The sequence below is a fragment of the Quercus lobata genome, chromosome 12 (assembly GCF_001633185.2).
Source record: "Quercus lobata isolate SW786 chromosome 12, ValleyOak3.0 Primary Assembly, whole genome shotgun sequence".
Taxonomy (NCBI): domain Eukaryota; kingdom Viridiplantae; phylum Streptophyta; class Magnoliopsida; order Fagales; family Fagaceae; genus Quercus; species Quercus lobata.
Window position 1 is genome coordinate 1,763,602 of NC_044915.1, and position 144,179 is coordinate 1,907,780.

Genomic DNA, 144,179 nt, shown 5'->3' on the forward strand with positions numbered 1-144,179 from the left:
TCTCTGGCACATCTATTACTACTATCCTCAACTTCTTACCTATTTATCATACAGTAACATTATGAACTATAGCAATTCCTCTCTATCAAAAAAAGATAAATATTTTCCTCAAAATGTCTCATCAAAAAAAAAAAAAAAAAACAAAAACAAAAACAAAAAGATAAATGGTAAGCAAATATTTTATATGGGTAAATTGCAAATTACACCCTAAAGTTTGGGGGTATTTTGGATTTTACATCCTGAAATTTCAGAATTTAGATTTTACCTCCTGAAGTTTGAGATTATTTGAATTTTACATCTTAACGTTTTAAAATTTAGATTTTACCCCTCTAAAGTTTAGGAGTGTTTAAATTTTACTCTCTAAAATTTTTGGATGTTTGGATTTTATATCTTGAAATTTCTGAATTTTTTTTTAATGAAAACTTTATTAATCTAGAGATTTGAAACTATAGCTAAGGTTTATCTAGAAAGAAAAAGAAACCATAGCTAAGGTCGAATATATTATGCTATTAGTAGATTTGAGTGATAGGGTCTTGCCAAAGGGGGCAAAAAACTTTCCTTATTGTTATTATTTAGAAAAAGCAAGAAACTTCATAACGATTTAATCTGTTTTAGTGAAATAAATAAATAAATAAACATTATAAATAAAATTTCACAAAACCAACACGTACCATAAGTACATTTTAAATTACAATATCAATAGTAGATATGATCACATATTACTATTAGAGGCTGAAGAAGAAATTGGGGTCCGACTTCGCCGCTTTGATTGCCTTGATTGTTTGTGGTGGCTCCCTCCAAATCTCAATCTTCCAGTGTCTTTGAACCGCTGCTTCTCATCTCGACTAATGATACATTCGGGTGGTGGCACGGGGTAACGCAACGTATCATAGCAATAAGAGTAATACATGAACCTTTGGCGGAACCACCGCATGGCTTGGCGGCGCTTACGTGTCATGATTGCATAGTCTTGGCTGACTAGGTAAGCATCCTTTTCAGCACAAACATCAGCAGCCGAGACTTGCTCAATTGGGTCCGTGGCGCAACCCTCTAGGACAAGGTCCTTGAATTCGGCTACAAAGGGTGCATACTTGTAATTCACTTTGTATCTACCTCCCGACGTGGCCCAATTTGAAGCGTCCCATATGGTTGTGTACAGTGACATCGGCTTTGATGGGTAGTCACCACCCATTGCATCATTTTTCACCACCTCTCTTATTGGAACTTCATCGATATAAAATCTGTTCATTCCAAAATTATTAAAAAAACAAATAAAGTCATAAAATTGACATAATTATATTACCATATTTCATGTATCAAACTCACGGGGGTAGAATTTAGTGATAAACAATGTATGATAAGTCAACAAATATGTCTTATTATTAACGCAATTATAGTAACACGGGTAATGTCACGAACAGTTGCTTCTTATAAACGTTGAGCTAGAGAAATTCAATTGTGGTTGAAGACTAATCGTTATTATAGTTAATGAAAATATTGAAATATCTTAGGTAGGTGGATTTGGCCAGCAATTTTTTGTCGCTGGTATAGGAATTTATGAGTTATCCCCTAGTTTGGCAGCCTAAGAAATTAACTATAAAGAATACAAATTTGTCCCACATGCTTACTTATAGCGCATGGACCAAGCCCCTTCTCACCAAATAAGTTGGAAAAGTGGACTAGCTAAAATAAGATCGAATATTTATATAGTTTAGCTGTTCAAAAGGAAGTAATTGAGGGTAATTTCATAGAAAATTATTCAATATTTTTAGGAGTTACATAATATAGTACTCCTTCACCTAATTTAACAGTTGATCACGTTAATTAAATTTATTATGAAACTCATTATTCAAATATAAGACTAGAGAATACTATACTAGCTTTAGAGATTACAAAGTCACAACCCACACGCAACAGCAATCACTACTACCTCTCGTGGGGTCAAACAAAACATACTACAACAAAGAAAGAGGTTATAGAGGGTAATGCTACAATTATAATAATTTTCACAACTAATTTCATACTTACTAAGTTGACAAATTATTATTATTATATAGAACCATCAATAGCACTACTTTATTGTTCAATATTAACAAGTTGCCACAATAGACAATTGTCAATTTTTTAATTTTGGTGTGACTATATACTTATTGGATGTAAAAGGCAGAAATATGTTAACAAAGTGGTATTCAATCATCCCTATAATAAAAAATAAAAAATAAATAAAAAAGTGGTATCCAATCCATAAAAGGACTTCGCAAAAGCAGAAAGAAGAAGCAAATTGGCAAAAAAAAAAAAAAAAAAAAAAAAAAAAAAAAAAAAAAAAAAAAAAAACCATAAAATAAAAAACACTTACATAGTTTTATTGGCAGTCCAAAGAATGCTGTATCGGTGGAACTCCTTGGAGGGGTCAAACCAAAGACGATACCGCTCCTCCCGGCCGCGGTTTGTGCTACCATTACCGTACAAATTGGTTTGGAACCTCCATGGCTTACCTTCAAGGTTCCCTAAAAACTCGAAGTCTAACTCATCATGGCTCTTCTCAAATACGTCACCGTTTGATGTCTGTATATATATATGGAAAGATATCAACAAAAATCAACCATGATCATGAAAATTTATTCTAATCATGTAGGAATATGGTGCATGACGGTTTTGCAGGGCATGGGCAGATAATTCATACCAGTGACGAATTGGTCTTTTATATTTTTGGGAAATTAAAAAAAAAAAAAAAAAAAACAAGGAACTAATTTTTAGGCTTAAAACATTGATGCATACACCGAGAATAGTGTGTGTATATATATAGAAAACTATTTATGGATTTGAAACGTTAGTGTGGAGTTTGAAAAAGTAAACTCTCTACTTTTAATTACGTGCCAGATTCAATTGATTGCTTACGTACGTAGTTATGTTTCTGAAGAATTCCAATCGTTGAAAGGAAAAGTCTTTTATGGTGTACTAAAAAAAAAATTCTATTTCCTTTTCTGTTTCCTCTTTTTTTTTTTCAGGATAAAAAACTTTATAATAATTCTCAAAGATTATGAAAAGGATGTTAAAATTTCAAAATAACAAACAAGAGATTAGGCTTCTATCCTATCTATTATATTTGAAAAAAATACTGACAATATATAGAAAGCTGAATTAATGACCTACGTACATAAAAGGCAACACAGATGCCGGCCGTGTAATCTGATGGCAACTTGATGTTAGCGCTGAAGAACCCATGTTTGTATAGGTTGGAGGAGATGAAGCCCGAACCTATCAACAACCATAACAAGAACCAATCAATGAGAATGAAAAAAAAGGGTTTTGGCTAAAAGAAACAGGGCATGGCGTGTCCGGTTAAATAATTAAATTTATCATATTTCAATAAGTTAGGTTTTTGAAACCATCAATAATTTAATATGATATTAGAGCATGAAATCTTGACAGGGGTATATACCTGTAAAGCGATCAAGGAGAAGACGGACGCCTTTGCCGTTGGGAGAGCGAACAAGGTTGCCGTCACCGAAGAGAGGAGTGTAGCCTTGGTTGAAAGGGATGGTGGTCAGATTGCTGAAAGCCGCGTTGGCTATGGAGATTAACAAAAAGATAGAGAAGAGCGCAAACGTTTTCGATGCTCCAAAACCAAAACCATAACAACAACGTAATAAATCATCCATGTTTTTCTCTCTTCCCACCACTTCTCTTTGCGTTTTCTGCAAGTTTATTTATATATATATATATATACACAAATACAAATTAAAACAGTGAAGGCATTTAATGCAAGGGATTAGAGAGAGAGAGAAGCATCTGTGGCTGCTGAGTTTTTATTTTTTTATTTTTTATTTCATTGTATGTACGAGAATGCCCTTCTTATGTTGGGATATTATTATCATAGGCTGCCTACTGTGGACGGTTATATATATTGTATATATATAGAATATAGTTGGGGTTGTTGGAAATTTGTGATTTTTTTTAAAGAGTAGTTTCTTCCGGTTATAAAAAAGAAAATGATTATTTTTCATTCATAGTAATTGTAAGGACTCAATTTGTAACGACCCCAAAATGATATTGGGTTCGCACGTTGAGGGCCCAAACAATATAATTTGTAAAACGTAGGTTTGAAAGGTTAGGCCTTGGTCACCGAACGGTGGTTAGTCGTGGTGTTCATACAAATTTAAACCGTGTTCGTTCGAGGAGTCTTTCTCCTCGAGACGGTCTGGGAGGCTCTGGTTCTTGGCCTTTTTTCCCAGCCCCTTTCTCTAGATTGCTTACTTTTCCTTTTATACTAGCCTGTATCCCTCATCCAACGTCCACGTGTAGGTTCGACTTTCCAAGACTGATACTTGTCCCATCAGTCCATACCCAAAATGGTTGGGGGTGATTGTAAAAACTGAAGAGTATGGTTCTGTCAGGTGCAGAGTATTCAATGGCAGTAATGGCAGCTTTCCCTTTGTCCTTGGTCGCTATACTGTCCAGCGGTCCTTTCTCTATCAACGCAGATATTTTTGGTTTTTTCCGGAACCGTTCCTATACCGTTCTTACCCTTTCTTTCAGGAGGGCCACGGGGATGCCGAGGACAGAGTCATCCTCGGCTACGTCTCAAAATTACTTGGACTTTTATTATATGTCCTTGGCTGTATCCCTCCTCGGCTAGGGCCTTGGGCCCCAATGCAAAAGTGGGCCAGGGTCACAAATTATTGGGCCCCACAGTAATAAACTAATAATGCTAATTAGGAAACGAAAATTTTCTTATTATCCTTTTCAAAATTTTTAACTGATTATTATATCATTATTTCATTAACAAAATTATAAAAAAAAAAATTTATTTTTATATGGATTAATTATCACTGACATTATTTTTATTAGTAGTAATTACAATATGTCATTTATTGGATTTGTATTAGAGTTTGAGATTTTATTATTAATAAAAAAATGCATATAAAAATTTTCCCAACTTTTTCACACAATTTTTTATAAACTTGTACACAATTATTGACATAAATAATTGATTTTTTATAATAAAAAAAAGTTTTATTATCAATAATGCATAATAAGTTTGATGTTATCTTAGTTCTAAGAGGCTTATAATTTAGTGAGAAAACTAAGTTCAACGCAATAGATTATGGGTTCAAATCTTGCTCTTCTTTTAGTTGAGGGGGGAATACTTTTATTAAAATTGTTGGGAGATTCATGATTGATTCTAGAATTCTTTTATCAATAGGAGATTAATTAAGGGTCTGTTTGGATACCGCTTATTACTGAAAACTAAAAATACTGTAGCAAAATAATTTTTAAATGTGTGAATAGTGCTGTGAGACCCAATTTTAATGAAAATTTTGTTGAAAAAAATACTTGCGGGTCCCATGAACAGTACATGGAACCCACTAAAAAATGCTGGACACAGCTAAAATTAAGAGTTGCTAGATGTTAAAAATAATTAAGAGTTGCTTTTTTATGCAGTTGCCAACAGTGAAGGAGGAAGAAGGCTACTGTGGAATATTATATATATATATATAAATAAAGGTGGTTGAGAACTTGTGATTAAGTTAAAAATTAAGGGTTGGTTAATGATTGATTCTGAAGTATCAACTATAATTAGGTATATAAGACAATTAATTAATTGGATAATAATATTTAGGAATTTCTATTTCATGAAGTAATTGCCAACAGTACTGGACAGTGGAGGAGGGTTGTCTTTTACTTTTTAGGCCAGCTTCAAACTTGAAAGTCAAGGGAATAGGTGAGAACCAATATGATGCAGACACATTTGGGTTCTTTTGGTATGTGTATGTCACAAGATTCTGGTTCCATGCAGAAGCTTCTTTTTAAAAAAATTGAATAATGAACTTCTTGTACGAAATTAAAAAGATGGTGCACAAGAAAATGATTAATTTATACATATTTGAGTTTCAGACAATGACACAGAAAAGGAGATTTCTAATCGAGTCTTCTGCTGCTGTAGTCGTTGGTTGAAATTAAAATTATTTGGCATCATCCTTGTAAATTGTATGAAAGTTTCAAAATAAAATCTAGCAATGTCAAACTTTCAAAACACTGAGGATCAAGTCAGTTTTTTCTTCTTCTTCTTTTTTCCCTATGCCATGGAGTCGTATGAATTATGAAATGTAACTTTTTCATAGAGGAAATTTCATATCATTGCACTCTCTCACATGTGAACACAAAATTTGGTTATTTATTTTCCCTTCCTTTAACAAAACAAGAATTTTCTTACTCTTTAAGCAAAAAATAAAAGAATTTTCTTATTCTTACTTAAAAAAACTTTATCATGATGCAAAAGGATGCATACGTGTTAAATTATAAAAACATAAGGTCATTTTCAGCAATTTTATAGGGGGTCAAGATACATAGATATATGCAAAGATTAGGTTACTTTTTTGTTTTTTCTTCTAAAAAAATAGATTAGGTTACTATGGTGTATTGAATATTCTTGGTTGTTTGGCAATGAGAGTGAAAATAACCTGATCTTTCTAAAGAAGACCAAACCAACATTGAAAATAATAAGGCTACCATTTTTAAAAAAAATAAAAATAAAAATAAAAAGAGGTTGGACTTGGATTAAATAATGATGATGAGTGAATTCGTAAAACAAGTGGCAGTAGGTGGGTATTATTGTCCATATAAGAAAAGGGGATAAATAAAAATATTAGTAGGTGATTATGTCAAAAGTAGAAGGGTATTATGGGTAATAGGAACCATGCTTCGATCTATGAGGAGCTGAAGAGGAAAACTTCTTCCGAAAAACCGTGTCCGAGACTAAAGGCGGCGTTAATAATGCCACGCTGTCTTTACTATGACCTCTTGTTTTCCACTGACAATTCTCCTTAAATGTAAAAGGAGGTTTTTGTCAATCTCCTTTTCTCTTTCTCAATTTGTTCTCATCACCCTGTCACCAAAAAAACAAAAGTCTCCTCACTTTAATCTCAATCTAAACCTCACCTTTTTATCTCTATTTTTCACCAAATTATCTGTCACATCACAATAATGTAAAAAAATGATAGAAAAGTATTCATTGTACATGGAATTTTTTTTTCTTTAAAGATGCAATAGGATTATAATTAATGGGGTTGATGATTGTTTTTTTATTATCAAATCACAATAATAATTAGTTTTTAATTTAATCAAAATTTGAATCTTAGATTTTTTGCTTTTAGATGAATTTACTTTTTATTAGTTTACTTTGATTATTGTGTAAAATAAATTTTATTTTGAAAAAAAAAGTAATTTTTTAAAAACTATACTCTATTTTAAGATTAAAGATATAAGCTCAACCAAATGAATGATATTAATTATTTTTTTTAAAGTAATTTTTAAAAAACTATATATTCTATTTTAAGATTAAAATTGATAAACTCTATCAAATGAATGCTATTAAATATCCTCCTTAAATGTCAAGTTATCTATATCTATATATATATATATATATATATATATTTGTGGGGGCTATGGCCCAAAATAACGAGTTGGGCCTTGGGCCTGTTTGAGGAGGCAACGTGGCTCAGGTGATCCATGTTCTAAGTCTTATCACGAGAGACAAAGAAAAAAGGTCCGAGGAGACATTCCTCCTTGGACACTGAAAATCCGGAACGGAGGTATGTCCAAGCCACTGAAGCGCATTCCCTAAATACATGAGAAGAAAGAAAACACAAAATATCTAAACAAAGACTGTCACCACCACATTAAATGCACTACAACTACCTTCCTGACCGCATTAATGTGGAGAAGACCCCTGAACAGTGTTACCTTAGTTACCTCAACTCATAAAGGACTGAAAGAAGTGTCTAATAGAACATGTGCTCAAGTAGAGGTTTGGATAATTAACAAGTGTAAAACCCAGATGATAGGAAAGAGCCTATATAATGTAAAAAAACCCCCATAAGGAGGGGACGAAAAAAAGGGAAGAGAATACTGTAGCATGCATAAGAACCCTAATGTAGTGATCTGCATTCATAAATGAAATACTATGTCTCCTCGGACCAGAGGTTATTTCACCATAATAATTGTTGTTCTTATTTGTGTTCCTTAATCTCATGCAAACCTCTGCTTGACTTATCAAAACCTAGTTCTTTAATCCGCACTCTACAAAATTCATTGCAATGGGCTTTTTGACCCAGGGTCTTATCCAGTTCAGACCTGGGCTCCAAACTGTGTCCCTACAATATTAATAGCTAAACCTTAGTAAAAATCCAATTAAATTTTAATTAGATTCTTAATTTTGCGTAACGTATCTTATTTAATTTTTAATTTTGTGTCAAATAAATTATTGAATGTAAAAATCGAACAGTCCAAACTCAATTACATTCTAAATTGGATTTCAATTGGAAGCTAATTTTCCATCATGTGTCAATCTAAGTTTTTAATTTTTGTGGCAAGTGAATTATAAGATGCGAAAATTAAAGAGTCTAAAACCAATTAAATTCTAAATTATATATATAAAATGAGAAACCATTATAACTCAACTAATATCACATTTTGATGCTTCCAACAAAAATGTCAATACAAGACCATAGTCAGGGGGTAAAGAGGGGGCAATTTCCCCTTGGCATTATCAAAATTTGGATTCAGATCCTCCTAAGCTCCTATTGTACTTTATCAAATAGAGTTCTTTTAATCTTGACCTTTCATTTAAAAACCAATGGTTCAAATTATTCCATGTTACTAATTCTTGAACAAAACCTTAAAAATAGATGCCACGTCAGTTCTTAAAAGGTATATTCATTATAAATTTAAAATATATTCCAATAATGACTAATTTAATCAAACTTATGTAGAAATATCTAACAAAGTTGACTAAATCAATCAAATTAGCATATATTTATAACATACACATTCAAATTGATTAAACTTAAAAGTGATAATATATGACATATAAGCCAAAATATTTTTTTTTATTATCATATTTATCATCTGGGCTAATCAACTACATCCAAGTCTTTCTCAAAAAAAAAAAAAAAAAACCTACATCCAAGTCAATATTATTATCATGTTCTTAATTTTGTGAAATTATTTCTTCATTGACATGTTCTTCATCATCATTAACATTTACTATCTCTTATTGTTCTTTTATTTTAATAATTTTTTATTTATATTCCTTCTTGACATTCTAGCTTCTTAGACTTATAATAATAGTAAAAAAACTATAAATGTATTTTCATTTAATACCTTATTCATAGTATAGAAAAATTTGGTAACTTATAAAGGGAAATTTAGCAGCTTATTGGTGAGAAATAATTTTTTTTTTTTAAGAATTTTGGGATGAGATTGAACAATTTAGAGACATATATTCAATACTTAAAAAGTTCGTACCTATGTGGCACCAAATATACTATGTTGCATGATCCAGTAGTTAAACAACCATATGGCATTTTACAATCCGGTTGTTGAAGTGAACAATCGAATCTCAATCACTCTCTCTCACTCTCGTGATTTGGCTGTTCAACAACCGTATATTCAATTTCTCTCTCCTTCCCTTCTTTTGTGACTGGCATTAATCATGCAGCATGCCATTTGCAAATTTCAACGCAAGGTATATCCATCCTGCCAATGCCATATCCACATATATCAAATGTAAAACTGGAGAATTTCATTAGCTAGATATGTACATACGTAATATGTAAGGAAATTAAATAGAACATTTGAGTTGTGAATATTGGAATTCAATTTTTTGTCTTCCATCCTTGTACTAAAAATAAATTGCTTTATTGATCGCTCTTCAAGTCTCATTTCCCTATTGTAAACCAAGACATTGAAAGAATAAATATATATCTATAGTTTCTTTTTCTTTCTTTTTTTTGTTGCTAAAATTCAAAGTGCACCCTCTAAATTTGACTGAAATTCATTTAAGTTATTTAACTTTACTTTTGTTTAATTGAGTTCTCTAAATTCTAAAGTTATTCAATTCAGGCATTTTGACCAATATACTTCGCATAGTCCGGGGGATAACATGCATATTTCAATTCAAAAGTCTTTTTTATTTATTTTTCTTTAGCATTTTTTGTTATTGAGGAAAAACAATACTAAATAGTTATAGGAAGAAGAGGGAGGCTAATGTCCTCTAAATCATTAAATCATATCATATTATATGTTATATAAAAAAAGTTGGGCTTAGAAGCCGTGATTGAGCCAAGTGGCTCCTCTCACTAATTAGAAAATTAATTTCAAATTATTTGTTATTATATATTTCGTCAAATTAAGAGATAATATTTAACAACTGTTTAATTTAGGTAAAACTTTATCATTTAAATTTTAATAAATTTAAATTCTATTCAAACTAAAAGTCTATTATAAGAATAAAAATCTAAACTTAAAAGGCAAATTACAACTTACATGTGGTTTGAAATTTGACACTTTAGTTTATTAATTCTACTCTAACTAAAAGAATACTATTAATATTTTAAGAACAACTAATTAGTAAATTATTTTTATATATTTAAACTTCAACAAATTTAAATTCTATTCAAACTAAAAATCTATTATCAAAAATTTCTAAACTTAAATATTTCAATAATATTAAATTCTATTCAAACTAAAAGTCAATGATAAAAAATTATAAACTTAAATCCAAACAAGAACCCACATTTTCCTTCTTAAAAAAAAAAATAAAAAAAAAAACTTTTGACTTTTCCTCCAACTAAAAGTCTATTATCAACATTTTAAGAACAACTAATTAGTAAATTAATTTTATATTATTTGTTATTATATATTTCCTCAAATTAAGGGATAATAATAAATGTTTAGTTTAAATTTAAGTAAAACTAAAAGTCGATCATCAAAATTTTGCATCTTATTAAATTAATATTTTATTAGAATATTAAGGTACAGAACTCTTGACTAAAGGACAAGATTTAACAATAATTTAATTTAAATAAAACTTTATAATCTAAGTTTTAGAAATTTAAATTCTACTCCAACTAATAATCTATTATCAAAATTTTCATATATATATATATATATATATGTATGTATATATTAATCCATAATTAAATCTCACACAATACACCCCACATTATTGTATGTTTTTTCACATTTTTTTCCCAATATGCAACTTACACTTTTGTTTTAATCTAATAAATTTATCTTACTTATTGTTCTTTGCTTCTGAATTTGTGTGCATAATATTATGCCAAATGAAATTTACTATAAAAAGCAAAACAATGGACAATCCTTTTAAGTTCTTGGTTCTCTTATGTAAGTTTTTATTTTATTTTGTATTCTCAAATTTTGAACTCTTTTGTGTATGTTTTTTTTTTTTTTTGGTTTTCATTATTATATTTAATTTGTACAATGTGTTGATTTTTTTAATTAGACTATCACTAGGAAAAAATTTGTATTGAGAAACTTTTTTTATTTTTTTATTGTTTGTGTTGGCTAGAGTATAGATTAAATATAATACAAATAGGAATGATCAAACTCATTCATATCTTATATTAAGAAATTAACGCAAATCACAAAGATAATTTTCAAATATAAAAGTAATTAAACACTAATAAAGTACAAATTCTAAACAATTAGAACTTAAAACAAATTTTTTTATAAAAATTATTTACTTATTTTATAATTTATTATTACTATTTATTTAATAATTATGTTTTAATTATTTAAAAAAAAATAGCTTACATTTAAATTTTCATCAAGCTGTGAATCACATGGGAATAATATTAGTTATAAGAGTAATATTATAGCCACAAACTATTTTATAACATTTTTGTAGGGGTAAGGGTCCAAGATCGTATATTGGGTTTTGGGTTTTATCCGATGACATTGATAGGTCCGAGGAGAAGCAAATAATTATTAGATGTTCCTCGTTAAAGTCTCACAAGTAAGGAACAAAATGAGAGGATTGTCCGAGGAGGAACTCCTCCTCGGTCATGGTGAATATAGTTCAAAGTGTGTACTCCATCTGTAGGGTCACAATTTGGGGCCCAAGCCCAACAAGTATGAGGTCTTGGTCCAAGGGGTCCTGAAACAATGAATTTGTAGAGAGTGGGTTACAGAACCGGGCCTTAACGAAGTAGAGACTAAGTTTGGACTACACAACACTTGGATACAAGAAAATCCTGTTAATGTCCATATATTCTCAGTTCAAGGAGATGAGATAGATATTTACTGGTTCTTACTTTCAGTTTTCCAATTCTTTTTCTGTTCCTCTTGCTTTTCTCGCATCCCCTTCCTCATGAGGACTCTCTTTCTTATATAGCCTCCTTGAAGCCATCGTGACCTTACACTTGTTGATTATCTGGGCTCCCACTTGAGTGCTTGTCCCATCAGACACTCCTTTCACCTTTCTGTGAGTTGTGGTAGCCAAGGCAGTACTGTTTACAGGTCTTCTTCACATTAATGCGGCCAAAAAAGTAACTGCAACGCATTTAATGTGACAGCTGCAACCTCTCCTTGGGCATCTTTCGTTTCCTTCTTTGCCACGGGTCTGTAGGGCTTGTCCTTGCTACTAGTGTTCGTTAGGGTGGATCCTTTTAGTAGGCAAAGTGCATGTTGAGCCCTACTCGTCACGTCCGAGGAGACGTTTCTCCTCGGACTGCCCTTTAAATGACTTCAGGCCTACGAGAGTTGGACTAGGACCCCTTTTGGGGTATACGCTCTCTCTTCGAACATGGTTAACCGTCCCGTATGGGGCCCAAGGCCCATTGTATGATTTTGGGCCTTTGGGCCTTTGCCCTTACACCATTAATTAGAATGATACTCCAAGAAACTCCAATGATAGGGACATGCCTCATGAACATACGAGAAGGAAGGAAATCTAAAATATCTAAGGGAAAGCTGCCACTACCGCATTAAATGCACTGCAGCTACTTTTCTGGCCGTATTTATGTGGAGAAGACCTCTAAATAGTGCTACCTTAACTACCACAACTTATAGAAAATCAGAGACGGTGTCTAATGGGACAGGTACTCAAGTAAGGGGCTCGGATGATCAACAGATGTAGGATGAAGATGGTCCAAAGGAATATATATAATGTGAAAAACTCTTCATGAAGAGTGGATCAAAAAAAAAAAAAAAAACACTGTAGCAATCTAAATTGTCTTTATATCTAACTGTGATCAATATATACAATTGTGACCTCCTCAGACTGAAAGTCCATTGAGATCAAAATCTCTTATTTGTGTTTGATTGTCATTTAATTTAATATTAGCCGTTGTTCAACTCATTAGGGTCTAGTTCTTTAACCCACTCTCTACAAATTTATTGTATTTGGCTCATTGGGCCGAGATCCCATATATTTTGGGTTTGGACCATAAATCGGGACCCTACAATTTTTATAAACTATTGATGCTTGAGCTGTCCTTGTTTGTGATGGAGCATCCGCATGGGAGCTCAAAGTGGGAAGATCTTTAGACACCATATAAAAAGAAAGGAAACCACAACAAGTGAAAACCTCAAAAGTGAAAGAAATCTTCCACAAGGTTAGGACGAAGCCTTGCAAATTTGATCCTCTATTCCTCGATCTCCAAGGCAGCTAGTGTTTATGGAATGTCTCTATTGTTAGGTCTCAAATAATATTATTACAAATATTAGCAATCCAAAATAGCAATCGCACACAAGAACACAAATATATACGTGGAAAACCCTTTCTCTTAAAGGAAAAAAAAACCATGGGACAAACTCCGAATAATTTCATTATTATCAAATCAATTACAATAATTCTTGTATATGTTTCACGGCTAAAGAAAAATCTTTTTTTTTTTTTCTTTCACACACATACTAATTATCTCTTTTAAAGGCAGCAACACTTTGTTCTCTCCTCCTTGGCTATTTTCTCCAAGGCAGCAACCCTTTACTCTCTCCTCCTTAACTATCTTCTTGAAGGTGGCAATTCTTTTCTCTCTCCTTCCTCTTGCGTTCCTCCCAAGAGAAAATCCATTTTTTTCTCTCTCTTGGTTTCATGCTCTATTTTCCCTCTCCCCATAGGGAGGACTTTTGGGCCAAAGCCCTCAAATTCTTTGTAGTATTGTCTATTTATAAGACTCTTTTGCTATTCCCTCTTGAACTAAGAATACATTACCTCTTTAACAAGAAATATATTCCCTCTTAGATTAGGAATACATTACCTCTTTAATAAGGAATTTATTCCCTCTTGAACTAGAAATACATTACCTCTTTAACAAGGAATAGACTTCCTTCCACATCAAGGAATAGTCTTTCCTTCTACAACAAGGAAACCCAAATTAATTTTTCATTCTTCAACTAGAAAACCTAATTGACTTTCCAAGTCACAATTGGAACTTGAGACAATTTCCCAACATCTACTCTATAGAATTGGATTTCATAATTTAAAAAAATAATAAAAAGCCGACATTTTTTACATCTGGGTGTTCAGAAATGTGAAATTTAAAATTGCATTCAAAGTCATTATTGAATCTGGAATTTCACTCCCGGATTATAACATGGCACACCAAATCTAACATGGACAAATTTGGTATCAGGTATACACAATTCAATTATTCAACAATCAGATTGCATGTTATTTGTCTTTTTAAATACAGGATATCAAATATGTCTAAATTGTTATAGTCTCACTCAAAATTTTGTTTTATTCATTTTTCATCAATAATCTGCCAAATCCCTCAATTAAATATTTAAAAAATAAAAGACCATGGGCCAATACTTTATTTGTGTTGCTACCTTGCTGGCCCAATTGTTACAAGACTACAAAGGTCAAGATAACCAAAGATCATACTAACAATATATACAAAACAATTAAGTCTATAGGTACCGTCTTTTTTCTGTTTGTGATGTGGTAAACCAAACTGAGATGAGTGGTAAAATGCATATGAGAGAGTCTGTGTTCAGTCAAAGAAATTAATGAGAAGTAGTAGGCATCCATGAAACAGAAGATTGTCCCATAAAAAAAGAAAAGAAAAAAAAAAGAAGGTTTACCAACTTTTGGAGTCAGGAAAATATTGGTAAGATGGTATAATTCTTTCTTACCGTACAAGAATTTCGGGAATCAAACTCAAAATCTAAGCCTAACCCCTCCCCAACAAATTGTTTGCCTTTGTCATTGAACTGTCTGAGAAAAAGTAGATAAATACATTGGAGATTGGCCGTAGGCATCTAAAGGAGTGGCACCAATGGTCCCTTCTAACTTTCCCCACGAGCTTCTCTAATTGTACAACAATTAAAGGTCTATTTGAAATCCGTTTATTTTACTGAAACTGAAAACGAAAACTTTTTATTGAAAGTACTGTAGATAAAGATAAAAGTTAGCTAAAATAGTATAGTGACACTCATAAATAATACCAAAAAATACAGTGAGACCCATAAATAGTAGCAAAAATAAATTAAATAGTAAAATATGCTGAATTTTTAATTTTGAGCCAAACGCACACTAAATCTCTTCTTCACGCAACCCTACCTAGGGACACCTAACAAAATTCTTGACACCCAACTAGAGGGTGTACTTTACTGTTAGAAAGATTGAAAGGGGAACATATCCAACAGGTAGGGAGGAAGAAAGAGAAAACAAACCATATGAAACATATTTAGCCCATCTCTAGGTATTAAAGAAGGAAAATTATCTTAAAAGACCGTCTCAGGAAATACATTCACGTCCAGTTTTCAAAAACCAAGTAACTAATGGTACCTGGGAAATAATTGTAATCTCTCTCTCTCTCTCTCCTATTTACTTTTTTCTTGACTTTCTCTAAGCATTTGGGCCAAGAGCTTTAACTTGTTATGTAATTCTCTATATTTCAATATCTAAAATGAACATGGTATGTATCTCTTGGATACAAAATATCAAACTATTTTATATACTGAAAACCCCATTACAACATGTTCAATACAGCACAAACTATACAGCCTCGGTGGGCATTAAATAGATCTAATACTATTTTTAGCTTTTTACAAAATGGTATTTAGATTCAACATAGCTTTCTGCAACCCATAGAAATGATCCAAATGCGACTGCCTCCAAGACTAGCATTGTCAATCCAGTGAAAGTAATTGCAAGTACTTCATCGTTAGAAGTGTCAATTGAACCATCCTCTGCAATCCGAATGTCAGGCCTCCCAAACAGGGCCTGCGTCTGCTTTTCAATCAAAGAAATAGCTTCTTTGGATCTTATAGTAGCATATCTCTGAAGAGTCTCTGCATCCAAGTACATAACATAGGATCTCAGTTGGTATGATTTGCCTTCACCAGTATTCATGAAATTTCCCCCATCACTCTCACCACCATCATCAGTAAACACCCGGATCAATGAGTCAGGATCCCAGAGCTGTTTTGTTGGAACTGGATCATCAAAACTTACCTGGTCTTTACTTAAACCATCAGTAAGGGTATTCACGGTTCTTTCAAGTTGAAACCGTTCATCAACTCTTTTGAGAAAATATCCGTACATTATTGAAGCAGCATACAGCTTTCCAAGTTTGATTTTGCTCATCTGAACAACTGTATCAAGGGGTCCCACAAGTCGCTCTCCAAGTACAAGAGATAAGTGGCTCTGTATCATCTCAAAAGCTTCTGGGGAATGAACAGATTCAAGTTTGTGTTCCTGGTTAGGCCAAGAATCCAGTAGCGCTATAGATTCTGAGGTTTCTGATATCTTAGGGATCATCAGAATGTCCTTGTCCATAAATTTCTGTATAATTAAGCAGTATATTATCTCTTCCAGTGCCTTACGCCTTTCTTTCTCTCTGACTTCAGCAATTCTCCTAAAATACACAATTTTAGTTAAATCAGTTACAACATATTACCAGCGGGTGAACAATTTGGCAGGCAACTGGGGTAAATTATTTACCCCCAACCCCCAAAAAAAAGGATACAATGATGCAAGCCAATACACCTGTAAAAGAAATTGATTATTTTTATAGATCTTTATAGCCTTTTGTGCACTATTGCCAGTGGTTGATGCAAGAATTAACTCTAAAAATGGGGGCTTGTGTTTGGAAAACAAAAGAATAAAACAAAGCAATAGGAACTACAAATAAGCACTGAGAGTTGCTTGAAATCAACACCAAGCAGGAAAACCTAGGAATTAGTACCTAAGTTGCTAGGAATTAGCAACCAATATTGGGAAATTCCAACATAAAATTTTATTCATCAATCATGTCTCCCACAATGTTTTTCCAGAGCACTAAGTAGAGCTTCAAGGGTTACAACAAATAAGAGGAAAGAAACAATGGAATCAAAATAAAATTCAAATGAAACAAAATCAATCAGCGTTAATTCTTGCTCGGCTCTCTACATCATTCTCTTTTGGTTGGAGAAAACTCGATCTTGAGTTTTTAGAGTTTTTAAGGAGAACTTGATACTTGCAACAACTCTTGATGCACTTTTGACAGCACTGAGAACAAAGAATCCTTCTATTCTACCATATAATTGAATTAGTTTGAAATGATAAGCATGTATTTAGATTAGCTTTTTTCTTTTAACTTATTAGCTTATTTACAACTTTTTTAAAGCCTTGTTTTTTCTAGGTACAACTCTACTTATACCCTCTTTCAGCAAATAAGCAAAATGCTATCAAGGTGGAGTCAAGTGTTACAAATGAAATAGCCTTATCTTGAACCATAAGAAACATCATTGTACCAAGCCTTTCAACTTCAGGCACCATGAGAATTGATGAGTAGCAGATGCAACAAACTCATTTTCATTTTTTTACAATATGAGCACCCTAATTCTTTGCAATCTCATTTAACTTCCTCTCTGTCAAGTAGTGACTCTCCAATAGATTGTATTAGATCCACCACACATAGTTCAAGCTGTGTTAATTCTAAAATTGCCGCCACTTGCATTTCTTTTTCAACACTAGGTTATGGTAGTACTTCGTGTTCCTAATCACCAAGATCTCATTGAAGGATTGAAGGATTAGGAAGCTCACAAGTAACACTTGCTTCAAATCTATAATCACCTTATGGAGCACAGAGAAATGAAAAACCTTGAATTCCACCACATCAAAGTCATTTGAAATCACAAAATCGAGTGTGGAATCAGCATAATCTCATCTAGAACCATAAGAAGCGTTGTGGTTTCAACTTCTTCAACTTCACCAAGATGTAGATCTTCAAGCACTATGGAAGGTTGATCAGAAGCACAATCAACAAATTCAACTTTCACATCATGTGCACACTCTAACATAATACTCTCTTGAGAAACCATCTCTTCACCTTGCTGCTCTTCAAAAGGTTCGTTTCCTTGTACACATGTTAGACCAACACTTGTTGGGGCTTGTGCATCTCTATCGACATTAGGCTCTAGTGTTACTTGAATGTTTCTCCACTACCAATATCCCATCATCAATGTTGTCTTCTATGGGGGCAGCAATAATTTCATTGTGATCTGTCATCCTTGGTTTCCCAATTGATTCAGTTTAAGTATTCACTTGCTTCACTTGTTGGGCAAAGTCTAGGACACTTTTCATTAGTTTTTCAAATAATTCCTTTAATTCTTTGAAGTCTTCCTTCAATTCCTTGAAGTTTTGACGAAAGGTAGATTGTCCAAGAGTGCATTGCGGACATGAAAGCATGCAATTAGCTGGCTATTCCATTTCCTCGTACCGTTACTTTGATCTTGAAAATTACCACACTAAGATTGGGGTAGATACTTAGCTCAAAAGTATGGTGACAAATATTCATCACAAAAATTTTCTTTCATATCTTCCCATGCAGTAATGAGAGATTTATACTTTATATAGCGCATATATTCGAGATCCTAATAGAAAATTTGTGCTCCATCTCTTAACTTCAACTTTGCATACCTAACTTTTATGTTATCCGCAAAATTTGCTTGTTTAGAGAATCACTCCATCCCATTAATCTAGTTGACATAATCCCATGAATTATTTTTACAACCAACAAAATAAGGTGTTTTTGATATTACCATTGCTCAATGAACAAGAATCTTGACTGCTTAACGTGATGTTGAAAGTTGAAGAACACTACACAGGTTGGCTTCTACCTTCTAGGTTTAATCAGCTAATCTGACTTCTTTTTTGGAAATAGGGTTAATGGGCTGACCAGGTGGGACTAGGCTTGGCTTTCTCTTCTTCTTTTGCAAATTCAGTTGGGTCAGGTTTTTTTAAAATAAACTAAGTTGGTTTACAAGTTTGGGATTTTTTTTTTTTTGGGACCTTGTTAGGAAATGATGGGTTAAAGTTTTACTCAAAAGAAAAAATAAACTATGTTTGGGTCACACTAGATCAGGTAGTGTGGCCGTGGGGTTGGGGCCTTGGGTGCACTAGCGGAGCCAAAGGGGGGCCAGGGGGGCACCTGCCCCTCCATTGACTCCTAAAATTTTCTAACATTAGTAGTCTAAAGTAATTACTTACTGACATGGAGGAAAAAAAGGACTTCTATTTGATTGAAAGTGACTCTGACACAGGAAATCAAAAGGAAAAAAAGGTTCTCAAACACCAAACCATGTAAGCTTTTCACCAATTTCACTATTCTTATAAGTAGCTTTTGTCTTGTCCTACATGTTGCACCTATTTCACTATTTTTTATTTTTTATCATTATTTACACAATTTTCACTATTTATGATATTTTTCACAACATTTTATCCTTGAAAGATGCTAGAGATACCACAAATTTTACTACTTATGTCTTACAAATTGCATGTCATCATTCACAAAAAAATAATTTCAAACATTTATTCATTATATTTTTTAAGTAACACTAATCACATTTTTACTCCATCAGTTTGTAAATTTTTTAGTAGCTATGAATTGGTTATTTTTGTTTATTTATTTTAATAATATGAAATATATTCATATTTGCTTACAATTGTTTATTTCTTTTGTTATTATTGTTGATTAATATTTTTTAGATTAATTTCACTTTTAATATCGTCTTTTAATTTTGCCCTCTCTAAACTAAAATCCTGGCTCTGCACTGCTTGGGTGGTTGGGATGTTTGTATCAATGGTGGTGATATGGTGGTGCTAGCAAAATTTTTGCGGGGTTTTCTAGTGGTGGTAAGAAGACAACAGTTATTGGGATTTCTGATGGGTTGGTTCAGAGTGGCTTCATGATTGCAGTTCAACAAATTTTTTTTCTAGGTGTGATTTTCTTCTAGTTCTGGATTGACTATAGTGGTGTTTCGTGCTTCAAACAGATCATATTTTGCTCTGATACCAAAAATGATGCAAGACAACCAAAACTATTGAACAATAAAATTAAAAGACGGGAAAATAAAGTGATATGATCTAGGAGTCAACACCTAGGCCTAGCTTGGAGTCAAGCACCAAGCAGGAAAACTACTAGGAGTCAGTACCTAGGGCGGAATTGAAGTCAACACCTAGGGTGGAACTGAAGTCAACACCAGACCAAAGAGACCAAAATGCCATTTTTCATTCATCAAAATATCAATTATCTCCCAAGAGGAGTATAACAGTTTGCTTATAAAGGATTGTTAAACCCTAGTTCTAATTGGCGTAGGAAATCCTAATTGCCTCATTACAAAAATAACATTGCTTCCAAATTAAAATACTAATAGCTAAATAAACTGCTAAGACCTAAAACATAAAAATACAATTGACTTGGAAACATAAATAATACTAAACAAAAATCTTCTTGCATCTCTCGCATTAGTAGTATTGATACTTTTTTCAAAGGTACAAAAAGAGTGAAATTGCTCCAATGTTTTCATCACATCATCCTTTACTATATGCTAGCATGTTTGAAAAAAATACCATTGTAAAACCATTAGGCTAAAGCGCTTTATCGCCACTCATGTCTTTCACGGCTTCCAATACTTCCTCTTCCCCAAAGGGAACCACCAAACCCTCTGCCTTACCCACATCAAGAGCATCAAAATGCATCCCATCTAGCATTGATCCCCACAGGGTAGATTCAAAATAAGGTTTTTCATAAAACTGAACAATACCTGCACATATGGCCTCTTGAGTAGTGGCTATTGTTCCCTCCATAGAAATAGACCCAATCAAATTATTTCTGTGGTGAGAATTTGCCATTTGATGAAAGGATTTAGTGTTTTGATTTCCCTCCCTTACACAACACTCTGGATTTTTGTCTCCAACCAATTTCTTCCATGAGCATAACTTCTCTAGCATCCGATGCCACTATCTCTTGTAAGAGACCTTGCTTGCTGATCCCAACATGCCCAAACACCTCTTTATTCCACAACTTCAAATCTTGTTTCAAAGCCTTTAATTTTTGACACACAACATGACTTGAAGATCCTTGAAAAAAATAGCCCTGCCACCATTGTTTCACTCTCTCCATGAATCCATCAAATTTTAGCCACATGTTCTCAAACTTAAAATAGGATTTACCTTGTAGTAGACTTTGAGCTAAATCGGAAAATGTTCCTCCCAATCTCCAGTGACCAGAAAATGATCTAATCTTGATATGGAAGGAGTTTCCAAAATGTTTGACCATGTAAAATGTCCACCTATCAATGGTAAATCCATTAGGCCATGCTCGGAAATAAAATCATAAAATTCCCACATTACTAGCACCAGTCACTGAGCCTCCTCCTCTCAACCGCTCACTCTGGAATCTGAAAACATTAAAATCACCCCAATGCACCATGGTAACCCCCACCAACTATTGATGACTGTAAGTTCATCCCAGAGTACCTTGCAATCACCATCCTGATTCGGCCCTTAAACTCTTGAGAATATACAATCGAAGTTGTCTGCAACACAACGAAATTGACACGATAAAGAAAAAATTCCTTCACAAAATCTAATCTTTCAAGTTTCAACTACCCGTCGGTCCTAAAAAACCAAAATACCTCCTGAAGCACCTTCTACTTGCACAAAATCCCAATCTACAAATTGATTACCCCATAAACTATAAATTACTGCTCCATTAATGACCCCCATTTTTGTTTCTTGAAGACACCACATCGGCTTTCCACATCCTCAACAAATTTCTAATTTCCAATCTTCTATCCCTATCATTCAATCTCCTCACATTCCATGATAATAGCCTAAGATTCATCAGAACAATTCTTCCCCTCTTGTTATCATAGTTCACTGATGACCTCAAGCTTCATAACTCTCGAAGACCTCTTTGGTTTGACCCATAATTTTTTATGGGTGTTGTCTGTACCCTCCATTTAGCTTCAATGGCCATGAACAAATTAATGGCTTCCTCCTCGAAACCATCAAAAGATAACCCAAAAATCTACTAAAGCCCCTAATTCTCCTCATCATCCAATCAAATGGATTGCGAGAAACACTGACCTCGTCACCTTCCTAGAGCATGTTCAACGGGCTCACATCTAAGGTTGCACTCTCCTCTATAGTCAGAACCATAACCCAGTGTGCCGCATCAATTCACTCTTTAGTGTCGGTGTTGTCATGTATCCCAGCTTGGGTTATGGTCAATCCCATTGGAACTTCTAACATGCATCCCGGCTTGGATCGAAGATGTCTTTTGATCAAACTCTTAATCACACTATCGAGAAAGATGTGAGTAAATATCTTTCATTGCTCCCAGCAAATAAGAATTCAAATCAGAGATGGTGGGGCTAATATTATAAAACATCGATCAGAGAAAAGACACCGACCACAAAGTCAATGCTTCTTGCCCCTTCGTTGTCAGCGTCAAACCAAAGAGACAAACCCCATCAGATATGAGAATGGCTCTACGTTCCGGAATTCGCGAGCATTGTCTTGCTACCACGAGTTTAGGGACAAGGCTCGCTTGACCTGCCTTTGAGCACTCTCCTACTTCATATGTGCTTGGGCCTGATAGAATTGGGCTGAAATAAGGTCCATTTCTTTGGTCATTCGGTGTTGACCCATTGAAAGAGAAGGGATAAATTTTGGGCCCAGACCCATATTTTCACTATTAAGACCATCAATTTTTTTTTTACTAATGGTTACTCGTGGAATCCATTTAAAAATTTTTGTCACCTTTATTGCAATCCCATGAGACCCACCTCTTTCCTCCCTCAACCACCTCCACCCTCAAGCCATTCCTTATCCAATGCAGCCTTTCCTTATCCAACATGAATTCCGAATATAACACTCCTTCCCATTATTTATTTCATTTGAATTTGAACTAAACTGTAACATGAACCTTTTTTCAATTTCTTCCAGAATTCTCTCCAACTTTAACGTTTTCCATAATGCGCCGACCACTGCCATTCCCACCTCCCACAGCTATCTGACTAGGTTTACCACCAATCTTTTCAACTGGCACCATCTTTATGGGCTTTAGATGGCTGGGTTTCACCGCGTCCTCCTCCCCTAACCGCCTCTTCCCCTTGCCACTGACAATAGGTTGCCATGGCTGCTCCATGCCACTAGTCTTCTCTTGCCCTTTCACCACTTCCGCGAAAGACTGAGAGATTTGAATCTCTGAATTGTGCTTATGCTTCTAGGCAATAGCTTTTTCCTAACATAAACCTACCAAAGCATGTTGATTGGGTTCCAGTAACTTTGTTAATTCAATCCCAAAACCCTTCCAACCACTTTTTTCCTTGCCTTTAGGTATGATGATAGACCTCCTTAACCCACCAACCTTGACTTCAGTCTCAACTAGATATTGCCCAAAATAATTTGAGCTCCATTGAAATGTGTAAGCGGTATCACCTTCCTTGAACATAAAGAATTGTTTGAGGTTAACCCCAACAATGGTAAGTTCAATATTATTCATCAACCACTGGGCAACACTGTGCAACTTTCTTGCCCCATTCAAAAATCCATCCATAAAACAGAAAAACTTTCCCCTTCCTCTACCACCAGTTGGAATAATTTAGATTCAATAAAGAAACTATGAATCCCACCCATACCGGATGCCCAAGAAAATTTGTGGACATTTTTGGCTAACTAGAGAAAGAGAGAGAGAGAGAATACCTAGAGGCCACATGAAGACCTACAAGAAGACTAACCAAAAAATGAGACCTACAAAACTAAAGCTAAGGATAAAGAATGAATAAAGTAAGGGTATTCAGGGTGGTGGCTACCATTTAGATTGCAGACACATGTTCTGAACTTCAAAGTGACAATGTTTGTATCTAATATTGAATGCTAAATTCTCCAAGGGTTCTTGAAGAATTATTTCACAAATGTATCAGAACAGCAAAATTAATTCCACCCCAAGAGCAAATAAGCCTATCATCTTGGTATTTTTGAGGCACTAGAAAAGGTTAGATGCTGATTAATAATTCCCAGCACGGCAACCATCCTCTCAAAATGGAAGATAAAAGCTTCAGGATTGATGATTGAAGCTGGGGACACAAGCATGGTAAGAAAAATCCATATTAATGAAATCTCTCAAAAAAATTTCATAGAAGGGACACTACTAAATTCAATACTGACCAAGAGCCAAAGAGAATATGCTACATTCCTAACAATAATAAATTCAAGTTGTTTGAATTCATCCTCAAAGATGCTTTCATACTCTAATATATTGTTTCTTCCCGTATTGTTTACTTCTTCATTTTTACCATTGGTAAGTACACACGCACCCAATGGGCATTAAACCCATGACCTCACCCTCTCCAAAGAACATTGGTTACTTCTGATCAAGTCTTTGACTTTATAGAAATTAGCATCGCATCACACACACACACAAGTTTGATATGCCTCAACCAAGGAACATGTAACCCATTATCCCTAATGCTAATCCATCAATAACTTAAGAGAGCATTGAAATCTCTCCGTGTGTATATATTCCTTTCATAAGTAAAATTCAAATGGAACTCATCACAATATATAATTATGAGGCACCCATAAATTCCATAATGACCTTGACACAAAAAGGCTATACTTCATTCCTAACAAAAATGACCTCAAGTTGTTTTAAGGTACCCTCAAAGATCCTCTCATATTCTAGTTTACTGTTTTTTTCTGGAGTCCACCACCTCTGAATGAAATCATTAATAGTACAAAAGTCAGCATACATCAAGCGAACTGCAAGACATTATCTGTAATGCTATCCCTTTGTTAGGAATCCAAGGGATTCCAAAACTTAACAAATGAATAGTTGTATTAATATGATCAATTACAGAAATACTAATAAATATGAGGGACTAGAGATGAGAATACTTACTTGTGCAGGAGATCTTGAGAGGAAGGAGTTTCTTCTCTTTGGGCATCTCTATGAGTTTGAAGGTTCTCAAGTTGCTGATCAACGGCTGCAGGAAGTAGATGAGGATGGGTTTGCAAAATTTGCGCCAAAAGCTGTCCAACTGAGGATTCAAATTCAAGAGGAGCAAATCGTGACAAATTATCGCTTGAATCCCCCGAGGCTTTAACAGCAAGGCCTTTTGCTCGACATTTGTGCAGTCCAGTTCCTAGCTTGGGAAAGCAAACCGAAGGACAGCTCTAGAAAAGAATGTACTTTTGTTTGAGATACAAAAACAAGCATCCCAATACATGGATCTGTAAAGAGTAATTATACAATACTCTAGAAGTAAAACAATGCCGTACTCCCTCCTCCTCTCGCACGCACGAATAAAATCATGTTCATAGGGAATTTCACATCAAGTTTGGGACTTTCTCGAAAATGAGCCCCTAATGTTATGATTTTTAATAATAGGTTTGACTTAACTCCAATACTTTTTTAACTAGAAGTCTCCTTTTATTTTAAATACACAATGGCAAGTGGTGGTGGGGTTTAATCTCCACCTTTTATTTAGTTAGTGGGTAATTTGGCAGTTTTTCATTAAAACAAAAAGAGATTTCAATTAAAAAACTACTAGAAGTAAGCAAACCCTTTAATAACAAGGATAGCAATTGTGTGGTAAAGTCTAAAATGTATGAATTTGACTAAAACTGGTGAATCTTATCAATAAAAAATAAAAAATAAATAAATAAACTCAACTACATATAAGGATTAAGGAAACTTCCATTTTAAATTCTCATACCCTCTAAAAAAAAATTAAGAGATGGATTTTCATCCTTTTGTTTTCCTTTGGAAACATTGGTTGAGTGACAAAGCATATATGAATTTTCAATTGGCAGGCAATTACATAAGAGTAAGAAGTTTTAAGTATAATAAAAAAAAAAAAGTAAGAGAATATAGAGAAAAAAGAGAGAGCAAAGCATAAATATGTATAGTATACTTACTTTGGAAGAAAATCGAGAAGAAAGGAAGAAGTGGTTGGAATCGGAGAGTGCGTGGGACTTGTGATTGATGGGCGACGGAATTGCGACTAAAACATCGCTCACAGCCCCTGTAACCTGCATTATTATTATCTACGCTCGCTCTAGGGCTTTTTTTTTTTTTCACCACAAAGTCAGACAGACTCTGTTTTCTAATACTCTCTTTTTCTCTTTGCTTTTTCTTTTTGGTTTATTTTATTTTTATAAATACTTTTTGGTGGTTAATAAAACTGTCGGAATTTTACTTTTACTTTCCATGAATTTTTTTTTTTTTTTTTTAATTTTAGCGCCATGCCTAATTTTTAAAATCGGACGGAACTTATCTTTTTTTTCTTTCTTCTCTTTTTTTTATATACTTGTTTTAATTCCCCGTTTTTTCAAGTTCCTATCCCGTGGTCCTGGTCTCCTGTACACGGCAAGGGCCTCTTTTTATAGTGTCTGTCATGACCGGGTTTTACTATTTTAGTCATTAACCACCTTTGTCTGGTCTAGGTGTACTTGCCGACCACCACTGGTCCATCTATGTGCCACTCCCCATCACAGACAAAAGAAAACTATTTTGTTTGTTTATCTGTCGTGACACCCTTCCTTACTATGGTGTAGGTGTCTTCTCTTTCCCTATCACTCATGGCATGCACCTAGTGGTTCCACTCAGCTTTACTTCTTTTGGGTGGTATGTCATCCCAGCAGGACACTTCCCCCAAAAGAGCCCGAGCAGGAACCTTAGAATAGGTTTTTCCTTTCTCCCCACCGCCAAACCATGCCCTCTTACCTCTAACCCATGACCTCACCATGTCCTGTATTGGTTGGGTGCAGGCTGGTGATGTCTGGGCCTTGCGCGTGTCTTTTTTCGATGTATGTCCAAAATCTGCCTGCTGCTCATGCGTTCGCCGTGGTTGGCCTGCACAGTCTGCCATCCATTTTTTAACTATTTTCTGGTTTCCCTTTCTTTTATAGCTTGCCCCACTTAGGGGCTGGGTCTTGCTTGACGGTGGGCTTTGCTTTTCTTCAACCTACCCTTTTTTTTGCTACCATCTCCTGCCATACTACTCTATCATTCCTGCTGCAAAGTTATTTGCCCCAGTCCTGCTGGGCCTCTTTGGGCCTGCCGTTTATTCTTCTCCTAATGGCCCAGTACGACCATTGGTTCTTTTATTACATTACTGGCGGGCTCCTGTGTCCCATTTGTTTTCTCTTGGGTGTCCCTGGCCCATTTGCTTTCCTTGAGCTTCCTTGGCTCTTTTCTTAACTTTGCATTCCCATGGGCTTTTACTGAGTTCTTTGGACTTCCCCGGCCTAATTACATTATCCCTCATCCTTGGGGCTCATGAGCTTGCCATCAATCCCTTACTTTCTTTGCTTTTATTACTTTGGGTCTACCGTGGCTCATTCTCACTTTTCCACATCATAAACTACCCATGGTTTGCTTTTTTTTTTCTCTTTCCGGACTCCTTTAAGCCCATTTGCCTCCTCAAGGCCCATTTGTTTATCTCATTGGCATGTGATCCATTATTCTTGCCGCTTAGGCTTAATGAGTTTTCTATTCATTTACTAACTCTTTTTTGTCCGCGTTGCTGGGCTTCTCCTTTCCACTTGGACTTCCAAAATGGCCATCAATAGATGACATTTTTGTAAATAAGTGCAACCATGTGAGACCCCCATTAGTGACTTGTCACATCCTTGCTCAGTACTGTTGAAAGCTTTTCTCTTCTTTGGCTTTAGCTCCTGTTGCACAAACGAAATTAAAACATAGAGTTTAGTAGTCATAAAGAAATAAATCCAGAAAATAGAGAAGTGGGAAAAATAATAAAACAATTACATGTAAGATTGATGACCCATTCTTTGATTTTGGGGTTCTTTTGGGGCATAGTAAGAAGAGAAAATCAGTCACAACAAAGCCCTTAGAACTGAAAAGGAAAGAAAAAAAATGCAGAAACTGGGACTCCTACGATTAAGTGAGAAGAAAAGAAGCTTGGGGTTTGCTGGAGATGGGTTTTGGGGAGGTAGAGGCAAAAGTGCAGATGATGGGGTTTTTCTAGGGATTTGGTGTGTGTGTGAGATAAGGAAGACAAAAACAATTTATTTTGGGTGAGAGGAGAGAGAAGGTCACATGCGGGAGGGAGCAGTGACTGTTCTGAACTGTGCAGGTTGTGAGCTCCACAAAAAAAGTGATAAAGTTGAGTTATGAGAATGAGAAACTAGGAATGGCAACAAGTCAAGTTCGGGACGAGTTTCTTTATGCCCGAACCTGCCCCGTGGGCCTGCCCTCGTTACCCGAGCCTACCCCGCGGGCCTGCCCTGTTTAATAAACGGGTGTTTTTTAGACCCCCAAACCTGCAGGCCCCGTCCCATCATGCTCGACCCAAAATCACAAACACAAGCACAAAAATTTCAGATTTAAGATTTTCCCTTTCAAAATCACACACATAAACACAAATCCTAACACAAACACAAACACAAAAATTTCAAATTTATGATTTTCCTTTTCAAAATCATAAACACAAATCATAACACAAACACATAAATCACAAAAAGAAAAAAGGGAAGAACAATATCATCGAGAAATAGGAATGGCAACGAACCCAAAAAAAAAAATTGGTGGAGAACTAATCCAAATCATTAAGAATGAGTTACGGTGAGTTGGTGATAGAGGGGGAGTTGGCGTCGATAGCAAGGTGAAGGCGTAGGGAGGAGGAAGAGTGGCAGCGATTGAAAGGGGTGGCAGTGAGGCCGTGAGTGTGGCTATGTGGGTCAGTGAGAGTGACGGCTTGAGGAGTTGAGGGGGGTGGCAGTGAGGCTGTGGTTGTGTGGGTAAGAGTGACTGGAGATTAAGAGAGGGTGGGTGGCGGCTCAGATGAGATTGAGTGAATGAGATAGGATTAGGGTTTTCTGAATAAGTATATATATATATATATTAGGCTTTTTTGGTAATTTTAGTTTAATGGGTCGGGTCCAGGTTTGGGTTCGGGGGCGGGTATCACTAAAACCCAAACCCACTTCGGGTTTTATTTTAAAAACCCAGACCCAACCCTTCTGTTTCGTGGATTGGGTAAAACCCAACCCATTAGGGTTAGGTTGGGTAACAATTGTCAGGCCTATGAAAAACACAGTTTTGAGTTATGAACCAAACAAGAAGTTTTCAGTTTTGGGTTTTTGATAAGATAGAGTTTTGAGATATGAGTGATAAGTTTGAGTGATGAGTTTTGAGTTATGAATTTTGAGTTTTAAGAAAGCCTCAAACCAAACATGCTCTAGCTTCTAAATACAAAGACAAGAATCCCTATCTTTCTACAATGATCCAACACTTAAATAATCTTCATATGACACTGTATGGTGATAAACTTGGCTTTGATTAGGATTGTTGTGCATCACTTCTCTTTACAACAATACGGTGCCCTTCTCAAGTTCGTTCTCACCACTCATCATCAATAGTGATGCTATTCTTCAATTTAGAATCGTTCTAAGAGAGCGTTTGGATTTAGCTGAAAAAAACTGCGTTTGCGTTTTGTTTTTTTTTTTTTTTTTTTTTTTTTTTTTTTTTTTTTCACGCGTTTTGGAGCGTTTTGGGTGTTGCGGCTACTGTTCATGCACTGTTCAATGAACAGTAGCTGCAAACTTTGACTTTTCAAATTTTTTTGGACCAATCACAGCACATCGTGTACTGTTCACGGACCTACAAATTTCACTTTTCAGCAACTTTTTCATTAAAAATGGGTCCCACGATACTATTCACACATTTAAAAATTATTTCGCTACAGTGTTTTTCAGTTTTCAGTTTCAGTTTTCAGTTTTCAGCTGTATCCAAACGGACCCTAATTTTATTTTTTTTACTACTTTGATTGTCGCTTTGATATGATAATAATAAATTATATAATTGGGATCACATTGGTGGAAATAAGAAAATAAAGCAACTAGATTAGGGGTTAATGATGTGAGAGTGAGGGTGAGGGTGGGGGTGAGGGTGAGAGAAAGAAGGACTCTGACAAGAGAGAGTGAGAGTTAGGGATTTAATTTTTGCCCAATCTAACTCACGTGAGAAGAAGTTTGTTCTTAATTTTTCTTAGTATGACGTGGTCTTTATTTATTTATTTTAAGTATGATGTAGCTATACTGTTGGCAGTTGATATGATAGAATAAACATTTTTTTATTAGATAGTTAGACAAGTCAAATATTTCCATCAAAACATAATGACAGAGATTAAATTAACACCACATTCAAAAGTTAGGGACCAAATTGACATAATTGAAAGGTTAGGAACCAAATTGAGATATGGTGTAAGTATATGGACCAATTTTTAGTTTATCCTTATTCTTACTTAGACTTGGCTCATTTATTAAACAATTCTAAAATGAAGGCTCGAGCTTGAATCATTTATAAACAAATAAACATAAACGAACTTTTTTAACTAGTCAAGCCCGACCTATTTATGAACAGTTCATTTATTATCCTATCACAAAATTAAGTGTCGGCCTATAATAATGAAATGGGCGAGTTGGTTTTGGCAAATTAAATTTTCAGCATAGAATAGAAAAGAAAATAAGTATAGTACAAGATGGGCATATACCAAGCAGAGCAGGTTGAGAAACTCACCTTCATTGCAAAAAATGTGTTTGGTATCTGTAGGGACACAATTTTCTGCCCAGGCCCAAAATGTATGAGATACTGGCCCAGTAAACCTAGTACAATAAATTTGTAGAGAGTGGGTAGAAGAACTAGACTTTAGTGAATGAGATAACAATTATAATGAGTTTCCAAGACAATCAAACAGAAACAAACCAAGTTTGTACAAGAAAGTTTGTCCTCGGCACAATCTGAGGAGCTATGTTCTAGTATATACTGGATGATAATGGTTACAGGAGTTGTTGAGATTGCTACAGTGCTTTCTCTTCCCCTTTTTCTCCCCAGATCTCTGGGGTCTCTACCCTTATTTATATCACATATCTTCCTTCATCTTCACCCTACACGTGGATAGTTGATGGTTTATACTGATATTTGTCCCATCAGCCCCTTCTAGAAGTCTTCTGGGGTGGTTGTAAGGCTGCAATAATACTGTGTAGAGGTCACTTCTTTATTAATGTGATCAAAGAGTTAGCTGGGGTGCATTTAATGCGGTGATAGCAGTTTTTCCCAATATATTTTAGGATTCTTCTTTGTCTTTTGTTCCTGCAATGCTTATCCATATTTCCAGAACTTCATGGATCGCACCTCTAGATGGCAGGCATCCTTTACGAACCTCGGCCTTGGCTAGTCGAGGACAAATTCATCCTCGGCACAAACTCCTAGGCCATTATGTTCAATATTGTATTCTTTATCCACTAGTATGAGTTTCTTTGGCTATACTTACCCATCCTCGGACGGCCCCTTATCCTCAGCTTGGACCTTATGCCCAAAACTCAATTATATGATCTGGGCCCATAACCCCATAGTATCATTTTTCAAATAACATATTTTAAACTATGAAAAAATATAATTATATATTTGATATGTATATGTTATTTTTTTTAAGCGATGAAAAGAACACTATTTTCTTTTAGGAGAGAGAAACAAAGAAAAAGAAGAAGAGAGAAGGACAAAGTGATATGTGCTCGTGGAAGAAAAAGAAAGAAAAAACGAGTTTGATTTTGAGAATGGGCCCCGCAAATTTTAATTTATTAAAAAAAAAAAAAACTGGCATAAATGAGTTTTCAAAACTGATACAAATGAGCTTGCGTAACAAAAAAGTGTTTTGCATATCAAACCGTTTTGCTTCCGTGCTATTCTTTCTTCTTCTCAACAATTCCATTCCGGAGATTTGGGACTTTCCCTCGAGTTTTGTTGGTTTTTGGGCCTTTTACTTTTGTTATCAGCCATCAAACGGTGCGTTTAGGTAATTGTCAATTACGAAACTGCCCAGCTAATCCTGCACTGGCACTATAAAATTGTATGGACGAAAAAATAAAATCATAAACAAAACCACAAACGCGAAAGCACCGTTGCAACTGCGTCACAGCACAGCACACATGACACAACAGCCCCTAAATACAATTCTCTAATTTGAACTCTTTCTTAAGGTGAAACACAGATTCGAAAGGTCTCCTCTCTGATTTGCCTAAATTATCAGAATTTCAGGTTCGATTTCCAAATTTGAAATTATTATTTTTTTTTTACCGTAGATCTCAAAATCACAATAATAATAATAATAATAATAATAATAATAGTAATAATAATATCCCTATAGATAGATGTGGAGGTCGAAATCGAAGGCGGTGTTGATATTGGGACAAAAGGGTTTGAGCGGCAGTACTCGGGTGTTGCAGCACAACAAACCTTATGCTCGCATCATCCACACCTCCTCCCTACCTAATTCCAACGACTTTTTGACGCGATGGCGGTGGCAGCAGCAGCAGCAGCAACAGCAACTGCGTTTGTTTAACGAAAGTAGCACTCAAAGAAGACGCTTTCTCGGTTGCGGAGATGGTGAGGAAGGCGGTGTTCTCTCCAAAGTGTATGAGGAGAAGCTTGTGTTGGGGTATGTCTTTTCATTCTTTTGTTTTATCCCTACTACTATTTCCTGTATTTTTTAAAGTTAATTGCCAATATTGTTAATTAAAAAAAAAAAATTATGAAGGCAATTTATGGGTTCACATTTGAGGAGAGAGGGATTGTTAGAATAATTATGGTTAAGTGATTAAATTTACAATTTTCTAAGCTCTGCGAGGAGGGACGGTGAACGGAATGAAATAGAAAGGAAGGAATGAAAAGAATAATTTTAGAATATTTTGTCCCTTTTCTTGCCTTGTTTGAGGGTTTAAATGAGGAATGGAAAATCCATTCTCTTGTTCGGGAGTTTAAATGGGAGAAAATTAAATGGGTATAAGGGAACACTTATTTTTCTTTATTCCTTTAAAATTTCAAATTTTCATTCCCCTGAAATTGGGAGGGAATGAAATTAGATTTAATGAATTTTTTGCTAAAATTCCCAAAATACTACTATATATTCAACTCTTTATTTTAAAATAGAGGTCTAATAGTAATATTTTCATAAAATGATTCTATTTATTTCCTTTAGTTCAATACATTTCATTCCATTCCATTCCCTTATGAACTCCCAAACGAAGTGTAATAGCTCAAGTTTTTGGGATAACTGGTTACTTATCATAAGCATAGTTTCAGGACATGTCAACTCTTGATCTCAAGCTAGACAAGGTTAATGAAGTTCTTTCATTACTGGTTCTGATTTCTAAAGCTTCCCTCCTAAGTTATAGACTTGAGCTGCGCATTTCAGGAGTGGCTTATGGGCTGAGTTTTCATTTCATGCATGGAGAAACAAATTTTTGAATGTCCTGTCTTCTTGTGGCTACATCAAATCATTATTTAGATTCAGACCTTTTTTGGTTTTCTAATTGATAGAGACTTCAGCTGACAGATCTTTTGTTCGCTAGGTATTCTCCAGAGCAGTTGTTTGATGTAGTTGCAGCTGTTGACTTGTATCATGGTTTTGTCCCCTGGTGTCAGCGGTCTGAGGTAATTAAACATAATCCGGATGGATCTTTTGATGCCGAGCTGGAGATTGGTTTCAAATTTCTTGTTGAAAGTTACATTTCTCATGTTGAATTGAACAAGCCAAAGTATATAAAGGTAACAAATTTCCTTTTAGTTTTTGGGTGTTTATTCTTTTTTAAAATAATTTTCTTTGCCTTTTTTTTTTATTCTTTTTTTTTTTTTTTTTTTTATGGATTTTAAATAATATAGTAATCAGCTTATAGATTTTTTTTTTTTTTTTTTTTTTTTTTTTTTTTTTTTTTTTTTTTTTTTTTTTTTTTTTTTTTTTTTTTTTTTTTTTTTTATGGATTTTAAATAATATAGTAATCAGCTTATAGATTTTGTATGATCTGAAAGTTTGCAAGAAAGAATATGAGAACTATTTACTTTTCTACTACTACATAATATGCATGAGGATGATTGGAGCAACCTGCCAAAGGGATATAGAAACTATTTTGAATTAGTGTAAGCATTAATCTTAGGTTGACTTGAAGATCCAAGAGCCTTGAAGCTCAACTGGTTGGCACTTCTTGGTGTTTCTAATGGAGACATCCAAGGTTCAAATCTCCCCTCCCCTGTTGTAACTATCAAATTATCAAAAAATCTTAGGTTGACTTGAAGAGATTCCCAAAACCGATAAGCTACACAAAAAACTCATTATCTCCCATTGTAATTAACCGAGGAAATCAAATTCCTTAATTCTTTTCTGCCTTTGTTCTTATCTTTTACTGATTTGCTACTACCAGGGGCTTCCCTATTCAACAAATTAGCTGCTGCCGTTTCTGTTTCCAGCCTTTGTAAGAAAGAAATGCAACTTCTCATATCAATTCAAGGGAAGCCCAACCAGTTTACTGAATCCATGAATTCTATATTTCACTCATCTTAAAATATCTATAGTATCATCAATACACAATAGCTGGTTGTTATTATACAGCGCCACTGACAGTACCCAATCCATATTCCAGCCATAAGGAACAATCATCATCAATGGGCAAATGAAGGAGTTATCACCCACTGAACCCAAAACTAGACTCTCATAACCACCCTCACCTGACTTCAATAACCCAACCTAGTTTTCACCCAGACGCACCAAATCCCCACAAGCCAAAACAGACCCCACACCATTCAAAGCGTCCTCTACTGATAGTGATAGAAAACTGGATCTCCCAAAGAAGCCCCCTCCTTCAATTCTGAAACACTTTGAGGCCGCTGCACCAACCCAAAGACCCTATCATCAGAATAACCCGCCTCACTGGTCATCAGTATCAACATATCCACAATATGTCTCAAAAACCCACTCACACAACTTGACGAAGAGAATCGACCCTAAAAATTTCCAGCAGGATGGCTATCGACACAAAAAAAGCCACTGAAGAACACCCATCATTGTCCGACACAAGCCCAAAAATCCTGCTCCCATCCAAGACTAATAAGCAATCCGAAAGAGAAGAAGGATCAGAAACAGCTGGTACCTTTTTTTCCACTTGAGTTATCTCCAAAATGACCCAATACTTGAACTTGTGCTGCATTTTGTTTTGCAACCCACGCGTGTGTATCAGCCCTTAGAGGAATGTATCCCGTTGATACCTGCCTCTTTCCCCCTTCAGTTACCTCCACAATTAATCCTCTCCTTAACCAACGCGAATTCCTTATTTCTCTCTCCTTCCCACTGTCATGTGAATTTGAAAATTGTAATGGCAATCTTTTATTTATAACACCCAATATTTTCGCCTCCTCATTAACAATTGCCATATTTGACTGGATTCTTCCATCCCCACCACCCACGACGGCTGGGAGTGGTTTGTCACCCAGGTGTTCCTTCAGATGCTGTTTCATTAGTTTGGGATTGACGTTGAATCTTCAAATCAGAGGGCAAAACCATTTTTTCTCTCTACCTTCTGTTTTCCCTTGCCATTGGCAAGAGCCTGCCGTGCATGCACCACATTTTCTTGTTTCTTTTCCGCTCTAATCACTTCCTTGAAAGACCGATCCAACTGCACCACTGAATGCCTCTTAGGATGCTGTACCGAGGTTTTTCCATGACCTGAAACCACCAAAGCTTGCTTGGAAGGTTCCAAAAGTTTTCTTAATTCCTGTTTTGTTTGATCATTGTAATTTGGTTTCTTGAGGTGTTTGCCTTTCTAGTACATTTCCTATGTACGGGGCTGTGTTCTTCTTTAATATATATTTTCCTTTACTTATAAAAAAAAAAGAAAAGTTTTCTTAATTCTAGCTCAAACACCCTCCAGCCACTCTTTAATTTTCCTTCAGGTATGATAATAACCTTCCTGCATCCACTGACTCTATGCTCAGTCACTGCCAAATATTTGTTATAGACATTTGAGCACTGCTGAAAGGTATAAGCTATATTGCATCAATGACAATAATCTCAATTTTAGCCATCAACCACTGTGGCGCTTTCTTGCCCATAAACACAGATCTCATGAAATGTTTGCCATGTTTGAAAATTCGTGAAACAAAAAAACTTCCCCCCTCCTCTAATGCCAATTGGATTAAATTGGATTCAATAAATAAACTTTGAATTCCCCCCATACCGATTTCCTTAGCAGTCACCAAAGCAATTTCTGGCTAATTTGAGGTAGCTAGGCCTCCGCTACACTAACCCACCCTTTTTTCTCTTCCTTCTAATAGGTAGTTGTAGTTGTAGATTTCCATGTCTCTGAGGCTTTTAAGTAGTTTATTGGAGTGTTAAATACAGAAGGGTTGGTTCTCTTCTCCATATTTGCATTTGTTTAATTGGTTGCTTACCAGGATTTAGTTCTTAATATCCTTGGTTATGAAAACTGGCCTTGAATCATTTGATTATTCTACAGTTGCTTTTCTGGTGGTTTCCATTATGAATTATTTTATATTCTATGTTGTACAGACTACTGTAACGGATAGCAATTTGTTTGACCACTTGATAAACATATGGGAGTTCAATCCAGGACCAGTTCCAGGAACTTGCAACCTGTATTTTTTGGTGGATTTTAAGTTCCAATCACCACTTTACCGACAGGTGAGTTTCCTTTGGTTCATTCTTGAATATCGCATCTTCCAAACTTTGTCAACTTTTTATTTTTTTAATTGGTAAGTCACACACACCCGATGGGTATTGAACTCATGACCTCATCGTCCACCTAGCACTTATAAGGGAGGAGATGCAAGCTGAGCTAGAGCTCATTGGCAACTCCCCCTTTTTTTTTTTGAGAAAAGCTCATTGGCAACTTTGTCAACTTAAATATTATGCTTATTTGGATATTGACTTCATTAGGAAAGATAAGAACGTTGAGGTGATAATCGTAGCTAACCACCTTTTTTTGTTCTCTTTTTTGTTTTTTATTTTTATGTATGTCAGTGAAGGATGTTAAACACCAACCACCTAAAGCCCTACTACTGACACTTTCGTTACAATTTGCTCAAACTAACATGCCCCTTACCATTACCTCTGCTGTCAACCTGCAGCATGGGTAGCATCTATGACTAAAAGTTTCCATTCTTTTTTTCAAAATATGAAGCTCCTATTCTTAATTAGCAGAGAGTGCGGTAAAAAAAGAAGAGAGCATTTTGCCTGCTTTTTAGCAAGAACTGCACGGAATCTAAACTGCTTTGTGGTTTCCATGTACAAGCTTGGAGATATACTAGAAGGTCTTGACAAGCTTGACAACAAAAGTGATGAAAGTTTGCATTCATGCATAAACTTTCCAGACGAGAAAACAATTGGGGGGAGGGGAGCAGCAAGTGGGTATTTTAGGAAATTTATTTTATAAGGTTATTGCATGGGTTGAGGAATAGCTATTACAAGTTTTTTAATAAGGGCTAGTTATTCTTCATTTTAAAGAATAGCTATTCATAATGAAAAGCTATTCCCTGTAGTAAAAGGATAACCAAACAACCAAATAGTTACTCCTTAGGAATAGCTATTCCATTACATCATCTATTAATGTACCAAACATGCCCTTAAGTTGTATCCCCTCTGTTAAATTCAAGTTGCTTATTCCAATTAGTTTCCTTTTTAACTATCACCTATATGCGTAGATACTTATCCCCCTTCATATCTGTAGTGGAGCCAAAAAAAAATTATGTAAAGGTTTCTTAATGACCTTGTAGCACAGCAAGGGTTATGGTCATTTAAAAAGTTTTCCCTTCTTGGTTGTTAGGCATTGAATGTTCCACTTGATCTGGTGTACTCTAATTGTCTTAGCTCTCTTCTTTCTTATCTGCAACAAAGACTATGAAATTGTTGCTCTTTGGAAGGTTGACAATTTTAGCTCCTTATTTCTTACTTTGAACCTTTCGTAAGTAAGACATATCTTCATTGGTCTGATACTCTAATTCTGCTAGTTCTTCTTTAGCCTTTTTATTTTTGTCGTTCAAACCTTTTTGGATAAATTTGCATTTAACTTTATAGCTGTGAAATAGAAATACATGTGACAAATTAATTAAACTGCATTATCTGTTGGACCTAATAACATTACCTGTGTGGGCTGTGTCGTTGCCATTAGCTTCAACAAATTATGCAACTCAGTGAGTTATTTGCAAGAGAGAGTCTTGTGTGTGTACTCTTATGAGCTTGTGTGCAGACTCTAGCTGGCATTTACAATTTTGATTAGCAATTTATGCAATTTACATTCTGAACCAGGCATAGCTTATTGGAATTATGTGATGAGAGAGAGAGAGAGAGAGAATTGGCAGTGATAGTCTGATAACTGTAGTTCTTGATTACATTTTAATTGTTTATCTCAGCTAAATTAACAATTGGAAAACAGTAAGTCTAGAGACAAATTTTTTATAAAATTGCTTATGTGGTGGTTGTGATTGGGTTATGATAAAAATGGTGTCAAACGTCAATGGTGGAACCAGGTGAAAGTGATGTTACTCTAATCCCAACAAACCATGTCAATAGTTGTGAAAAATATTGTGTCCGTAGCATTCTCATTGGAAAATTGTCAATGAGCTCTAAGGTGGCATCTCCTTTTCTCATGAGTTCAAGATCTACTAGATGTACATATAACTACCAATCAAATGTATAATTGGAAAATTGTTACTCTTTGTCTTATCTTGGGCCTTGTCTACATGTCTGCAATTTGGGGCTATTAATCATCTCATTACAGTTGTAAATTGAGGGTTCAGAACGGTTATATATCTATTAATTTTGGGAACATTTCAGCCCTAAGGTCTGGACTTTAGGACTTATATATTATGATGAGGACCAAGTAGAAGCATTCTAATTATTGACAATGATCTTCTTGTTGTCAGGTTGCATCCGTGTTCTTCAAGGAGGTGGTCTCAAGACTGGTAGGTTCATTTAACGAACGCTGCCGTTTGATATATGGACCGGGGGTCAGAGTCCATGAAAATTCATATGGTCAAAGGGTATGAGAGGTCGTTTTGCATTTAACTGGGTGCTGTGCCGTATGAACCTTTAGAACACACTGGAGAGATTACATTACTATCTCACTAGCCTCTGGGTGGTTTTTATTTTATTTTATTTTATTTTATTTATTTAAATTTTGTTTGCTGCCTGGTGGCCGATTGATCTCTTGGTCATTGTAATTCAATTAAAGCCTTAGAAGCAATCCTATCAAAAAAAGAAAAAAAAGAAGCATTAGAAGCACTTTTTCTCCTTGTTATCTCAAGTTTAATAACATTTAAATATTTAATTACTTTCAATATGTGCCTTTTGTTTTTGCATTCACATTATGCGTGCTTAATTATAAGGTCCATGTTTCAGTGGAATCTCTTAATTGGTGTGTGTTTCTCTCTGATTTGCAAGCATGCTCTAGAAGATTAACTAAAAAATGAAATCAGTCTATTCTTGAGTGGGTTCCATTTGCTCCCATCATTGCTATTACAACCTAGTATAGATTAACTACACAAAAAAAATAAAAAATAAAAAATAAAAAAATTGAGATCTATTTTCTACAAATTTTGTTCATTTTCTAATCAACTAAATACTACACGTGTGCTCATGGAACTCACAGATTTATGTGAGAATGTGTAGTACTTTGGATGTACAAAATTCAAAATTCAAAAAAAAAATTCTTTCGAGTATGGAAAAATGTAGACTAAAATGGAAACATGACGTGCAAAAAGTAACTATAACAAGAGGTTCACCAACATTTTTGCACTTCCTTTCTAATGTAGTCATTTACAATCAACATCTCTTTTCCCTCTATACCATAATAAAAAAGAGTTCCAAAAAAAAAAAAAAATCATACAACTAAAGAACCTTTTTCCTCTACTATGATGATATAAAGAAGAGCTCAAAAAAAATAATAACTCACAAAACTGAAGAACACAGGAGAGTTGAGAGAGTTAGGGCCCGTTTGGTAGAGAAATTTGAGTAATGTTGTTTGTAGTTTTTTGAAATATATGTGTGTGAAAAAGTGTGTAATGTTGTTTAAAAACTGAAAATGAGTTGCTTAACAACTCTATCAAACAAGGCCTTAAACTTCGAGAAAAAGAAAAAAAAGAAAAAAAAAAGGGTTTTCCCCATCCTCCCCCATTTACATTCAAATCGACCTCATCATCATCTTTAATAAATAAACCTAAATATTCTAAAAAAAGTATTTCTTGAACTTGTGCAACATTACTTTTTCTCCCATAGTCATTCATGGGGCCAACTTTAACTTCTCTAGTTTAAGCTTCATGCTAACCCTATCTACAAGTAAAATTTAGGGTAAATTCCATTTATACCTCTTGAGGTTTGTGCTAATGTCAACCAGATCCAAAATTTTTCAAAACTAACCAATTTGATCCCTAAAGCCAATTTAGTCCCTAAAACAATTGAGAAAAAATAACTAACAGTTTAGGGACTAAGTTGGCTTTAGAGACCAAATTGACTAGTTTTGAAAAGTCTTGAAAAGGCTATAGGGACCAAATTGGCCTCAGGGTAAGTTAGTGGAATTTATCCAAAAATTTATAATCGTCAATTAAAAAGAACAGTATATGGTTGCTGAAAGTACTATGTGTGTGACACCATGCCATATCAACTCCAATGGAATTAAACAAGAGATGTGATGCAGGACAATAAAGAGGAAATTAAAAGATACCTAAGAATTATTTGTTAGGAACTCGGTGGTTTCTAGTGGGGATATATAGGAATTATAAGGGAATTGATTAGAATTGTAGTGAAATTGATTTAATTTGAGGTAGTCACCCTCTGTAGAGAAATATTAAGAGAGAGAGGAAATGCACTAAGCAATGAGTTGATTTATTCTTCAATGATAGAAATGTGATTACAAGTAAGTATTTATAGAATTATAAAACTATTTTATTGGCCCATATGGCATTATCCTAATGATCATATTATTTCCCATGTGCATTAATAATTCCAATATGTGTTAAATGTGATTAATATGCTTGGAATTGTAACTAACTAAATAAATGCCACATTATATCAATTATTATCTATATAGGGTTCCTAACATTATTTTGGTTGTGCTCCCTCGTCAAGATGTTTATGCATCAGTGCATGTGCTTCCTATTCTAATTGATTCCAGAATTGTGAACCTATAATTGCAATTAAGAAAAAGGACCAAAGTAGAAATCCACATAGGGCAACCAATGAAAGCCAATCGATATATCTCACACTTGTAATCAACATTTTCCCTTAATAGTTTGCATATAGCCTTGAAAATAAGCATAATACTATTTATTTTACAAAATGTCAATTTTGATGTTCACAAATAAACTCATGAGTGACAATGAACCACTTGGAAAAAAACATCAATTAAGAAGTTGAACCAAATATGATATTTGGAACTTACAAAATCCCCTAAGAGATGGATGTGCATTCATAGCAGGCAAAAGTAACAACGAAATTACCAAAATTTTGCACATGAATTTAGAATAAGTCCAACAAAGATTCTATCATATACATGAATTAAAGTAATCAAAATTGTAATTGTTAAAGAGTTACTACAAGTTTAGTAGCTGAAGAATAGCATAATTTGGAGAGAAACTTTGTTTTACTTATATGATACTCCGCAATCAAACTTTGAGGTCATGGATTGGCTAAATGAAAAGGGAAAGACGCAAAATAATATAGACTCAAATAGTTGTTGCAATACCAAATTTGTTATCCTTAGGGACAACTCCTACATCGGATTTCACAAAATTCAAAAAAGGAGCACCACATAAACATGGATACAAAGCCATAACAAGTTTAGACAAACCAACTCTACCAAGCATTCCGACAAGCACTTTGCAACCGAATATTTTTTTTTTGGGACATTAATTGTAGACGCTTTATTTTGTACACCTTTACGACTCAAGCCCTCATTCCCTAATGACAATATCACTAGATAGGTTCATGATTGGTCTAGGGCCTAGTCAAAGGAATCTTTAGTTGAATGGTGTTTTTGGAAGAGAAAAACCTTGCATAAACCCTATACATGTGTAGGTAGCGTTGAACATGCATATGCATATTTGATCCATCTTTTAATGCCAAAAAAAGGGCAAAACTTAAATAAGACTAGGCAGTGGGTAGTTGCTTCATAATTTCGGCTTGCACACTGCCTAAGCCAATTAATATTTCCAACATTTTATTCTTTCATACTGGTCGTTTCACTTTTTTTTTTTTTCTTTTTTTTTTTTCTTGCATTTTCTCATGTATTTTATTTTGACTCCTCAATTTCTACCCTTGTCAAAATTGAACTTCTTCTCAATCTTTTACTTTGTCATCACTTTTATCATTTTATATTTTGTTCTTTCTTCTTCTACCCTTTATCGTCTTTAACCTAGTACCAATAGACTATCAGTGAGTTTGTTTTAACTTTTTAAAATTGTACTTTTTGAGAAAGTGATGGTTTAAAAAAGTGTGGTATGAAATTGAGATTTTAAAAAAAGTAAAGTATTTGGTAAAAACTATTAAAAAGTATTTTTTGAAATAATTGAGTGTTTGGTTAACACTTATTACCAAGAAGGACAATATAGTTATAAGGGAATTCTTTCATACTTATAGTTTCACATTTATTTATATATATTTTTTTATAAGATACTTATGGTTTCACCTTCTTAATAATAATAATAATAATAATAATAATAATAATAATAATAATTTGTTGTTATAATAATTTATGTCTTACGTCTCTAAAAAAAAAAAAAAAAGGTTTATGCCTTAGTTATTATGGTTCCACCTTAATAAATTATTGTTTTTTTAGATTAAAATTTTCTAATCTTTAATTTTACACTTTAAACTATAAAATTTATTATATTAATGTAAATGGAAATTGATTTTCATAATAATAATAATAATTCACACCAAAGTCTTAAAAATACTTAACTAGATCACAGTTTATAAATAAATAAATAAACTAGATAATTTCCTATTTGTAAAAAAGAAAAAAACAAAGATGAATCAGATGATACCAAGCAGACCAAAAAATCCAGCATTATCTTATCCAGAATCTAGTTGTCCCATAATAATCTGACACAGTTTTCCTGGCTGGAAATTCTCATGGATGACATTATTCCATTGCACTCCCTCCCCCCAGCAAACAAAACTAGTGCAAAAATTCACTTCTCTTCTCATTGCACTCTAGTTCCTTGTTGGGTTTTATCATATTCACTTTTGTTACTTTCTAGCCCATTTGAGCGATACCCATCTCCTTTTTTTTTCTTTTCATAGAGCACAAGCCTTCCCTTCATGTGCTCATTTTCATGTTGTTCTTTGTATAGCAGTTTAGATTAGATTATCGTATTATGGTGTGGATGACAGGATGATTAGGACACCAGTCCTTAACAAAACCCATCTCTTGTTATCCACAAAAGATCCAAAACTCACAGAATTTGACTTGAGGTTGAAGGAGCAGGAATGTTTGTCCCTGCTGAAGAGATGCAAGAGCATGGAAGAGTTGAAGCAAGTCCATGTCCAAATCCTCAAGTTTGGACTCATTTGGGATTCCTTCTGTGCAGGCAACCTTGTGGCCTCTTGTGCTCTGTCAGATTGGGGCAGCATGGACTATGCCTGCTCGATTTTCCGGCAACTCGAAGAACCGGGTACTTTTGTATTCAACACCATGATCAGAGGGCATGTCAAAGATGCAAGCTTTGAGGAAGCTTTACTTGTTTATTATGAGATGATTGAGAGAGGAATTGAAGCTGACAATTTTACTTACCCGGCTCTTCTCAAAGCTTGTGCCCGGTCACTGGCACTTGAGGAAGGGATGCAAATTCATGGACATATCTTCAAGCTTGGGCTTAAAGATGATGTCTTTGTGCAGAACAGCTTGATTAGCATGTATGGAAAGTTTGGAGAGGTAAAACATTCTTGTGTTGTTTTTGAGCAAATGGATCAAAAGACTGTTGCTTCTTGGAGTGCTATTATTGGAGCTCATGCTAGTTTGGGGTTGTGGTGTGAGTGCTTGATGCTTTTTGGGGATATGAGTAGTGAGGAACTCTGGAGGGCTGAAGAAAGCACATTAGTTAGTGTGCTTTCTGCTTGCACTCAATTGGGTGCTCTTGATTTGGGAAGGTGCACACATGGTTCCTTATTGAGGAATATTAGTGGACTCAATGTTATAGTACAAACTTCTTTAATAGACATGTATGTCAAATGTGGATGCCTAGAGAAAGGATGGCGTCTCTTCCAAAACATGGCCAAGAAAAACCAGTTGTCCTACACTGTAATGATCTCTGGGCTAGCCATGCATGGACATGGTAGGGAAGCTCTAAGAGTTTTCTCAGAAATGCTTGAGGAAGGTTTGGTGCCAGATGATGTTGTCTATGTTGGTGTGTTGAGTGCTTGTAGTCATGCTGGTCTTGTCAATGAGGGACTCCAATGTTTCAATTCCATGAAATTTGAGCACGGGATTGAACCAACTGTTCGACATTATGGTTGTTTGGTAGACCTCATGGGGCGAGCCGGCCTGCTCAATGAAGCCTTTAAGCTTATCAATAGCATGCCCATTAAGCCAAATGATGTCGTGTGGCGAAGCCTTCTTAGTGCCTGTAAAGTTCACCATAACTTGGAACTAGGGGAGATTGTTGCTAAGAACATATTCCAATTAAATTCACGTAATCCTAGTGATTATTTGGTGCTATCCAATATGTATGCTCGAGCTCAGAGATGGGAGGATGTCGCTAGGATTAGGACGGAAATGGTGTGTAAGGGCTTCAAGCAAACGCCAGGATTTAGCCTTGTTGAGGTGAAGAGAAAAGTCTATAAATTTGTTTCACAGGACACTTCTTACCCACAATGTGATGACATTTATGAGATGATCCACCAGATGGAATGGCAGTTGAAGTTTGAAGGCTATTCCCCAGACACATCACATGTGTTGCTTGATGTAGATGAAGAAGAGAAGAGGCAGAGATTGAAAGCTCATAGCCAAAAATTAGCAATTGCTTTTGCACTTATACATACATCTCAGGGATCTCCCATAAGGATAGCTAGAAACCTCAGGATGTGTAATGACTGTCACACATACACTAAATATATTTCAATTATCTATGAACGAGAGATTACTGTAAGAGATCATTATCAGTTCCATCATTTCAAAAATGGAACATGCTCTTGTAGGGATTACTGGTGAAATTGATTGACATTTCTGTCCTAGCATAATGATTCATGGAGAAACTTCTTTCTCATTCCATGTTAACAAAACACAATTATTAGAGAGGAGATTGAATAAACAATATTGGGAATTCCTTAAACATTTTTCGCTTGTTGATGCATTTCCGTCATGTAAGGAAAATGCACACATGTTAGAAAGGGGAAAAAAGTATATGCAATGCACAAGATTATTAGGAGGGCATTTCAGGATGATAAACAAGAAGCTGTACACTTGCAGGTAATTATTTCTTTATACTCACTAATTTTAATTTTTTTTTAAGCCAATTTGATTTATATATATATATATATATATATCTTTTCTTCTTGGGTATGTGTTGTGTTTCTCAGTAGAAAAGAGGCGCTTGACTATTTTAAAGACGATACATTATTTTTGATGTGTTAAGTTTTGTTCCCAACAAATTACTTTTTTCATTCACTGAATTGACCTTGTAATTTTATTTGGTTGAGAATAATGAAATTAGTTTGATGGCTGATAGATATGTTTGCATTGAATTATAAGAATGATTAAGACTATGGAATTGCAAATTATGCCAACCGTAGTCTTTGTGCCTAGATGATTCATATTAAGGATTGAAAAGTGATTACTTCCTTACCCTTTTAAACATCACATGCATTGCCTCAATGCCATATGATACAATTGTTCCTTGAACATTGAGCACTGCTCTATAAATAGAGTATGGTTTGTTTGTGAATGTATTTTACAGATTAGAGATGCAGCTCTAATGTGGATACTATATGAGTCTAAGATTCGGTCTTGGAATTTAAATTCTATCTGAATGAAGCTTTGACTCTTAAGATAATGGGCATTTAAATTGAATCTGGATTTGGTCTTGGAAAATTAAATTCTATCTGGATGAAGCTATGAATCTATGACTCTAAGATAATGAGCATCCAAACTGACTCTGGATTCGGTCTTGGAAATTTAATTTCTTGCTAGATGAAGAATAGAATATTAGGTGTGTAAGATAATTTGCTTGCCTATAATAGTGAAAAGGTTCCCAAAGTTTTGTGGTCAATGGCTGTTGTACCATTCATTATGCATGTAGGGCTAAGGTAATACAACATCAAGCGTGTTCTAATCCTTCATATGTAATTCTCTCACAAACCTTTATATTACCTTATAATTGTCCTATTTGTTCCACAAAATACTTGAGCATAAAAAAAATAAAAAAAACTAAGTAAAGTCTATTCAGATGACTTATTTCTTTTATCCAGTGAAGCTGTATCTAAACTTATGTTTTACTTACCTGGCCAGTATCATACAAGGTATCAAGAACAAATGTCTCACTGGCCTGAACAGGCGGTTAATATAATTATGAAATGGCTAACAGGTCGCAACCCTTCTTTGGTTGTAGCTGATTTTGGCTGTGGTGAGAGTTTATTGAACTATTTTTCTATTGCTAACTATAGCAAGGAAAATTTACTGAACATTTTAGAGTGGAATCTAGTGTCTAGTGCCTTGCTAATATGTTCTTTTGTTTCATTGTATCAGGGGATGCACGCCTTGCTAAAAATGTGAAGAATAAAGTGTTCTCCCTTGATCTTGTCACAAATGATCCCTCAGTAATTGTTTGTGACATGTCCAACGTATGTGCTTTCATTTGAAGTAGGATTCAAGAGGATTTATAAACAATTTTCAAGAGGCCCTCACTTTTTAATGAAATCTTTGTGATGATTGGCAGACACCGCCGTTCACTCATAGGGACTAACTACCCAAACTATCTCAAGGAAGCACACAGAGTCCTTAAGCCTTGGTTTGCACCCCACTTTGTCAAACACTTTCACATTATGTGATTCGTTTTTTCAGTTATTTATCTCATTCGTGTTCCTCTCATATGTTTGTCTGATTGATAGAAAGTTAAAAAACCAATTCTTTGTTCTCATGGACACTTTATATTTGCAGGACTACTCATAAGATGTTTGTTGTCATACTTCAAGAAAAAGGTGCATGATCAATTGTGGCTTGAATAATATATATACAATTATATCTGCTTTTTTTTTTTTTTAATACCATAAAATTATATATGATGAGGAGCAGTGTGTAGTGTCATGCTCATTATAATTTATTTATTTTTTGGGTTGTGTTAACAGATACCTTACAGTGTCCATTAACAGCAACTTTTGACTTTTTTTTGGTACAATTTTTTTTTTTTTTTGCAGCTTTATGTTAATTTTTTTATTATTGTGGGGGCCAACTTTGTAGAGAGAAAAAAATATTAAAATAACCAAAATAATTAGTTTTACGTCCTTTTTTATTTATTTAATTTTTTTATTAAATAAGACTCACTTTAGTACAACCTTAATGTGGTGCTTGTTAACATTTGCCATTGTTGAAGACAAGCAAACATCAGAGATGAAGGAAATTGAATGGCCTGAGCTGAAACCTTGATTGTACAAGTGCCGGTAAAACACCAAGGGAATTTTTTTTTTCACCATCCTGGACAAATGAGGGTAGCCTATGAAATATATTAGCTCAGTTGCCAAGTTTAACAAAGTTTATATGAAATTTTTATTCAGGTCCGATACATTTTTTTAATTTCATGAACCATTGGTGCAAGAAAGCACTTGTTCCTCTCTCTTAATAATAAATTGTTTTTGTTCTTGTTCTCATAAATAAAGTTTCAGAAAACTGTGTTTTGAAACATACCAAAACAGGTGCTAAGATTTTGTTGTGGGAAAACTCTTTTGGCCTTAGGGGGGTCACAGTCGCGTGTAAATGTGTGTGAATTGCCACACAAATACATGGCACCCACGTCTCACAGTATTTTTAATTTTTAATTTTTATTCAACCACTAGATAGAGAGCAATATCATTGTGTTCTTTTATCAAGGGATGCATGCCAATTTCAAGAAGTTTATGGCCAGTAGGAATGGAGAGCATAAACTAAGATTTGAAAATGGTTTTCATTTGGATAATTAACTTATTTTATTGTACAGTGTTCACAGGAATTACAACAGCTCTAAATCAACTTTCATCATTCAATAAAGGTTCTTTTTCTGCTAGCTTACAAATATGGGCTTATTCAATATGAACTGAAGACACAGCGGCTGTAACTCCGCTAATTCGTGGATCTCCACTTTCTAGAGAAACGCCACAAGGATCTTCTTTAACTAACAAGGCCAAAACATTTTGTGAACTCCACATTTTGGTGACATTGCTGCCAGAATCCCCCAAGGTAACAGCAAAGACTGCATCAAAGCCACCTGCTCCAGGAACTCCAGCCAACAAAATCCCCTCCATGTTCATTGTAGCATCCAAAAGCTGAGTTTGTGATTCAGGTTCAATCTGCAATTTCGGAAAACTAGTCAGACATTGAACTTATGGACCAGCCAGATGAAAAAGAACAAGACCTAGAATTGGAATCCATTGGGGAAACAAGTTTTGAGTATCCCACGCTAAACTCCAGAATTATACCTCACTGCAGACTTGCTAAGGGTAAAAAATATAGGGGAACCTAACAATGTTTACCTTGCTAAATTGACCTGCAGGTTGGATATTTAGTAGTTTTTTCTTACCAGAAAGTTAAAAACTAAACATCTGCAGAATTCTTCAAGCAGCACGTTAGAGGTTAACATAGAATTTCTTTAGACAGTTCACTTGGGCCATAAAATTCAAGCTACTTGAGCTTTGGCTTGGTAAAGGTTCTCAGAACAACTCACTATCCAGTTAATAACCTGGGCTTGATCAACCCATTACTTGGATTGACTTGACTCTCTTTGTCCAAAAAACCAAGCTACTAGAGCTTGATTCAATATTATTTTGATAATGTGTTCAATCAAGGTATGCATATTGACAAACCAGGCTTGAAGAACCTAGGACACAGGACTCAGGACTCAGCCTGTCTGCAGTTGTACAATTCACGTTGAATTTTATCACTTATCCTGAAACAGATGCATATCAAGAGGATGTTACCAGATTCGGATTATCTTCAAATGACAATATCTATGCCTGGCGTCACAATATTCAATTCTTTGCAGTCTGATATTTTTCGAGTATCCAAATATTGTGGCAATACATGTGTTATCAGTGTACAATACTTGTCTACAATACAATGGAGGGTAAATAGAAGATAATCAAGAACCCAACTTCATGCTTCCTAATGGGAGGACATGGAGAAAGAAATATGCATGTTGAACTTAAGGAGAAGTTTGAAAATTCAATCTTAGACTCACAAATTTTATACCAAGAGTTTTTCTCCTGAGTAAACAAACCATAGATTGAATATCTGAAGAAATGTGACATTAATAAGACAGCTTTTACGAGTTAATGAGTTTCTAGGTACATAGTAGGAGATCACCACCTCAAACCATTGTTTGAATAGACACTGAAGTGCATGCATCAATTTGAAAGTCCCGAAAAGGAGATGAGTACATTACCATCCTTTTGCTGGGAAGATTAGAACACTGAACAATTAATTACAGCCATTCTTTTTACAGTATTGCATGTCATCATCATTAATTTAGAATTACTGCCCCTCATTTTCTTTTTTTGATAGAAGATAGAAATTCTACTCTAGCCTAATCTAAGTGTATGTGTGTGAAGCTCCCTCCTAAAGACTTGAACCCCTGCCCTTGCTCTCCACACCTCACAAGCACTAATACTTGTGGAGTGACCATCGCACCAAGGGTATGCGGTGGTGCTCCTCATTTTCTTTTATTTCATTATTTGTATGCTCTATCTTAAAATAATAATAATAATAGAATATTAAAAATCAATACGAAAAGAACAAGAAGAAACAAGCATTCCATCAAAGAGAAAAGAACCTACCGGAACACCTGCAGCTTCACCCATCAGGCGCATATGATATCTGATCCCAAGCATAGCATCTCTTGCTCCTAACAATGCTTTAACAACTGCATCTTGCTTTGGTTCAGAAGCTTGCTCCAGCCACTATTCAGGAAATTTGTGACTCAAAACTCAAGAATAGGAAAGAAGGGGGGGGGGGGAGGAGGAGTAAAAAGGAGAATGGTAAAAGCATCAAATTACATTTTAAAAGGACCGGGCAATCTCAACAGCTTTCACAACTCACCAAAAGTAGACCCTGTACCTAGTTTTGAAGTTGACAATTTCATAGTGAAACTGAAGCTACAGTTTCTTCAGAAACAAGCACAAGCATGGTGTAAAACATAGTTTTATGTTATATGTATGATTTAGCATACCATACATTTGTTTTTTCTGCATTAGGCAGTTGCTCCCTCCAACTCCCACCCCAGGAGACCAAACACGCACACACACAAAAATTAAAAAAAGAAGAAGAAAAAAAAAAAACACAGCTAAATTCTTGAGGTGTAAAAAAATCTACCTATCACATGGTGAGTACAACCTGAGAAGTTTGATCATGACAGTCAATTGTAATGATAGAAGAAAACAAGCAAACCATTTGTGGATGGTATATTTGATATTTAGAGATAATGTGGTATTTCTTACAGATTTGGTCACATATGCAGAAGTTTGAAAATTCGTTTAGTGCATTTGGGAGCCCATAATTCTTAGGTTTAAAATTATATATATTCTATTTGTAAATGTCTGTAATGAACAGAAGCACTTCATCTTTCTCTCTTAACTTTTCAATATTTACCACAAATAAGCAAAAATCAAACATGGTAGATGGTTAAACAACTCAATATAGGAACTTAAGGACTTCTTGCCTGCTGGTCTGATCCTATGATCTGATACTACAGTACTCCCAGAAAACTGCTTTTTGACAGGCTAAATAATTTGAAATGATCCCTTTTTTCTCAAATAAAGGCCTCAATAACTAAGACAACACTTTTTTTGAGAAAAGTTTAGAAACTAAGATAACACTTGATGCTTCACATGACAGGGAATATTTTCTAAGATATACAAGGACAAAATAGAGATGCAATTCTGGCACAAAAGAAAACAACATAATTTCAGGTTTCAGATATTTATCTTTCCTTTACCAATGGATATCAGCAAAATTTCAGGTAGTCCACAACAAATTGACCGTATAAGTTAAATAATGGTCCCAAAAAATGAAGAAACTTTACTTGATGTAGAAACCAAAATGACAGTGTCTCCATATGCATCTCAAACTCCCAACCAAACAAAAAATACTTGCATAAATTTTTTCCATTGTCACAGAATCACCAAGAAAAGTGATTATTTATATAATATCCTTTGCAGGTGCAAGAAAATGAGCTCAAGACTTACCTTGTCTGACTTAAGCCTACTGCAGTTCTCTATTGTGCATTTATATGCATCCCAGTATTCCTCTGCAAGTTTGCTTAACATATTGAGTTGTACTTCAAGTGAAGAATTAGCCTCTGATAACTTTCTCCAGGTTTCTAGAGATTTTTGAGGGTCAGACTTCTGCCACTTTTTCACAGCCCCTACCATTGAAGGTGTGGATGATCCTCCAGTTCCTGGTTCTCCTAGCAACTGCAAAAGACACATCAGTAGGAGCAGAAAGTGCTTCAATGTCCCTCTGAAAACCAAGATAAGTTTTCTTAAGAGTACACAAATTTTTAAGGAAAGTGAAAGGGGAAAAAAAGAAGAAAAAAAAAGAAGAAGACAAAGAAGACTGGGTTATAGTTCTGTCTTGCAGACTAGTTTTCCATTATCTTACTTGATGACATATGTTTGCCAATCTATACTGATGATATATCAATTATCATGTTCTACATATTTATTCCTACAGCTGTACTTGATATGGAAGCAGAAACTGTTCTCAGAGAACAACTTCACTGCACATACACATGCCACAAATTACAAAATTTAAACCCACCACACATGATGATGAATGTCCAAATGATCCATAGGTTTTCTGGTAAAGAGTTTCTATATTTTTTCTGACAATGCAGAAATTACAAATGATATTGTTTCATCCTACCAATAGAGATCATAAGGCCCATAGAATAGCTTCATTGGTATCATAGTGATCTGTTTTCTTTTTTTCTTTTTAATTATAAATTTTATTGATGAAGAGGCACTACCTCATGTATAAAGGATGTTTACATGATGTAGTCCTAAGGAATTACAAAGAATGACAGTTACAATTTGAAAGATTGAGAATCAATGAAATCTACAAGAGAACGATTGTCATTAGAGCCCAAAACATGGGATCATTCAAACAATAATCATATAAAAGTTGACTTTAATTGAAGAATCAATGTTCCCACAAATATTGATCTTCATGCCATTAAAAAAGGTTTATCATTCTTATCAAGTATTGTGCTTTACCAAAGCCCTAGCCATTCTTTAAAACCTAATCCTTCTTTCTGAGGTTATTTACCATAGATCCTCAAATTCTCCAAAGCCTAAGCACACCACAAACACACATAAATGTCCTCTGCCACAAGCGTAGCATGAAACAAAATTACATTTACACACATACAAGTTGCAATAAATTGTAAATATTAAAATTCTTACTAGGGTCATTAATGGTGGCAAGGAAAACTTAGTCCTCTCATGGTCCCATTTCCCTTTTAGGATGTCAATAATGACTTCTTGCAAGGGCAATCCCTTTGCTGCAACCTGCAATGTTTCAATAGAAAAGGATTATAAAGTTATGACAGTTTTCAAAAGCTACTTATTAAAATTAACTTTTAATGTTTTGTACATGAAGAGAGACGACATATATGCACCTTCTATGGATTTTTTTCATCTAAAAGTTAGGGAATAAATTAATCTAATAGTAAGATGTTTTCATCCAAAACTCAGTTATGGCAGCCTAAGCAAGCCGTTCTGGATTTCTTTTCTGGTTTTAAAAGTTCCTTCTATTTTCTAATTATTTTCCCTTTTTTTCATGCACGCGCGGGGGGGTGTGGGGGGGCGCGGAGATTGTGTTGGATTTGTAGATAAGCCTAGAAGGGCTAGAAACTGACAAGTTTCCTGGGGATAGCACTAAATGACTAACCCTTAACCCTTGAAAAGAAGTGGCACCTCAAACAGAAGTAGGTAAAACTAAAACATTCTAATAAGCTCCATGGCTCCATTCTATAGAAAACCTAACCCTCAGCTGCCTAACTATAACCAGATCACATGAGTGACTGTTAAGATGTTTGTTTGTCTACGATCTATCAATATCAGGTATGCAAGGTGATTCATATCAAAAAATTGAAGATATATTTGCTGACAATGCTTTGTAAATGAACTAGATGGAAATAAGGGGCAAATATAGTCTTCCAGAAATCTTTTGAAGTTAACAACCCCAAGAGAAACTCAAATGTAATATCATCGATACAACGTTCCTCAAACTTTCCTTAAGGGATTTACATGTCATTCTCAGCAGTATTAAAATTTTCAGAATATGAATGATATTATATGAACATCACTTTGTTACCAGAAATTTTTAATAGGTTACTTGTCAAAAAAATAAAATAAAATAAAATAATAGGTCACTTTGTTACCAGATTCACTAACATAAAGTAAAAGGAACTTAAAAGTTTGGATACTGTACCCTATAATAAAGGGAAGAAGATAGAAAGAGACTAAAGTATGATCAAACTAAAAAGATCCCACAAGTGAGATGCAGGGAGCACGAATACAATTTTTTTTTTTTTTTTTGATAGCTAAATAAAATTCATTAAATAAAAAAGGCAATTCCAATACACGGTGTGTACTGAAACGACACAAAGGAGTACAAAAGAAGAAAATATAAGGCATCGAAAATAAAACTAGCTAATGTACAAAGAATTCATGAAATCTAGCAGCCCCTCAGCCGAGAAGGATACAAGCAGAGCAATCCACTCGTATAGCATCTTCAAGAATAAAAACTTCAACTTTGCAGTGCTAATTTCTCAGTCATCAAAACGGCGAGCATTATGTTCCCACCAAATACATCACATGAGACAATAAGCTTTCCAAATTGTTCCAAAACTTCTCCTGCCAAACCACCCCCTCCAACACTCCAACATCCCAACAAGGAACTGGCATTACCCAAGAAACACCCGACACAAAGAAATTTCTTTAATTTTAGAAGTTAATTGTATTTTTACTATCAAGCTATTGAATTTTATTTTAGGTCTTATTATTTTATTTAATTTCCTAATGTCAATATTTTTTTCATAATTCAATAATTAGGCTCTGACCCAAGTAAATTAGATTAGGGTTTAGTTCTAGTAGTCTATTGTACTTCTACGGGGACAAGCTTATGGCAACAAAATTTCAATTTGAGTTTATCTAATGCCTGTGTTGATTCCTAGGTTTCCTCTCATGCTTAGTACTGATTTCAAGCAACCCTAGGTGTTGATTCGTACATATCTATTTTGTTTTTTCCTACAAATTTCTTTAGACGATTTTGTACATCTGTGTTGGTATTAAGCTTCTTGTTTTGCATCAATGGGTGTAAGTCATCGATCCAAATCTGATAAGGGGCTTTGGCTATTTTCATAAAATCCCAGCCAAAGTATTATAATTTGAAGGGGGAATAGACATATTGGTGATATTTCTCCTAATACTATAAAAGTAACAAACCTTATCATTCAATTTCATAATTTAACGATAATAAGTTATTATTATAATGAATAATAGTAAGTATAGTAATTATAGTTATAAAGTGGAATATTTGTTTATTTATTAATTTATTATATTCTTTTTATATTTGTATTATAATTTAAATTTAGATTCTAATAATAATAAATATATATTATTATGAATTATGACTAATTATCCTATTATTATTTTATATTTATTATTAGCTATTCGAAATTATTATTTATTATTATAATTATAATGAATAATATTATATTTAATGTAAGTCAGACAAGACTTTCATGGCATTCTAAATATTAAAAAAATTATCAGTATCTAATCAGAAATTTGTGTAAGTCAGAGGAAATCTTGATGGTATATATGCATAGGCATAATAGATGATAGGAAAATTTAGATACAACCCGGGAGGATAATGCATAGTGTAGCCTAGGACCATTTTGATGCATAAACATTGCACATTGTCCTCATTTGAGGTCCCACACAAATTCAAATGTATTAAGCTCAAAATGAAATCCAAAATTACAATAAACAAATTTGGGGAAAGAAAGGTGGGGAGGGGTAAACCATAGGCCAGCATATGCTTATCTCCCAAATGCTCTTCTTTTTTTTTAATATGATATTTGGGGGAAGGAAGATTTGAACCCTGAATGTCTTTGTTGGAAACACCAGTAAGTGCCGCTTGAATTACAAGGCTTTTGACTCTCCCAAATGCTCATGTAAAACTAGTGAAAGCCTAAATTACATATAGCTCTGACAACTTTGTTCAAGTGTCAATTCTAGAAAAATGTTCATGATGTTGTCCATCCATGCATATCACAACCAGTTATGGAACAAAAACACAAAGAGAGAGAGAGAGAGAGAGAGAGACCTGAGCAGAAGAAATCACTTCTGGTGAAAATCGGACATAACGATGACTGCCATAAACAGCAGAACTGACATCAAACCCACTGCCAACTTTCCCTTGTGCAATACAGTGAGCAGTTTGAGCTATCATGTGCACAACATCAAGATCTGTAGCATCCTTCTTTTCTTGGTGTTGATCTTTAGATGAGGATAGATTTACAACTCCAAGGTAATGAAGTAAAGCACCAACCACAGCAGTTGTCATTGCTGCTGATGAACCCAATCCAGTTTTTGCAACTTCAGGCTTGCAATTTTCTCCATTTGATTCCCCTGTGTTAAAGGAAATGGATGTGAAAGGTGGAAGAGTAGCTAATGCCTCTGGTGTCAAAGGTAGTCCACGTGCTTCAATCTATAAAAGAGGGTGCATCACATAAACATCTCGAACTAAAACCTTGGAACAGACTTGTAGATTAAAATGCTTAAAGATGAAGGATAAACTCTACTAGAAGTGCAAGCTTAGTTTGAACATTTTTTAACTCAAAAAGAAATTATAGTAGGTGGTTCTCATTTACAGTTGTAAGTCATTGCATATATTTCTCACAAGAACCAAAGTAAAACGCAGGTACATTATACAGTCTATAAATGCATATGTCAAGAAATTAAACTGTTGAGAAAACTTTACAAAAAAGGTATGAAATTTAAATAATAATAATCATAACTAAAAGAAAAATATTCCATGAACATGATGAAAAAAATTATTGAACCATCAGAATAGGGAAAGTACCTGATTACGATATGAATAAAATTCGTTGGAACCTAAAATTGTGATGTCAAGACCTGCATGACTAATCCAATTAAAACATTAGATTATTGTAGATGTATAATTTCTTTATCTTTAAATGGATAGAGAAACATAGGAAGTATCAAACATTACCTTGTAAAAGTAGTTTGTGTAAGAACTCTTTCTTATTCTTGTCAAGTGTTGCATACGCAGTTGCCACAGCGTATTGCACTGCTTGTTCCACAAAAGGGTTTCTTGACTCACTGAAATTTTAAGCAATACAGTAAGCACCAGTTCAACTATGCATTTGACCATGCATCCCCTCTTGTCATTGGCACATGATTTATAAATCATGAAAAACAATAATTAGATTAAGCATCAGCTTATACTAAGCACTTAGTCACGTGAAAGCCATTTTGTTGTTCAAATATTTGAAAATGTTACTGAAAGCATCAATAGGGTGCACAAGTGAAGCAAACAGAAAGTATACAAAAGGATATCCCCCAAGAAGAAAAAACAGAAGAGAAAATGGAGACAAAGATATAGGTTTCAAGACCTAAAATTAAGGATTATCAATGACATCCAAGAAAATTTAAAGTATATTAAGAAAAAATGATGATCTTGAACTGTAGAATACACACGTAACATAAACAATAAAAACTTGCCTTGAAGAACAACATTGCAGGGCCAAGTTTTTCAGTGCCAATTTATACAAGCTTTCTCTGGAAAGCTGGGGAGATGTTAATTTCACATCTGTCCATGCCTGAAAGGTGATATGGAAAGTCACAAATTGAGTACTATGGAGGTACATCTTAATGAATCAACAATATGTTGGCGGACAGACAGCTTCAAATAAAGCTATTAAAGAAATAATGCAGGTGATGTCACATGTTAAGAACTCTTATAGAAGTATTCACACCATCATCTTATTTGACTAAACACCACATATAGCCCGCATTTGGCCTTATTTATAAGGTCTGCAACTTATCACCTGTCGGGTTTTAATCATAATATAGAAGAAATTCAAGCTCAAGAACCACCCCGTGTTAATGTAAACTTGCACAAGTTTCACCCCTAAATACATAAGGCATTCATAGCCAGACAACAATCAGCTTCATAGTTGGCCGCCAAGAAACTGCTTGCAGCCCATCTCTCAACTCAAATTTATGCCCTTTCTCAGAGACCCTCCCCACCTTTGACACAGCCCTCCAAACTCATCTATAAGAGACATCAATTCAAAATTCACACAAAACATGAACTTTGTGTTTGACATGTATCTTATGGTCAAGCAAATTTCTTTTGGCTCAAGTAAAACTATTGTTATAGCATGTAATCTATTAAGTTCTCACTTGCATACACTAGGGGATAGGGTGGTAATGTATTACAAGCTATTTGCTGGAAAATCAGTTCCGAAGGATCATTATCTTTCCAGTCATTATACCATTGGAGAAAACCCCTTTTTTATAACCGTACCGTGGTAGAAAAAGTTATTATTGTCAATTAACACATGAGTGTATTTATAATTTTATACAACTAATCCAGAAGAAACACGTTTTACCAACAGAGACAAAGCTAAGTAAAGTTGATTATGTCAACAACTCCAAATGTATGTTCAGTATGCCTGCCTCCAAAAACTCTAAAAACCCAATTATTTCTTTCATTATGATATAAATGGACAGACTCCCAGAAATACTGTCCATAACTAGGTGCTCAAGGATAGTGGAACAGCCTTTTTTGGAGATCTGACCAAGTTTGGCCATAACATGTAACCATCTCACATTTTCTTTCTTATGATCAGTATCTCAAAAATCTAAGCACCATATTAAAGTAAATTAATTCTAAAACAACTTAAATGAAAATTCTTAATTTCTAGCTAAATATTATTTAATTGCCCTTGAAACGTCACACTCCCATTTCCCACTTTACTCTCTTGACATAGCACAACTATTTCCCTATTAATAAAATGCCAAACATTTGAATGATTACATGATAAGTAAACTCCACCATTGCAGTAAAGAAAACCAACAAGAAAACGAATCAGATGACAACAAAATCAGTTTATTACGGACAAAGTCACAAGAGTTACTCACCCATGCCCAGCTATCGGGCTTGATCTCATCGTAAAGTGGTTTTACAATGGCAAAAAACCGGGCATTGGTACTGAGTACGAGTCCTGCATTAGGCCTCTCCAGAATAAGGTAACCCCCAGTCATCAAGACCTTCCCAGGAGCTGAAGCAACACTGTGTGCGCATCACAAAATATGCCCAGATCAGAAATACATATATACATACAACTTTCTTTATTAACATTAAGATTGAGATTCACCAAACAAACACTTACCCTCCATTTCTTTGCTCTAAAAAACAAATGTAAACAAAGACAAATCCTAAGTTCAAATGCTATTTTATTGGTTATTTGGAACTAAACCCAGATCAGAAATACATACATACATACGGACATACAACTTCCTATCACGAACATTAAGATTGGGAATCACAAAACAAACACTGACCCTCCATTTCTTTACTCTAAAAACATATGAAAAAAACACAAATCCTAAGAATCTCAATTCTCATGCTATTCTATTGGTAATTTGGAACTAAACCCATCAGTTAATGAGTCAAAAAAACAAAAAAAAGTATGAATAATAAAATTAAAAAAAAAAAAAAAAACTCAATGATTTTCTTTTCTCAATTCTATTACTCTTCCTCGGAGAGAAAAAAAAAATTGAGACCCAATTGACAGAGAATCATCAAGGAAAGTTTGCATGGAGAAACTTACACGGCCATTGCTCTCTCTCTGTCTCAATAGAGTTCTCGTCACTATTGTGATGTTGAAGGCTGAGATTCAATGTCACAAAAAGCTTCTTATAGTTTAAAAATATTGGTCAAAAAAAAAAAAAAGAGGAGAAAATTGGCAGTTGGAGTTGGTGGTTGCATGCACCTCTCTCTTTTTAGTTATAGTTACTGCAGCTTTTTTTTTTTTTCCCACATTTGGGCGAAAATGCCAAAGTTTTTACCCTCACCCTCACTACAAGAAACTTTTTGTGACTATTTTCAAATTTCAAAGTTCAATACGCAATATTGCAAGTAGTTGAAAACTTGTAACTTTATTTAAACAAACAAAAGCAAGTATATTAGGTTGTTGTTAAAATGTTGTAGCATTTTATTTGTGTACTTAATACTTTCTCAAAGTATATATATATCTTCACCAACAGGAAAAAAAAAAAAATACTCACATATACATAGACAAATTTTATAATTTTTCATAATTGTTGGGAAGACTGTTTGTGATGGGTGTTTAATAAAAAATATTGTTAATGGTAATTTTGATAAAAATATTGTTCAATCCCCGCCTACACCAAAAACTAATAGGTGTTTTGGTTTGATGATAAATGGCTATCATCAAGAGCGTCATAGGTTGAAATTCTTTAAAAAAAAAAAACATTATGGAAAAAAAGTGTCAAATTTATTGTGTCTATCTATAATATTATTGAAATATATACATATATTAGACTAGGACTTTCTGTAATTGAAAATAAGAATATTGTGACATTTAATATTTTGTTGTGTTCCTAAACTTTTTCAAAGTATATATATCCCCAGCAACTAAAAAATATACAATTAGTCAAACAATTAACAAATTTTACAATTTTTTTACAATTGTTGGGAAGGCCATGTGTAATTGATGTACGATCAAAATAATGTTATTACTTATTACTCTACACTAGTATGTAGTCCCGTGCTACCGCACGGGAATGAATATATTATTAATCATGAGTTTATTCATGTTTAAAAGGCTCAGTTAAGTCTAAATTCATATTATTAACCAGAAAATTTCATTAACAAAACTTAGCAGTATATATATTTTATACAGAAAGATGAACCTTGGTGACAATGTTTATCCAAAAGATCCATTCACGCTTTTGAATCTTCAATCTCTATTGGTGATTGAAATTTTCGCAGCTTAAAAAATTTAAAATTAAAAAAAAAAAAAAAACCCTACTCATTTTGTAGTTTTACGATGGGTCATTTTGTAACATGATGGGCATTTGTATAAAGAAAAAACCTCTGAAGTTCCATGGCTGATAAAAGAAATTCTCTCCAATCTCTTTTTATAGAGAGAGGGGTTTGTGCGTGTTTTTATACATCCTTCATAATTGTATTATCACGAAACAGGTTCAATGGATTTAGATTGGTACTACCGATTCTCAAAGCATGAGTGTTTAATGTGTTATTAATTTCATCTCATTGGCTTTTGCACATGACAGCAAAATTAAAAATAATTAGATTGTACACGTGTATAGTAAAATTGGACTCCAATTTCATATTCTAATTGAACAATTTGAATGATAATATATGATAGTAACAACAATAGGAAAATTCAAATAAAATTTCGAATTAAATTGTAACAATTTGAATAAAAAATTCCAATAGAAAGACAAGGTGGAGTGATCCACTCCAAGAAGGCGACCAAACTTGCGTAAATATAGAATAATAAATCTCTCTCCAGAAAATTTACATAGTTCATAACATTTACCTTCACTGAACATTTTAAAAACATAGTGACTCACATCTGCCATCCAGACATCTACAGCCGGGTCCTCTCCAATTCGCGTGAGATTCCATTGATCACTAAGTTCCTTTGCAGCCTGCAAAAAGTATCATCCATCGGTCCACAGCAGTACTTTCTTCATTGTTATAGGTGCCAAACCTGAACAAAAAGCCAAATATAAGGATAGTGAATTTTAGGCATAATGTGCATCTAATCACATATTAGCAATTTATAACAAATGTAAAGATGCAAACTTTGTAAGTGAATAGTAAACAAAACTCAGTGTCAGAACTAAGAAGAAAGCACCTTAATCCGAAACTTAGTGCAAATGTAAAGATGCAAACTTTGTAAGCAATTTATAACAAAGATGCAAACTCTAGCTTTGCTATCTTTTTAGAAATTATGCAATGTACCCAAACCAAGTTCTTATCACTGATATTAATCTCTTTGGTTTTCACGTTTGACTACAAAATCAAGAAAAAACTTAATTAGCATAGTAACTCACTTGACCCGATACATAGAAGTGGTTTTAATGAGAATGAGCTCATATACATTTAACCACATGATGCAAAATTCAACTTCAATTTCAGATTCTAGACACATGGTACAAAATTAGAGTTCTAATTTGGAATTCAATTTCACACTCTCTCTGCTTCACCTATTATTTTATATATAGATGAGTAGAGCACCTAGCTAGCTGCTATTTTAAAAAGGTATATTGCTAATTGTTGGGAAGGCCATGTGTAATTGAGGTACAATCAAAATAATGTTATAAGTTATTACTATAGGGTGAGGCTCGTGTTTAATGGCTAGTTCCACTGGATATGTTGAAATATGGACACATATCTGTATCTTAGCGTGACTAGTAGAATTGACCACTAAACACGAGCCCAACCCATTACTCTAAATGAGTAGAACACCTAGCTAGCCACTATTTTAAAAAGGTATATTACTATCATGAATTGAACCAATGGATATATAAATAATAATATTAAGTCATTTTTAAATTTCATGATCCACAAAATTAAAAAAAAAAACTAATATAATAAACCTAAGGGTTGTTGGAAAAGAATAAAAGTACAGTATGCTCTCTTTGTTTTCCCTGTTATGTTAATAAAGTCCATGGATTCAAGGTCAAAGAAAAGGATCTATGGTTGTGTTTCGTGTGCTACTAAAGCGAGTCAACCAACCTCTATCTTCCATTCAAAAAAAGCGAGTCAACCAAAGCTCACTATGAAATATTTCACTTTATTTATGTGCTTATTGACAATTTCCCTTTTAGCAAAATAATAATATAAAAAAATAATAACAATTTTCCTTTGATAACACCTTGCCAAGGCGAGACTTCGTTGAAGATTGAACTTTTTCTCTCTTGTTAGGTATTAATCAACCACGTTTTTAGTCCACCTAAATTGTGGACCAAAAAATCCCTAAAATCAATTATACTATATACTATATATAATCATTGCAACATGCTCCATTTATTTTGAAGAGAAACCTTATGTAAAGATATATTTTTAATTTTTTTTTTTAATCTAGTAGTATCAAGAAAAATAAAAATTAATCAAATGAAACTATTTATGGTTAATGGAAAACCCTATTAAGAGTATGTATTAATTTTTAGAGGTTATTTTTTGCAAAAACTTTTTAGAAAACAACTTCATCATGCATTAAGCTAGATGAAATAAGTCAAGAAATAGTTTTCCAACTTATTTTTAAGGTTACTACTAAACATAAGAAAATAAGATAGTTTCCCAACAAATACTTTTGAAAATACTAATTTTTAAAAAATGTTAACGGTGAAGCAAACAAAGCAATCGTATGAGATTAACCCTATTACAACCCATTTTATCTATGCTATAATCTTTAATCATATACCACATAATAAAATTCTAGAAATTGTGATTGCGCCAAGTGAATATCTTATTTAATTGTCAAGCGATTGCAACAATTTTTTAAATATAAATAACTTAATTGTTCTTATCAATTTTTCTTCTATTGGTTTATCAATTTTTGAGATAAATACAAAAAGTTATGGGCCCTAAGGGATGGTTTAGCCATTGCTAAGGAGCTTGGTTTGAGCAATTTAATTGTTGAGATGGATGCTTTAAGTGTTGTGATGCTCATGAACAATAATACTGCAAACTTGTTAATGGAACATTTGTTAACTGACTGCAAGAACATACTGAGGGCCTTTCCCAGCAAATAGATAGTCAGCACCTTCCGGGAAGCCAATCAATGAGCGGATGTGCTTGCCAAACTTGGGGCGAGCTCTACCCCCTCTTTTGCTGTCTTTTTGAACCCACCGCTGCTTGTGGTGGCAAGCCTTTTGGCTTTTGACAAATCAACTTTATGTTGTAATAGACTCGTTTATTCTTAGTTAATGCAATCCTCATGGTTAACTGAAAAAATAATAAAAATAGCAGGTCCTTCTATTTATCCTACCTGATATTTTAATTTATAGGTCCTTCAAGTTCTATCTACCGTACGTGATCAACAATTCAACATTACAGGTAGATATTTTTCTTCCTTTTTTTTTTCTATGCAAGGAAAAAATTAGTATGCATACGATTTGGTTCTTTTTGTATTTTATTTTTGGCCAATCATGAAAACAAGTCTAATGTACAGTTCAAACTCAAATGAAGTTTATTTTTTATTTTTTTATTTTTTATCAAAGGTTTGAATCTTAAGCTTCAATGTCTTGCAAATTTAGTGCATGTCAATCACTGTTTCCATTGATACAAATTGGTGGATAACAATGTCCTAATGCATGGTTTGTAATTTTTTGCAAATTTATTATTAAAATAGAAAAATAAAATAGCTGTAAGGACTAGATTTGAGTCCCTAGCCCAAAGAGTGGATGAACTTAGGCCCAAAAAGTCCAATACAATGAATTTATAGAGAGTGGGTTGGAAAACTGGACTTAATGAATTAAACAAGGAATAAAGTGGATTCAAATGACAAGAGGATAAAGATAGACTAGTTCAATTTAAAGAAAAATCGTCCTCGGCACAATCCAAGGAAATCAGTTTTTATATATTTCTTTCAAGTTTGATTACAAGTTCAATTCTTGATTGCTATAGTGTTTTTCTCTTAATTTCTCGATCCTTTTCTCTCAGGATCTCCCTTCCATTTTATACTATCTTCCCCTTTTATCTCCACCTTCCACGTGCAGATCAGATTGTAGGTGTTAATTCTTGTCCCATCAGCACCTTCCTGAAGTTTTTGGGTAGTAGTTGTAAGGATGAGAGTTACTTTTTAGATATCACTTCCTTATTAATGCGGTTAGAAAGTTAACTGCAGAGCCTTTAATACGGTAGTAGCAACTTTTCCTTCAGATATTTCATAGCCTCCCTATATCCTGTTCCTTCTTGATACTTATCCTCATCAATGGAATTGTCCAAAACGTTGCTTTTAATGTCGAACCATACCTTCCAACCTCGACTTTACTTAGCCGAGGAGGCATTCATCCTCGGACCACTTCCCTAAAACATAATGCCTAAATCCCTTCCTTTGTTTATCAGTGCTGACCTCTATCCCATGTCTTTCCATCCTCAAGCTTATGAGGTGTCCTCGGACTAGTCCCCTGGCCCAATACATTCTACTGGACCTAATATCCCTATAATAGCTTATACCATATACTTACTAGTTACAATACAATAAAAGTTAGGTCTTATGGTCGTTGTTGTGCCATAGACATGCTGTCATGATTATTTTATTATTTTTATATTTATGAAATATAAATAGTTTTTATAAGGTTTTGTTCTTATCAACTTTTTCACTTCAACTACAGTACAGTCAAGAATTTTTTTTTTTTAAATGGTTATAAATTATCATTTATTCATTTGAGTTTTTGCTTTTTAATACAAGGCTTAAAAAAAAAAAAAGGAGAGGAAATCAGAAGAAGTTTGAATACAAAATATCAATGTGACTTGCAGAATGGTAAAAACGATTCACCCAATTCTTTAATGTGTGTCCAATGCAATCATGATCCTATTGATATAGGAACAAAGATTGGGTAAAGCCAACTGAATTAGGATCCAATCGAATTATTAGGATAATAATTCTACTTTACTATAGAGTTGCTAATTCTTACTCAAAATGCCTTAGTCAAAACCAAATCGAATCCAAACACCTTAATTAAAACTAATCCAACCAAAATGAATGATAATATATATAAATAATATTGTTATTTCAAATTGCAAAGAGGAATATCTATAAATTTAATTTTATAAATTTCTTTCTCCTTCATCAGCAATGTTTGGAGAAACAGTAAGTCATCTCTTTTTTGTTTTCTTTATTCATTTCCTTTTGGCGCCATTGATTATTAGTGTGCTGTTTCAGAATTACCACTATTTTTTAGATACATAAATATATGAAAGTATGAAAGTATGAATTTATTAATCTTTTTTATGTTTATCAACATAAAATTTAAAAACCACATTTTATAAGTCTAAATATTAGTCTAAGTACATTAACCAATATATTAGCTTAATTTTTTTTTTCAAATTTTTAAATTTCTATTGTACCAACTAAAACACTTGAAATGTTTCCACTACAAGCCAGTATAACTCGATTTTCTAGTATATTTTAGAGGAGTACCATTATCGATTTAATAGCTGGTATTATATATTTTCCCGGTACAACTGGTACCGGTATGGTATGTATTAACTTCCCTGATTTGCATTGTATAGTACATTTGGAATTGAATGATAGGTTGGGTAAATTATGTAAGCAAAGCTTTGTATTTTGTTCATTATTTTTTTTTTTTTGGGGGGGTGGGGGTGTTTACGATTTACTTATGGTAAGTCATGAAGTCATGACCAAAATCATGCAATGCACAACCTTAAACTAATATTAATAAAATTTGGGCCTAGAAGTTATGGTTGTGCAAAGTGGTTTTTTTTTTTTTTTTTAATGCAATAAATTGTTAAATTCTTATTAATTAGGATAGTTCACTTAAGGTAAAAGTCTATGTATCTAAGTTTCAAGAAATTTAAAATTCTACTCTCAATTTAGGTAAAACTCTATTAGCTAAGTTTTAAGAAATTTAAATTCTACTCAAACTAAAATTCTATTTTAAAAAAATATTCAAGATTTTTAAAATAAAATCTCAAACTTATTTAAATTATTTTGATCATCTATCATAATAATTTTGTTTAATATAGTAATAATATTTACACATAACACAGTACATACCATTCTTACGCCTAGCAGTTCAATATATGTTTGCATTTAGAAATTTAATCTATCTAAATTATGACTCTCTTGTTACCAGCTTTGTAAGATGACTAAAAAGAGAAGAAGACAAACAATGGGGAGAAATAAATCAAATAATGGTAACCTTAATTTGGTTTAAATAAACCTACTTGTGGGCTCAACGTAGGGGTGGCAATATTTGACCTACCCCCAAACACAACACATTTTTTTTTGCGAAATGATGAGCTCAACCCACAATCAACCCAAATGACCTAATTTATATAAACAAATGTCATTTATATGTAACATAAATTTGAATTCTAAAATATTTTGGGTAATTACAAAAATTTGCTGGTTATATTTACAAATTCTTCGTTGAAAATTTAAAATCTTAACCCTTTTAGCTTTTACCCACAGGTGAGCTTACATCCTATTGATTTTTAATTGGAAATCTCTTTTCACGTTAATAAAATGTTGCCACATCATCCACAATGAAATTAAAAAAAAATAACGCCATGTCAAATTTTTATTTTTTGGTTGAGAAAATTAACAAAGTTTCTCAACTTAAGAGAGAAGGCAACACGTAATACATTGAGATCTATCATCTAGGAAGCACATGCATGGATACAGGTACGCATACAAAACAACAACATAGCAATTTTTGAAAAATAGGACACGAGTATGACGAGGATATGTATATTAATTAATTAAAGCTTATAAAATATGTTTTATAGCAAAAATAATTGTTTTTAAATAAGTATTAAAAGTTATTTTAGAAGAATATTAAAATCTATCCATTAATAATATAAACGTGTGTCTACTATTTACTCTCTTTTTTTTGGGTGGAGAAACTGTCTACTATTTACTTGATAATGAAAAAAATAATTGTAAAAAGTTATTTAGGCGTGGTAGATTTTAATACATAAAAGACCAAATTTTGAAAAAATAGCATTTATTTAGGGGATACTTGGCCTCTAGCATGATTATAGAAACAAATTCGTTAGTAAGCTAGGTTTTCAAACTATTTAAGAAAGTAATATCTCAAGCCTTTGAGGCTCGAGTTTAGTGAAGAAACTCGAGCCTTAAAGACTCAAGTTCCAAGCTGATGTGAATAACTAATCTACGTGAAACTTAAGTCTTAGAGGCTCGAGTTCCATACAATGTACAAGTGTAGGAGAAGAAAAAGAAGAAGAAAGAAAGAAATAAAGAACAACCTAGAAGAAGAAGACCCATGACATACATAAACCCAGTCTCCGTCAAGCACATCTTAATCGTCAATCTACAGTACAGTTCACCATTTTCATCACCGCACACGATCTAAACCAATTATACACACACTTATAAAGATGTGAATGATTTGCTAGAAAAAGCTATGGAAAAGCAATGAAATTGACTGAGATCTAAGAGGTTACAGATGGTTTTGTTTAGGTCTTCTTTTTCTTACACTGTCTTCTGACTCAAAAGTCCTTAGCAAAGTCAGTGACCATTGACTTTGCAACTACCCACTTGATGGACTTGGGGAATCCTCAAACAATTTTGTTAGTTAGCAAAATTTCTAAACTATTTAGGAAACTAACATCTTGAATCTGTTAGACTCGAGTTCACTGTAGCAACTTGAGCTTAAGAGATTCGAGATCAATGTGTTGGTAGTGAAAATTGAGTTTTGCACACTCGATTTCCTTTCTTGTTGATTCATTGTTCTTCCTTTTCTTCCTTTGTTGTTCTTCCTTTTCTTGCTTCGTTCTTCATTCTCTAGATCAACAGACCCACTTTTCTTCCTTCGTTCTTCATTCTCCATATCAACAGACCTAAATCAAACCCTAAGAACAAACCCCTTCGTTCTCCATTCTCCACACCAACCAAACCCAAATTAAACCCTGAACAAACCCCTTCGTTCTTCATTCAGCTCGAGACTTCGCTATTGCCTAGGTTCAGTCCGAGCCACTGCCTGAAGCCTTCTTTGTGGTTTCCATTTTCCATCTTTGTTGGGTTTGTGTTTGTTTATTTGCTTCGTTGTGGACTTGTGTTTTTGATCTCTTTACTGGGTTTATGTTTCTATTTTGTTTCACTTTACAAAACTCGAGCATATCAAAATTGAGTTTCTTAGACTCAAGATGTTAGTTTCCTAAATATTTTAAAAACATTGCTAACTAACAAAATTGTTTGAAAATTGGTATTAGTTTGCAATTTTCCCATGAACTTGACCCTTCAAGTTCGATAGGGGTGGCAAAATAAGCCCAAACCCATTTGCCCACTCAAATCCACCCACTTTAATTGAACCCAAACCCACCTAATTATTAGTTGGGTTAAATGGACATCAACCCAATTAGACCAAATGATTATTGAGTTTTAACTAAAAAACCATTAAATCCCATTTAACCCAAAAACACTATTCCCAAACTCAACCCAGCCCCTCCCATAAAATTTAAAAAAAAAAAAAAAAATTCTTAATTTTAAAATCCATTCATTTTCTTGTCCTTTCTTGCCTTTTCTCGGAAACCACAAAGAAAATTTTTCATTTCTTTTTCCCTCACTTTCTTGGCAACCAAACAATAGTACTCAAATACTCTCTCTGAAAATCCAGAAAAATTCCTAGCAAAACAGAGTAAGTGTCTCAGAAAATCTCAATACATTTTTTTATCTTCAACCTCAAGCTAAAATCTAAAACTCCTTTGTAAACCCATACCCACGTCAAGCACTCTCTGAAATACTGTCAAAGAATTCATCGCTCGCATCGTCATCAAGCGTACCCACCTTCCCAACACTAATTAGTTCAGCCCGAAGGTCCTTTGTTTTTGGTTAGTGGTTACTGCTCTTATTTTTCTGAAGGATATGTTGATGTTGTTATTCATGTGCTGAAATTCTGTCCTCTTTTAATTTTGCAGAGTTGCTATTATTATTATAATTGAGATATGCAGAAATTGGGTGATTTTAAGCTACCCCACTTCTTCAATTACCCTCCATACTTCACGTAAATCGTCTTCGCTCTCTTCACGTTTCAGATTCTCACAATTTTTTTTATATTTTATTTTATTTAAATTATTGTCTCAATATAACTTGTTTTCTTCCTAATGGAATCTTAATCTCCAATTTATCATTTCTTTTTCATATGTACACTTTATTTAACAATAACATTGCTATGTGGTGGTTTTTGATCTTTTTTTTTTTTTTTTTTGGGTGGGGTGGCCATTTGTATGTTGTATTTTAGCACTGAGAGTTACTTGGAGTTAGCACCAAGTATTAGAAGAATGATAGGAACCTAGGAGTCAGCACCTAGGCTAGGTTGGCTTGGAGTAACCACCAAGCATTGGAAGAAATCCCCACCCCCCTTCCCAATTTTATTCATCCATGATCAACCCTATACAATGAGTTTTTGTATTCCTCTATGCCGAGGGGTGAGGAGGATGATACTTTAACTTGGAAGTTGACTAAGACGGAAGACGGAAGTGTTTGATGTGCTCTCTTACTATAAGTTGCTGTCTGGCCCTCTCACTGAGGTTTTTGCTTGGGAGTGTATTTGGTGTGCAAAGGTGCCTAAACGGGTGTCTTTCTTTTTATGGACAGCAGCTAGGGATGGGATACTCACTATTGATAATCTAGTTAAGAGAGGTCAATCCTTGGTTAATAGATGTTGTTTATGTTGTTGTGATGGGGAAACTGTGGATCATCTTCTACTCCACTGTAATTTTTCTCATGCATTATGGAGTGCAATTTTTGAGGTATTTGTGATCCATTGGGTAATGCCAAAGACAATTTACTCTCTCCTCTTTGCTTGGAGAAACTAGTTTGGAAAGCATCTGTCAATCATATGGAATATGGTCTTGGCATGTTTAATGTGGCTAGTTTGGACTGAACGTAATACACGCATCTTTGAAGCCAATAAGAGACCCTCAGATCTTTTAAAAGCTCTTCTCTTTGGCACTTTGTTTCAGTGGGTGTGTGTTTGGGGTTTTATGGATTGTGTTTCCATTTCTGCATTCTTACACTTTATTAGATTAAGTTTTTGAACCTGCTGTATTTTTTCTTGATCAGAATGTTCACCATCGTGAACATGATGTTCAATTTTTTGAATAAAAGTTTTATTACCTATCAATATATATATATATATATATATTGAGTCCAGGTGCCTTTTAATAAGGTTCCCAAATTACATCCAACATGGAAAGAAAATAAACCCATATTGAGATTACATCAAATATGAATATAAAAACCAAATAATTACAAGAATGTCATTTTTCATGAAAAGATATGTCGATAGTATTCTTTTTGGATGTTTGTTATCTTTCATTGTAATTTTTTTTTCTTGTAATTTTTCTGTTTTTTTCATTTTGATTTTAACATATCTTTTCAACATTGTGTTATTGAATCTTATTTTTCATTTGGAAATTGTGATTCATTCTATAACATACCTTGGTGTATGTTTGTCAGCTTGCAGCCTGTAAGGGACACCCGTGAGAAGCAGGTACAACTTTGGAAGGATCTTATCCTTGACTACTGTAGAACACAAAAGATATTTGTGATTGGACTGGAAGAAGATTTTGCTCTATTTTCAAATCCTGTGATTGAAAGTAAGTCCTTTGTTTTTGTTAGTTTCTAATTTGGTCATTGAAATTTGTGTTGAGTCCTAGAAACTGTTTGGCATATCAGTACCCTGTAAGCTGGACATTGTACATTTTGCCATTGAAATTGGCAGAATGCCCTTAATTCTAGTGGAATTGTTAGCTGTGCTTCAACTGTATTATTGTTCATTATTACTCAAGAAATTGCACTTCATTCATAAAAGTTCAAAATTTTTGGTGTTCTGATATATTTGGGGTTGGAGCAGATCGGTTCTTCTCCATTTGGGAGGTTTTCTTCTTAACTCTTTTTTCCCACCCTGCAATAATTAATAAGTTAGTAAGGGGTGTTCCAAATTGAAGATGACATCAAATTGGGATATCTTCTTCTAGGGCTTTTGATTGTTTAGTGAAAATTTTCTGATTTACTCATTTATATGCATTTAATTATTCAAGAATTGCGCGGCTAGAATAAAATCCTCTTAGTTATTGTAAACTATTATGAAAAGGAAAATTAGGAGATCTTAAATATACTTTTAATTTGTATGCTTGCTTGAAGGTAAAACTTAGAAGGAATCAAGGTGGCTAACTGGCTATCTCCATAATCTGTTCTTGACCAGCCAAATAGATATTGCTGGGGACAAAGCATCAAAGGGGATATTAATTGAAACGTTGGAATAAAAGTTGAACTGTTTCCTCTTTTTTTTGACTATATTTTGTTGCAGGTAGTAGTTTTTCAAATTTATTTGGACAATAATGGTTCTGTATGTCTATCATGTTGTATATAGCAAAAAGTTTCCTGAGCTCATGCCATGAATAATTATATGTTATCAGGAAGAGGATTATTAACAAAGTTGCCACCCCTGTGCAGGCCCCCAAAAATCTATGGCATTATTTCTGCAGCATGTTTTGCATAGTTTTATCCTTTATTTATATTTACTATTCGATTGTGATAGTGTAGGATCTCTAAGTCATGAAGCCAGGGAAGCATTCCTCTCAGCATTAGTTTCAGAAGGTTCGATATGGTCTAGATGGCTTTTTTTCTTGGTGCACTGTAAAAGCCTGCCCGGCTACATTTATGACTTGTGTAGGTTGTTGAACAATTGTCATTCTGATGTTACAGGACGTGCAGAGTGGTTGGATAAGGGACATAGGAAATGTTTAATTCTCTGGCACCGTGTTCAAGATTGGGCTGACATTATCTTCCGCTTTGTGAGTTAAAGTGTAATTTTGATGATAAAATTTCACATCATTAGTAAGTAATTACTTACCATTCTTTTGATTTAATTTTTCATGCATATTTGATTAGGTAAAAGATAATGGGTTGGAGGACAGTGTTATGACAGTCGAGGAAATACGTTCAGGGATTGAATCTCGTGGGACAGGTAAGCGTTGACTGCATATAGTGTAGACCAAGTAATTTTGTAAATGATAGCAGAAACTAACTGTTTCATGATTGTATTGCTGTTGCTACTAAGTATTGCATCAATTAGGAGATTTTTGGGGGAGGGTGAGGGAGATAATTTTGTTTCATCCATTTTTCTAATTAAATTTTTACATGGAAGAAAATTTGAAGTGACGAAAGAAAATGTTTTCCTTCATTTCGGAAGATTAAAAAAGAAATCTGATTTTCCTGGGATGAGTTGTTAGATAGTGTTTTTTTGAGGTCTGCCCCAGGGGCAAGGTCCAACTGTTTACCCTGTCCAACGTTCTTTTGCCTCAATGCAAATAGCACGGGCCTTATAAAAGAAAGGTGGGTAAATGGATGGGGTTTTTTCACTGATCCCAAAAACATATTCAAAGTGTTAGTGCTCATCCATAGTTAAAATATATATATATATATATATATATCTCCTCTCTCTCTGTTGATTCTTGTCTTGATTTGACTTCTTTTAATACTCAGTTATGTACTCATGTTACTTGATGCATCGTGGATAGTTGCTACTCAGATGATTTCTTCATTAAGTTTGTACCGTTGTGCACAGTTTTTAGTACTTTCTCAGTTAACTCATACAAATTCTTTTCTTCAAAAAAAAAAAAAAAAAAGCTCATACAAATTCTCTTTTATATTCAATTACTAGATTTCCATATGTTTGTGCATCTTATTTTTCATATTGCATTAAGGTCATGCCTATGTATATTTCACTGAGGGCTGACTGTGGCTCTTCACTGCATTCTTGATAATATCTTTTGCCTGTTATAGTATTTATGTAATTTAAGATGAGCAAACAATTTAAAATAGTCATTTTGGATGCTCATCGTTGTCATTTCTGTTAAGTGCTGTTTTGCTTCTTGTGAACAACATTGAGTGCTCGAGTCTAATTGCTTCTGGTTTGGTGTGGGTCTTAAAATGTTGTATTTTAAAATGTTGGAATTTTCTCTCTCTCTCTCTCTCTCATTTGTGCATGCACAATTTTTTTTTGAGAAGATTGTGCATGCACACTTAAAAAAAGTACTTTTGTTGACTCGTGATTTTGAATTAATTTTGGATGATTTTGGATGAAAGTTTATACACTTGGTGACTAGAATCTCTCTCTTCATCTGTGAATACTTCAGAGCTTCATGGGATTGACCGGACAATACTAATGCGAGCTTTGAGAGTGCTAGAACAAAAGGGGAAGCTTGCTATATTCAAGGGAACCTCGGCTGATGATGAAGGCGTGAAATTCTCCATGTAATCCCTTCAGTTTGCTTTCTTTCTACAGAATCATATATAATCAGGCAATGCTGGCTGTTGCTTCTGGTCTGTTATAAATGTTATTGTTGGTCTCATTGAGTTTCTTTGAATCTGTTTTGGGCATTTGTCAGTTGGTGGAGACTAGCAGCTGATGATTGAACCTTGTCAAAGAATAAATTTGTGTCTTCCTTTTTATTAGAAGAGAGCCCCGTCACAAACCCTGTCACAAACCCTTTATTTTAATGAAAGGGAACCTTTCTAAAGAAGAGTCATTTGGATTGTCCTCTAGCCAGTAAAATCTATCGGCAATTGAACCTACTACCATAACCAATTGCTAGGCAATTCAAGGGCATTCACAGGCTAAGTAGTCTATGCTCATGCCTAGGAGCAAGAGCCCCATTGCAAACTCAATAGCTAGGATGACAATGGGAGGCTGGGAGCTTTAGAGTTAAAACACTTGAAAGCATTTCTGCATGTAGTTTATGGTTGGTGTCAAAACAAAGATGCACCTTTTGTGTCCTAGACTCCTAATGCATTATTTCGTGGCTCATTCAGCAATTAGTTAATTTTAGATCTTTTTTTTTTTTTTTTTTTTTTTTGGGTTTTTAATTGGGGGGTTACGGGTGCATTGGGTTTTAAAATTATGATTCATCCTTTTATTCTTGGGAAAGAAGATCATTTGTATTGGAGCTCATTAAGAAGTATAGGTTTCAACGTAAAACTGATAGAGGCTTAAGAGCTTGGTTTTTCTCAATATTGATACGTATCTACAATGTCTTCGTTCTTATGTGAATATGGGGAGGATTTGTTGAGGGGGAAGAGTATGATACGAAGAAGTGGCCTAATCTTCTTCCCTAAAAATATCCCTAATTAATTTTTAAAAACCAGCAATATCGAAACTAATTAAGAATCAGGCCTGAGAGCAATACAATTTACAACACACCAAATGCCATATCCACCAAAACACAAGCGTTGACACGTGTTCACTTGTTCAAACACCAAATGCCTTAAAACTTAAAGTGCCCCTGGATCAGTTAACAATAAAAATGTGTCAGCTCAAATTGCTGCCAGTATTGAATTCAGGAACAGAGTTAGGATTTCAATTAAGGTGTGCTGAAATATGAACCCTCTCTCTCTCTCTCTTTTTTTAATAGAACCCTCTTTTTTAATCTCATGACTATCCAAGTTTGCATCCATTTAGTATTAACAAAGTATCAACAAATGAAAAAAATACAAAATAATTGTTTCTTAATACCTTGTAATTCAATTATCTTTCAAAAATGGAATTCGGCATTCTTGATAATTTCCAAATCATATATAATCGAGTTTGTATTAAATGTTGTAGCAATTTTCTTTTCAACGTATAAATCAAAAAGTGTTAAAAAAATCATATTTCAATTGAATCATTTGAATTTTTTCGTTTGAAAAAAAAGTAAAATATTATAGGTGACTTACCCATATTGTATGAATAAAGTAAAAGTGTCATTATTGAGTAAATGGGTGTGTGCATTTTTTTTGCTAGGCCTAATTCCATTTTTTGGCTATTTTCGTGAGCAATAAATGCATAAATCTCACTAGATAATCACATAAACTTCAAATTAGAATGAATATATAGCGCGTGTGATGGGATTGATATAAATTATTATTATTATTATTATTATTTAAATCGTCGAAATATATCTAAAAGAATTACATCAAGCCTTAAAGTGAGAAAAATCTTGTATGCGCTAGTCTCATGAGACCCATAACCATGTCCCACTGACATGTGAGTTAAAGTGGAAAAAGTCTTGTATTAATCGGTCTCAAAAGACCGATATAGGAGATACTTTCTCCTTAATGCGAAAAAAACAACAAGAAGCCTTAAAATAATGCATCTATTATGATAGGGATGTGGAAAATATGTTAATAACAACATTATCTAGCATAAATATTCACTCCAAACGTTTTTTTACTACAAAATCTGACACTGTTCCAGCTAAAGCGCTAGGTTATTGTGAGTTTTTCTACAAAGTACATGTAATAACTTAGGATGCACAGACACGGACATGGATACAAATACGAGTATGGGTACAGGTACGACACAGCGACACAAGCAATTTTTGAAAAATTATAATATAAAACGGCAAGTACGACACCTGTATGACATAGACACGACACGAATGACATCCTTAATGAAGTGTTCATGCATCCTAGGTAACAATGGTACCTTTTTCTACTTTCGTAGCTTCTATATTATTTATTTTAATTTTTTCTTTTCTCTAAGTAATCATGATGCAGTGTAATGAGTTTTTTTTTTTTTTTTGACAAATAAGGAAATCCAGACCTATTCGAGTGTCTAATTGTTCACTTGGGATATATGCAGTCCCTTGATCTACACACACCAAGTTATTACGGGATCCTTTGGAGTAGTTTTATTTTTTCTTCTAATTTTGAATTCTTAAAAGATGACATTTTATTTTAATGAATAATGAAGTGTTAGACCACTGCAAGTGAGGGTCTAGTATATATTGGACGCATCTTGCAAAATTAGATGGTCAAGTATGTGGCTTTGGCTCATTGCCTTAAGTTTTAAGAATACCATGTGGTTGTGTTTTATAAATAAACATTTGCTATTTATCTTTGGAACCAAAAAAAAAAAAAAAAAAATTGCTATTTACCGTTCATATGGATTCCTTAACGCCATCCAAATGGACGTGGGAGACGTGTTTATATGAAAATAAAAATTAAGTTATTTATGCAATTTTGTAAGTATTTGAAAAAAAGATGACATTTGTAAATGATAGTTATTTTCTACAAAATCAAGCCCCTCCCTTGATTTGTGGGGTGTTGCTAGCTGGAAATAAATACAATCCATTACCTACAAATAGAAGATTTGATTCTATAAAAATTAAAAAAATTAAAAAAAAAAACTCTCCAACATCGATCGATCATCCAACATTAATGTAGACAAATCAAAATTTTCAGACCTCTATCAAGAAGAATTTGGTTTTCAACAAATGCTGGCATCTCAGACTCAGACCCAAGTGTTCCAACGCAATTAGGAGTTAATAATTATTAATATTTAAATTTTTAGAGCAAACAGTAATTACTCACTCCAGGTTTGGAGAAATGTCGTAAATCCCCTCTTATTTTTATAAACAACACTGCACCCTTAATTAAGGTTTTGATTTATTTGTCAAATAACCCCATGATCATTTACACATGTCCATAACAAAGGGTGAAAGTAAAAAATAATAATCTCATTTTAAAAATATATATATGTGAGTTAGCATTTTCATAAAGATTTGAATGCATATCCTAGAGAATGTGGATTTCAACAAATGCTGGCATATCTTTAAATGCTCCAACTAAAACTATTAAACTTGCATTGCGTATCTAGCCATTTTGTGTGCCACCTGGTAAATTCAAAATAAATTCGTTGAATAAGGTATATTCAACATTTATCACTAAATGATATAGGTATCCGTTGAATTAAAACATGAAACATATTGAATGACACCAGATTGCTGGAAATTTTGACTCGGGCCAATCTATCTTTATTTGCTCTTTAAATGAATACATAGAAAAAGGTGGGCGAGTCTAAATTTTCAACCAAAATGATATACGTACCATATGTCATTGTTGGTTTTTTGACCAAATTATAATTTGGTAATCTTGGTCTTGCTTCGTGCATATGTCATTTGGTTGGAATTTTGAGTTTTGACATTTGATTAAATCTGTCTATCTTGTACGTATATATGTAAGAAAGTTTTCAAGGTTACCAAGCAAAAGCCCAGCCCCTCTATAAAAACCTTGGAGTTGATTCAAAGATTAACAAACCAAACATAATAACCAGCTCTATAAAAGCCCACCTTAGAAACCACGTACAAACGACCTCAAAAGATTGTTTAGATACCAAACCCAATGGCTATATTTGATTACATTGAGATATTGATGCTATTGCTTTACTTTCTCTCTCTCTTCCATTGGAGTTGGAAGAGGATATCACCCATTACAAACTGGCCTATTGTTGGAATGTTGCCTGGGCTTCTTTGCAAGGCACCACATATCCATGAGTATGCAACCCAAGTTCTGAAACAAAGTGGTGGGACATTCAAGTTCAAAGGACCATGGTTTGCAAACATGGACTTTTTGGCCACTTGTGATCCCATGAATGTGCGCTACATATCAAGCAAAAACTTCGCCAACTATCGAAAGGGTCCAGAGTTTAAAAAGGTTTTTGAACCTTTCGGTGATGGGGTTCTCACTTCTGATTCAGATTCATGGAAATCTTTCAGGAAATTGATTCATTCGCTGATTAAACACAGAAAGTTCCAGCTATTTCAAGAGAGATCTATGCGGCAAAAAGTATCACAAGGCCTTTTCGCTGTTCTTGATCATGCATCAAGACTAGGAACTGAGATGGACTTGCAAGATGTTTTTCAGAGGTTTACCTTTGATAATACATGCTTGCTGGTTCTAGGCTTTGATCCAAACTGCCTTTCTGTTGACTTACCAGAAGTGGCAAGTAGAAGAGCATTCGACAAAGTAGAGGAGGCTGTGTTTTACCGGCATATGGTTCCGGAATTCATTTGGAGGATACAGAAATGGCTGAATATAGGAGAAGAGAAAAAGCTACGCGGAGCCATGGAGACCTTAGATTGCTTCTTGTACCAGTGCATATCATTGAAGCAAGAAGAATTTCGCAGGCGCAGAGACCAAATGGAACAAGTTGAGGAGAAGGATGAGGATTTTGACCTATTAACAGCTTGCATGGCAGAAAAACTAGAAGAAGAAGAAGAAGAAGAAGAAAAGGAAATTGAAGGAAACTTACACATGGATGCTTACAAAAAATCTGAGAGATATCTAAGAGACATTGCTTTCAATTTCACTGCAGCTGGGAAAGACACTGTGAATGCAGCTCTCACATGGCTTTTCTGGCTAATTATCACACACCCTTTGGTTGAAAAAAAGATTCTAGAAGAGATCAAAGAGAATTTGCAGGCCAAAGAAGATGGAGATTGGAGGTTTTTCAATGTAGAAGAGCTAGGTAAACTAGTTTATCTCCATGCAGCCATTTGTGAGACCCTTCGGTTATACCCATCAGTACCTTTCAATCAAAGAGTCTCTATTCAACCAGACACTCTTCCAAGTGGCATCCGTATTGATGCAAATACAAAGGTAATGGTGTCTGAAAAAATCTGAGAGAAATCTAAATAGAATAGAGAGAATTTCATTGATCAAAAAAGAATACACGAAGTTAATGAATAAAATACACAGTGCTCTGTTTATATACACAGTGAACATAACTAACTCTCAAAAAGTGGCGCCAAAGTTAGTTAGCTAAACTTCTGGAATTTACACGTGTCAATACTGACTAACTACTTCCTAGAATCACGGGACTCAAATCCTCAGCACTCTTGAATGAAGAACTCGTGATGTGGAACTGCTTCAATTGCTTCCCAGACTTCAGTGCTACTCTGGTCAGCTATTGATGCATCCTGTGTGGCTTGGTCCCTGCACTGCCTATCAGCTAGTGCTGCATTCTTTACAACCCTCGTGGCTTGATCAATGCTCTTCACCTCAGCAGCAACTGTACTAGCCATCACACTTGTACCTTGTCTCATGCCACTCTGTCCTGCAATATGCTCTGCAGTATGCCCTGCATTTTTAACACTCCCCCTCAAGAGCACAGCTCTTGCCTTGTGACTTGACTTAGGTGGGGAAGGGTATTCTACTACATGAGCAAAGATATTGATTACACCCAATCTAGTGATCAATCTCAAGTAGTTTTCAACTCCTAAGGCTTTTGTAAAAACATCCGCCAATTGATTTTTGGTTGAGACATAGAAGGTCTTTAGTGTACCATCAAGAATCCTATTTCGTACAACATGGCAATCAGCTTCTATGTGCTTGGACCTTTCATGAAACACTGGGTTAGCTGCTATGTGAAGTGCTGCCTGGTTATCACAGTATAACAAAACAGGTCTGTCATGTTTAACATGTAAATCCTCTAATAAATGTAATATCCAAGTCAGCTCACATGTGGTTGTGGCCATTGCCCTGTATTCTGCTTCAGCACTTGATCTAGACACTATACTTTGTTTCTTAGATCTCCAGGACACCAAGGCATTACCCAAGAACACACAATAGCCTGTCAAGGACTTCCTTGTGTCAGGGCATCCAGCCCAATCTGCATCACAGTATGCCTTTAAGTGCAAATCAGAATCTGTGGGGAAGAAAACACCTTGTCCAGGTGTGCCTTTAATATACTGAAGTATTCTGGTAGCAGCCTTCATATGTGGTACTCTAGGTTGTGCCAAGAACTGACTAAGCCTATGTACTGCATATGTGATATCTGGTCTGCTCAAGGTTAAGTACATTAGCTTCCCAATAAGCCTCCTATACTGGCCAGGATTAGAAATCAGATCTCCACCACCTTTGGATAACTTCAATTGCTGCTCCATTGGTGTTTGAGTTGGTTTGCAACCTGTCATTCCAGTTTCTTCAAGAACTTCAAGAGCATATTTCCTTTGTGTTAAACTGATCCCAGTCTTGTTCCTTGCAATTTCCAAGCCTAAGAAAAACTTGAGTGATCCCAAGTCCTTGATCCCAAACTTCTGATCTAGCACTGACTTCAGAGAAGCAACACAATCAAGATCATTACCTGTAATGATCATGTCATCTACATAGACCAGTATTGCAGTAAACAAAGAACCATTCCTATGAACAAATAGAGAATGGTCTGCTTGGGACTGAACAAAACCAAGCTGTGTAATTGTTGCTGACAACTTTGTGTACCATTGCCGAGAAGCTTGTCTTAAGCCATAGATTGATTTCACCAGCTTACAAACTTTAGGAGCAGATGCTGCTTTAGGAACTGAAGCAGAAGAAGAGACTGAACACTCCCCCTTACTGTGAAAACCAGGAGGCAAGACCATGTAAACCTCCTCATCCAAATCCCCATGAAGAAAGGCATTATTAATGTCTAATTGATGTAAAGGCCAAGACTTAGCAGCAGCCAAAGCAAGCAAGACCCTTACTGAAACAGTCTTAGCAACTGGAGAGAAAGTCTCTAGGAAATCAAGGCCTTCTCTTTGGGTATAACCTTTAGCTACCAATCTTGCTTTATACCTCTCAACACTGCCATCAGGATTGAGCTTGACTTTATAAACCCATTTGCAGCCAATGGGAAGCTTACCAGGAGGTAAAGTAGTCACATCCCAAGTGTGATTTGTCTCAAGAGCTTGAACTTCCTTGTCCATGGCAGCTCTCCAAAGAGGATCTTGAACTGCCTGGGAGAAGCTCTGAGGTTCTTGAGGACTAGAACCAACTGTCATGAGGTAAGATTGGTAACCAGGTTCCAAGTGAGAGTAGGTGATGCACTCAGCCAGATCATAAGCAGCACCAGGAGCAAATGCAATACAAGCATAATCCTGCAAGTATGCAGGAGGTCTAGTGTCTCTAGTTGATTTCCTGAGAGGCACTGGAGAAGCTGGTACAACTGGTGGAGAAGAAGGGACAGCTGGAAAAGGAACCTGACTAGAACTAGGTGAAAGATCAGTAGACATGGAAGAAGAAGGAATGTTATTGTGAACAACAGGATCAGTAGAAACAGAAGAAGGGAATAAGGCATTATCAATTTCATTTGGAACAAAATCAGGAACACTAATGGGAGTGACAAAGGAATCATTACCTGCTGAAGAAGAGGGAGCAACAACATCATCACAAGAAGGAATGGAATCTGAAGCATCAACAGAAACAGATGCAAAAGGAAAGGAATGTTCATAAAAAACAACATCCCTAGAGAGAAACACACTTTGAGTGGCTAAGTCAAGAACCTTATATCCTTTTACCCCAAAAGGGTACCCTAAGAACACACATTTCTTTGCTCTTGGGGCAAACTTTGTTCTATGATTAGAAAGTGTAGAAGCAAAACACAAGCAGCCAAAGACTCTCAAATGTGAATAGGAGGGTGGAGAACCAAACAAAGTTTCAAAAGGAGTGTGATTGGATAAAACTGAAGATGGAGTTCTATTTATCAAGTAAACGGCTGCAAGAACAGCATGACCCCATAGGTGTAAAGGCAGGTGTGATTGGAACATGAGAGCTCTAGCCACATTTAAGATGTGTTGATGTTTCCTCTCAACAACACCATTTTGTTGAGGGGTTTCAACACAGCTTAATTGATGACAAATGCCTTGCTTAGCAAAGAAATCCCTCATGAGAAATTCTGTACCATTGTCAGACCTAATGGTCTTGATCTTTTTAGAAAATTGAGTTTCTACCATGGTACAAAAGCCTTCTAGAACAGATTGGGTTTGAGACTTATGTTTTAAGAGATAAACCCAAGTACACCTTGAGCAATCATTCACAATAGTCAAGAAATATTTGCAATTATCAATGGTGGACACTGAAAAGGGACCCCATAAGTCACAATGTATCAAATCAAAACAAGAAGTAGAAATTTGAGAACTTTTATTGAAGGGTAAACGTTTTTGTTTTGCAAGTGGGCAGATTTCACAAGTAAGATCCTCAACTGAAGTACAAAGTGGTTCACCATTATTCCTAATTGAAACTAATTTGGCATTAGACAGATGTCCTAATCTAGAATGCCATACATGAGTGCTAAGAACAGAAGGTAATGCAGCAGAAAAGGAAGCAGCAGAAATGGAAGCAGATAGTGAAGTGGAGTTGCTCCTTTCCAGCAGGTAGAGTCCATTGCATTCCTTACCCAGACCAAGTGTGCTCCAATGAGCAAGGTCCTGGATAAAGCACAATGTCCCAAAGAAGATAAGACAGCAAGAAATAGATTTGGCCAACTGACTGACAGAAATGAGGTTAAAACTGAATGATGGAACACATAACACATTGTAAAGAGTAAATTTGTCTGAGATCCTCACAGTACCAATGTGTGTGACTAAAGCTATCTCACAATTTGGCAAATTAACATGAGTATTTAAGACAGTGGTGATAGAAGTAAAGCAAGTGACTGAATGTACCATATGATTAGTGGCACCTGTGTCTATGACCCAATCAGTGGTATGGAAACACTCTTTATCAACTATTTTAGCAGAAAATATAGAGTGCTGCAAAGTAGGTTTGAAAGAAAAGCTGGAAGTAGTACCTGACATAGTGTCAATGAAGTTGGAATTGTTAAGGGCTGATGAGAGAGGCACACCAGTTGCAGCAGGCACACCATGAGCTTCAGTAGTCAAACCAGAGACACTTCCACTTGTACTAACAGATGCAGCATGATGTTTTTGACCTTGATCAAAGCCTGGTTTGAAAAGAGCAAGGAGCTGCTCACACTGTGCCTTAGTAATAGGACATTGAGCAGATGTATTCTCTGCATCAGTTCCTTGTGGAAAGGAAACCTGATTAACATTGAACTTCCCCTTCTGCTTATAACCTGGTGGATAGCCATGGAGTTTGTAACACTTTTCCACAGTGTGTCCAAGCATGTTACAGTGGGTGCACAAGGGTCTTTCCTTCTTAGGTCCAGCCTTGTTACCAGAATTCCCTTTGGCATTAGCATACATTGCCACTGAATCAGGTTTAGGAATGTAGGCAGAACCATTACCATGACCAATTCCTTTATGTGCCTCCTCTTGAAGAATCAAGGAATACACCTTGCTCATTGGTGGAAATGGCTCAAGCATGAGAATGTGACTCCTCACAGTCTCAAAATTCTCATTGAGCCCCATTAGAAACCTCATCACATAGGATTTCTCATGAGCAATGCTGAGTGTCTTCATCGCACCACAAGTACATGCTGGCAAGGGTTCATAATGAAGTAGTTGATCCCAAAGTTTCTTGAACTTAGAGTAATACTCAGTCACTGACAATTGACTCTGAGTTATCTGTGAAATTTCTTGTTGAAGGTTATAAATCTTTGGTCCATTTCCTTGAGAAAATACACGTTGCAACTCAAGCCACATCTCCCTTGCAGTCTCACAATACATAATGCCACTTGACACATCAAAATGCATTGAATTGATCAACCAAGAAAGCACCATTGTGTTACAGCTTTCCCAATCCTCATACAATGGAGAATCATCTTCAGGTTTCTCAATCTTTCCATTTACGAAGCCTATCTTTTTCTTGGCAGTGAGTGCCAGAACCATAGCCCTAGACCAAGATTGATAGTTCCTCATTCCCAACAATGGCTGTGTGACCAAGATATTGCCTGGATTCTCACTTGCACTTAACAGAAAAGGATTGGGTGGATTGCTCTGTGTATTAGAACTTGAGACTGGTCGCATGGATTGAGGTTGTGTTGAATCAGAGTGATCATTTCCTTCAACAGAAGCCATGAATGATCTTCAAAGCTTGAACAACAAAAGAAACTTCAATGAAAAGAAGAAACAGAAAGAAATTCTCGAACGATTTCTCAGCAGAAAAAAGAAACGAGGAAATTTTCTTGAGGAAAATTTCTGTTTGGAACGAAAGAAAACTTCTGGAACCAAACCAAAAGCTAGGAAATCAGTGTAAACTGTGCTAGCCGCTCTGATACCATGAAAAAATCTGAGAGAAATCTAAATAGAATAGAGAGAATTTCATTGATCAAAAAAGAATACACGAAGTTAATGAATAAAATACACAGTGCTCTGTTTATATACACAGTGAACATAACTAACTCTCAAAAAGTGGCGCCAAAGTTAGTTAGCTAAACTTCTGGAATTTACACGTGTCAATACTGACTAACTACTTCCTAGAATCACGGGACTCAAATCCTCAGCGCTCTTGAATGAAGAACTCGTGATGTGGAACTGCTTCAATTGCTTCCCAGACTTCAGTGCTACTCTGGTCAGCTATTGATGCATCCTGTGTGGCTTGGTCCCTGCACTGCCTATCAGCTAGTGCTGCATTCTTTACTCTGTATTCAATGGGAAGTATGGAAGAGGTATGGGGTGATGATTGCTTGGAGTTCAGGCCTGAGAGATGGATCAACGAGCAAGGAGGAATCATTCACGTACCATCTTACAAGTTTATCGCGTTTAATACAGGACCTAGGAGTTGCCTGGGTCAAGACTTAACTTTCTTTCAAATGAAGACAATTGCAACCGAGATACTTTGGAATTATCGTATTCAAATGGTTGAAGGTCATCCTATTTCTCCATGTCTTTCCGTTATGCTGCATATGAAACATGGTTTGAAGGTTAGGGTCTCGAAGAGAAGTGATGTTTGAGGACGAGTACTTTGTTTTTTTTAGGACGAGTACTTAGTGGTGGAGATTGTAATAATAATGACAATAAAGCATGCATGGCTCTCTTTTGACTAGTTCTAATGTATATCTGTATGACATGCATGCTTGCACAACAACAATAGTAGAATGATGCATGATTAGTTATACGTAAGTGATACTTATTTTGTAAGATTTTATATAAGAATAATTTTTAATTATCGATCGAGTACCTGTGAAGGAGCGTTTAATGAAAAAGATATTATCCAATAATAAGATTTTTTTTGGTGCCAAGTTATAGGAGTTTTACCAAGAGCCTTGTACTAAACTAGTTGTCACATTTTAGAATTTCTTGAGGAAATATCCAGAATTCAAATCTTTCATCCCGGTTATAACTATTGGATTATATATATATATAGACACACATATGGTGTTAAAGATCCTGCCTAAGTTGGCCGAACGTACACTTTGATTGTACAGATTTTGTTATGATAATGAAATTTAATTTATAATATGATTTGTTGTTCAAAAAGCATTTAAGAATTCAAACAAAGAGGGGAAAAAATTATAATAAAAAAACACACAATTAGCTATAAAGACAATTGAAGTACCTTGTTAGAGCATTCAAATTGAAGGAGTTATAATAGCCTCAAATACCCAAAACTCCCTTTATTAGAGCTGCCAAAGTTAAATTTTTTTTAACAACTTACTATAGTAATCTACGATTAGAGCATTCCCATCAAAGGTTTCAAAAATTTTAGCATTTAGCATCTTAAAAAACCACTCTATTAATTTTAACAAATAATTTTACAATACACTTAACATCAAAGATTCTATTTTTACCTTCATCTCATTAAAATAATATGAACAACATATTAAAATAAAATAAAACTTTCAAAAATAGTTCATAGCAACCAATCACTTTCACCGCCACCACCACTACTGCCACCACCACTGTGGCAGCCACAACTTACCAAAAAAAAAAAAAAAAACACACACACACACACACAACAACCCACTACGAAACCCATTAAAATAGACCAACACCCCCAGCCACAACAACCACCATCACAATCACAAGCCACCTCCAAAAAAAAAAATCCACCAAGACCACCACCACCGGAAAAAGGTTTAAAAAAAAAACCCATAAAAAAACCCACAATTGCCTACCATTACCATCCACCATGACCTGGAGAGAGAGCAAACCCATTGTGACCCACCATGGCCCACCACAACACCACCACCACAACACATCGAACTCATGACCCAAAATCCACCACCACCACCACCACTATAGCACAGCAAATCACGACCCAAAACCATTTACCACCACCACATTTTTTTTTTTTTTTTAGAGAGAGCTTGAGCAAGAGGAGAAGAAGAAAGAGTAAAAAGAGAAAAAGAGATAAGAAAAAGACAAACGAAAAAGAATGGAGGAGAAGAAGACAGCAAATCAAGATTTTTTGGAAGAAAGAGAAATAAATATTATTTAAGAGGAGAAGAGAGAGAATGGTATAAGAAATTAATTTTTTTTAAAGATTGTTGCTACAGTAAGCCGTCAAAGATAACAGCTTACTGTAGCTTGGGTGCTAAATGTTTTAGCTTTACCATAATTGATGTAGATGCATTGCAAAAAATTAGCATTTTAGTATTTTGAAAACTTTGATACGAATGCTCTTAGAAGCGATTACTGTAGCAAATTGCTATTATATTTTTTATTCCTTTCTTTCTCTCTCTTTCTAATTTCTAAGGGTCTGTTTGGTTGGAAGAGTGGAAAAGTGAGAGGATGAAAAATTAGTGGGAGGATGGAAAAGTGGGAAGATAGAAAATATTTATTTTTCCCTCGTGTGTGTTTGGTTGGAGGGATGGAAAAGTGGGAGGATGAAAAATTCTCTTGTTTGGTTGAAAAGAAAAGTAGGAGGATAAAAAATGTAGTTTATATAAATTGACTATTATACCCTTATTACATAATAAGTAAGAAATAGATTTATTTGTACTCATTAAATAATATAAAATTTATCAAAAATTATATTTTTCAATGAGAAGTATTACGTCCACAACATTTTTCGCAATACTTTCACAACAAAATTTATGTGGAAAGTTGTTACTAGTTCTAATTTGAACCCACTACTGAAATTATTTTTTTACTCACCAATATTAACTAATAACAATCTGTTACTTAAAATTTATTGTGAAAATATTGTGGTAACATTTCTCAATTAGGATTTTTTATTCATTATATTATTTCTCATTTCTCAACCTTCATTTCATCTATACGTTTTTCTTTTCTTTTTTCTTCTTTTTCTCCTTCACACACGTTGTCCTTATCTCTATCCCCCTTCTTTTATTTTCTTTTTCTTCCTCATTCAAGAATATTCTAACACTAGCAAGCACAGCTCTCATTCTCTCTTTTTTTTTTCTCCAACGCTCTCTCTCTGTTTTTTTTTTTTTTTTACTTGATTCCAAAACGGGGTATTTGTGTAAAAGTGCTGTGAGAGCACTTTTATCTCCAGCCTTTTCCTCCCAATTTGGGAGGATGAAAATTGTGGGCCTGGGAGAGAAAACTTTCTCCCGGGTTTTCCTTCCTCTCCATTTTCCTTCTTTTGCCAAACAGTGGAAAACACTGTTTTCCACCTTATTTTCCTTTCTCTATTTTTCATCATCTTTATTTTCACTCCAACCAAACACAGTGTAATAGTCTAACAAATATAAAGTCTCATAAAATAAGTATCACTTATGTAGAACTAATCATGCATCATTCAACTATATTGTTGATGTGCATGTCATACAAATATACATTAGAAAGTTTAGAACTGCTCAAAAGAGAGCAATGCTTTATTTTTATTATTACTAGTAGCCTACCCTACTAAATACTCCTCCTCAAACACCACTTCTCTTGGAAACCCTAACCTTCAAACCATGTTTCATATGCAGCATAACAGAAAGACATGGAGAAATAGGATAACCTTCAACCACTTGAACATGATAATTCCAAAGTATGGCTGTCACAATTGTCTTCATTTGAAAGAAAGTCAAGTCTTGGCCCAAGCAACTCCTAGGTCCTGTATTAAACGCAATAAACTTGTGAGATGGTACATGAATGATTCCTCCTTGTTCACTGATCCATCTCTCAGGCTTGAACTCTAAGCAATCATGGCCCCATACCTCTTCCATACTTCCCATTGAATACAGAGACACCATTACCTTCGTATTTGCATCAATATGGTGGCCGCTTGGAAGAGTGTCTGGTTGAATAGAAACTCTATGATTGAAAGGTACTGACGGGTACAACCGAAGGGCCTCACAAATCACTGCATGGAGATAAACTAGTTTACCTAGCTCTTGTACCTCGAAAAATCTCCAATTTCCATCTTCTCTGGCTTGAAAATTCACTTTGATCTCTTCTAGAATTCTTTTTTCAACCAAAGGGTGTGTGATGATAAGCCAGAAAAGCCATGTGAGGGCTGCGTTCACAGTGTCTTTCCCAGCTGCTATGAAATTGAATGCAATGTCTCTCAGATATCTGTCAGATTTTAAATAAGAATCCATCTTCTTTTCATTTCCTTCCATTTCCATTTCTGCTTCTTCTTTTTGTACCATGCAAGCTGTTAATAAGTCAAAGTCTTCATCCTTCTTCTGGTCAGCTTGCTCTATTTGGGTTCTCTGCGTGCGAAATTCTTCTTGCTTCAATGATATGCACTGGTACAAGAAACGATCTATTATCTCCATGGCTCTGCTTAGCTTTTTCTCTTCTCCTATATCAAGCCATTTCTGTATCTTCCAAATGATTTCCGGCACTATATGCCGGTAAAACACAGCCTCCTCAACTTCATCGAATGCCATTCTATACGCGAGTTCTGGTAAATCAACAGAAAGGCAGTTTGGATCAAAGCCTAGAACCAGCAAGCATGTATTATCAAAGGTAAACCTCTGAAAAACATCTTGCAAGTCCACCTCAGTTCCTAGTCTCGACACATGGTCAAGAACAGGGAAGAGGCCTTGTGATACTTTGTGCCGCATAGATCATCTCTCTTGAAATAGCTGGAACTTCCTGTGTTTAATCAGTGACTGAATCAGTTTCCTGAATGATTTCCATGAATCTGAATCAGAAGTGAGAACCCCATCTCCAAAAGGCTCAAAAAGCTTTTATATTCGGGTCCCTTTGGGTAGTTGGCGAAGTTTTTACTTGATATGTAGCGCACGTTCATGGGATCACAAGTCACCAAAAAATCCATGTTTGCAAGCCATGGTCCTTTGAACTTAAACGTGCCACCACTTTGTTTTAGAACTTGGGTTGCATACTCATGGATATTTGGGGCCTTGCAAAGAAGCCCTGGCAACATTCCAACAATAGGCCAGTTTGTGATGGCTGATACTCTGTTCCAACTCCAATGGAAAAGAAAGAGAAAGCAAAGAGATGGCAGAAATATCTCAACGTAATAAAAAATAGCCATTGGATCGAGTTATATGACTGTATCTATGTTGGTATCAAAGGTGGGCTTTTATAGAGCTTTTTAGGACTTAAAAAATGTGTACGTGTTGATGAGGATAAAAGGAGAGCTTAAACCACACGGACATAAAGCCGATGGATTAATACTTTTTCTTTGGGCGTAGTAGACGGTGCTTATGCTGACGGTCATAGGATCAGCTGACTCCGTGGTTGACGGCTCAAATGCTGACGGTATAACAAAGGTGACGGAGGAAAATTGAGGCTGACGGACCGGGCACAAGTTTACTTGCTTCCCACGCTAGATAATATTTAAAGGATCCCCATAAGGAAAAGATCCCGTAAAATACGCTCAAAAGGACTCCTATAAGGAAAGGACTTCTACTCCAAGGTAAAGAGGTCAACCTTCTACTAGTATAAAAGCCCAAGCATCCTCACAAACTGAGGTACGCATAATTTACCCTCTCTAGCACTCTAGAGCAGTGAGAATAGTTCTAACTTGACCTTCGGAGGGTGTTTGGCCGGTACCACACCGGTACTCTCTGCTAGGTTCTTCCTTTTCGTTGTGCAGGTGCCGTTTGATCGTACGAGGAACGTGTGACTCACTGGTGATACTATTTTCGGCTTCATCAGTTGGCGCCGTCTGTGGGGAACGTAGCACGTTCTCGCTTCCTAGACAAAAGAGTTACATGGTACTCACTCGCTCAATGACGACTACCAACGACGCTCAAGAAGAAGAAGCCCCTACGACTGCTCTTGAAAGACAGGTGAGGACACTCGCAGCTGCCGTAGAGCGCTTCACCAAACAAAATCACGACCTAGAAGAGCAACTGAGACAGAAGAATGCAGCCCCCAACAACCAAGGAGCAGATCAAGAGGGAACTAGCGCTGACAGGAGAAATCAGGAAGGCCCCCAGGCCAGCAACGCCCCGAGCAAACTAGAACGGCAGAACACGAGCATCCCCTCCCTCGCAGAGATTGCTCCGCCACTTGTTATCGCGGAGATGCAGGCCATGAAGGAACAAATGGAGGTTATGATGAATGCTCTCAAGGGATGAGTATCAAGCGACCTGGACGACCTTGTCAACCGAACTGACTCGCTGTTCACCGCCACCGTCAACTCTTACCCTTTACCAAGCAAATTCCGCATGCCACAGATAGACAGTTATGACGAGGTCAAGGACCCGCTGGACCACCTGGAGACCTTCAAGACCCTAATGCACCTTCAAGGAGTAGCGGACGCCATCATGTGTAGGGCCTTCCCTACAACACTGAAGGGCGCAGCGAGAATTTGGTTCAGCCGACTGGCACCAAACTCCATCGGCACCTTTAAAGAGCTCAGCGCTCAGTTTACCGCACACTTCATTGGAGGCCATCGATACAAGAAGTCTACAGCGTGCTTGATGAGCATGAAACAGCGAGAAGATGAAACTTTAAGGGCTTACATCTCCCGCTTCAACAAAGAGGCATTCTCAGTCGACGAAGCCGACGATAAGATCCTTGTTGTGGCATTCACGAATGGATTGAAGAAGGGAAAGTTTTTGTTTTCCCTATACAAAAACGACCCTAAGACCATGTCGGAAGTTCTTTACCGCGCCACGAAGTATATGAACGCTGAAGATGCCCTATTAGCTCGGGAAGAGAAGCCCAGGAAAAGAGAACGACAGGAAGACAATCGGCAGGACCAAGGCCGCAAGAAGACAAGAACAGGAGACCGGAGGGAAGAAAGACGCCCTAGACCAATGGGGGGAAGGTTCACGAGCTTCACTCCGCTAACAGCCCCGGTGGATCAAGTCCTTATGCAAATCAAGGACGAAGAGGCTCTGACGTTCCCAGGAAAACTGAAGAGCGACCCCAACAAACGTTCCAGGGATAAGTATTGCCGTTTCCACCGCGACCACGGCCACGACACGGCTGATTGCTATGACCTCAAGCAGCAGATTGAGGCCCTTATCAGACAAGGAAAGCTGCAGAGATTCGTTAGCAAGGAGAGAGCGGATCCCCCCGCACAAGACCAGCACCCCCGACGGGACAATGAGCGACCGAGGCCTCCGATCGGGGATATCAGGATGATCGTAGGAGGAACGGCTGCCGCCGGGTCATCCAAGAAAGCCCGCAAGACCTATCTTCGGATGGTACAAAATGTTCAGCTGACGGGAGTCGTGCCGAAGATAGCACGGAGAGAAGGTCCCATAATCGGATTCTCAGAGGAAGACGCGCGACGCCTTCACCATCCACATGACGATGCGCTCGTCGTCAGCCTGCGTGTGGGGGACTACAACATGCACCGGGTGCTGGTCGACAATGGCAGTTCAGCGGATATTCTATACTATACAGCGTTCCAGCAGATGAGGATCGACAGAGAGCGGTTGATCCCAACCAACGCCCCGCTTGTTGGCTTCGGCGGGAGCCGGGTATTCCCATTAGGCGCAGTCACATTATCCGTCATTGTAGGCGATTACCCTCAACAAATAGCCAGGGACGTGACATTCTTGGTGGTCGATTGCTCATCAGCCTACAACGCTATCCTCGGGCGACCCACGCTCAACTCATGGAAGGCAGTAACTTCCACCTATCACCTAATGATCAAGTTCCCGACTGATTACGGAGTAGGCGAACTGCGCGGGAGTCAGATGGCCGCACGCGAATGCTACATAGCCATGATGGAAATGGAGGATCAGGTTCAGGCTTTAAGCATAGAAGAGCGCCGGACGGTAACAGAGCCGGTCGAGAAGTTGGAAGAGATACCCCTTGACAATTCCGATCCTAGTCGAACGACCAAAATTGGAACGCTCGCTAACACCACGATCCGTCAGGAGCTCATAACCTTCCTCAGACGCAATCAGGACGTATTCGCGTGGGATCATGAAGATATGCCGGGAATAGATCCTTCAGTCATGGTGCATAGGTTGAACGTATCGCCCGCCTTTCCACCTATCAGACAGAAGAAGAGAGTGTTTGCCCCCGAGCGAGACCGAGCCATAGCAGAAGAAGTCAGAAAGTTACGGGAAGCAAGTTTTATTAGAGAAGTATACTATCCCGACTGGTTAGCAAATGTGGTGATGGTCAAGAAGGCAAGCGGGAAATGGCGGATGTGCGTGGACTTCACCGATCTCAATAAGGCCTGCCCCAAGGATAGCTACCCCCTCCCGAGGGTCGATATCCTAGTAGACTCCACGGCTCAACACCAGCTGCTGAGCTTTATGGACGCCTTCTCGGGGTACAACCAAATCCGAATGCATGAAGCCGACCAAGAGAAAACGTCGTTCGTAACCAGCCAAGGCCTCTTCTGTTACAAGGTGATGCCCTTCGGCCTAAAAAACGCAGGCGCAACGTACCAGAGACTCATGAACAAAATGTTCGCGCAGCAGATTGGGAGGAATGTCCAAGTCTATGTGGACGACATGTTGGTGAAAAGCCGAAGGGAGGAAGATCATCTAGGAGATCTCAAAGAAACGTTCGACACACTTCGCTCCTACAATATGAAGCTCAATCCAGGAAAGTGTGCCTTTGGAGTAACGGCAGGAAAATTCTTAGGATTCATGGTGTCTCAGAGGGGCATTGAAGCAAATCCGGACAAGATCCAGGCCATCCTGGATATGGCACCACCAAGAAACGTGAAGGAGGTACAAAGCCTCAACGGAAAGATAGCGGCACTAAACAGGTTCGTGTCAAGGGCTACGGACAAGTGTTTACCCTTCTTCCGAACATTGAAGAAATCCTTCGAGTGGACTGACGAATGCCAGCAAGCGTTCGAAGAACTGAAGGCTTACCTTTCCTCCCCACCATTACTAAGCCCGTCGCAGCCAGGAGAGGAGCTTTTTCTCTATCTAGCCGTCTCCCCCGCGGCGGTTAGCGCAGCCTTGATCAGAGAAGAAGAGAAAGTGCAAAAGCCCGTGTACTACGCAAGCCGAGCGCTTCATGGGGCCGAAGAAAGATACCCGCCCATGGAAAAACTTGCCTTTGCATTGGTTACGGCAGCCCGCAAACTCAAGCCGTACTTCCAGGCCCATACGGTGAACGTCCTGACTGACAAGCCTTTAAGGCGAGCAATGAGCAGTCCCGAGGCCGCGGGACGATTGGCATTATGGGCCATAGAACTGAGCGAATTTGATATTCAATACCGCCCACGGACTGCCATCAAAGGACAGGTCGTCGCCGACTTTATAGCTGAGTTCACTCATGATGAAGACAAGGGGGCAGCAGAGTCCCCTCAATGGAGCATATATACGGACGGGTCATCTAACAGACAAGCCGCAGGGGCCGGCATTGTGCTATTATCGCCCGAAGGAGACACCATTGAATGTATGGTCCGTCTTGATTTCCCTGCCACTAACAATGAATCAGAGTATGAGGCTCTGATAGCAGGGCTCGACCTCGCCAAAGCAGCAGGAGCCGCGAGGGTAGTCATCTACTGCGATTCACAGGTCATCACTAACCAAATAAATGGAGACTATGAGTGCAAGGGCGAAAAGATGAAGAAGTACCTTGGTGAAGTAAAGGCGAGAGTGGATGACCTAGAAGCTAAAGTTGTCCAAATTCCTAGAGAAGAAAACGAGCGAGCCGACCGCCTCGCGAAAGCCGCCTCAGCAGAACAAATGGTCATCCCTGGTAATGTACTCTCCTTCATACAGCTTTCTCCGCTAATAAACCTCAGCAACATGCAGGAAATATGCTCCGACAGAAGCTGGGCGACGCCGTTAATTTCATACTTGAAAAACGGGGTCTTACCAGACGAGAAAGAAGCCGCAAGGAGACTCAAGGTCCAGGCAGCAAGGTTCGTCCTGATAAAAGACGTCCTTTACAAAAGAGGTTTCTCCCGACCATATTTAAGATGCTTGGATATGGAAGAAGCTGACTACGTCATGAGAGAGGTACATGAAGGAATCTGCGGAAATCACTCAGGGTCCAGATCGTTGATACACAAGCTTGTGCGGGCAGGGTACTATTGGCCCACCATGCAGAAGGACGCCGAAGCCTACGTCAGGGCCTGCGACAAGTGCCAAAGGTTCAGCAACATTATTAGGCAACCAACCGAAGAGCTGACCCCAATGACGGCCCCATGGCCGTTCGCACAATGGGGCTTAGATATTATGGGACCCTTCCCTACAGCAGCACGACAGCTAAAGTTCCTGGTGGTAGGCATCGACTATTTCACAAAATGGGTAGAAGCTGAAGCTTTGGCCACAATCACGGAGAAAAACGTACGAAGCTTTGTTTGGAGATGCATCATATGCAGATTTGGAATTCCTAGAGTCTTCGTCTCGGACAACGGACGGCAATTCGACAACGACCCCTTTCGAGATTTCTGCTCGCAACTAGGAATAAAGAACCACTATTCCTCCCCCGCCCACCCTCAAGCTAATGGCCAAGTTGAAGTAACGAACCGATCCTTGCTCAAGATTATCAAGACTCGGCTCGAGGGGGCAAAGGGTATATGGCCCGATGAATTGCCAAGCATATTATGGGCTTACAGGACGACAGCAAGGACACCCACAGGAGAAACACCATTCCGACTAACGTATGGAGGCGAAGCGGTCATTCCAGCAGAAGTTGGGCTCACAAGCTACAGGGTGCACAACCACGACGAAAACAAAAATGACGAGGCTATGCGGCTACAGTTGGACCTAATAGACGAAATCAGGGCAATAGCAGAACAAAGGCTCGCTCGGTACCAGGACCGTATGGCTAAACACTACAACTCTCGGGTTCGACACAGGGACTTCCAGGTTGGAGACCTTGTTCTTAGAAAGGTCATGGGCGCCGCTAGGGACCCTACCCAAGGGAAACTCGGCCCCAATTGGGAAGGACCCTACAGAGTTACGTCGTGGCAAAGGAAAGGCACATACCATCTAGAGACATTGGAAGGAAAGAAACTGCCGCACCCGTGGAACACCGAGCACCTACGAAGATACTACCAGTAGGAGCGACAGCACGAAGTTCAATTTTTTATTTTACATTCCAGCAAGACTTTAGTCTCACTCCTCAGAACTATCATTTACTTTAATCTTTTGCAACAATTCTTCTTTTTTAGCCCAAGGGGCTTGGTTTTTATTACTTTTATTTGAATGCATGGCAATAAGAGGAGTTTTTCGGAAATTACTAAAGTGTATTTTGTTTCTACGGTCTACTAACATACGGACCAAAAAGATGTCAAGGACATCAAAGCTAAGGCCGACGGTCCAGGAAATCTAAAAAGTCGACGGTCCCAAAGATGAAACAATCATCGTATGAACAAGGTCCTAAAAAACAAAGGACTAGTGAAGGTGTTAAATACACCAGGGCTTAAAAAGCTGACGGACCAAAAAGATGTCAAGGACATCAAGGCTAAGGCAGCCGGTCCGGGAAATCTAAAAAGCCGACGGTCCCAAGGATGAAACAATCATCGTATGGACAAGGTCCTAAAAAACAAAGGACTAGTGAAGGTGTTAAATACACCAGGGCTTAAAAAGCTGACGGACCAAAAAGGATGTCAAGGACATCAAGGCTAAGGCCGACGGTCCGGGAAATCTAAAAAGCCGACGGTCCAAAAGACGAAACAATCATCATATGGACGAGGTCCTAAAAAACAAAGGACTAATGAAGGTGATTAGATACACCAAAGGCTTAAAAAGCTGACGGGCCAAAAAGGATGTCAAAGACATCAAGGCTAAGGGACTAACGGAGGCTAAAAAGCTGACGATCAAATAGATGAAAATATTATCGTATGGACCAAGTCCTAGAACTAACGGACCTATAATACAGACGGTCCAATAGATGACGGTCTAACGAAAAAGTAAGACCCTACTTACAAACGTGGTTCTCAAACCAACAAAGCCCGTTCAAATGACAAAAAAAAAGGGGCTAAAAAATCGAAAGGTAACAATCTCGTCAAATAAATGGGACCATAAGAAATTAGAATCAACATACGTGTTCGAAGCAACGGATTCCAAGTGCCATAAAAAGGGGAAGATAGAGTTACAAGTAAAAAGCCCAATAAACGGAAGGGCATTTAAAAACATTGTTCAAAAATTACAATAGAAAAGCCAGGGTTAAGTGGCAGGAACATCCTTGGAGACCCTGTCAGCTTTATCCTTGGCAATTTGCGCCGCATCTGAAGACTCGGCAGGGATAGTGACGGCTGGCTGAGCCAAAATAACTCCGGCATCATTAAGCAAAGAGTCCAAACTAAAGGGTCCGTCACCTTTGTCAGCAACAGTTTCACGAGCAGGAGTCATCGGCACGGAGGCATCCATGGTAATTCCGGATAGATCCAACTCTGGATAAGCTGACGCTACCTGCTTCAGACAATCGTCGAAACCTGTGCCGTAATAATCAGCGCAGGAATCAATAAATGACTGGGTTGTCTTGAATTTTTGGACCGCGTCAGTCCCAGCCGTCTCTACTTGTGCACGTAAGGATGAAACCTCCTCCTCAAGCTTCTTCTGCTGACCCTCAGCCTCCCCCAACTTCTCCTTTACATCCTTCAGCTCTGAGTTTAAGAGACGGACGGCCTCCTTATATTGCGCTTGCTGATCCATCAGATTGGCGTTATGCCTCCTAACCCGAGAAACGACGCCTTCTTTGGCCACGCACCGGTCTTGAAGTGCTTTTACACGAACCAAGGCCTGAAGGAAGTAAACCGTCAGCCATAAAGCAAGGCAAACATTAAATTAATCAAAGTAAAAAGCATACCCGTGCTATGTCAAAGAAAGCTGACGCCCCCAGGTCTTCCGTCCCTAGCTGAGCACAAGGGTCCAGATCCGTCTGTTTTATGAGGGATTCTACCCCCTCAACAGCATAATCCTTGTGGGTCAGCAAGCAACGGGGTCCCTCAATGACGGGACCGGAAGAGGTCATCACTCCTTTCCCAGCACCGTGACCAGACTTGGGAGGCGACTTCGTGGAAGGCACATCCCCAGCACTGACAGCTACCTTCTTAGAAGGGGGATCGTCCTTTCCGTCAGCCTTCCTCTTAACTGAACTCTTCAAAGAGGAATGAGGGGTTGACGCTCCTTCTTTTCCCTTAGCTTTCTCCTCCTCCTTCTTACGGGCTGCAGCGGCCCTCACCCTTTGCTTCGCAGCTTCCATCTCTACACAAAATAAATTGACGGATCAGTAATAGCCGACGAAAGAAATAAACCGACGGGTCATGTAAGGCTTCGACTTACGTTTACGAGAAAATTCTTCCAACTTCCGAGCTTCAACCGTCGGCTCTGGACCCCCACAATACAAATGGAGAGTGTCTAGGGTGATTAAGTCCCTACACTTCCGTTGCTCAAGCGGTATGCCAAGTATCCGACGGATAAATTCCCTTTGTTCGTCAGATATCTCCGGGCGAGCGCTAGCTGAAATAAAAGGGAATAGACGGTGTTAAAGGAGACGGACTCAAGAAAACTCCCTGATAAATGAAAAGAGACGGTAAGAAGAAGGACAAGGGGGCAACCTGACTCCCTAATATAGGCCCAAGTGTTATCAAAATAACCGCCAGGCAGTGTATCCCACTCACCTGGACGGCACACCCAATCCGTCCCTTTAACAAAGAAAAATCTATTCTTCCAATTTCTATTGGAGTCTGGCATATCAAACACTAATCTTAAGCTCTTCTCACGTGGAGCAAAATGGTAGGTCCCCTTGGCAGATACTTTATGCTGGGGTCTGTAGCAATAAAAGAACTCGTCTAGCGAAAGCTGACGGTTCCCCCCACTCAAGCGACCCCAAAGGATCTCAGCACCAATAAAAATCCTCCAGGCATTCGGAGCAATTTGGCTGACGGACAATCCCAAGAAATCCGCTAGACGGTGTAAAGCCGTCAGTGGTAATCTAAGGCCAGCAGCGAACATGGCATCGTACATCCCCACATCAGCAGTCCTCCCTGTATAACACTTCTCATTTTTTCTAGGGAGACGGATAGGAATGTGGTCTGGGATTTGGAAACGGGTACGCAACTCGTTAAAAACTCTGTTGCTCATCTTTGGAAGGAATTTATTGACGGCCCACTCCTCCGGGAGGATGAAGGGACGGTTACCTCCAGAACTCCCTGAAGTTCCATCACAGGACTCGTCGTCACCTTCATCCTCATTTCCGTCACTACTAACCTCGTTACCCTCGTCCCTACTCCCGTCACTATCCGACTCCTCGTCGCCTTCATCCCCGTTCCCGTCAACACAAATTTCCTCGTCTCTCCTCTCGACCTCAACCTCACTTAACACTTTATCCCTAACTTCCTCAACTTGGCCTTCTACATCAATACTAAGGGACTGGGCTGACGTTTCCTTTCCTGACGATTCAGAAAAGCCGTCGGACTCTTGACCTGAGCCAAAGAATTCGTCGTAGCCCGCTCCATCGCGGACTGACGACTGATCACTCGACGCGTCACTCGACATCTGACTACCTACAAGTGACGGATATGCTCTAAGTTCCTAGACTGACTTTGTTTTTTCAGACAAAAATAAAAAAGGGAGAAAAAAGCGAAGAGAAGGAAAGAAGAACTTACAGGTGAAGCAGATCTTGAATGGATGGAACGACCTTGAAAGTGACGGTGTTGATAACAGCTGACGGATCAAATTGGAGGTAAGGGTGACGGATTCTCTCTTGAAAAACCAGCGAGGTTGAAATGATGAAATGAGTCAAGGGGCGTGGTATTTATACAGGAGAGAAAACGCACGGAAGACGAGGCGACGCCCGCGCCCAGAAACGAGGCCAACGACTGAATGCCACGTGACCTTGCATTTAATAGCTCGAAGATCGAGGAGTCGTTCATATTTGATTTTTCTCTAATCATCTTCTAACTCCACATGCTGACGGTCTTACTCGTCGAACATGTAGAGTAGGGGGCAACTGATGAGGATAAAAGGAGAGCTTAAACCACACGGACATAAAGCCGACGGATTAATACTTTTTCTTTGGGCGTAGTAGACGGTGCTTATGCTGACGGTCATAGGATCAGCTGACTCCGTGGTTGACGGCTCAAATGCTGACGGTATAACAAAGGTGACGGAGGAAAATTGAGGCTGACGGACCGGGCACAAGTTTACTTGCTTCCCACGCTAGATAATATTTAAAGGATCCCCATAAGGAAAAGATCCCGTAAAATACGCTCAAAAGGACTCCTATAAGGAAAGGACTTCTACTCCAAGGTAAAGAGGTCAACCTTCTACTAGTATAAAAGCCCAAGCATCCTCACAAACTGAGGTATGCATAATTTACCCTCTCTAGCACTCTAGAGCAGTGAGAATAGTTCTAACTTGACCTTCGGAGGGTGTTTGGCCGGTACCACACCGGTACTCTCTGCTAGGTTCTTCCTTTTCGTTGTGCAAGTGCCGTTTGATCGTACGAGGAACGTGTGACTCACTGGTGATACTATTTTCGACTTCATCACGTGTTATACAAAACTGTCACTTTTGCATTAGCAAAGAGAACTTCCATTAATACACGTTAGTTAGAACTAGTTATTTTAATTATATAGAGGCCTGATCGATGTTTTAAAAAAAAAAAAAAAATTCTAAGGTTGAGAGCTCTAGAACCTTACCCTAATTGATCGAATAATAGGATTGACATCATATACGTGCCATATTCCAACCAGATGACATATAATCGACATCACACTCGAGCAAGATACTAAATTCCAACCCACTTTTGATTATGTTCATTTTAAAAACCAAATAAACAAAGAATATTGCCGTAACATTCTGGGAATGTCTAGACATAACTAATATTTTTTCAAACTAGTTTTCTTGCAATATTGAAATACTACAAAAATATATTTTCAGATATTTCAAAAATAAATAGAAGAAGAAGATCGGCTTAGTCAAAATCTTGCATCATTGAATATATCCTCGGGTAACTCCCTCCAATTAATAACAGATATTTTTCAAACTAGTTTTCTTGCCGTCAAATACAAAGGATATTTGAGTAAAATTCGGATATAGTATTTAGGTGTAGTTCTTTAAGTTCTCATTTTAAGATTTTATTATGTGAATTTTTTCTCATAAGATAAAAATATATTTCTTAGTTAAATAACTACATGATTAAATCTTAAAAAGAAAACCTAAAAAACAATACCTAAAATTCTCTACTTAAATTTTGTCCAAAATATTTTCAGATATTTAAAAAATAAATAGAAAAGGACGATGGGCTTAGTCAAAGTCTTGCATCATTGAATATATCCTCTGTGGCTTAGTCAAAGTCTTGCATCATTGAATATATCCTCTGTGGCTTAGTCAAAGTCTTGCATCGTTGAATATATCCTCTGTCCGTCGCTGAAGCACAAGACAACTCCCCTTTTAATAACTATCTTGTGCATGTACAGGTAATATTGTAATATTTTATATAAATTTTTTTAAGAATATTATATATATATATTATAGCATATTTGAGAACCTCATGGAAATTAAACAATGTTTCAAAGTAGCAGATCCAAAAAGGTTACACTTGGCGTTATGAATTATTTCCCTATGGTAGTGGAGGTGGAAGAGTGATGGAGGAGAAAGAGGGAGTAGAGAGAATGTATACCAGTTTTTTATTATTTTAAAGATAAGTATGGAATGTCATAAATAAGGGATAATAAATGAGATCTTAATTATAATATAAGCATTAATGAGTGTATTTTTTTTACCGTTGGATCTACTTAAATCCAATGGTTTAAAAAAATGTGTAACTCTAAAGAGTTACATCATGTGTAACTTAAAGCAATGTTACACCACTCAATATTTTTTAATTGGATGCGAATATTGACAAATCCACTGTTAGATTACATTATCTTTGTATATTTTTTATGCTTGCAAAATTTCTAGGCGGTCAAAAATTAATATTCATGTCATCAATCAATTGTTAAAATTCAAATTTTTGTAATTTAAAATAATGCATAAAATATGAGTTTATGGATTAAATGGTAAATAGCATCCGATTGATATGAAAATTGGCATGCATATTAAGAAAATATAGAACATGTAATTCAACGATTGGATTTTCAAAATATTTGCATCAATAGAATCTCTAGAACCTTACCCTAATTGAATAATAGGATTGACATCATATACATGCCAAATTCCAACCAGATGACATATAATCGACATCACACTCGAGCAAGATACGTGCCATATTCCAACCCACTTTTCATTACGTTCATTTTAAAAACCAAATAAACAAAGAATGCCGTAACCTTGTGGCAGTGTCTAGACATAACCAATATTTTTTCAAACTCGTTTTCTTGCAATGAAATACAAAAAACATTTTCAGATATTAAAAAATAAATAGAAGAAGAAGAAGATCGGCCAGCTTAGTCAAAGTCTTGCGTCGTTTAAAATATCCTCGGTCCGTCGCTGAAGCACAGGGCAACTCCCCCCAGATAATAACAATGTGCTAGCGAAGAGACAAAGCAGCAATAAAGTGCAACAATTCAAACCAGAATTCAATGTCCTTAAGGAGGAAATCCTTACTTATATTGCCAAAAAATGTACTCCCTCTGTCTTGTTGGCCTTGTATTCCATTTGGGAGGCCATAAAATATTTTTCATTTGAAGAGTCAATCAACACAATTTTAAAAAAATTTCCAAACCTAACCTTTAATTTATTTGAAAAGTCATTTACGTACCCTTTTTCATTTGCTTTATTTGAGTTTAAATTATGGGTGGTATTGAAAATTCCTACCTTTTTATTAGAAAGACAATGCAAAGAATACGAACTCATAAAAACTCGAATCAAATATGTAAGCTAAACCAACATGGTCACAAAGCGAGTACATTACAGGTTATAAAAGAGACATAACAGCTTACCAAGAGTAATACATCCTCCTGCCACTATATTAACATAAGCCTGGACAAATGCTTTTGCACCCATATAATCAATATCACTGGAATCATCCTGAGGCATTTGACACTACATTGGACAATGATTCACCATAACCCTTCAATAATCATAAATTTGCATATTAATAAGCTAACAAAAACACACAAGTTATTTCCTAACTTATATTACTGAAATAACAATTTAATGTTTTTCAAAAAACATCTCAAATCATTTTCTTCCATTTTCAAATCAACCATATAAAAACTTTCTTATTTTTCAGCCCAAGAACAAGGGTATCAACAACCCAAAAATAACATCCATGTATTATAGATGCACTCTAACTTAAAAATAAAAAAAATAAAAAAAAGATATTATAGATGCACTTTCAAGTACTATTTACTCATCTTAATCATAGTTCATGAATTATAAATTGAAATTTATTTTCTCATACAACTAGGTGTAGATTCGAAATAGTATGCGACTTGTCAATGATGTCCCAGAAGCCTAAAGAAAGCACACACGATACTTTCTTTGATGAACACAGAAACTAAACTGTTAGCTTCGCACGTTTGGTAAATTGGAATCTACCAGAGAAAAGTTTGAAAAAAACTTTGCAATTTTATTAATAATAATCTACTCTGCCTTTAACAGTTACAAAGCATATAAATACTAAGAAAGTAAAACCCTAGAACGATTAGGGAACATTTGAAACCCTAATTCACACTAATTACAAGATTAGGTGACAAAATATCAAAATTAACCAAAAATGGCAAAATTGAGTTAAATGAAAAATCATAAACTACTGACCTTAAGGGTTATCCTAAAAAAATAGGACTTTATTCTGACTTTTGAGTAAAAATTTATTAAGGAAATGAAAATTACTATAAACAGCAAAATTGCAGTTAAATGAAAAATTATAAACTACTGACCTTAAGGATCGTCCTAAAAAAGTAGGACTTTAGTCTGACTTTTGAGTAAAAATTTATTAAGGAAACAAAAATTACTATAAACGGCAAAATTGCAGTTTTTGGGGCCTAAATAGAGGAATTCACCTATTTCAGGGGTACCTTGTAGCAAAGCAATGACTATTGCTCAAAAGACCGTTTCGCTTCAGCCTGTCAAATTTCATGCGATTCCAACTCCGAGACCCATGATTTTTACTAGTGCTTAATTATTTGCCTTGCACGATGATTTAAAGTGCGCGTGAGACTCCCGAAAGGTCATGACGGTCTGTTCTACATAAAACTAGACCTCTTATTTTGTACAAAAACTTGACACAAAGGTGTAATATTTTCATGTGAAATAAGCCTGACTTGTTTTTGCACGAAAGTTATCCCAATAATGTGTTGGGACCAAAATTGCACCAAGCTCGTTTTGCACCAAAACTCTGACATCTTATTTTGTATAAAAAGCTTGACATGAAAGATATCCCAAAGGTGTAGTATTTTCGTGCTAAATAAACCCTAGGGTGTTTTGAGACCAAAAGCCTTGCACCAAGTTCATTTTCGCACCAAAACTCCGACCTCTTATTTCATGCGAAAAGTTTGACCCGGAGGTGTGGTGTTTTCATGTGAAATAAGCCCGACTTGCTTTCAAATGAAAGCTATCCCGAGGCTGTTTTGGGCCCAAAAGCTTTGCACCAAGCCCATTTTCATGCCAAAACTCCAACCTCTTATTTCCTGCAAAAATCTTTACTCGAAAGTGTGGTATTATCGCACGAAAGCTATCCCCAAGGTGTGTTGGGCCCAAAAGCTTTGAACCAAACGCATTTTTTACACCAAAACTTCGACCACTTATTTTGAACGAAAAGCTTGATCATAATAATGTATGGTATTTTTGTGCAAAATAAGCTCTACTTATTTTTGCACGAAAGCTATCCCTTAGGCCATAAAATATTTTAATTATTGAAGTTGAAATTAAACGCCTAAAAAGTAAAAAACCCATTTCCTAAAATCAAATTGCTAACTCCTATTTCACTATACATGAGTGTTAGAGTTCCTTTTTTTGCCTTAATATAATGCACTATGCGGACATCCCTATACTCTTATTACATACGCTACCAAATTGGCTATCCACAAATTGTGTCCACTGGATATGTGAATTCGTAGATTAATGATGGGTCCAAATTATGGGGCAAAAATGGCCCATTACCATCAATTTTGGAAATAATTTGCTCAGAAACACTGTTTCCGAACTATATAGCAATCTACCACTTTTTCGGGCCTATAAGTCCCATAACAGGTTCAAGGGGCCCTATAGTGGCGTTTTTAAGCCCTATAGTGACGTTTTTGGGCCCTATAGCGGCGTTTTCCTGCAAAATTTTTTTGTAAGTCCCATAACAGTTTCAAGGGGCCCTATAGTGGCGTTTTTAAGCCCTATAGTGACGTTTTTGGGCCCTATAGCGGCGTTTTCCTGCAAAATTTTTTTTATAAGTCCCCATAACAGGTTCAAGGGGCCCTATAGTGGCGTTTTTTAAGCCCTATAGTGACGTTTTCGGGCCCTATAGCGGCGTTTTCGGAAAAAGTGGTATTTTCCTAATTATTTCCGAAACAGTGCTCTGTTGCTAAATATTTCAAAAATTAATGCTAATGGGCCATTTTTGCCCAAATTATGGTATACAACAGTGATGGTGGCTTATTAAGGCCCAACATCATAATGTAAGTAGTTTAGGGGCTGTTTGGGTTTTTTTTTTTTTTTTTTTTTTTTGTCATCACTCATCACTCTTTACTCAATTTTCGTCATTCTCATCATCACTCATCATCACTTAAAATACCCAATTTTTCCAATCCCACTCGTTTGGCACTCATCACTCAGTTCTGCGTTTACTTTTTGTTTCAAAAAAAAAAAAAAAAAACTGAAAAGTCAAGATATGCGCTGGACTTTGTTTCAAAAAAAAAATAAAAAACCGAAAAGTCAAACATTGCGGCTGAACAGTGAGAGTGTTGTGAGTTTAATTACGAAAATGTCATTGAAAACTGAGTTTTGGAAATTGAAAACACCTAAAATGTGTTTTCAGTTTCCATAACTCATCACTCAAAAATCAGAGAATTGAGTGATGGAAACAAAAATTGAAAACAAAAACTAAATGATTGAATCATCCATCACACCCAATAAATCAGCTTTAATCATGGATTCAAAATACACATTTGATAAGTAAAGTAACACCAAATTATGTTTACTTAATTGCCTCATGTACAATACGAGGGAAGCTATCCAGCATATGCATATCCTTGAGGTGTATGGCTGGCTACTAGCACTGTATGCACAAGCATCTATTCTAGCCGAGTAATTCTTAAGTATTCTCGGAGCATGGAGAATAATTATTCCTCCTCTCACATTCATGACGGAGTCCACTAATTAAATTCATGATGGGGTCTAATATAAATGTGAGAGGAGGAAGTACTATTTTACTATATTCCAAGAATACTTAAGAATTTTGCATTCTTACCAATGTATCAACCTTGGTAAAGATTACTACAATCTACTTCAGTAGAAATACAAATACTATCCCAACAAGCAATCTACTTCACGTCTCAGCTTCATGTCAAATAAGTCCCACAGTTTGAGAATACATTTGATAAGTAAATTATTTTCGATAATGAAATTTCGAATCTTCTTATATATATATATATATATATATATATATATATATTGCCCCATCTAAGTGCTGAATCTATAAAGGTCAAAAAGGAATTCAATCAAGAATTGAACTATGAATTCCACTATCTATATAATATAGATAGTGGAATTCATAGTTCAATTCTTGATTCGCAAGTCTAACATGACCTAGAAAAAAATCTTAAAAGAGACTCTTTAATTCTTTATGGATCTTAAGTAACGGCTAGTAGTGACCACGGCCACCACTTTTTCTAAGATCTAGATTCTTGGCCATTACTCAATTGTATTTGAACCAATGTTGTTAATTCTGTTTTTGTGACTATTTCAATTTATTCAACTGGTAAAATCTTTGATGGTTGTATAAGAGATTTAGGGTTTAATCTCTGCCTACACCAAAAACTAATTGATGTCTTGATCTGATGATAAAGAGCTATCATCAGGAGCGGACGCTATAGGTTGAAACTCTCTTAAAAAAAGAAGAAGTTTTCATCACATAGCGTTATAGTCTATCAAGTTTTTATTTTATTTTATTTATTTATTTATTTGAGAAACACACACACACATATATGGGGGAAGGGGGATTATACTATATCAAGTTATTAATTCAAAATCAATTAATATACATTTTTATAATTACATGATATGTAATATACAAAATTATATGAGTAAATTGGAAAATAAAAACATATTCTTAACAATAACAAAAACATGTCACATGTGAGTGAAGTAAACAAAAAAAAAAAAAAAACTTAGTAAAAAATAATAAAAAACCGCATGTAAGTAAAGTAACAAAAAAAGGGTTTACAAAACAATATAATGATTTGTTTACATACCAATGAAAATCACAATACTTGCAGAAATTTAATGGATCGAGTGGACTAAAACGTGCGGAATGGATTGAAATTTAAGACACGAAATAGAGGAGTGATTCAATCTGGTTCGCTAATTCAAATGGAATTTTTCAACCATTCCAGAAAGAACAAAACGATATTGATAACATTAATTTAAACTAAATCTGAAAAGAATGGGTTATTACTAATACTTCAATATAGTTGGTTGCTCTTGCTTTCTATGTTGTCTCATTTATTCTCTTTTTAACGTTCAGAAAACCAATCACTTCACACTTTTGGTGTAATGGTTACTTCGCAAATACAAATGCTTGTGGGGTAAGGAGTAAGGGACTGTAATTCAAGTCTTCAGAAATGAACTCCAAGCACATACATTTGGATTAGCTTAGAATATGATTTCTATTTAAGATATATAAAAATAAAATAAAAAACTTGAGAAAACCTCAATTCTCTCCTTAGCTTTTGTCATTATCATTTCGCTTTTTTATTGGGCTGAATATTTTACTCCATTATAACTTACTTCAGTAGCCCCTTAAGTAATTCACAAGAACCTTAGAAGTTTTCTAAACAATAGAATGTCACCTAATTTTATTTTTGTAGTGACTAATATGGCAAAATTATTTAATCTTGCAAATAAATCACATTATCCCCTCGTGTGTGTGTGTATATATATAAAGCCAATTGAGCTCTAATTTATATAATGTGTATTAATTCAATTTCTTAATTTTGGTGAAGGTATTTACTATTCATTGCAATAATTAAGGAGTTTGTTAATTTTATATTATAAATAACACCACATTCCTACATTCAATGAGAAATATTTCTTAAATATTCTTACAAGGCTTTTTTTAAGAGTTAAAAAAAATATAAGAATGGTCATCAATAATATTTGACTTACGTAGGAATTGAATTATGAATGTTTTTAATAAAAAAAAATATGTATTTAATTATATAATTTTAAATGTAATCATGCATATATATATATAACCGAAACCTCTAAAACTCTTACAATTTTCCACGTTAGCATTATTTAAAAACAAAAACAAAAATTCTGATTTTTTTTTCTAAAACCCGATAATACAAAAACCTAAATTCTAATTAAATATGATAATACATGAGCACGTTTAGGACTCCTTCCTCAATTTAAACTTTTCTAAAACCTGATAAAGATAAAACGTTCCTCTTCTCTACGCAAGCTATTATGTAGAAACGCAAACGCAAAAGCTTATTCTTCTCTCCTATTCTCATCGGTCGATTGAATCTCTCTTTTCGTACGGGTTTAGATGCAACCTAACTGCCTAAGCCGTTCTCTCAACCACTCTCAAAACCCTAAAACCCTAACCCTTTAATGCTCTCTATCAATGGCAAAGAGTGATCTAAGGACCACAGTCATGTCAAACTATCTCCCACCTTTAGTCCAGCCTCCCGCTATTGTCATAATATATGGGGTTGGGGAAATATTATTCTTGTGGTTGATTTGATGGTGTTTTTTTTAGTGAGGTTGCATTCAAGACCCTATTGTCGTGCCTTTTGTTTTTTTGGTTTGTTGTTAAAGTTTTTGAAATTATAAGTCTGCACTTAAATGCACATTTGTTTGTCTATTACTTGGACAAGTTGCGCATGAAATAATTATAGTTCAATCTAAATTCAGAAGTTGCCTATTATTGCATAGACATGTTTCCTTACCTTCAACTCAGATCTCATCAATCAAATTTTATGCTATTAATTAGCAATCAAAGTATGCTTTGCCATCACACAAAGAAAAGTAAATGAATATATCATCTGATAGTTCCAATGTTACACATGACGAATACGTGTTAATGATAGACTTGACTCCCTTATATAATCAAGGTTTCATTTAATTTTGTTGCTTTTTATTTAAAGGTGTAAAAATGTGTTGAAGAAGTTAATGATGGTCATTGCAATGGAATAGTTGCTTTCTCTCTATACTAATACACATATTCTTTACGTTGTTTCTATAGTAATCTATTCTTGGTTATCTTTTCGGCATGTAATACAATCTGTTAGATTTGGGAGAGCTTCAAACTATGGCTTGCACTACAGGAGGTTCACTCTTTTATCTCTCAAGGGAGTAATTGAATTCATGCTTGAGTAAAGCAAATGATGCAGAAATTTTTATTGCAATGCATGGAGACCAGAAATCAACAATGGACTGAAATTATAGAGCATGTACTATGGTCCATGGAGCATCTGTATGTTTCTCATTTTTAACGATTTTATGTGTAAAATTTTGACAATTTTTCATAGGAAATGTTTAATTACTTTCTTTATTTTACATTGGCGCCAATAGTTGAAATTAGACAAATATTTAATATCGCAACATTTATTGGATTATTGAATACTAATCTTTATTTAATTTTTTGTTTGATTGATATTTTCCAAGAAAACGTTAATGCTAAAACAAAAAGAACGTTAGTAATTTAATGTTTCATATCAAATTTTTAAAATTGGAATCTTAATGTGTAATCTAAGAGGTTACAAAATTTATATTTGTAAAATGTTCATATTAAATAATAGGGTAATGCTAACGAGTGTCCTAAGGACACTCATTAAGAATTACTGAAATGCCATTATATTAATGACAAACTGCCAAAATCTATGCAATAAAATGGTATGTGTCAGTTTGCCTAGAAGAAAACAAATCTTTTAAAATAAACCCAAAATGCCCTTCAGCTTTTTCAGTTTTCTCCATTTAATGTTCTACCCACGTAACCCAAGAAGTCATCCACACGTATACGTGTGGATTTTTCCCTCCATTTCACCTTTTTTTTTTTTTTTTTCTTTTTTCTCCAATCCACTATTTCACCTTTTCATCTCCCACTTTTCTGTAGTCATTATTTATTTATTTATTTATTTTTATCATCACTCTTCTTTTTACTCACTTCTAAAAACGTAATTAGAAAAAATATTGACACACGCTGGTGGTCATGGTCCATGGACTACAAGCAAATGTGTAGATATTGAATTTAATCCCCAAACTCAATTGAAATCACTAATATATTAATAAAAATCCTATTATATATACAATTACTGATTATATATATATATATTCTTTTTCCTTCCATTTTTCATTAACGTGGCTCTAAATTTTTCATCATTTTTATCTTTCTAGTCTTTTTATTTTTATTTTTTTAATAATTAAGAGAATTTTCATTTTGAGAATACAAAAATAGTTAACGTACCGCCAATTCACTACTATTAGACCGAAAGTTTCATAAACAACATCCTGTGAGTGGGAGTGATCAAAACAGAGATAAAAATGAACAAAAATTTTAAAATCAAATGGGACAATAAAAGTATCACACCAAAATAACATATCCTTAATAATTAAAAAACAACATATACTTAACAATTAAACCAACGATCAAGCAAAAGCAAAAGTTCAATAAGTAAATTCCTTCAAATCTTCTCAAAAACATGTTGTCAAAATGACAACATTAACAAAATATGTGTCATAATTTTTCTTTCACAATCTCAAAAAGCTTTCACCTAACATTTCAAACAAAATACTGGGTTCAATCCAATATCTGTTGATGTTGTTTTCTTTTTCTTGTTTGCACAATTTGAGAAAGTACTACTATTCTTCTCCGGATATGTAGAGATGTTATGGCCAATATGCTTACAAAGTCTACAAGACTTCTTTTGCTTTCCCAACTTTCTTCCACCTTTCATTCGTTTTTGCTTTGGACGACCTTTTGTCTTCGACATTGGAGGACAAGAAATAAAACAGTCTTCATCAATCACATCATTAACATCACCATTGATATTGGTTTCCTTGTCCACTAAATCTTCATCATTCAAAACTAACAATTCTTTTCCCTTTTGTGATGCTTCACAACTCCAATGTGATAATAGATACATATGTGGAATTTGGTGGCAATCTTTGTGAAGAAATATCCTAAGTATGTGGCGACAAAGTATACCCCAAAATTCAAAATGATTGCAACTACAATTAGTCATTTCACCATCCCACAAAACTTTGTGTTTTTGACTAGTTTGTCTTTGTAATATTGCAACACAAATTCACTACCATTTTCTTGAAGCACAGAATATAGTGTAGCACTCCCAAATTCCGCTTGAAATAATTTGAAAGCATAAGGTGTCAACACACCATGGGCTTGGTCTTCTAATGGTGAAAGGCTTCTTAAAGAAGAACTCCTAAACGTTTCCAACATTGTATCATGTGATTGTATTTGTTCAACATCTTCAATGGCAAAGTCAATCTAAAATTAAAAAAATGACAACAAATTATAAGCATTTAAATGACACACCAAGACTTAAAAAAATAATATAAAAAATACTAACATTGACAAATATAAACATAAATAAAATAAATGATAAAGGTAAATAATGACTTACTTGTTTAACAAATTGAATCAAGCTTATGTGGGAACTAACAAATCGTTTGATAAAGGCATTTATGCTTTCAGATCTTCTCGTTGTTGTCATTCCTCCAAAAAAATATCCACGAAGGTAACATGGTACCCAAAAGTGCTTAATTTGGTATAATCCAATCACATGCTTATTCATACACATGTCATATTGTGCAATAACTTGTAGCCAATGGTGCTCAAATTCTTCACATGAGTCCAACTTATATAACTTGTAGAAATCCATGCACCAACTTGAATACTGACTACGAAGAATTGATGTAAATCAACCACTAAATTTACCAGTAATATGCCATATACAAAAGGCATGTTTTGTGAGTGGCAATTCTTTTGAAATTGCCTCTGTGATCCATGGTTCTTGATAAGTCAAAATAGACTTAGGTGGCTTCTTCATCAATGATACAAAAGTTTGTCAATCAAACATAAAATTATTACAATGCAAAAAAAATTCAAATACTATCCAAATTAAAAATAATTGTGAATTTTTACAAGATTGAAAATTTACCTTCATTAACCATCGAAAAGTACTAGTTGTTTCGTTGCGAAGAAGTGCACAACCAAAGAGAATTGTCTTTCCATGATTATTGACACCCACAAAGACACCAAAAGGCATATCATAAGCATTCACCTTATAAGTAGTGTAAAAAACAACTACATCACCATATTTTTGGTACCAATCAATACAAGGATAAGATGCCCAAAAAATATGGTCAAACTTTCTCTCATCGTCTATTTTAAAAGCACATTGAAACTTTGAATTCTCCTCTTTTGCATCTTTGCAATATTGTAAGAGGCTCATGGCATCACTCGTTGCATGCTCTCTTCTCATTTTCTCAAAAAGGTTACGAATATCTTTTTGAAAAAATGGAAGATGTCCATGTTCCACTTTTTTCTCAAGTTCCATAATACACATTATTTGTCTAATCGAAAGATTAGCTTCTTTCAACAATTGAATGCGGTCTTCATCTTCTTTAGTGATAATTCGATTACTAGGAAGAAACCGCACTTCCGAAGGAGCCAACAATTCATGATTGTGATCTATAATAAACTTAGTGACATGCCATTCTTGTGGAAAAATATCAAATGATTTTCATAAGGCAATCCTTAGATGAGCTTTGCATCTACATTTTAAAGACTCTCTATTTCTTTGCTCCTTAGATGGATCCACAATTTTTAATAGTGGTTTACCTGCTCTATGACAAAAGAAATCCCGCCTTACTATTTCTTTATTTTTTGTGACAAATCGACCTTTCCGAATAGAAAAGCCATGTTGTCTTGCATAAGTTGTATAGAAAATAAAAGCCTCTTCTTCACTAAGAAAACATTGACCAACAAAAGGGTCAAAATTATATTCTTCAAGAACTTTCTCTCCACAAATGTCACTATTTTTTTCATTATTTGAAGTCTGAGACTCATCCAACTCAATATAATTTCTTGAATCACTTTGATGAGTTTCATTTGCAATAAAATCCTCATCCATTTGTGCTATATTGTCACAAGAATTCAAAAAAAAAAAAAAATCAACACCACATTTGAATATAAAAAATAAAAATAAATAGCCATTTTTCAAATAAAATAATAGTACCTTCTTTAGGAAGCTCATTCAAGTCAAAATAATTCCTTGAAATGCATAGTTGAGTCCAAGAACGTACAAAAATCAAAGCTGCGTTAGAATAGAATAATGGCAAGACAGTGAAGTTCAACCAGCCGTGGAAAGGAAAACCATCCCTTAACTCCTCCAAGAAGAGTACCATTCAGTACCCGCCAAGAGATGTAGAAAAATGTGCACAATGTGGAAGGCTTCATCCGGTGGAATGCCGTGCTGCCAACCGTACATGTTTTCATTGTGGGAAACCTAGTCATTTTATTAAGGATTGTCCAAATAATTCTAACAAAGGGAACTCCACAGTTGGAAGTGGACAAAAGAGGCCTATGGTCCAAGGAAGAGTTTTTGCCCTCACGGAACAAGATGCACAAGCGACACCGGAAGTGGTATCAGGTGCTCTTAATATTTGCTTTAAAGCTGCTCATGTTTTATTTGATTTCGGCTCTTCACACTCTTTTATGTCCCCTGCTTTTGCTGATATATTACACATGAGTCTTGAGTTGTTGGATTGTGAACTATGGGTGTCTACTCCTTCGGGTGTAATGTTATGTGCATAATGGGTGTATTGAAGTTATGTTATTAATATTGTTGGTAGGGATCTAGTTGCAGATTTAATATTGTTACATATGCATGACTTTGATGCCATTTTGGGTATGGACTGATTGTCGACTCATCATGTAGTTGTAGAATGTTTTGAGAAACGTGTAATCTTTCATATACCTGACCTACTTCTAGATAGAGAGATTGAATTCTCTATTGAACTTTTGCCTGGTACTGGATAAAATATTATGACTTTTAACATAAACTTATACTTTAATCGAGCGTGGACGCACTGCCATCCTCAGTACATACTTTGATTGAGCACGGATGCACCGCCATCCTCAATACATACTTTGATTGAACAACTCATGAACATATATCTTTACTTAAATAATGTTTATATGTAGTATCTCTAATTAAAATGTTTTAATGCATAATAAATTTTCTAAATAGTCCTTATACTTATTGAACGCACATGTCACATGTCACATATCCCTTACCTGAAAATAGAAGACGCGAGAGATTTGTATAAGAGGAGCTCAAGTGTCCATGTTCTCGTTCTCGTCACCTAAATGAAAGACCAAAACTTATTACTAACAAACTCTTCCTAAGTAATTAAACTTAGACGTGAATCACAACCTAACTTTCAAACTCAAGAAAATATTAATTCCCATCACACAAAGGAGGAAAATTAACATGGATCCACAGTATGATTTTTGTAAACAACAGCCAGAGACAGTTGGCCACATGCTTTGAGAATGCCCTTTTACATGTAATGCATGGGCGTTGGTAAGGGGTAGACTGCAAAAGTGTCCAAATGAGCTTACTGATATTTTTCTGTTGCTGAGAGGACTTCAGGACCGACTGGAACGTGGAGAAGTTAAGGTCTGGGCTGTCACCACCTGGGCCTTTTGGAAAGCGCACAACAAGTACTATTTTGAAAAGGTGCAACTACAACCGAAAGTTATTGTTGATGGTGCCTTAACCCTGCTGTCCGAATACCAGAGACTGGTGGAAGCTCAGAACAGGGATTGATTCTTTTTGGGTATTGTATTGTTTTGTTTTATTAGCCTGGATTCCTAGCTAAGCCCTACGAGCGGCTTAAAAGACTGGGTTATTTGCTTGATGTTGACTGGACAATTTGGGTCCAGTTTTTCTTTTTCTATTTCAGTTTTTGTCAAGTTTATTCAATAAAATTCTATCGTTTCCATTTAAAAAAAAAAGGTTCCCTAAAGCATATGATACATTCATCAAACACATTATGTCCCAAACCATAGAGAAACCAAGGCATAAAATTTATCTATGATCCAAACATACCAAAGGATGAGCATACTAGTTTATAGCTCAAAACATTCACCCTAACTTTAGAATTAAATCCTCAAAGTCAGAGTTAACAATTATTGTTTACTGCTCATTTCAGCGGCATATGCCTCATTTGTAAAATACAAATGGACTGTCCATACACATCCAAACGTCATGCAATTTTACAAAGCCACTCCCCTGGATGTCTAGTATATACCATATCAATTTCAGAGTCAAAGTATAGAACCATGATTAATTAAAAATCATACAAAACAACATGCTCAAATCTGTCTTGGCAGAATTTCATGAAACTTAGAAATTAAACCATTATTTTTATATTAATCCAAATGTTGTGAGACCACTTCCATAACAACCATGTGTGTCTTAGAATTCATAAAAATTACTCATAGCATCCCAATTCATAGAATATGATTTAATCCAGATTTTTCTTATTGTAAACACCAAATCTGTCACAGTGACTGCTTTAACATGTTTCTTACAAAATCATCAACTAATAGCAATTGGCCTTCACTTCAAGTGGGTATTTTTATACTTATTCTATACATGTTACAATACATGGATAGGCATCTAAAAGACCTTGATATCTTCAATCTTTCAAATAGCTAACACAAAACCACAAATTCAGCTTCTAACAATCAGATTAGAGAACATAGAAGTGAAACCAAAACAAACCATTACACCATTAAAATACCCATAACAGAAAATAAACATATATACTTACCCACAAACTTTGAAGCTGAAACTTTAGTGTTAGGCTCTTAATTTCTTTTTAAAGAGAGATATCTATGATTTTCAGTGAAAGAAAGGGAAGGCTGTTGTGAGATGGTGCTGCCGATAAAAACAAAGGAAAAAGAAAACAAAAAAGCAAAGAAAGATAAACCAAGAAGTTTTTGGTGTAGCAAAGAAAAGATAAGGGAAATAACTTAGGTGGGGCACATGTATGCTAAGGGGAATAGTGAGTTGATGACTCGCCTTACAACTTTTGGCTTTTTAAAATTTACTCACCACCCCCTATAAACTTATATATTCTAGAAAGGCCCAAAGAACAATATAACTTCGCATATAAACCCTTACCTTTATAAAACTTCTTTCTACAACATTAAAAGAGCATATATCTTCTATAATATCACAATATTAAAGCTTTATGCACTTAAAGTAATTAAGATTAAAACAATTATATAAACCCCTAAAATTAATTATGCAATTAGGTTGGGATGTTACCAACATACCTTGCAAGATGGACGATTTGGATGAGGACCTATCCTTAAGATGAAAATCCTTTGTACTTTGCTTGGCAGCTAAGACTCATTCTATTGAACTGTACAATATCTCTTTCATTAAATATCCTTTTGTGAGTACTCAGATTGACAATCTTGATTTAAAATTTTAATTATTATTAATTAATGAATAAAAATCATTTAATCCAAGTGTTTTACTTTCTACACTCCACCAATTGCAACTATCTTATATTCCTTTTTTGGTCCGTTATGTAGAATAACAAAAGTTTAAAATAAAAAAAATCATGACATGAAATATTATAGTAGTTATAGTATGAAGTGAAATACTTAACATGGATTAGAATGTGTTTATTCCTAATAGACATAAAGCCTTACAAAATAAGTATCACTTATGCAGAATTAATCATGCATCATTCAACAACTGTTCTTGTGCATGTCATACAAAAATACATTAGAACTACTCAAAAGAGAGTCATATTTTATTGTCCTTATCACTACAACCTTCACGACTTATTCTAGGACCACACACTTGGTCACACAATTTGCTATAATTTGCGTAAATGTCAATTTGTGATTGGATTACACTATTTACACATAGGTACACTAGGAGAATATTGTTTCTTAAAGTCAATAAAGTGAAAATTCAAAATTCAGTATTTTCAATCGATCGAAACTTTTGCTCAATCGATCAAAATGATGAGGAAAATAATCCTGGAGTCTCAAGATGATTCGATCGCTATTCGATTCCTGCTCGATCAATCGAAAAGAGCATTTGATCGATAGAAAGGAGCTCTCGATCGATCGAAACTTGAAAAACTGAATTTTCTACAAAATTTTCTAGTGACTGTTCTAAAAGTTTGAAGAGGTTTCAAGTCTTGTGAACGGTTTTATGAAACATTTTAACTCTCCATATGTGCCTTTTGATGAAATATAACCCTATAGGTATAAATAGAGACTTATGGTTAGAAAAAAACACAAGAAATCTTGTGATTATTCTCCACAATTGCTATTTGTAGAACCTAACAACTTGTTTGTATCCTGGAGACAAATTTGAGATAACCTTTTAGCAACAAGAGTGTGGGGGCAAATATTGTCTAAAGATAACGATATTATACCTCCAAGATATCTATTTTTGTTTTATCTTTTGTATTATCCTTATTCTTCCTTTATTACTTTGTATATTATTCCCAACATCCACCACCACTGGTACCTAGTAAAAAGTAATCCAATCACCGCATCTTTTTGTCTAAGTTGAGATAAAGTGTGGCTAATAAACGTGTGTTCCTATACTTTTTACAACCTTCACCACTAAATACTAACACCACTTCTCTTGGAAACCCTAACCTTCAAACCATGTTTCATATGCAGCATAATAGAAAGACTTGGGGAAAGAGGATGACCTTCAACCACTTGAACATGATAGTTCCAAATTATGGCGATCACAATTGTCTTCATTTGAAAGAAACTCAAGTCTTGGCCCAAGAAACTCCTAGGTCCTGCATTATACACAATGAACTTGTGAGATGGTATGTGATTGATTCCTCCTTGCTTGTTGATCCATCTCTCGGGCTTGAACTCCAAGCAATCATCACCCCATACGTCTTTCATTCTTATTCGCATTAATACGGTGGCTGCTTGGAAGAATGTCTGGTTGAATAGAAACCCTCCCATTGAATGTATGGTTAAAATTGTGATCCTAATTGTATCCTACAATCCAGTTATTTTAATATTGTTGAATAACTTGGGTTGAAAACGAACCGAAATTTTTTGAGTATTAAATGTTCGAGCTCAACTCAACAGCAAAAGTAAAGTATTTAAAGTTGGCTTGAACTTGAACTAAGCCTACAATTAAGCTCGTCAAAAACTCCAAAAGCTTGATTTTGACTTAGCTTGACTTGATTAATTAGTTAAGCTGAGGTTGAACTCAATATCAAGCTCTTGAGCTTGAAATCCAACAAAAGTACATTATGAAGCCATATTAAGTATATTACCAAGCCATTTGGTTTGGATGAATGGTCTCAAGTCCCAATTAATTAAAGGCTTAGTAAGAATTGACTTTTTTTAAAGATCATATCAAGCTTATTACTAAGCTTGTAAATGAATTTAGGCTTGATTTGTTTCTTATCAAGTTCTATTGTTCATGAGCTAGTTCATGAACAATATTTTTTGCTTCAGATCGACTTGTTTGTTAAACAAACCTAAAACTAATGCTCAAATTTGGCTTGATTATAAACAAAGCAACATACAAAAATTGTTTATGAACGGCTTACAGACCTATAAAAAGAAGCATGATTGCAATTAGAATTGATAGGATCGTCCTATGATCCCCGTTAATTCTACTTTTTGCTTATGATTTGACCCTTAGCAATGTGGATCCAGCAGAGGAGGAGGGCAATATGCAGCGGTTTCCAATTTTCCAAAGATTTGGCATGGAGCATCAACAGATCTTCTTCAAGAAAGCTTCATATTGTAGTGGACCGACTGATGTCATTGTTTCGTTTTTTGCTTGCTTTGATTTTGTCTTCTAGGTCAAGATCACAGTGCCAAAGTGGGCCTCAAGTCTCTCAACTCTCAGATGTTGACAACGAGAAGATACAGATCCCCAAACTCATATTTTTCTCTCAAAACTTCATTTTCTAATAAATAGTAGATTTTAATTTGAACTTTACGCGTACATAGGAATAGGACAGTTAAGGGGGAAAACAAAAAAGAAGAAGGAATAAAGAACAAAACGTGTCCTCTTTATTAGAGAGTTGAAGCATGAGAGCATAATAGCCCCACACGTAGGCTTATACCAGAACTCACCAAAAAATAAAAGGAAAGAAAAACCCAATTTATCACATTCATCTCTTCTTCCAATTTTACTTTAAATCAATGTAGTGGTGGGAAAATTTAATTGTGCTTAGCTCTATGATTTTGGGTTTTTATTTTTTTTGGCTTTTCAAATTTTTGGTGGTGGGAAAAATATATTCTTTCATTTCATTAGCATATTTGCATAGATGTAGTGATATATGATATAAAACACATTGAAGCAAAACTCTATTTTTCATTGATATGATTATTCAACATCATTATTAATTTTTTGTATTTTTATTCTAACGAACAATAGGTTCTTAAGATTCTCGATACATTGTTACGATTTGATCCATGAAACTCTACATTGATCTGCTTAAGATTCCAATTTTAACAACTTTGTTTTAAGTTTAAGTTTAAATTAAAATGGTCAACTCTAGTATTCCCAAAACACCCTTTATGGTATTGATAGTATTTAGTAAGCCCTTGTATAGTATCACTTTTCAAAATGCATTTAAAATTTTTTTCTAAGACAATGCATTTTGTAAATTTTTAGTGTGAAAAGGGATTCTCATTTAGTATTCTCGTTCCAATTTTTGCTAAAGTGGTTGGCCCAACGTGCACATTTCCTAATGCAATCAAATACTCTCTCTTTCTCTCTCTCTCAACATAGAAAGCAATTTAAGCAACTAAAAACAATTTAAGTAACTAAAACTATTTGTTTCATGATATTTTCTAAAAAATGAGTCATTTTCCAAAAAATATTTTCTATAAAACTATTTCATTTTCCTATATTTAGTAGCAACCTTAAATGAGTTGAAAACTAATCTCCTAACTTCTTTTATTTAATTTGCTGTGAGATAGAGTTGTTTTCCAAAAAAATTAATAGAAATCAACCTCTAAAAATAAGTCATACCTTTTTTGTTGACTAAATATAGTTTTTCTTTGACTTATTTTTTTTAATGCTACCAAACACTAGAAAATATGGAAAACTATCTTTATACAAAGCTTTTCACTAAAACAAACAGAGTTTAAATGGAAACTAGAGATGCATACGCAAACTCAAGGATACATACCTTTTACTGTGAATAGATGACTAACACGAAGCTTCGCCATGATCTCCGCCTTCTTTTTTATGGCACAAGCAAAGAGCAACTAATGAGAGAGAGAGAGAGAGAGAGAGAGTATTTTTTTTTTTTTTTTTTTTTTAATTTGGTGTATTGATGAACAAGATCTCAATAAGTGTATTAAGACACTGTTCATTGCTAAATTCATTTGCTAGTTGGTAGAGCCTAAATGCATGAAGGTTCTGAGAAAGTTTAGCCAAATCTTTGTTGATATGCTGCTGCTAATGCTCTAGCATATATGCATCAATAGGAAAGTTTTTTTTTTTTTTTTTTTGGAGAGAAGTGGGGTGGCGACAACTAGAAACAATGACGAAATCTAACTAAACAAGTAAATCTCCTAGACAAAATCCCACATAAATGGGAAGAAAATTTATATTTACTGTTGCTCTTTAACACAATTTTCTAGTTTTAGTTTTAGTTTTAATACTTGTATTTTTTATTTTATATACAAATTCTCATCACTTTGAATTTTCTATAAATCTTATAACTAAATAAGAAAATGTATAAATGATGGAATTTTAAATAATGGGAATGTAAATCCCTTCATTTATAAGATTCTATGTATTTAACAAAATTTTCATCTACATGCAAACGAGAAAATAATCGAAAAAAAAAATTTGAGTTCAATTTTTCATTTTTTTTAGGGTCTATTGAGACTGATTGATAACCCTCAAAATTACAAAAAAAAAAAAAAGAAAAAAAAAAGAAGAAGAGATATTTAATATTTAATGCAAGAGTAGCTTTAGGGATTACAATTTCAAATAATGTTTAAGTAGCAGACTGTTATTGTTTTTGTATGGACACAATTTGTAACAACCCGTAACAGTGTTGGGTTTGTACGTAAAAGACCCAAACAATATCATTTGTAGAACGTGGGTTTGAAAGGCTAGGCCTCAGTCACCAGACGGTGGGTTTTTCGTGGTATTCATACTTGATTAAGTCATTTTCGTCCTAGGAATCTTTCTCCTGAAGGCGGGCTGGGAGGCTCTGGTTTTTGGCCATTTTTCCCAGTCCCTTTTTGGTGCACTAACTTTTACATTATATAGTCCTTCTTAGTTGATCCTAACCCTCCACTTGTTGGTCAGGCAAGTACTTACTTCTGTACCTGTCCCATCAGCTGTCCCCTTTTACTTTCTGTTAGTTGCGAGGATCGAAGTTACACCGTCCAAGCGTCTTTTCTCATTAACATGATCAGGACGTTGGCCGGTGCATTTAATGCGGAGGGGACGTATTTTCCTTGAACCTATTTTGCACCGTACCTCTACGTGGGCCCTATTTCACTCACATCCCCTTCAGTGGACTATTTGGGGATGGCCTTCACTAAGACGTTGCTCTTCTCATCGAAGTCTTGGAGTGCCGAGGATAGGGTCGTCCTCAGCTGTTCCCCTCAACCCCTCGGCCTTTGATCACTCGTCCTTGGCACACTACCTCCTCGGCACGCTACCTCCTCGACACGGGCCCTGAGCCCAGATAGAGCGTGGGCCGGATCATAAGCTCCCCGGCCCTACAATAGTCCCTCAAAATCCTACTATCCGACTCCTCGGATGGATAGGAGGGTTTTGATGACATCATATATTTGCCAATGCCTGTCCATCCTTGTCACCTATCGGTTCCCGAGACTTTTTATCTGCCCGAGACACGTTCCTAGAGCCCTTGGAAGGCGAAACGTGGCCTCATTAAATACGGGCGGCTTTGTGTTTCCCACGTTCTACGGTATGATGAAAATCGAACGGTCGTGATCCCTTGGTCTTTATGGGCGGGAAAATTTGTGCAGTTACCCTAGAAAGTATAAGAGATTTTTTGGAACGGATCTGTCTCTTCAGTTTTGCACTTAAGAGTTCTAGCGCGTATATTCTGGGTTCATCTGAATTTTCGTCCAAATTCAAGTCTATCTCCAGCACAAAAAGCCTATTCGAAGTGCCTTTCTTCTTTTATGTAAGTTTCCTACCTCCATTAACTCGTGCTTTTTCTTTTCTGGGTTTATCTTTCATTGATTCCCTTTCTTCTCCCGTCATGGGTTGGGTTTGTTTAGAACATCATAGAGATGGCTAAATTGAGACTGAGGAAATTAGTCGATACTGAAGAGGTGATGAATAAGTTCATCGTCGATTATAGGATTCCTCCCAACGTAAGTCTGAGGCATTGTAAGATGGGGGAGTGGCATTATAAGAGGGAAACGGGCGCGGTAGTAATTCCCGTCCTCGCCTTTGTAGAGGGGGGGGTATGAGAATCCCTATGGGGCCGGTAACAAGGGGTTACCTCAGGCACTTCCAATTAACCCCCACCCAGTGCGCCGGCAACGTTTTTAGGATTCTGGGTTGCGTGGATGCTTTAAATGAGAAGATGGGGTTAAGACTGACCCACCATGATGTGAACTAGTGCTATAATCTCCAAAAGTTTTAGGGGAAAATCTTTTACATTAAGTCAAGGGACGAAAGGGTTCGATTAATCCAATGCCTCCCTGATTCCAACAAGGGATTAAACAAGGATTTCCTTATCGTCTTTGGTGAATGGCACGATGGCGATCCGTGCCTCATAGTAGAAGGAGAACCAGGTGGGGTACTGGGAATGTAAGGGCAATGAGCCTTAACGCAATCCTAATTTGATGTTGTTTGGTAACTAACCATGCATGCGTGTTTTTCTTTTTGTAAATCCACACGCCTACCAACGGCATTTTCACTTAGTTAACCGGGCGGACTTGGAGACCGTCTTACAAGCGGCAGTTTTCGTAAATGATGGAGATGGTCAAGTCCGAGCAGCTCACAAAATACTAGGGTACCCTCCTGTTCAGAAATCATTTGCGGACGCAAGGCATGTGATCAGCGCCAGCCGTCCTTGGCTTCCAAAAATTACCGTGGTCGAGACAGGATTTTCAATCTCCCGGGAACCATCTGTCCCCGAGAACATCCCACCGGTAGGCCCCTCCTCGTCTCATCAAGTAGCAGAGGACGAAGGCGAGCTAGACCGGCCCGAGGAAGGTTTTGGGGTATTTGACCTAGCCCTCCAATCTGAGGATCCTTCTGGTGATATAGGTGACTCAGCCTTGTCCGAGGCGAAATTGTCATCAATAGGCACCTTTTCTCAAGCCGAGATGGGACTCAAGAGAAAGCCCCCGACCCCCCTACTCGAACTCCTCGAGGGCCAATCTGGGAAGGATACGCAAGGAACGCCACAACCCAATGCTCCTTCCCCACCACCTCAGCCCTAGATTGTCCAGACTAGGTCATCTTCCACCAAGTCACAGCCACAATCTCTCGCCCCAAACTTCCTGCTTCCTTCCAACAAGCTCTGCCTCCTCGGCCGGAAGTCACTGATTTAAAGAGAAAGAGGAGCCCCAAGGGCAAGGAAACTATGGATGGGGGAAAATCTCAACCTTCTAAGGAGAAGGAGGAGGTTCCGCATACAAAACAACTGAAGATTGGACACCAAAGCAAGGGTAAAGAAACTGAAGTCCAATCCTCTCAAAGCAAGGGAAAGAGGATCGAGGCTCAGTCCTCGCCAAGCGCTTGGCTTCCTGCCCCAATGCTTCACGGGGGTCCGCTACTGGAAATTGCATCCATGAGGGACCTTGGAAATGGCGAGGGTGACTACGTGGCAGACGCACTAGGGAGAACCATGCTGCTTCCCACTGACATGGATGTACTGAGGAAAATGAGGATGCAGGAGGTCTTCCTCAGTACTAAGAGGTTCTTGGGCATGGTAAGGTTTCTTGAAACCTAAAACTTTATTAACTCTTGCTCCTGGTTTGTCATTAACTATGCATTTATCTCCCCTGCTAGGCTCTCCAGGCCACCTATAGGATGGAGGAAGAGGTGAATAATAAGAGCAAGGCGGCCGAGAATGAACGCACCAAGCGCATAACGGCCGCGAAAACTCTCCAAGCCTCTGAGGATGAACTCACCAAGGCCAAGGCTGACCTAACAGTTGCTATCAGCGAAAGGGATAGCGCCTCGGCGGGCCTAGCTAGCACCCAAAAACAGGCCGTGGACCAAACAAAACGTCTACTTAAAGCCGAGGATCAGTTGCAAATAGCTAAAGATCTGATCGAGGATTTAAATAAAAAGCTGGCCGCGGCCGAGCATGACAAAGGTGTGGCGGAATATGCCCGTGACGAAGCCATAAGGGCCAAGCGTGAAGCCGAGTTTGCCAGAAATGAGGCTGAGGTTGCCAAGGAAACGGCCGAGGATGACGGTTATAATGTGGGGGTAGCTGAAACCCAAGCCATCCTTAAAGCCCAGATTCCCGGAGTATGTAGGCTTTACTACTCCCAGGTTTGGGAAGAGGCATTGAAGCGAGCTGGGGTGAACGCTTCATCCGATTTGTGGAAGGCGGAGAACATATTCTACCCTACAGCCATCCGTGAGGCCACTTCCTCCAGCTCCGTGGCTAAGGGTGACCAACCCGAGGAAGGGGTCGCTCAGTCGGAAGACTTACAGGTTGGCGGCTCTCCTGGCAAGACGCTCAAAGAGGGAGAACTTCAGGATGTGATAGAAATATCTCAGCATACGGATCCTGAAGCACCTAAAGAGGTTACTGAGCCCGTGGTTGGTACTCAGATGCCTAATGCTGAGGAACCAGCCATACTTGCTTAGCCCCCACAGGCAATTCCCCTTGCTGTGGTCCCCAAGAGTACCGATGCTGACCCTGTTCAGCCTTCCCCAGAAGGGACTATCCTCCAGGGCATCAAAGTCGATTCCGTTCGTCCTCTCCAGGATGTGGCCGATCCAAAACCTAAGAAATAGAAACCCTGGCTAGGCTCCGTATTTGTTTTTTTATTTTAACGATTAACTTGCTTCTTTTTCATTTTGAAAACTTTGTAATTTATTAGTAGTTTGAACCTGTTGAACATGTATATATGAAATCTCTTTCTTCCTTTTTCCTTTTGGTTGCTTTGTTAGTTGCCCTTGTCGATACTTACTATTGTTCATGAATTCTGAACTAATTTATCTTAACACGTATGAATATATGTGCATGCGATACATTTAACATCATATTTCAAAACCCTAGCTTACGTGCACCAGCAGAGCCTCAGACTCATTTCTAACCCTCATTCAACGAAGATATAGGCATCATTTTAGATGTCACGTGTAGTCGCTAAGTTCTGCTTAGTGCCCAGGTTTCTTTAAAGTAGTTGGTTTCCCCATAAGTTTGAGTCCGAGGACCATGTAATACCTTGGTTCTGTCCAAAACTAGATGTTGATAAGTAGTTGGTTTCCCCATAGGTTTGAGTCCGAGGACCATGCAATACCTTGGTTCTGTCCAAAACTTGATTTTGATAAGTAGTTGGTTTCCCCATAGGTTTGAATCCGAGGACCATGCAATACCTTGGTTCTGTCCAAAACTAGATTTTGATAAGTAGTTGGTTTCCCCATAGGTTTAAGTCCGAGGACCATGCAATACCTTGGTTCTGTCCAAAACTTGATTTTGATAAATAGTTGGTTTCCCCATAGGTTTGAGTCCGAGGACCATGCAATACCTTGGTTCTGCCCAAAACTTGATTTTGATAAGTAGTTGGTTTCCCCATAGGTTTAAGTCTGAGGACCATGCAATACCTTGGTTCTGTCCAAAATTAGATTTTGATAAGTAGTTGGTTTCCCCATAGGTTTGAGTTCGAGTACCATGCAATACCTTGGTTCTGTCCAAAACTTGATTTTGATATGGGGCCTTGGCTTTAGGAGAATTAGCTCCTCGGCCAAGCCCCTAGAACCATCCACGCGATTGACGCTACAAAGCGTAGCCCCTAGTCAAGAATCATAGCCCCTCGTGGAACTTTACGCTAGAACATGATAACCGGCTGTTAGAAATGACAAGGGAACTGTCTCGACCTACCGCCTATGCCAACACACAAGCCTTCCCACAAACGGCGCCAATTGTATGGACACAATTTGTAACGACCCGTAACAGTGTTGGATTCGTACGTAAAAGACCCAAACAATATCATTTGTAGAGCGTGGATTTGAAAGGCTAGGCCTCAGTCACCAGACGGTGGGTTTTTCGTGGTATTCATACTTGATTAAGTCATTTTCGCCCTAGGAATCTTTCTCCTGAAGGCGGGCTGGGAGGCTCTGGTTTTTGGCCATTTTTCCCAGCCCCTTTTTGGTGCACTAACTTTTACATTATATAGTCCTTCTTAGTTGATCCTAGCCCTCCACTTGTTGGTCAGGCAGGTGCTTACTTCTGTACCTGTCCCATCAGCTGTCCCCTCTTACTTTCTGTTAGTTGCGAGGATCGAAGTTATACCGTCCAAGCGTCTTTTCTCATTAACATGATCAGGACGTTGGCCGTTGCATTTAATGCGGAGGGGACATATTTTCCTTGAACCTATTTTGCACCGTACCTCCACGTGGGCCCTATTTCACTCACATCCCCTTCAGGGGACTATTTGGGGATGGCCTTCACTAAGACGTTGCTCTTCTCATCGAAGTCTTGGAGTGCCGAGGATAGGGTCGTTCTCAGCTGTTCCCCTCAACCCCTCGGCCTTTGATCACTCGTCCTTGGCACACTACCTCCTCGGCACGCTACCTCCTCGGCACGGGCCCTGAGCCTGGATAGAGCGTGGGCCGGATCATAAGCTCCCCGGCCCTACAGTTTCTTATCTAGGTCCACTGGTTAACATCACTTTTTTTAATGAATAATGTTACAGACACAATCTATTTTACAATATTTTTACAAACTGTTGATGTATCCAACTTTTTACTGGTTCTCATCTAAACCCATCACTAATATTATTTTTTTATTTATCAATAACCATTCGTCAAATCAACAGTTTGTAAAATTTTTTATAATAAAATTTGTATCTCTAGCATTTTCTTTTTTTTTTTTTTTTTTTTTATATATATTAAGAGGATTCAGAAAGTTAGTTATAACTTCAAAAAATGTAAAAAAAAACCCCTAATCTAATTATATAATTCTTATTCTTTAAAATAAAACAATAGGGTTAAAATTTTAACTTAACAAAATTAAAAAAAAAAAAAAAAAACACTACTTTAGAAACTTTTTTTTCTAAAAATTAGTACACTCTCTATTTTTTATTATTATAAGAAGCACACTCTTTATTTAAACATATTTCATGCACATTTGATACATTTTTTTCCTAAAAATTAGCACACACTAAACCCACCCGTTTACTCCATTTGAAATCCTAAATTTTAGTTTCTTTAAAATCTCTTCATGTGTAACATCACTAACAATAGATAAATTCAATTTGAAAAATTACATTAAACTCAAAATAAATAAATAAATAAAAAGCTTTTTTTCCTAAAAATTAGCACACACTAAACCTATCCGTTTACTTCATTTGAAATCCTAAATTTTAGTTTCTTAAAAATCTCTTCATGTGACTAATAATAGATAAATTCAAATTGAAAAATTACATTAAACTCAAAATAAATAAACAAAAAGTAAACTTTATAAGTCCAATTAATGTGTGTCTTTAGGGCATTTATTGACAGATCATTTTAGGAAATGTTTGATACTATTTTTATGAAAAATATTAAAAAACTGTAAAAAAAATTAATTTTTCTAATCAACATTTTTATTTTTGAGAAGAAATTAACATTTTTAAAGCATTAGTTAACTTCCCTAAAAAAGAAATATTATGAAATTATAGTAAAAAGAGAAATGGTATGTCTATAATATTTTCACAACAAATTTTAAGTGACAGATTGTTACAGATTGTTAGTGATGGGGCAAAAAGTAATTTAAGTAATAAGTTCAAATTAAAACCAATAACATGAAGGAGTTTTGGAAGTTTATTTGGCGATTGAATGTCCCTAATAAGATTCGAAACTTCACGTGGCGTGCTTGTCAGAATATCTTACCCACAAAGGATAATCTCTTTCGGCGAAGGATAACGGCAGATAATACATGTGAGGTATGTGGAAGCTTTGAAGAAACAACAGGTCATGCACTCTGGCACTGTCACTGTGCGAAGGAAGTATGGAAGGAAGCAGGGATGGATACAGATAAGGTGATGGACAAATGCCCGGAATTCTTGGACTTATTGTGGTATGCCTGAAACGTGCAGCAGTGGCCGATGGAGGACGTGGGTTTGATGGTAACGACGGCATGGGGCATCTGGACGAACCGGAATGAAGTGCGCCACGGAAAGAGCAGAAAACCAGCATCTGTTCTCGTTGGGTGGACAAAAGAGCTCTTGGAGAACTTTGTGATGGCTAACCATTCTACACGGCCATTCAAAGATCCTGTGGAAGCAATATGGCAACCTCCCAAGCCTTCGTGGTACAAAGCTAACACGAACGGTGCAGTTTATACTCAGCAAAAGGAAACCGGGATTGGGGTGGTGATAAGGGACCATCACGGAGAGGTAGTGGCAGCACTTAGCAAGAGGATAAAGGCTCCGTTGGGTGCTGTTGAGGTTGAGGCCAAAGCAATGGAGGAAGGCGTACGTTTCGCATGGGAAATGGGAATCCGAGACTGCCTGTTTGAAAGCGATTCCCTCACAGTGGTGAACGCCATGCAGCGACGCATAGAACCTCCATCTTCTATTATTAATGTTATTAATGGGTCCTTGTCCCAGCTTTATAGGTTTAGAGAAGTAAACTTTAGCCATGTGGGTCGGTCAGGAAATAAGGCTGCACACACGCTAGCCCAATTTGCTAAAAGCGTGCCAGACCAACACGCTTGGGTTGAGGAAATACTAGATTGTATTGAAGGGCTGGTGGCCCAAGATGTCATGTAGTTGGTTTGAGTTTAATTTAAAGTAGTGAGTTTCACATAATAAAAAAAAAAAAAAAAAAAACCTAATCACTTATTATTTTTAATATTTTAAAAATATTGTGAACAAAAGACTTCTAACGTAACCAAAACCTCGTGCACATCAAAATCGTGGAAAAGAAATATGCTAACGACAAATGAGAGCGTTGGGGGTGTGGTGTGGGAGCCGCATATTAACTAACATTATCTGTCACACTGACTCACACATTAGTACGACAGAGCGGAAGGCACACCCACCATTCCGCGTAATATAAATGCTAACCTTACGTTTAGATTTCGTTAATATCTATGAGACATTAACAAGTCTATAAAACTAGAACCAGTACTAGAAGTAAAAAAAAGCAGAAGCATAGGAAAAGAAGCAACATGGGTCTCAAGGTTTGTGGAAACTGGAAACCTTTTTCCTTAAACGATTGTTAGATCTTAGTTTGTTTGTTTGTATAATCATCGTCTCTCTCTCTCTTTGTATCAAAATCTTTGTTTGATTACTGCTCTTTCTTATTCACTCTTTACTACATCAAATTGATTTGATTTGATTATTCTTTTCATAATTCAGATCTGTTGCAAATCTCACGTGTTATGTTTTATTTTCTCAGATCTGTTGTTTTGTTCATTAATTTTCAGTACCCATGCTAACCAGAGTTTTGTTATTCCTTATACTTTAGAAATCTGTCTGGTTTTTGTTTTTGTTTTTATTTTAAATTTATGTGTTGGTCAATTTATTCTCTTGATTGGCAAAGTTATCAAACATTCATAATTCTCAAGTGGGTTATCTATATTGGGTTGTTTTTATTGTCTTTTATGGTATTTCTGTTCTTTTGAATAATAGTTATGGGTGTGGTAGGAATTAATTCAGATCTGGATGGTATCATTGCAATTGGCATGCAATTTGTTTTCGGGTATTAATAAAAAGAAAAGGAAGGAAAAAAAATGGGTTTAGAAAATTTGACACTTGAATTGATTTTTATAATCCGATGCAATGGCAAGTGTCTTCCACCAAAAGCAACATGTTGCAAGTTCAAGTCCAGAAATCAGCCTCTCCAAAAGAATTGGGGGTTAAGGCTGCCTACCATGACCTTCCCATTCCCCGACCCTGCAAAAGTGGGACTTTCGTGCACATGTAATACCTTTTATATAGAGTAGTGATAGTTAAACAGTGCTTACAGGACACACAATGTCATGTTGGCTGAAATCATGTTTTTAATTTCACTATTTCACAATTATAACTAAAATCTTTTTTTGAAAACATGATTTAGCCTTTTTATATATTATGTAACATTTTGTGTGCACTTAATGGATTTGTGCCATCTCCATGTGAGAAGTAAAAGCTCATAGGGTAAAAGTAAAAGGTTAAAAACAAATTTTACTCTACAACTTTTACATCTCACATGAAATGGTAATTGCCTAGCTATTGCATCAGATTTCAATCTGCACTTGGGAGTGATTACAAATATGCAGATGGACTGAGGTAGATAGGACAATTTGTCTGATGATGCCTCCCAGATCTACAATTGGTGTGATTTGATTTTATGCTTGTCTTGTCAAATAGGATGTGGTCGTAACCTTAGAATCGTATGCCCAACAAAGCCACCCCAGTCCCCTAGCATATTGCAGTATAATCTAGTATGGAATTACTTTGGGCACGTAAGTCCAAAGTTGAACATTACCTCTTGCCAAGAAAAATGTGGCACAAGCAGTTTAATACAACAATTTTACAAAAAAAATTTACTGAATCACATGTGTGCTACTAGTAAGTGGACGTTTGAATGTGCTTTGTCTATTGCTTATTTGCTGGGAGTACTTAAAATAAGAGGAGGAAAAGTTTTGTTATTTGGTGTGGGATGTGCCAAAATAAGCTCAAAAGGCCTAAAAAAGCTGGCTATATTTGGGCTAGCCAAATGCACTATTCTGCTCCTGGATTTTTAAACTTGAAGCTTGGATGCCAAAAAGAGACCATTTGTGTCTGCTAAACAACATTAGCACTTAGTCAAGGGATACCCTCTCCTTACTTGGTTGCATTAGGGACAATACATTGGTATCCAGTTTTGGAATTTCAGGTTTTTATTATGCTTGGCGTTGTTAATGGGTGGACTTCTGTTTCATTCATCTGTCTTGACAATTATGCATCAAACTGCACTAGTCTGACCACACTGGGGTTATTGCAGGAGGAATTTGAAGAGCATGCAGAGAAAGCCAAGACCCTGCCAGAGAATACGACAAACGAGAACAAGCTTATTCTCTATGGTCTCTACAAGCAAGCCACTGTTGGACCAGTGAACACCAGTAAGTACCTGAGCCAAATTGTATGCTCATTTTAACTCATTGTCTGTCTTTGTACTCTTGTTTTGTTATAATAAAAAGTCATGGCCTTTTGTATCTGATTTGCAGGCCGTCCTGGAATATTCAACATGAGGGACAGAGCAAAATGGGATGCCTGGAAGGCTGTTGAAGGTAACAGTTTACTGATCAGTTGCAACAATTTAGTTAGTTTAGTTGCTCTGTGTTATTGTGGCCAATACTAAGAAAATTTGAACGTTTTCTCCTCCAGGGAAATCCAAGGATGAAGCGATGAGTGATTATATCACCAAGGTGAAACAGTTGCAGGAAGAAGCTGCCGCATCTGCTTGATATCTTGTTGATGTCTGTGTTCAAATGTTTAAATTGAATGGAAAATAATGATCTGTAGTTTTCAAACTGGTAATGAGTTATTTCTGAATGTTGTGAATGAATCAGGTTTATGAGGGACTTCTACTAGATGTGGTTATGGCAATTGTACTCTTACTAAGTATGTTTCTTTTGATTATAAATTATGTCTGGTCAAATCCTTGAAACCCACTACAGTTCCTGCTTTAACAAAGCTTTGGTTTAGCTCGAGCTGTTTTGTTTCTGCTTGAATATATATAAATGGGTGGGCCGTTCAGGTTGGGCAGCTTAGACCTCTTAGACCATTTTCCTACAGTAATCTTCTTCACTCTCAAAGCAAGGGGAATTACCTTGTCGATCTATAAATATTCACATGTTTGTCCTTGTAAAATCTTTTTAGTACAAAGCTATACACTCTACATGATTTATGAATTTAGAGGAAACCATAATTGGACTCTGAAACAGAAAGATGCTTGCTAGAAGACATTTATGGGTATAGTGGAACATTGTTTGCATTACAAGTTACTGACTGGAAAAATTGGACTTCAGTGATGAGATCTATAAATGTTCACATGTTTGTCCTTGTAAAATCTTTTTAGTACAAAGCTATACGCTCTACATGATTTATGAATTTAGAGGAAACCATAATTGGACTCTGAAACAGAAAGATGCTTGCTAGAAGACATTTATGGGTATAGTGGAACATTGTTTGCATTACAAGTTACTGACTGGAAAAATTGGACTTCAGTGATGAGATCTATAAATGTTCACATGTTTGTCCTTGTAAAATCTTTTTAGTACAAAGCTATACGCTCTACATGATTTATGAATTTAGAGGAAACCATAATTGGACTCTGAAACAGAAAGATGCTTGCTAGAAGACATTTATGGGTATAGTGGAACATTGTTTGCATTACAAGTTACTGACTGGAAAAATTGGACTTCAGTGGTGAGACTGGAGAAGTCTATATGGAGCTTCGAATAAGGATTCCATCTTTAGGTCTCAGTATTACTATGTCAGTTGCACACAGATTAATAAAAAAAATCATATACTAAAATAGATAATATTAAATATAATAATAATAAAAAATAAAAGTAACCTTAGATTATGTAACAAAAAAGCAAATCTCGTAAGACTAGTTTTTTTATTTAAAAAAACAAAAAGTTAATTAGTTATTTTTACTACGCAAATCAAAACTTCTATGATTTCATAAAAAAACTAAAATAAAAAATCAACTTCGCACTGTCAGTCCTCTTATCAAACCACAATATCCACAGTTTCTAAAAATCATACACATTTCCCAAGCGCTTTTCAGTTCTATCTTTTGAAGAAAAAAAAAGAATTTTGGTTTGGTTTTTTTATTTATTTATAAATTTTTAGTTTGATTGGATTTTATATGTGGGTTTCATTGTTTTTGTGCTGAAAAGACAATCCACACCATTGTTTAAAATTTGTTTCTAGAATAACCAGAAAAATAGAAACAAGAATTTGATCATTATGAGTAAATCCAAAATCATCGTAGACAAATCCAATCATTAGTTCCCAACCGTGGGGCGAATGAAATCTTATACATAAATCAATTACTAAAAGAATGGAAAAGTCTTTGATTGTGCTATTTATGTTATATAGAAATTCTTCATAGATAACCAATTAAAATAACGAAACAAATTATATTTGTCAAGAAGTGCAAAATCACATGATATAATCTTTATTGGTAATAAGACCAAAGGTCCTTCCTCGAACCCATACTCTGGTAATAAGACCAAGAGTCCTTCCTCGAAAATACGCTATATTCATGGTTCCTAAACCATATAACTAGGTGGCGATTCCGACACTCTTTCTTTTGCGCCCACAAGTACGTTCATTAATCTGCTTTCAACTCACAAAACACTGTTAACCGTTTACAAAAGAATTTTGGCTCCTATTGATAATACATTTTTTGGTGTTCAACATTCCATGGATGCGGTAGCTTCTTTCTGTCTAACCTTGCTAGGTGGTAACTCCCTTGTCTTGAGTAATGGACGACTTTGTATAGGCCTTCCCAAGGTCATCAAATAGCCCACGGCCCATAACCCGACCCAGAAACCCGACGGCCCACCGGGCTAATGGGCAGCCTGGCCCGTTGTTATTGAGGCCCATGGGTAGCCCACTAGCCCAGTGGGTCAGGCCGTGGGCTAGTTTTTATGCCCATGGGTACCCGGTGGGCTAGCCCAGTAGCCCAACCCTTGCCCAGCCCATTGGCCTAACCCATTGGCCCAACCCCATAATTCATAATAAAAATATATAGGAAGTGTATGAAGGATTGATCCTAAGATATTATAGAGGAATTCCTTAATAGAACTCCCTCAACCACTAAAATACTCAAAGTAATTGTGCTAAACTTAGTTTATTAAATATATATTTTTCTAGTAGTCTAGCAAATTTGAATTAACAATTTGACATTTTTTTTATTAAAGATAAAAATAAAAAACTATTTAAAGCCTTAATAAAAAAATTAAATAGGTCTCCATCAACAAAACAAAAAATTAAATAGATTTTACTATAAAAAAATTTGTAATTAAGTATTAAATTCTTTAATTCTTTCCTTTAAAAAAATAGATCTATTATTCCCTTATAAAAATAATAAAATAATATGCTAACACAATCCTATGAGTAGCCCATTAGGCCTAACCCGATAGCCCACATTGCTAAAGCAAAATGGGTATTACCCATGGACAGGGTCATGGGCTGAGGTTTTCTCTTTCGGCCCAGTCCGACCCGGCCCTTTAACTAGTTAATAGCTCATTATACCCAGCCCATTGTGCCCATGGGCCAAGTAAAAATAGGCCGAGCTGGCCCGACCCGACCCATTGACGACCCTTTCCCATGCAGGCTCCATCTTGCCTTGTATTGGGTACTTCGTTACTGTTGTGACCTTTTATAGGATGAGATCTCCGATGCTGAATCTTTTGAGTCTTGCCCTCTGGTTATAAAAATTGGTCATCTTTTGCTGGTATTTAGCTATTTTCTAGGATGCTTCATCTCTTACTTTGTCCAGGCAATCCAGGTCCAATTTCTACTGGTCGTCGTTGTCCTCTTCGCAAAAGAACTCCTTTCTAAGGCTAGTGACTCCTATTTCAACGAGAATTACAGCTTCTATATCGTATGTGAGGTTGAACGGCGTCTCTCCTGTTGAGGTTCTGGCTGTGGTCTGATAGGTCCATAAGATACTTGGTAGTTCATTAGGCTATGCACCCTTTACCCCCTTTAATTGAGCTTTGATGATCTTCAACAGTGTTTGATTCGTCACTTCTGTTTATCCATTGGCCTGAGGATGTCTGGGTGAAGAGAATTTGTTCTTGATGTCGAAGTTCGAGCAGAAAGAGTGAAAACCTTGGCTATCGAACTGACGACCATTATCAGAAATAATCATCCTTGGTATCCCAAACCTGCACACGATATTCTTCCACACAAAGTTTTGGATCTTTGCTTCCGTGATCGTTGCCAATACTTCTGTTTCCACTCATTTAGTGAAGTAATCTATCACCACAAGCAAGAATTTCACCTGTTTCTTCCCCTAGGGTAAGGGACCCACAATGTCGATCCCCCATTAGGCAAATGGCCAAGGTGAAGTTATGGCCGTCCTCTTTTCACCTAGCACCCGTTGGACGTTTTCGTACTCTGGCACTTGTCGCATTTTTTGACAAACTCCTTTGCCTGCTTTTGCATCTTGGGCCAAAAATAGCCTGCCCTTATTATTTTCCCTACCAACGACCTTGCGCCTATATGATCCCTGTAGATTCCTTCATGGACTTCCTCTAGGATATACTTGGACTCGTCCTTTTCAATGCACCTCAAGTAGGGTAGTGAGAATCCCTTCTTGTAGAGTACACCGCTTAGCATTATGAATCTAGTAGCGTGTCTTTTAGAATCCCCTTTTGTCCAGCTGGTATGATCTTGTATCGAAAAGGTCTGAAATTCTTTGATGCTGGGGGATTTTTGTATTTCCAGTTTCAGATTTGGCAAGCTCGTCTTGTCTTCCAATGATGCATATCTGGCCACCTCGTCAGCTTCTGAGTTCTAGTTTCATGGGACCTATACAAAGCATACCCAATCAAATTCTCCGATCAGCTAGTTCGTTAGCTTTAAGTATTTCTACATCCTATTTTCTTTTGCTTCAAATTCCCCGTTGATTTGTCCTATCACGAGCTTTGAATCACTTTTCAGGAGTGCATTTTTGGCTCCTAAAGCTTTTATGACCATGAGCCCTGTCAATATTGCCTCATACTCGACCTCGTTGTTGGTTGTAGGGAATTGAAGCTAGACTCCTTTTTTCAGGGTGTTCCCTTCGGGGGTAAAGCCGATGACACCAACCCCTCCCATCCTTTGTACCAACGAGCTGTCTGTATATATCATCCAACAGGTTGACTTGTCTTAGGCTTCCTCGTCCTCAGGTATGGTGAACTCCGCGATGAAGTCAACTAACACTTGGGCTTTTATGGCCGTCTAAGGCTTGTATTCTATGTTGAATTGGTTGAGCTAGATACCCATTGTACCATTTGTCCTGCCACTTTGGGTTTATTCATCGTCCTCTTAATTGGTTGATCTGTCATTACTAGAATGGGGTTCACCTAAAAATATGGACGGAGCTATTGGGAAGCCACGATCAGGGCGAACGTGATTTTTTCCATTCGTGGATATTTGGCCTCGGCTCCTTGAAAAGTCTGGTTGATATAGTATACTGGGCGTTGTATCTTGTTCTCTTCTCGAATTAATGCCTCGCTCACAGCCGTAGTGGATACTGCCAGGTGTAGGAATAGATCTTCGCCTTCCTTGGATGAACTAAAGAGCGGAGGGTTGCTAAGATAAAGTTTCAACTCTTGGAACGCCGCTTCACACTCGTTTGTCCATACGAAAGCCTACTTTAAAGTTTTAAAGAAAGGCAAACATTTATCTATGACTTTAGAGGCGAACTTGTTAAAGGCCGTGACCCTCATTGTTAACTGTTGTACTTCCTTAACGGTCTTCAGTAAGGACATCTTAAGTATAGATTTCACCTTTTCTGGGTTAGCTTTTATCCCTCGCTGAGATACCATGAAGCCGAGGAACTTTCCCGAGGAAACTCCAAAAGCACATTTGGTTGGGTTTAGCTTTATCTTGTATTGCCTTAGTGTTTCAAAGGTCTCCTTGAGGTCAGCCAAGTGACTCTCCTCCTCCTTACTCTTGACGAGCATATCATTAACGTAAACTTCCATGTTTCTCCCGATTTGTTTGCTGAACATTTGGTTTACTAGCCTCTGGTATGTGGCTCCCATGTTCTTTAAACCGAAAGGCATGATCTTGTAACAATAGAGTCCCTGACTGGTGATGAAAGCTGTCTTCTCCTGGTCTTCTTTTGACATTTGGATTTGATTGTAGCCTGAGAAAGCGTCCATGAAGGTGAGGAGTTTAGGTCCCGTTGTTGAATTAACAAGCTGGTCAATTCTTGGTAGGGGAAAGCTATCTTTGGGGCAAGCGCTGTTCAGGTTCATGAAATCTACACACATTCTCCATTTCCTATTCGCCTTTTTTACCGTGACAACGTTGGCCAACCAATCTGGATAGTAGACTTCCTGGATGAAATTGGCAATGAGTAACTTATCCACTTCGTCCATTATTGCTCTATTCCGTTCAGGGGCGAAGACCCTCCTTCTTTGCTGGACTGGTTTTCTATCGGGATTCACATTTAGACGGTGTTGAATGACGTCCGCTGATATGCCAGGCATGTCTTTGTGGCTCCATGCAAAGACGTCTAGGTTCTCTTTCAAAAAACCTAGAATTTGTTTCTTTTTTGAGGTAGCTAGGTTTGTCCCTACCTTGGTTATCTTCGTCAGTTCTCCTTTCACCAGCTCGATTGTCTCCAGAGCCTCTATGACCTTTGGGGTCTTTTCCTCGATCATCGAGGTATGGTTTTCCTTTGAGGCTAACACTGCATGGTAACACTCCCGAGCCAATACCTGGTCCCTCCTTATCTTTCCAACCCCGTGTTCCATTGGGAATTTTACCTTCAGGCAATATGTGGACGTAGCCGCTTTCCAATGGTTGAGGGTGGGTCTCCCTATGATAACATTGTACGATGAAGGGCAATCAACTACTAGGAAGTTGAGTTACTTGGTTGTTTGGAGGGGGAACAAACCTGCCGTGACCGTCAGTGTCACTATCCCCATCGGGTACACCTTGTCTCCACTAAAACTGACTAGAGGGACTCGAATGGATAGAGTTTCTTCGAGTCCACCCTTAGCTGCTAGAAGGTAGAAAGGTAGATAATGTCCGTTAAGCTTCCGTTATCCAATAGGACTTGTCTAGTGTCGAAGCCTTCTATCATAAGCATGATGACTAGGGGGTCGTCGTGCGGCTGCTTCACTCCTCGAGCATCTTCTTTTGAGAAAACCATATCCAGATTTTCCCTTCATCGATGCTTTCATGGGGGCACTGTGTGGACGCTGTTAACTTGCCTTTGCTAAGACTTTTTGAGGGACTTGAACGACCCTCCTGTAGTAGGGCCACTATTAATCATCCTTATTTCTCCCATGGCGTTCCTCAGTCGGTCTTGTGAATGGTCCTTGTTTCTAGGCTTCTCTTTTGATCTCGCTCGTGCATCGTGCTTATGTTGTCCATCGCATCCTTCTTAACGAACATTTGTAGCTTCCCTTATCAAATCAGTTCTTCTATCTGCTTTTTTAAATCCTTGCAATCCTCCGTATAATGCCCATGATCTTTATGGAAATGGCAATATTTCTTTTTATTACGAATATTAGGCAATGAGTGAAGTGACTTGGGCCATTTGAGGGCATGATCATCCTTAATCTGCATCAATATTTTATCAATAGGCATTACTAAGGGAGTGAATTTTACTGTCCTCGGGGGTTTGTTGTCTCTTCTTTTGGCGGCATCACGACTGGACGAGTGATCTCTTCTTTCCTTTTTGGTCATCTCGAGTGCTCCTTCATTCCTTTTATGCATCCCCCTACTCAATCGCGACTAAGGAGTCTTCTACGTTCATGTACTTGTAGGCTTTTAACAGCATCTCTGCCATTGATTCGAGAGGCCTCTTGGCAAGGGTGACCACAAAATCTTTGGACTTTAACCCAGCTTTGAATGTGATCAGTTGTACTTTGTCTTCTGCCTCGTCCACTTCCAAAACTTCCATGTTGAATCTTTTCACATATGACCTCAATGACTCCCCCTCTTCCTGCTTGATCGTCAGTAGGTGATCCACTAGCCTCTTCTGTTGCTGACCGTCAATGAAATGGCATACAAAGGAGTTTCTAAGTTGCTCGAAGTCGTCTATGGTTGATCAGGTGAGCTTACTAAACCATACCCTTGCCGCCCCCTTAAGGGTGGTTGGGAAAGATCTACATAAAATCTCGTCAGGAGTTTGCTGTAGGATTAACATCATTTTGTAGGTGGTTATGTGATCCAAAGGGTCTCTTAAGCCATCAAACAACTCAAGCTGGGGGAGATGGAACTTTGGCGGCAAGGGGCATTCCAAGACTTTTGTGGTGAAGGGGGAATCAGTCCTTCTTACCATTCCGTCTAGGTTTTTATCCATCTTCTCCCTCATCTCGTTCCTAAAATCGTCCATTTATTTTCGCATGCTTTTTAGGAGATCTTTGCTAGCCCCGTCTGACGGATCCGTTTATCTCGAACCATCCCTCTTATTGCTATTCTCCTCATCCTCATTCCTGTTAACGTCGTGATTCTCCTCCTGCTGCAGCTGCAGCCTCATTTCTTGGTTTTGCCTGGTAAACTCTTCCATATTAGCTGTGAATGTTTGAATCTGCAAGGCCAGTGCTGCCGAATCTTGAGGTGCGTTAGACTCCATTTGGGCGTCACAAAGGATAAAGTTACACTTTCAAACTAGGGTTTGAAGTCGTCCCCACAGACGGCACCACATTGATGATGCTAAAATCATCAATCGAGGTGATCATCTAGATAAGATGTCGCTCAAGGTCGTCAGGTGACTTGCACAGGAAATAAAAAAGGAAACTTCTACTCAAGTGGTTACTGGTGTGGTGCCGACCACTAGGTCTCTGATGGCAAAGTCATATGACAATAGAGTGGAGATAATGTAAGAAACTCCGATTCTATTATATGTGGAAAAGAATGTACCTCCTTTTAGGATTTGACGCTGTGTAGATATAGGGTCTTCCCCTCTAGCTGTTGGTGGCATTCAATGGTGGCTTGAATGCCCTTTTGTAACACCCCTAGGTGGTTTTAATGGAATGACTTGATATCCTCTCCAATGGCCATGTTTCCTGCATTCCTTGGTGAGTAATTGTATCCCATTAAATGTAGGCTTAATGGTGCTCTCCTCTATCCAATGTAGACTTATCTGGACGAAGGGATTTATTTGGTTCGTCAATACTACTTTATCCACTTGTTGTTTAGATCGATTTAATGTTGATTACATGTGGTTTGCGTAACATATTATTTTGATCCTTAAACTTTACTAAAAATTTGTTTTAGTCTCTAAACTTTAAAAAAAAAAATTATCCTTAAATTTTGTAAAGAGTTTTTTTTTTAAATATTATATAGACAAAAGTAGGGATGAAAAAAGAACGTCTTTCAATAGTTTAGGAATGAAAAACAAAGTTTTAGAAAGTTTAAGGACGAAAGAAACATTTTCAATAGTTTGGGGAAGAAAAACAAAATTTTCACTAATTTTAGGATGAAAAAATATTTTTTTAAAGTTTAGGGACCAAAAACAAACTTTTGGAAAACTTTAAGGACCAAAATAGTATTTTACAAAAAATCATAATAATAATAACAATAACAAAAACAAAGACATAAAAGACAATGTATCTACAAATCCTAGAGTACACAATCAATCTACTTGGTCAAATTTAAACCTGGCAAAATGGGCAAGTCGGGTTAGGTTTGGGTCAAGTTTAACAAATTAATGTTTGATTTTTTTTTTTTTTTTTGGGTTATTAGTAACACATCATCTTATAAAAATTATGCATAGTATCCTAACCTTATTTCTGAAGACACCACTCTAGCTAGATTGGTCAATCAACATCTATATTAGCAATATCCGTAGTCCTCCTTTTAGTTTTATCTTCATTATGTTTAGTAGGGTTAGGAGATTAGGGAACCAGCAACACACGAAGCTGCCAAATTTGCTCTAACTTCCTATCAGTAATTTTTCAATAATAGTAATCTCCCTACTGTTTTAGAGTTTATTTGTAGGGAGAAAATGGGCAAATGCCCCTTTCAAAAAAAAAAAAAATTTAGCATTTTGCCCCATTTTCCAAACTAATTAGGAAAATACCCCTTTTTTGAAACTCGATTTTTTCAAAATCGAGTTATAAAAAAAATAAAATTCCGAAGCCCTATAGTAGCGTTTTAAGGAGCCTATAGTGACGTTTTAAGGACCTATAGTGACGTTTTGTAACCCGATCTTCATGAAGTCAAGTTACATGCAATTTTTTTCTTTTTTTTACCTATAACTCGACTTCATGGAAATCGGATTACAAAACGCCATTATAAGTCCTTAAAACGTCACTATAGAGCTTAACTCGATTTTGAGAAAATCGAGTTTCAAAAGAGGGGCATTTTCCTAATTAATTTGGGAAATAGGGAAAAATACTGGATTGATTTTTTGAAAGGGGGAAAAGCCAAATTTTTCCCTATTTGTAGCTAGGGTGGATTACCTTTCTAGGTCTCCTTGTTTGGTTTATTATTATTGCAGATTATCAAAAAAAAAAAAAAAAACCTTATTTCTGAAGTAATCCACGCTATATATCCAGCAACAAGATTGTTCTTAGGAGTTGCTTTCACTTAGGCAAAAAGAGCAAGAGAGATGGATTATTTCTTGAGCTTTATACTATGTCTTTTCCACACCTGGACCATAATTCAATTGCAAGAATTCAATTGCAAGAAGTAAAGTGACTTCCACAAAGTTCCACCGGGACCTAAACCTTTTCCAATCATCGGAAACCTTTTAGAATTTGTTGGTCACAAACCCCCAAAGTCCTTGGCTAAACTTGCCAATACACATGGCCCCTTAATGACTCTAAAGCTAGGCCAGAAAACCACAATAGTCATTTCTTCAGCAGACTTGGCGAAAGAAGTTCTCCGACAACATGACCAATTCTTCTGCAACCGTACCATTCCAAAGTCAGTCGTAGCTGGCAATGAGCACGAATTCAGCTTGCCTTGGCTACTGGTTTCAGCCCAATGGAGAAACCTTCGAAGGATTTGCAAGTCCCATTTATTTGCTAATCAGATACTTGATGCAAACCAAAACCTCCGACGAAAGAAAGTGCAAGAGCTCGTTGCCGATATCCATAATAGCAGTCTAAATGGAGATGCAGTTGATATTGGCAAAGCAGCTTTAAAAACCTCCCTTAATTTGTTATCTAATACCATCTTCTCAGTAGACTTGGCTGACCCCAATTCTGCCACAGGAAGAGAGTTAAGCAAGCTCGTCCATAGTATCCTAGAAGTGGGTTCACGTCCAAACTTGGCAGACTATTTTCCTGTGCTTAAGAAGGTTGATCCTCAAGGCATACGGCGCCAGATGACAATTTACTACGGGAAGATGATAGACCTCTTTAGCAGCATTATTAGCCAACGGTTGCTTCAAAGAAAAACGTTTGGTTCTATCAGAAACAATGACATGTTAGATACCCTTCTCCATATCAGTGAAGAAAGCATGGGGGAGATTGACAAAACTCAAATTGAACGTTTGTTTGCGGTAACAATTTCTTTATATTCTTCTTCAATAACTACAAATTTATTCATTAATGCACTTTGTTTTTTGGTAATTATCCATTTATGTTCATTTTATTATTATGGCTTGTGGTCTCGTGAATGGATCTGATGATCTATAATCGCATACTTTTTATGGATAGAATAGGACCTGTTTCTTGCGGGCAATGATACAACTTCGGCCACATTGGAATGGGCAATGGCGGAGCTACTCTACAACCCTGAGATTTTGTCAAAAGCAAAAGCAGAGCTCAAGCAAATCATTGGCAAAGGAAATGCAGTAGTGGAATCTGACATTGATCGTTTACCGTACTTACAAGCAATAGTTAAAGAAACCTTTCGGTTACACCCTCCGGTTCCGCTGTTGCTTCCTCGTAAAGCTGGAGCAGATGTAGAAATTCAGGGCTTCACAGTCCCAAAGGGTGCACAAGTGCTTGTAAATATATGGGCTATAGGCAGGGACGCCAGTATATGGGAAAACCCAAACTCATTTAAGCCAGAGAGGTTCATGGGATCAGAAATTGATGTCAAGGGAAGGAATTTTGAGCTTATTCCGTTTGGTGCAGGAAGGAGAATGTGTCCTGGATTACCATTGGCGTTAAGAATGTTACACTTGATGTTGAGTTCGCTTATACACACCTTTGATTGGAAAGTTGAAGGTGGTTTTAAGCCCAAGGAAATCTACTTCGAAGAGAAGAAGGTGCAAATTTTGCCTTCATAATACTAAGACTGTGCACCACATCTTATGGGAATGCCCTTTTGCTCAAAATATGTGGGCTCTGTTCAGTGGACGAACCCAAAAGTGCAGCAACGTTGTCAGCGACTTCTTCCTCTTATTTCGGCAAATGCGGAGCAAGCTCAGTCAGCAGGAGTTGGAGAAATGGGCAGTCACAGCATGGACAATATAGGCCGCGAGGAACAAATTTTATTTCCAACACTACCAAACTCACCCAAAAGTGATAGCAGACATGGCGTGTGGACTGCTTAAAGAGTATCAGAGGTTCATGGACACTCAGGGACAAGACTAGGCTTCTACGTTTTTGTTTCACTGTGTTTGCATGTGTTATGTTTCCATAATCTATTGTAGCCATTTCTGTTTTTGGCACCTCCCTGGGCCCACCTTTGTATGTATTTCTTGACCATATTAATGCAATTCTATCATTTGGATCTCAAAAAAAAGCACAATATATAAATGCATGCTTTCCTCTCACATGTCAATGGATCACACTATTTACATTCTTGATGGGACTTATTATTCATGTGAGATTCAACATGCATTTATTAAGCTCTTAAAGCACTTAATAATTTCACTTAAAGAAGAACAACATTATTAGGTGTTGGGAAATTGCCTCAAATTCTAATTGTGACTTGGAAAGTCAATTAGGTTCCCTAATTGAAGAATGAAAAATTCATTTGGATTTCCTTATTGTAGAAAGAAAGACTATTCCTTAGTGTGAAGGAAATCTATTCTTTGTTAAAGAGGTAATGTATTCCTAATTCAAGAGAGAATATATTCCTTATTAAAAAGGTAATGTATTTTTAGTCCAAGAGGGAATAGCAAAAAAATCTTATAAATAGACAATGTTACAGAGAATTTGATGGCTTTGGCCCAAGGGTCCTCCCTATAGGGAGAGGGAAAATAGAGCGTGAAACCAAGAGAGAGAAAAGGGTTCTTCGCTTAGGAGAAATGCAAGAGCAAGTAGAGAGTAAGGTATTGCCGCCTTCGAGAAGATAGCCAAGGAGGAGAGAGTAAAGTGTTGCTGCCTTTGAAAGAGATAATTAGTGTGTGTGAGAGTAAAGAAAAATAAGAGAGATTTTTCTTTAGCCGTGAGACATACACAAGAATTATTGTAATTGATTTGATAATAGTGAAGTTATTCGGAGTTTGTCCTGTAGTTTTTCCCTTTAAGAGAAAGAGTTTTCTACGTAAATATTTGTGTTCTTGTTTGTGATTGCTATTTTGGATTGCTAATATTTGTGATAATATTATTTGGGACCCAACATTAGGTGCTCTTGGAGCATGATGATATGGTGCTCATTCATGACACTTTAATGATAAAACCGTCATAAATTTAAATCATCAAATCAGACTTTAATTTTTATAAACTAATCTCCTACAAAGTCACATACCAAATAATACCTATCTCTTTCTCTTAAAAATTAGAATACAAATTTACTTAACATTGTATTGTCATATATCCAAGATAAAATAATTTTATTTAAAAAAAAAAAATTCTTTTCGTTAAAATTTATACTTCATCTATGATATTCAATTTTTTATATGAAATTAATCTTAGTTTTAGTTAGCATTATTCATTAAATTGTGTATTTAATGCATCAAATTAAGCTTGATGTGATTAGTATTAAATAATTTATTTAATTAATATTTATATATAAAATGCCTCATATAAATCTTTCATCTTACACTTTAAATTATGTTGGGCTGGTCCTGTCTACATAATCTGTATAATATATGTCTTTATAAAGGCACAATACATGTGATGTAGAAGTAATATGAATGTACTACCAGACTTGTCAAATCTCAAAAGGCATCTCAAAAATCTTACTCCATTCAGTTCAGTCCATACAGTGCATCCGTATACTTTTCACGAACCCACAAACTTCACTTTTCAGCAATTTTTTCATTAAAAATGGGTTCCACGATACTATTCACACATTTAAAAATTATTTTACTACAGTATTTTGAGTTTTCAGTTTCAGCAAAATAAGTTCTATCCAAATGGACCCTTAGTAATCCAAGATTCTAAAGTTTTAGCAAATGAGGGAGAGATCCACTGACGCAAAAATACTTAGATGCAAGATATATAAGGGGAATGAATGCTTACTTTGAGGTGATTAAGATGTTTGTAATGAGAAGATTAGGTGGGGTTTAGTAGATTTAGCAAAGCAATGATTTTTGTTTTAATCATATATCTTCTAAAACTTAGTTTTTTTCTTTTTTTGGCAG

At 36.2% G+C, this 144,179-nt stretch overlaps 10 protein-coding genes and 2 pseudogenes across 16 annotated transcripts; 7 read left to right on the forward strand and 5 right to left on the reverse strand.

Annotated features, from left to right (window-relative positions):
- Positions 1-547: 547 nt before the first annotated feature.
- LOC115970000 (probable xyloglucan endotransglucosylase/hydrolase protein 30) lies at positions 548-3,718 on the reverse strand. Its single transcript, XM_031089647.1, has 4 exons — positions 3,443-3,718; positions 3,158-3,258; positions 2,357-2,565; positions 548-1,241 (listed from the first exon to the last, which is right to left on the reverse strand). The coding sequence occupies exons 1-4, from the start codon at positions 3,660-3,662 to the stop codon at positions 713-715; spliced, it is 1,059 nt and encodes a 352-aa protein (XP_030945507.1). The 5' UTR covers positions 3,663-3,718; the 3' UTR covers positions 548-712.
- Positions 3,719-15,736: 12,018 nt separating this feature from the next.
- LOC115971589 (UV-B-induced protein At3g17800, chloroplastic) lies at positions 15,737-26,236 on the reverse strand. The gene is made up of 3 exons (XM_031091595.1): positions 26,009-26,236; positions 24,990-25,264; positions 15,737-16,673 (listed from the first exon to the last, which is right to left on the reverse strand). The coding sequence occupies exons 1-3, from the start codon at positions 26,126-26,128 to the stop codon at positions 15,854-15,856; spliced, it is 1,215 nt and encodes a 404-aa protein (XP_030947455.1). The 5' UTR covers positions 26,129-26,236; the 3' UTR covers positions 15,737-15,853.
- Positions 26,237-31,774: 5,538 nt separating this feature from the next.
- Positions 31,775-39,241, forward strand: LOC115972046 (coenzyme Q-binding protein COQ10 homolog, mitochondrial). Of its 4 annotated transcripts, none has more exons than XM_031092186.1 (5): positions 31,778-32,153; positions 32,243-32,553; positions 33,467-33,662; positions 36,454-36,585; positions 38,826-39,241. In XM_031092186.1, the coding sequence occupies exons 2-5, from the start codon at positions 32,267-32,269 to the stop codon at positions 38,946-38,948; spliced, it is 738 nt and encodes a 245-aa protein (XP_030948046.1). In that variant the 5' UTR covers positions 31,778-32,153; positions 32,243-32,266; the 3' UTR covers positions 38,949-39,241. The 4 variants fall into 4 exon arrangements, with proteins under 4 accessions (XP_030948048.1, XP_030948046.1, XP_030948047.1 ...); XM_031092187.1 differs by having other exon boundaries at positions 31,779-32,153; positions 32,267-32,553; XM_031092185.1 differs by having other exon boundaries at positions 31,780-32,153; positions 32,263-32,553.
- Positions 39,242-43,038: 3,797 nt separating this feature from the next.
- On the forward strand, positions 43,039-47,078 carry LOC115972358 (pentatricopeptide repeat-containing protein At1g31920). 3 transcript variants are annotated; one of them, XM_031092622.1, is made up of 5 exons: positions 43,039-45,364; positions 46,403-46,517; positions 46,640-46,734; positions 46,830-46,901; positions 47,051-47,078. In XM_031092622.1, exon 1 carries the CDS (start codon positions 43,292-43,294, stop codon positions 45,104-45,106), a length of 1,815 nt encoding a protein of 604 aa, XP_030948482.1. In that variant the 5' UTR covers positions 43,039-43,291; the 3' UTR covers positions 45,107-45,364; positions 46,403-46,517; positions 46,640-46,734; positions 46,830-46,901; positions 47,051-47,078. The 3 variants fall into 3 exon arrangements, with proteins under 3 accessions (XP_030948482.1, XP_030948483.1, XP_030948484.1); XM_031092623.1 differs by lacking the exon at positions 46,403-46,517; XM_031092624.1 differs by lacking the exon at positions 47,051-47,078 and having other exon boundaries at positions 46,830-46,957.
- A 926-nt stretch (positions 47,079-48,004) lies between these two features.
- LOC115972359 (phosphomevalonate kinase, peroxisomal) lies at positions 48,005-59,116 on the reverse strand. The gene is made up of 10 exons (XM_031092625.1): positions 59,010-59,116; positions 58,318-58,468; positions 56,893-56,990; positions 56,381-56,490; positions 56,231-56,283; positions 55,472-55,855; positions 52,540-52,644; positions 51,322-51,549; positions 49,915-50,037; positions 48,005-48,432 (listed from the first exon to the last, which is right to left on the reverse strand). The coding sequence occupies exons 1-10, from the start codon at positions 59,015-59,017 to the stop codon at positions 48,166-48,168; spliced, it is 1,527 nt and encodes a 508-aa protein (XP_030948485.1). The 5' UTR covers positions 59,018-59,116; the 3' UTR covers positions 48,005-48,165.
- A 9,314-nt stretch (positions 59,117-68,430) lies between these two features.
- LOC115972618 (vacuolar protein sorting-associated protein 25) lies at positions 68,431-73,412 on the forward strand. Of its 2 annotated transcripts, XM_031092949.1 has the most exons (8): positions 68,431-68,779; positions 68,867-68,952; positions 70,410-70,549; positions 71,372-71,425; positions 71,499-71,552; positions 71,661-71,749; positions 71,847-71,922; positions 73,094-73,412. In XM_031092949.1, exons 2-8 carry the CDS (start codon positions 68,894-68,896, stop codon positions 73,213-73,215), a joined length of 594 nt encoding a protein of 197 aa, XP_030948809.1. In that variant the 5' UTR covers positions 68,431-68,779; positions 68,867-68,893; the 3' UTR covers positions 73,216-73,412. The 2 variants fall into 2 exon arrangements, with proteins under 2 accessions (XP_030948809.1, XP_030948810.1); XM_031092950.1 differs by lacking the exon at positions 71,372-71,425 and having other exon boundaries at positions 68,433-68,779.
- A 3,649-nt stretch (positions 73,413-77,061) lies between these two features.
- Positions 77,062-84,463, forward strand: LOC115969985 (alkane hydroxylase MAH1-like). The gene is made up of 2 exons (XM_031089627.1): positions 77,062-78,382; positions 84,057-84,463. Exons 1-2 carry the CDS (start codon positions 77,118-77,120, stop codon positions 84,382-84,384), a joined length of 1,593 nt encoding a protein of 530 aa, XP_030945487.1. The 5' UTR covers positions 77,062-77,117; the 3' UTR covers positions 84,385-84,463.
- A 2,629-nt stretch (positions 84,464-87,092) lies between these two features.
- Positions 87,093-88,832, reverse strand: LOC115972583 (annotated as a pseudogene).
- A 7,024-nt stretch (positions 88,833-95,856) lies between these two features.
- On the reverse strand, positions 95,857-97,583 carry LOC115971635. The gene is made up of 2 exons (XM_031091634.1): positions 96,500-97,583; positions 95,857-96,432 (listed from the first exon to the last, which is right to left on the reverse strand). Exons 1-2 carry the CDS (start codon positions 96,893-96,895, stop codon positions 95,857-95,859), a joined length of 972 nt encoding a protein of 323 aa, XP_030947494.1. The 5' UTR covers positions 96,896-97,583.
- Positions 97,584-122,655: 25,072 nt separating this feature from the next.
- On the forward strand, positions 122,656-123,689 carry LOC115971639. Its single transcript, XM_031091638.1, has 2 exons — positions 122,656-122,763; positions 122,877-123,689. The coding sequence occupies exons 1-2, from the start codon at positions 122,656-122,658 to the stop codon at positions 123,687-123,689; spliced, it is 921 nt and encodes a 306-aa protein (XP_030947498.1).
- A 4,328-nt stretch (positions 123,690-128,017) lies between these two features.
- Positions 128,018-130,778, forward strand: LOC115972115 (acyl-CoA-binding protein). The gene is made up of 4 exons (XM_031092275.1): positions 128,018-128,211; positions 129,999-130,116; positions 130,222-130,284; positions 130,382-130,778. Exons 1-4 carry the CDS (start codon positions 128,200-128,202, stop codon positions 130,459-130,461), a joined length of 273 nt encoding a protein of 90 aa, XP_030948135.1. The 5' UTR covers positions 128,018-128,199; the 3' UTR covers positions 130,462-130,778.
- Positions 130,779-140,300: 9,522 nt separating this feature from the next.
- LOC115971642 lies at positions 140,301-142,199 on the forward strand (annotated as a pseudogene).
- The last annotated feature ends 1,980 nt before the right edge of the window (positions 142,200-144,179 follow it).

Excerpts from the sequence above, each read along its gene's own strand:
- LOC115970000 (XM_031089647.1), bottom strand. The coding sequence starts at position 3,662 with ATGGATGATTTATTACGTTGTTGTTATGGTTTTGGTTTTGGAGCATCG. Across the intron at positions 3,259-3,442 it reads TCTCCTTGATCGCTTTACAG|GTTCGGGCTTCATCTCCTCC; the intron begins GTATATACCCCT and ends GGTTGTTGATAG. Across the intron at positions 1,242-2,356 it reads TGGACTGCCAATAAAACTAT|ATTTTATATCGATGAAGTTC; the intron begins GTAAGTGTTTTT and ends TGGAATGAACAG.
- LOC115971589 (XM_031091595.1), bottom strand. The coding sequence starts at position 26,128 with ATGCAGGTTACAGGGGCTGTGAGCGATGTTTTAGTCGCAATTCCGTCG. Across the intron at positions 25,265-26,008 it reads CTTCTCGATTTTCTTCCAAA|AGCTGTCCTTCGGTTTGCTT; the intron begins GTAAGTATACTA and ends ATTCTTTTCTAG. Across the intron at positions 16,674-24,989 it reads TCTCAAGATCTCCTGCACAA|GAGAATTGCTGAAGTCAGAG; the intron begins GTAAGTATTCTC and ends TGTGTATTTTAG.
- LOC115972046 (XM_031092186.1), top strand. The coding sequence starts at position 32,267 with ATGTGGAGGTCGAAATCGAAGGCGGTGTTGATATTGGGACAAAAGGGT. Across the intron at positions 33,663-36,453 it reads ACAAGCCAAAGTATATAAAG|ACTACTGTAACGGATAGCAA; the intron begins GTAACAAATTTC and ends TATGTTGTACAG. Across the intron at positions 36,586-38,825 it reads AATCACCACTTTACCGACAG|GTTGCATCCGTGTTCTTCAA; the intron begins GTGAGTTTCCTT and ends TCTTGTTGTCAG.
- LOC115972358 (XM_031092622.1), top strand. The coding sequence starts at position 43,292 with ATGATTAGGACACCAGTCCTTAACAAAACCCATCTCTTGTTATCCACA.
- LOC115972359 (XM_031092625.1), bottom strand. Across the intron at positions 56,991-58,317 it reads AGCCCGATAGCTGGGCATGG|GCATGGACAGATGTGAAATT; the intron begins GTGAGTAACTCT and ends ATCACCTTTCAG. Across the intron at positions 48,433-49,914 it reads GTGAAGCTGCAGGTGTTCCG|ATTGAACCTGAATCACAAAC; the intron begins GTAGGTTCTTTT and ends CCGAAATTGCAG.
- LOC115972618 (XM_031092949.1), top strand. The coding sequence starts at position 68,894 with ATGCAGAAATTGGGTGATTTTAAGCTACCCCACTTCTTCAATTACCCT. Across the intron at positions 70,550-71,371 it reads TTCAAATCCTGTGATTGAAA|GAAGAGGATTATTAACAAAG; the intron begins GTAAGTCCTTTG and ends ATATGTTATCAG. Across the intron at positions 71,923-73,093 it reads GATTGAATCTCGTGGGACAG|AGCTTCATGGGATTGACCGG; the intron begins GTAAGCGTTGAC and ends TGAATACTTCAG.
- LOC115969985 (XM_031089627.1), top strand. The coding sequence starts at position 77,118 with ATGGCTATATTTGATTACATTGAGATATTGATGCTATTGCTTTACTTT. Across the intron at positions 78,383-84,056 it reads GCAAATACAAAGGTAATGGT|TGCTGCATTCTTTACTCTGT; the intron begins GTCTGAAAAAAT and ends CCTATCAGCTAG.
- LOC115971635 (XM_031091634.1), bottom strand. The coding sequence starts at position 96,895 with ATGGAAGCTGCGAAGCAAAGGGTGAGGGCCGCTGCAGCCCGTAAGAAG. Across the intron at positions 96,433-96,499 it reads CTTTCTTTGACATAGCACGG|GCCTTGGTTCGTGTAAAAGC; the intron begins GTATGCTTTTTA and ends TACTTCCTTCAG.
- LOC115971639 (XM_031091638.1), top strand. The coding sequence starts at position 122,656 with ATGAGGGACCTTGGAAATGGCGAGGGTGACTACGTGGCAGACGCACTA. Across the intron at positions 122,764-122,876 it reads GGAAAATGAGGATGCAGGAG|GCTCTCCAGGCCACCTATAG; the intron begins GTCTTCCTCAGT and ends CTCCCCTGCTAG.
- LOC115972115 (XM_031092275.1), top strand. Across the intron at positions 130,117-130,221 it reads TGTTGGACCAGTGAACACCA|GCCGTCCTGGAATATTCAAC; the intron begins GTAAGTACCTGA and ends TCTGATTTGCAG. Across the intron at positions 130,285-130,381 it reads TGCCTGGAAGGCTGTTGAAG|GGAAATCCAAGGATGAAGCG; the intron begins GTAACAGTTTAC and ends TTTCTCCTCCAG.